Raw genomic sequence first — 144179 nt, forward strand, 5'->3', positions numbered from 1 at the left:
GTGAGTCTGTTATCCTGATACAAGTTCTGAAAGAGGTCCTCGGTAGCAAACTGAAAAGCAAGACCAGAAAGTCTACTTCTTGCATCGCTGGCTGGTTTAGTGTACTCAACTGTTGTTGCAAAGCAGATCGAGGAATTTGGATTCCTCACGTACTTTTAGGTTGCAAAATTCATTTGATACCTTCTCCTGCCTTTGACACCAGATAGGGTCTGAAAAGGGATTCACCATCTGTGTTTGCGTTGGCTTGGTCTTTGCATGTCTAGTGGGTAAGTGCCACAAGTATTTCTCTGTGCATAGTACTTGAGTCTTAGCTGATGCATTTTTGCATGTTCCATTGTCTCTTCGCATGACAAATGCACTGAAAGCTTTTAACATGTTCCACATATTTCCATCTCTTGTTTTAGGGAAGTATGAAATAGAATGGTTAAACTCTCCAGTGTACCTGATGTTTTTGAGCGTTCTTTGAACTTAGTAGTAATTCCTCTGAGCATTTATGTATCAAGATGCTCTAGAAATGTCTATGCCTTATGTAGAATTTCAGCTTTTCTATCCATATATTGCATTTTAACAGACATGCAATGTAAACCATTTTCCTGGTGACAAAAATACTTGCTCTTGAAGTCTCTGGGACATGTTTTTCTACTCATGAGAGAGCCATGTTTTACCACTCTGATGGTGTAAATATGTCTGGTAAATCAGGAGGATAGAAATTCATTGCATGCAAAATGGTTGCAACAGGTGGGACAGGGAAGGGGGACAAGCTTTGCCAGAGAGCAGTTTTGAGGAAGAAAGAAATTTGTGCCTGGAGAATCTTAGTAATGAAGGAATTTTCCTGACTAAATTAGTGGCACTTCAGGGTAAGACTTCTGCATATGAGAGGAATGGGCATCCTTAATCTCCAAGGACAGAAAGCTGTCTTGTATTTGGACTGGGGGGATATAAGTTGGTAAGCGCATATAAGAGTGTAAGAAAAATAAATTTTAAAAACATAAGAAAATTTAGTATACATTTTTAATTATCAAAATACTTTTTTGAACTAACATGGACTGTAACTTTGCCTCTTGCATATTGCAAGTTTGTAATAAAGCAAATTAGGCCCAACTACTCAAGAAGGAAGTTGAAATGTAAATGAAAAATCTCACACTACCTTGCTGTATGCTTGAACATACTGAAAATACATATTAGTTTCTTGACATGGTATCAAGTCCTCGCAGGTCAGCTTCACACTGACTTCTATGAAATCTAGAATTTAGATCTGTATGTGTACAAGCTGCAGACACAAATAAACTATATGTTTGTTTAGACAGTGTCAAGTATTTTTCCCAAGAAATGTAAAGATGAAATGTCTTTCCATGAAATTGCTGTTAAGTAGTAGCGTCTCTATGAATTTAATCTTCAAGAGCTGGAATGCTATTAAATAGTACTATATTGTTATAGGGACAAAATGGTGGGCTATTGAAGCAGTTATAAAATGTAAATACAGCTTTTCTTTTATGTCTAAATCTCTTTCTCAAAGATACCTGATTTGTGTTTCAAAAATAAAACTACAAGTAACTTATGTATATAGGAAAAAAAAAACCAAAACAAAAACCAAAATTGGAACCATCTGCTTAGAAATAAGTTATTACTGCTTTCACAAATGGTTTGTTGTACAGCTTTTTCAGAATTATCCCAGATAAGTATTTTATTGATGACAAGCTGGAATTAAATTAGGATAATACACCCTGCATTATTAAAAATATAAAGTAAAACAAGGAAAAGTATCTTTCTGGCTAAAGGCTAGTTGTCACCTCAAAGAATTTTTGGTTTAGGTTATTAAAGCACTCAATAATGATTGGCTGCCCTTGGGAGACATTTGTTAATATTTTATTCCGTGTAAACATCTGGATTCAATTTAGTCAAAGAACATTGTGAGTGAAAACTGGCCTCTCTCCAACGCACTGCAATAGGTGTCTGGAGGTTTGAACACTTCATTCGCATTACTCTTCTGAGATAAAATTTACCATCAATCCAAGTAACTGAGACCCAGTAAGTACCCTTTAATACTAAGTATCTTTAGAGAAAAATAGAAAATTAAATTCAAGTTCAGGTGCAGAATGCTGCTGCAGTGTAATAATCATAGGATTTATAATAGAGGTGTACAAAAATATTCCAGGAATCACTTTGCAAAGGTGTAACAGTAAAATAATTTCTAATCCTCAGTAATGGAAATTTTCCCTCTGAATTGATTTTTGTTGTTTGCCATTTGATGTCGTAACAGAAATAAGGTAAGCTGCTTTGCTAGCCTTTGGCAAACTTCAAATTTATTTCCTCCAAGAGTAAATTAATTTGGACCTTTATGACCAAATCAGAGAAGTACCAAGCACCTCCCTTCAAGGTGCTGAATACTACATGAAACAGCAACACTGTCATGAATCCATGAAGAAAATAACCCTTGATGATCATAATACTTATGATTTTGTCTATGAGTATTAGAAACCACGAAGGACATTGGTATAGTTGATTAGTTAGTGAACAAATTTCATTCCTTAACACTATAATGTAGCTGTAACTTCAAAGTGATTGATTCTTGATTGAATTTAAGTTGCATGGTCAAGTCGTGTTAATTTTGCAATTTATAAACATGAGAAACTGTTCCCATACATAATAAAAGCCTTTTGGGGAGTAAGGAGATGGGGAGACGTCTAGCTGAACATATGCATTCCAGCCTATATTAAGCTTCTCTGGCTTTGAGCATAAACCACTGTAGTGAATTTTTTGTCCTGATTCCTTGCAATTTTGTAGTACTTTCTATCCAGGAAATCAAATAGCTGCATTTCAGTTTGTAAAATTATGATGTGCCAATATCTTACAGGTTATAAAGATTAACTTTGCAAAGTTTTCTGATTGCAGAAAGTTTAATTTTTTAAAATTTATATTTTTATTTAATAAAGCACTGTAACATTCTCATAAGGTATGCAGTTAGTGTTATGCAGCTACTTAGACACAGCAGATTGGGCACAAATCCTGCATGCTCTATCTAGATAGAACATGGACCTAATGCAATGTAGATGGAGCACGAGGGACTTACAGAAGTCCCCAGGTTTTGGGACTTCATTATTGGGGCATGAATCAGTTGCAAAAACATAAGTGTCCATTGCCATTGTGATGATCCTAAGATATTCCACTTCTACTCTGGCTGCCCATTCATAAGGGAACAGATATTCTTTATGTATGACCCTGTACCCTATCCCTGAAGGCCAGAGGGATTTTTCAGAGCCAGCTGGTGAATTGGGCCGACCTCTAATATATTTGCTCAGATGTGCTGTCTCACTTTCACTTAAAGAAGTTCCAGTGCTAGGGGAAACTGTTAGAAATATTTAGTAACTGTAATATTTACTAAGGAAAAAGTAAATTAAAAATTATAATGCTCAGAAATCAAAGAGTTGATATTAATGCAAAGGACTCCATATTAGGTTTTCTACAATATCTTTAACGATTGTATGGTATAGCAATATGGGCATGCAGAATACGGATACTCACTATGTGAGTATTGCTTGTCAGGGATCTTATGATGGTTTTTCTTTGAGATTTTCTTTACAAAAAATAATCAGTCCAGATTTTTGAAGCATAGAAATGCATTCACTTTTTGAGTATCCTGCAATTTTCCTTGGCTTGATAGAAAACATAGCCATCAAAGGCCAGAGGAAAGGTTGTTCTTGGCCGCCTTCCCAGTTTGTAGTAGGTGAAGGTCCATGTGACATTGGTATCCAGATCCCTGTAGGGGGATGTGGGTGCGTACATGGACTATATAAACCATAATAAATCACTTGTTTCAAACATAGTTGGTCCTTTTTCTTGGCATCTCAGTGATTGAGATTGTGCTGTATTTACTTTGCCTCTTCCTAAATGTTGTATTGAAAAGGAACAGATTCTTCCCTGCCCATTTCCTCCTATAATTCGTTTGAATTCGTCTTAGTATTTTTATTTCTAAGCCTTTCTCAGGTTATTCAGTGGTATAATGGTCTAAGGTTCCAAAGTGGTGTGGTGAGCCAGGCAAGACTAGAGATCCATTTTAACAGTATTGTATCAAGATGGCTGATACTTGTGTGCCCCTCAGATATTTAATTAAAAAATAAGAACAGGACAGTTCAAAACAGTGCATTCTTTCTCTATTAGTAGCTCTTTAAAAAAAAAAAAAAAAGGCAAAATCCACAAACAAAAAAAAACACACACAAAAAACCCCCAACAAAAATCCCCAACAATAAAACCAAACTAAACCAACCTCAACCCCCCCTTTCTGTGCTCTCATTTTGGTTGTTTTTACTAGTTGGCTGCTTATGGAGTTTCAGGTTTTACATTGTCCGTCAGAAAACTATTAATAATATTGGCACTGACAATATTTCAGAGATAAAAGTAGTTTCTTATGAAGTTTATGCATAGGTTGTAATTTCCTTCACTTACTGAATTGCAGAGGTGTGGTTTTTTTCCCCCCATGGTATCTTAAAGTCTTTCAGATGAAAGCCCTTTTTCAATAGTTTTCCCATAATTATATAATGTAAAAGCTCCACCAATTTTATCTATCAGCATCCAAAAGCATAGCATTGGCATAGCAAAAGTCTAAAATACTAGATGTGCCACTAACACCTTATTTCCCAAAAGATAACGGTAGAAAATGACACTGCAAACAAGCAACAAATGTGAGCTGAAGAAAACACCACCAACTGTCACACTAAGTGAGATTTGAATGTCAGAGGCTAAGACTGGCAATACCACAGTAAAAAAGAAAAAAACCAACAACAACAAAAAAAACAACCCCAAAACACCTCTTTTGGTGAGAAAGAAAATCAGGAGGGATGGTTGATGTTCTTGAACCATTACACATAACAGTGGAAGTGACAACCTTTCTGATTATTTCCTTGAGTATAAATGAAAGCAGAATAGACAGACAGAGATTCTTTGTGAGTCAGGTCATTTCCAGATATAGTCTTGCTTCCCTGTATTTTGTAAAGGTACTTGAATTCGTCTGTTCAGGGGATTGCCCTAGTTATGCAAGTACTTGTTATGGAAAGACAACACTTCTGTTTACACTGGTATGACTTTCAACAAAGGTCAGATGCTTCCATGCAAGCTGTAGCGTTTTATGCAAGGAGTTTGCAGGAGGTCTCTAACTCTTGTCCCTGTTAACTATCAGCCTTATGTATCTGCCAGGGGCTCGTAGCTAACACATTTGGGGTTAAACTCTTTGGAGAATCATACAAAACAAACATAAAGAATTTCGTTGCCTATAGACAGACTGAGGAGCTAGCTGGATTAGTTCTCACTTCCTTCTCACTACACGAGCCACTGTCATTTTCAGTTTTTATGGAACTTCCCAATTCCAGCACTCCCTCCCTGACAGTGAATAAAACAGCATTTAGCACATGCTGTCTGAATATCTCAGTGTCTAATTTTAAATATGTTTTTCTCTGCCATCTTTGTGTCTCTGTTTTTGCAGTAGCTTAAATGAGGTCAAAGATTTTATGCATACGATGTAGGCTAATATATCTGAGTAATCTACTCATCAATTTAATATGGGATTTAGGGGTCTTGAATCCCCATTTTGCCTCCAGGTGTCCATTGGTTGTTTTTTTTTTTTTTAAAAAAAAAAAAAGGCAAAACTGAAAGCTATATTATTGGCTGACTGCACATTTTAGTAGGTTCCTGATTTATTTATTGTATGTGACCTGGCTGACTGTTGGAGCTATGGAGATCCTCTGAGTGCTTCAGAAAACCAACTGGAGAAAACGTGAGGCATTCTGCTAGTATTAGCAGCGCAGATGCAGTATTATGCAGGGATCTACACAGTGTTTTCTTAGAAAGAAGCAATATTTGCTCCAGCACAGCAGCTCACATGAGGTCGTTGCTTTGCCTGGGCTCCCTCCATTTGCACAGACTCCGTTGAACCATGCTTTGCAACATATAGTGTGACCAAGAGAAAGTTTGTTTCCTTTGGCTTTTGTCAATATTAACAAAGGGAAGGCTGGTGTTTGCACCACCTTTCTTTTTGAAGCACAGAATCCATGATTATCCTTCCATGTATTTTTGAGGTGACGTAATCCCTGTACTTTTATTTTTCTATATAGAAATAGCACATTAAGAGAAATTATTGTTTCTAAAAGTGGGATAAGGTTTCACTTTAAGGTCTTTGCAAGATCTCTCTATTTGGAGGTTTAAATTTAGAAAGTTGCTTTTCATCTGCTTTCCCACTGGCTCCCAGGAGTCAGTCTCAGTGTAGCAGACACTGCATTGCTATTTCCTTTTTAAATCTAGGACAGCAAAGCTATGACACTTTTCAAAGTCCTGATGTCCTTGTTAATATGTCTCTATGTCTCTTTTACTGTGAGTGAAGGAAGGGCTTACGCAGACTGTGTCCTAGTTTCCAGTTAATAATTCCAGCAGAAAAACTTTAGAAAACAGAAATTTGACAGCTTCTTGTATTTATATATATACTAAATCATGTATATTGTAGCGTGTAAAAGCTTTGTGCAAGATGGAGGAGATAAAATGCAAAAGTATGACAGTTTATGATCCACTTGTAAAATATTCCACTGCTACTTTTGAAAGAATTTCAAGCCTTTTACAGTCAGTTAACTGAGATGCATCTGTCTGCTACATGAGTGCTAGAAACCTTTTAATGGCTCTCCAGTAGTAGAGAGACATTGATATACTGGAGTTAATTCAGCAAAAGGCCACTAAGATAACCAGGGGGTTGAAGTACGTGATATACAAGGAGAGGCTGAGAGAACTGGGTTATTTGGACCTGAAGAAGGGGAAACCTTACTGCTCTCTATATCTCTTTAATGGGAAGGTATAGAAAAGATAGAGAGTGACTCTTCCTGGGGGGTATACAGCTACAGGATGAGAGACAATGGATGCAAACTAGAACACAGGAAACTACAATTACATATGAAGAGAATGTATTCACTGTGTGAGGGTGATCAAACACTGGAACAGATGCCCAGAGAAGTCATGGGATCTTCATCCTCGGAGAACTGGACAGGACAAAGCCCTGTTCCACCAGATCTACTTGCACTTGCTTTGAGCAAGGGGGTTGGACCTAAGTTGTTTTGTGTTTCTGTGACTGAGCAAAGCTACTACATTTGATGCTGGGTGAGTCACAAGAATAGGGCAGTATGTCTTTCATATAAAAAGCTTAATTATTTTTATAGTTTCTCTGAAAATAGGGGAATCCAGATGTACCAGCTACGGATCGCACTTCCTTTTCTTCTACCTTCTCTGTACTCCTGCAGCATTAATAGAATTGGACAAATAACATGGGAACAAATGACAGGCTAATACCATAATGCTTTTGCAAAGGGATTGACCTGGCCAGCAGAGCATGTTAAAACCCTATTTGTGTGTGACTTTTGGTCCATGGTGAGGAACAGTGGGGTCATCAATGGCAGTGCTTTGAATTCAGCAAAGGAAAGCCCCAATGAGATTTGATTTTTTGGCCACTGATGACAGGAATGTGTGCCTCTCACAGAAATTCCTACTTTCAGCTGTTTTGTATCACCCGATGAAAATGTCTCACAAATATAAATATACACATACACACTTTTTTCCTAAATTTAATCTCAACAATGTTTTTAATTGCTGTTGCTGCAGCAGAGACTTAATTCAAAAAATGAAAGTGAATACAAAGGAAACTAAATTCTACACTCTGATCCCTGTGCTCCTAGTTTTATTCACTGTCCAGTAAAACCCAGTTACCCCCACTATGGCTGTGAGAAGCAAAGCTAGGATAGTGGTAGTCCTTCCCCACTGACTGCAGTTCTTAGTATATTTTACAACTCATGCTAGAGGGGAAAAAGTTTTGCAAGAGTCTATAGCATTTATAGCAATTGCATTCTGAAATGAAAGATTAATGGCTCCTTCCCATAAATCACTCTCTTTAACTCTTCTCTAGTATCATAGAATATGATATAATAGTTTTCTTCACCTTTTCTACCACTGAGCAGTAGGAAAAATTTTGGACAGTATCTGCAAGCCTTCTGGACAATGAGCAAATCCTACAAATAGTGTTTTTACTGGAAACTGAAAGTATAAAATGAACTTCTAAAGGTCATCCACAAAAACATACACATAACTGCCATGTATCTAAAAATGTCCCCCCAAAAAAAGAGCTAGTGTTGTAATAAGTATCAGTGCTACATTTGAAGAGGGTAATTTTCAACTCAATTTTTTTTTGTATTAGATTGGGATAGCATTTTCAAAACTGCTTTAGTAACACAGGATATTAAATCTGGAAATAGGAACTAAGTAATTGGGAGCCTCAATTTCACTGTTTTTAAAAAAAAAAAAAGAAAGTTTATTTGACGAAAATGGAGTGGGTCTTGAAAGAAAGTTTGTTTATGTGTAGTGGGGACATTTTTATTATGGGACAAATGCTGTTTTCCTACATGTTCACTGACCTTGTGCGACTGCAAGAGTGCTACTGAGTTCCTCAGGAGATTTTTTTATTGTTATATTGATATTATCCATAAGTGCTGTATATATAAAAGGTTAGATTCTAACGTCTGTAGTGTGATTATACTTTGTCCTTATCTATGTATGTTAGGAAGTCAATATGGGGGTAGAAACAGAAAGAGGATGAAAGGGTTGTCATTTCAGACTATAGCAGGTATTTAGAAGATGGCAATAGTATTAAAAACAAGAGTGCAGGAAGCAGAGCAGAATGCCTACTTTCGAACGAATACTATCCACATGGCATGCTGCAGTTTTTCATTTTTTAAAGCTAACATCTGTCATAGTACTAGCAGTGGGAGCTAATTGGGCAGTCTGCAGGGGAGTTGTCTTTCTCCGGTACACTTCCAAAATAGAGGTGAAAACATTGCTGAGTTCCACAAACCGAATGCACCTCTATGCAATCCTACTAAATCAGCAGAATTGCATCACAATCTAGTCATCCCTGCAATTTGGACTACATAACTTTGAGTTCAAGGTGCTCATATATCAGGGGAGTAGATATGTCACCCTTGGAAGATACTGGCATGTCAGCTAGTTTGCTTCAGAGTCACAAGTTGACATGGAACACTATTTGGAAGGCCTTCCTTTGGGAAACTCCTCCCCGATTATGGGAGTGCAAGAGGAAATATAAATAAATGCATATACTAGAAAGGGCAAGGCATACTCTGCTGTTCCACAAAATGAGAAATAAGGGAGATCTATCCGTCGCTGAGAAAGCATGTTTTGTGAGACTTCGATTTTGATGGTTTTATTTCTGCATGTACAAGGATACGAAGATTAATTCTAGATATCTTGCCAACATTGCATATATGTGCTTTAGAAAGCACTTAATATCTATGGATATTATATACCACTTATTAGGCGTCATATAAATAACCCTTCTTTGCTTAAAAAACTTCACTGATATTTCTTGGAACATATGCCAAGGAGAAAGGATGTGGCTGAAATAAAAATGTTAAGGTTCTGAAGGTAAAATGTATAGAGTAGGGTCTATTCAGACAAGATGGTAAGTGGGATGGACTGAATGTTTGCTGTGACTTGGGATAGAATTTAGCTTAAAGCAGGATGCAGCCTGGAGTATGTGGCCATGCTCACGTAAGAGTGATCCCAGTACCCAGATTATGTGTTGCTATGCTATGTTGCTTTTGAAAGCAAAGTGGAGGAAGAAAGTAGAATATGGTTCCACCATCTTTTAATCAGTTTATTTCTTAGGATCAACCAAACCAATGGCAGGGACCTCTGCTGTGTGACCTTTCTCTGATACAGATGCTGCAATTGCAACTTCCTGTGCAAACTTCCATCCTGGTGCGTCTACATAACATTGCCATCTGTGTCAATGGGCTTTGACTCATCCACACTCTGCATACTGACCTTTTTCACAAGCTCACTATAAGGAAATTAAAATAGCCTGTCTATTCAGTTCTTCTGGCCCCTTGCATGGGTCAAGATAAGTTTAATGGCTGCAGCATGCTAAACTCAGGTTCTGTGAAGGGAGTGTTGTGCCAGTAGGGGAAGAATGGTGGAAAACATTTAGCAGCAACTGAGGCGCAGTTGGCCTATGCATTTCAAGATAAAGGTGTTCTGACAGCATCTGGAGGTCCTCTTAGGAGCTCCTAGAATCTCTGAAAAATAAATCTAAGTAAACTTTATGCCTTAAGCTTTCTCTGCGGTGGACTGGAAAAGCATAGCATGTTAAAGATAGCAGGCATTTTCATAGTTCTCTCTTATTCTGTGCATATCACATATACAGCTGTCTCCAGTTGGTGATATAAACAGAATATATTGAGTATGTTTTCTTAAGAAGCATTTTATGTTAATGTCTTTATCTTATCACTAACTTTTAAGTTATCTTGTTTTCATACTTGCTAGAAAGCATTTAATACTAATTTAATATGCAGATTTCTAAATATCATCACTCTCTCAAATCCCGATTCACACTACAATATCGTGATGGTGTAATAATCTAAATTAGGACCTGATATTTACTCTGCTTGGCTTTCCAGTTAAATGACTTCTATGAGATTCTACCCTCTTTCAGCTGCTTTTCAAGTTGTCAGTTTTCACACCACTGTCCAGTTTCTACCAAAGTGATGAAGATGGGGGTGGGGTGGGGTGTGTGTTCTTACTGTATTTGTGACAGTAAGTGATCAAATGCCACAAGTGCTTGAATTCCAGAGCAGTCCAAAGGCTAGACTTGACTAGTTTAACTGCTTACAGAGTGAATGTTTGTTAGTAATTATGTTTTCCTCTCATGCCAACAAAATAGCTAATATAAACACAGTTGTACTAAGTGTGGAAGTATAGCTAATATAACTTGCAAAACTACTATATGGTTTAACAGCTTGGCCTTTCTTTCTAACAGACCAAGCCTTGCCAGGACTAAGCCTTCACTAATGACGTAACCTTTGCTAATGAGCTTTCAAAAATATCTAGCCAAATAGTACAAGATCATACATTAATAACAGTGAATAATCTGAGGTAGCTAACAGTTCATTATGCTGTGGCAGAAGCTTGATGGAGTGCTGACAAATGGGTAGCAAAAAAGACAGACAATGTTTCCACAAAATGTGAAGTGGTGACATTGTTTTCTATTGTGGATTTGACTCAGAAGATTGGAACTTGACTTCTGGCCTTCATATCCAACACTTGTTGGCAGCATATCACTGTGTAAATAAATCTATTTAGTTCTTTTATTCTGGGTAGTTTCCCAGATCTTGTCAAAGTACATAAAATACATGTTAAAAGGAAAATACCTTTTATCTTAATAGTAACAATAAAAAATGCTTTAAATATTCTTCTGTCTGACATATATAAAGTGAAGAAATATGCATTTGATAGAGTTATATTTAGTTTAAACAAACACTCCTACTTTCTGTGGGAAATAATGGGAAAGGTTATCTGTATCATAATACAGCTGAATATTTCTGCTTTGTATGATGCTGTGAGATTAGGTGTTCTTGAATTTATCCTGGCTTACGTTTTGAACCCTTGACACCCCCTCTTCCTGGTAAAAAGAATGCTGGAAAAAGACAGAATAAATACAAGTCGTATTTTTGGGGAAAATCAGAATGATGAGACGTGATTCAGAGATTTCGATGGCAGATGGGCAGATAAAGTTCACTTGTAGGCATTTTCTAGCACTGTAAATTGTAATACAAACATTGGCAATCTCATAAATTTCCACTAGAGCGAGATATTAATTACAGGATATGAGCATGTTCACTTGTAACTTCACCGATGACACAGAGAGAGAGAGAAGGGTGATGATCATAACAAATCAATACAGAGAGTTAAAATAAGATGATAGCAAGGAATATAATGCTCACAAAGTCTTTGTCTTGATGGAACATGGGGGCAGCCTCTGCATTCCCTTGAAAGCTTAAGAGGGTATGCCTTTTGCTCCTGTACATTCAAACTCTGACTTACGTTTGAAGATTTACATTATGGCCATCGTGTGGGGGAGGAACTTGTTAGTATGACAAACATGTTCTTTAAACATCACTGCGTTGTTTCCCAAAAAGTAACTATTTTGTATTGTGAGCTGTTCCTTTTGGTAGGGGCTGTAAGTGCAATGTTGCCAGAAAACTCTGTATCTGTTAAACTGGAAAACACTATTCAATAGAGTGGGAAGTGATTACATTTATCATAATCTCATCTTCCTGTGTGAGCTATATGAAAACATTCTATCCATCCCTCATGATTAACTTACAGATGTGCAGTATATTTTACCTCTCTAGTAATTAAATTATTTCAGATCTTACTGTGGATGAAATTAGATTGCTGTCACTGGAAAGGAGACCACATTCCGGTTATATGAAGTTCAAACCCTTATTATTTAATCACTTATAAGTTCTCCAATTGTGTTTTTAAAAAGATTATTACTTTCCTATTTAAATTATGCGCTAGACAAGAGGTGCAGATGCTACCACTGTTCTCTGTTTCTCGACTGATGAACCTAATGCAGATTTGCACCACCTTGAACTGAAGTCTTAGAACATAGAGAGACCATATGTGGTCTATCCTGTACAATGTCTTGCTCTAGCTTAGAAAGTCTCTTCTCGCTGTGTAGACTCTTCTATGCTATTCTCCACATTGGAACCTGCCTGCAAAATCCCCATATAAAGGTTAATAGGGTAAAGTGAAAACCTAGATGTTGACGACGTTTTTAATTTCCTGCTGTGCGTATCCAGATATAGGTGTCAGTGGTTCTCTTTATTTCTTCACAAGTCCTTTGGGTTTCCCTTTTATCTATTCAGGCTTTTCAGTAATATGTAGAGGAAAAGAGAAGCAAAGTATGATGGATTATGCAGTAACTGAGGGAGTTAATTCATAGCCACTTAAATGTATGGCTTTAAGATATATTATTTCCCTTCTTATCCTTTACCTCATTCCTGTAGAGAATTAAGGGTATGTGCACAGTTAATAAATTAAATTACAGGTAGCAATCTCTTTCCAGTTCAGAGATTCAGACTTGAGCAATTAGTCTGCCTGTTAGGCTTAAATTACTAAAGCCATGGAGATTCTAACACAGGCTTTGTTAGAAATTCTCCTGAAAATGGAAAAGCAGTTCTCTTGCCCATGTTTCAGTAAAGGAGTATAATAAAATAGAACTTTTCCTGAGAACTATCAACAAGAACCAGGGGAGCTCCCTGAAGGTCTGATGCCTGACAAATTGCATCTGTGTTGATGGAGATCAAACAGGGTTAATGCCCAAAACTACTGATGAAAATTGTAAAATAGCTTAACACTTCCAGCCTTTCTCTACCACCTATTGAAACCTGTGGGAGACTTTCCATGAATTATAGCTCAGAATGTTGGCAGTTATGTACAGGAGAATTATGGCAGCAGTTTCCATTCTTTCCGTGAAACTGGAATTAGGATGCAGAGTATCCACATGGCTTTTTCTTCACTACTGCACCATCATCTGAGGGACAGAAATATTAATTTTAATGCAATGTATGAATTGGCCTGGGAGATGCATTTAGCTATAGCTCAGCTGTTCATGCTTGGCGCCCAAATCTTTCTGCATGTCTGCTGCATAGACAGTGAATGGTTGTGCTCCCACAGCTCGAACGGGGTACGAAGCATAAGAATATGAAGATCTGCTTCTTTGGAAGATGAAACTCAGGCTAGACTTTCAGCAAACAGGGAAGGCCTAACAAAGTTTCTTTATGAGGCCAGAGATACAACAGAAGAAATAACCCAGTCTTTTCCCAAACCAGAGAAAGGTCTTCTGCCTAAAATGGGTCTCTCATAATGGAGGTCTTACACACACGAAGCATGAAAATTACTCCTCACAGCCAGCAGAGGAATACAATGAAAGGCAGCACCTGCTCTTCTGTGCCTCAGGATATAAAGTAACGAAGAGGAAATGGTAGGACCCAGAGGAAACAGGAACCTTGTCTTACTGAAAAACAGTGGAGGAAAATCAGTAAGGCTTCTCTGTAAGTAATGGTCTACGGCTGATGGGGGCACCTCATGAAAAATGGAGTGTGTGTAAGTGAATCTGTGTGTAAGCCAGTGGTGGCGCAAGGGGATTCTTCTGTTTAAACGTGTAACTGGTGACTGTGAAATGCTTTGCAAAACCACATTGTGAGGATTGATTCACAGTACCATAATTCACTAGTTCTCAACAAATACAGTTATGTCAGCCAGAAAAAAAAAAAAAAGCTGTATTTCTAAGATTCTGTATCTGTGTTTCATAGTAAACGAACGTATTCTGGCACTTCTCTCTGCTGAGGTCTATCTTGCTAAATTTCTTTTTTTTTCTAGACCACGACTTTGAGAATATGATCCCTTTCTGGGGTCATATGCTTCTGGTTTGCATATTGCATCAAGCAAACAAACCATCCTCCTCTCCAGATCCATTCACAGCCTCTCCGTTACTGTCTGTCACCTCTGAATGGTATTGAATGGTTAAATCCTTCCTCCAATAGCCTCAAAACAGTAGGATCCATGCCTTTGTATTTAATTACTCAATTCAAATATTCACATTTTTCTATGCCAATCCTCATGCTTCAGAAGAGGGTTTTGCGCACCTGCAAAACACTGTTATTTTCCTTCAAATCGCGGTAAACCCTCTCCCCCCCACTCCCCTTTTTTTTTTTTTGGTCATGCCTACAAAACAGAGGATAAATATCAGGATGTCAACATACTGTAACTACTTCCTATATTGCTAGCTTTTATTGTCTTACCACTTTCTTTTGTCTGCATTCTCTTTTCCCTCTCCCATCCTATACGAAAGTCTGTGGGGCAGGAAGTGTCCTTCTAACTTTATGTTCATTGAACAACTGGCATACTGAAGCCCTGGCATACGATTAGGATTTATAGGCATGGGTGCATTTATTAAAAGAAGCATTACCTATGTAACTTTGCCTAGTGAAAAACTAGACTTGATACTATTAAGGCTATGTAAAGGGATCTACGATCAAACAAAGATCTCTGAGAATCCAGTTGGTATGTTTTTACCTAATACACTTTAGTGTCTTGTAATTTGAAGAGATAGTCAGTTGCAGTTTCTATAGAAGAAAGAACTAAATTCAGTCTTCCATACAGAAACTGAGCCAACTGTGTGTGGGCTGTGTAGGTATGCCTTAGCCAGGAGGCTTGCTTGTAGGTAACTTCTGTCACATCAAAAGGATAAGAAGTTGTCCATCAGCATTCTAATGTCCTGGTTGCTCGGGAGGGTTACTCCATGAATTGCAATTGTGAAGAGCTGGATTTTTCCTAGTCCTCTTGTAGGTACTGTGAGGATAGTGACTCAAATATATCAGTCTTGGTTTTTATGCCCACATGAACACAAGGAAAAATTTGCAATTGGGAAAGTGCAGTGACTATTCAGTCTTCCCCAGGACAGGGGGGAATAGAGACAGAGGATTTCAGGTCCTGTTTTACTTTTCTTGTAAATTGTCGGGGTATCCTAGAATATGGAAGATTGGTACAGTTTGTATTAAATACGTACAAAAGGAGACATATTAGAAAGGCTTTTCCCAGATTATGCTTGTCTAGGTGAATCTTGGTGGATTATTAACACAGTATAATGTATACATGACTCATAGTTTGTGTTGTAGATAATATAATCCTTTTGATGTAGGAAATAACATCTGTCAGATCTCCAAAACAGTAAATGATATTTTGCCATTAGCCTTGTAACTTAACTATAGTGGGTATTAGTAAGTAATTATAGAACTTAGTCTAAACTAATATCTGCTGGTGCACCAAAAAAAATAAATGCATGCAGCAACTGATCTGAAAGGCAAAGAAACTAGCATTTCTTAGCCTACTGGCTGAAATTACTTAGTTGTATAGTGTTTTAACATGCTTAAAACAGATCACGATATTTACATCCTGCTGTCTTGTAACTGCAGTTCAAAACTCAAGGTAAAAACATAATAAACTGGGAATCGCTTAAGAAGTGCCTCACTTAGACCAAGAATTTTAGGGGCAAGATTCACTTTTTGCTTGCTTTTTTCCTTCATCAGCACAAGGGATTGCAATTTATAACCTCCCTGCTTAATTTGTACTGATAATCTGTAGAGATTTATCTCCTTTCTAGGATATGGTCTCTTCGCTATCCTTTGGGGTAAGTAGATTTTGGGGGTAGTATTTTAAATATGGTTACAGGTTTGACACATGCAAATTTAGACTGCTGAGGCCATGTATTTAGCAGTACTGACATAAACAGATATCCCCCTGTTTTATCTATCCCCTATCTTATTTATATTGCTTGTCAGCTTGCACAAAATGTATAAAATCATGTTTTAAAAAGTTTTGTATAGTAAAATGATTTTGTTATGGTTTTGTTAAGCACCATTTATAAAAAAGTTACAAAACTAGAAAGCTATAAAGATAAATGAAATTTAAAATAGTTTGTGAGGATTTATGGTAAGTATGTATATGCTTCAGAAGGCCGCTGGCACTAATAAGCCCCAATGTCTATCCTCTAACTAGATTAGATTAATTTCCACTAGAATTCAGCAGATGCAGCAGCCCTGCATTGTTGTTCATTCCCAGGGGGTACTTTCTCCCTGATAGAAACTCCAGATACCTTTTTTCAATGTCTAAATGTTGGACAGCAATCAGGAAGGTGACAACAAAATTGGTAGCTTATGGCAAGCACCAGTTAAAAAAAGAAGGAAAAAGTTAAAGTGGCCATGGCTTGAAGTAGTTTCTTAGTGGTCTTCCTAACTAAGGAGAAAAAGGATGATATGCAACCCTGGAAAACGCAATGCACAATTTGAAAAGCTGAACCTGAATAGTGGAATAAAACTTTTCAAGAGAGAGCAGTCACTGTAAAAGGAAGTTGTCAAAATGAAATTGGAGAGGCGGCAGATGTAGTAGTTTGAATCAAGAGGTTCTTTTCTGTTTTCCAAGAATAGGTTAAAATTTATCTCTGCCTCAAAAAAAAAACTCCACAACAAAAACCCAAAACTTGGGATTCAACACTACAGGAATTCTACAGTCAACAATGAGGAGAATTTTGATAGGGTAAATTAGTTGGATTTTTTTTGTATGAACTCTAATTCCTGGCTAAAAGCAGTTTTACAGCTGCTTTGATGTGCAGCTGGGGAAGATTCTGCTTTGGTTAGTTACCAGGATAGGTCGCATTCCAGGGCTCCCCATTGTAATACGCTTCTAAGGACTGTTTATTGGAAGCTCATGGAAGAAACGTATCGATTGTGAAAACTATTGTCTGTAATGTGATGACTAAAGGGACAGACATGTTTGTTGAAACTATTGGAGTCAATTTATTTGAAATTGGTCCCCGAATACTGTAGTTTAGGATACATACAGAGATGATTGATTTTATTGCTATGGCAGTAGCTTTCCCTACCACCCGTCCAAACTTTCTAAATGTGTAAGATGCCCGTCAGCAAGAATAGTTCTGCAGCAAGAAATTCCCATGTTCTAGAGATTATGTTCTTCTGAACAAAGTTCAGATTTTTTTTCATTACGACTTTTTTCATAAATTTTAAAGGAAGCATGTGTTACAATAATATATTAAGAAATAGCAAGACTGAGACTGTGGCAGGCAGCTGCTTAGTGTGATATACCTTCAGTTGTATATTATTTAAAATAAGAAGATGCTGATATCGTAGGTTTCCCTACTACCATATATGAGGCCATGCAGGCAGACAGGGCTATAATATTTTATCATGTCTTGAAGTGCCTCCCTGGGGTGTGCCTGTTGGAATCCAATCCTAGCCTACAGGATCCCTGTGGTAATGGATGCACTATGCAATGCTTCTCCTTAACCCCGCTGGGCCAGCCAGGGCAGGGTTTGCTCCTTAATTATGAAAAAGGCTGTATATTTCACTGTGCAGATGTTCAAAAGATATGTTTGCTTTCTTTCCTTTAGAGAGAAATAAACTTTTTAGCAGTATCACAGTGAACATAGACACAGCTTGCAAAGGATTTCTGTTTAACATATTATTGAATGCTGTTACCATGTCACCCAAAAATACTTTGGAAGATGATATCTTTATCCAGCTGACAAGCTATAAATTTTCTCTCAGGCAGCTCTGTAAATGTGTGATCTTCCCAAGAGCTTTTCATTTTAAGCAAATGGACAAAATAATCAAAACAAGTATGGATTTATTTATAAGTACCCGAGAGATTTTATATTTAATTTTGGGCTTGTTTTGGTGTATGTGCTTATTTTTTTAATGAATCAAGCCTACTAATTTAAAAAAAAAAAAATAATCTTTCACCTTAGCCAGGGAGCAGTCCTCTCCACGCAACTGAAAGAAATGAAGAAAAAAACCCAAAAACACAAAACAACCCCCAAAACCAAACCAGCAAACAATAACAGGAATTAAAACCCCAACATCTTTAGTAGGCAAAATTATGGTGATATTACTGATGGTCAGTGTCACTATGCCAATTGGGATGGCCAACCTATTCTTGTCATATCGCATTCTTTGAATTATCCTACTGCAAACCAGACTGTGTTTTAAAATTTTTTCCCTCTTGAGACCAGGGATAATACTGTCGTAATTACCTCACTGAATAAAAGGAAGCCTGTGACTCAAAAGCTTTCCTGTGCAGCCCTGGCAATCTAGGGGAAGGGCTGGAAACAAAAGGTGCTACAATGGTAAATGATATTACAGTAAGAAGGAAAAAAGATGTGCAGTATGAAATAGGTATTCCTATCAAAGAACATCATAATGCCTCAAGCTTTCTCTGTACTCAGGTGTGAAAAACAGAATGTTGCCTTTTGTAATTTTCCCTCCTCTCTGGTAAATCAGAAGTGTCAGGGATAATGCATGTAATCAGATTTCTTTGTGGCTGACAGCTTCTTCAGTGAGGCGCCCCCTCCAATTTTATAATCCTCGTTACACTCTGTGGTGTCTTCTCACTCTAACTCCCAGCAAAATTAACAGGAATGTGGCATGACAAAGGATACCTGATAATAAATATCCTTACTTTGTGCTGCTAACAGAACGCCTGATATAAGGTGTTATATTTAGCCAGTATGTGATTTGCTGATTTATTTCTGGTGACGAGATTTTGTTGACAATAATAATGATTTTTAAATGCATTTTAAACATAAATAGGAACGTGAATAAAGTGGACCCTTACTATACTGCATGATCTTGCTGAATTTATTCTTGGTGACCACCAGAACTCTTCCAAAAAATTACTAACAAGAGGAAAAAATCACAACTCCCCAGTTGTCTTTCATTTAAAGCTGAATGCAAGCCTTGCTCCTTTGTCCAAACTTCCCCAGAGTAGTGCTCTCATTCTTACTGATTCATGCAGAAAATGAAAAGCAGGAGACTTTTTGTCTCTGTTTGTATGGATAGAGGAAGAAGAGAGGAAAGAAAAGGGTGGAAGCATGACCCTCTTCTTTGGAGGTGTTCTCAAAATGCTCTTTTTCTGGCAAATGTTTGTGACTGTGCTCAGTCACGGGCCTGAGTACAGTCAATAAGTAAAGGCTGAACAGGGGAACAATGAAACATTCATGTGTACTGAGAGAGCTAGAACAGTAGGAACTGGTAGACGTGGCAGGATCTGAGCAAGGTGTTAATCATGTGCCTCAAGATTGGTTACATGTACAGAAATGGGGATTAGTCTGTGTTTTCTCATCAGAGAACCTGAAGAGCAGCCATGAGCCTCTGTTAGAGGTACATCACAAAAGCAAAAAAAGGAATTTGTAAGCAAGGAAAGTGATGCCAGTCTCCTCTTCCCTCCAATATGTTCAAGACAACTATTTCATAAATAAACAGGCTTATACCAAAGACATACCTAAATCCTATACAGGTCTCCTCCTGATTCAAACGTTTTAGGAAGGCTTAAAATGTTGGCTATTTTGCCTGAAACATGAGTAACAATATAACAAAACAAACTTGTCTAAGAATTTAGATAGGAGCTACTTATAATGTGCTTGGTATGGGACTATGTATACATCTTGGAAAACTAACTTATTTGTGCCAGTTACAGGTGTTTGCATATACTGTTTGCTCAGGTCTTTTTCTGCATTAAACTAAAGATGTGTTGAGTTTGGTTCAGAACTTTTTATATAACACTTAGGCTTTAGCTGGCACCTGACTATTTGTGCATACAGGTTCTGTCAAACTAATTCAGATCTGGTAATAGTTTCTGACTTTAAAAAAAAAAAAGAAAGAAAAAAACTGTTTAATGAATGACTTATTACTTGATATTGCTTCTAATTACATATCACTGTCCAGTTACATTGTTCTTAATTTCTTCCACCTAGACATAACCTCCCAAGAACCTTGCCAAAAGAAAACCCTCAACACCACCCTCTTATCTTATTGAACCTGACATGCACATTTCAAAACTGGAAGTTACTATGTATGTTTCACACTATTTTTAAATCAGTTTTTCATCTCGTAATTGACTTACTGAATTGCCAAATAGTTATGAATTTATTTCTGTATAGTATCATGTGCTACGTGTCTACAGGATTTCTCTAGTGTTATACATTTAAAATGTTATATAATTACACATTTCATTTTTGACTCACAAGGAGTTAAATGAAGACCGCATATTTACATAGTAAGAAGACTTTAATTGGTTTTAAAGGTTTTTAAATTTAGTTAGTTGGAATCTAAAACAGGTTAGGGCTGACTGGAATTGTATTTTTGTCTAATGACTAGTTATGAATTCTTGCAAGATAACTTGATGGTCTTAAGCCTCTCCTTGGATTCATACTGATCCTCAGGAGGACAGTGCTTGTACTGGCTCTTTCTGTTGCTAATAGCGTACCGCTTCTGTCTTGAAAATCAGAACTTGTTGTTCTGAAACAGAATTTGGATTAATTACTGCACCCACATTGGCAGACAGCCACTTGCTTCCCTCCTAAAATGGCGAGGTAATAATTGTCTAGAAATAGGCTAATCATAAATATTTCTGTGGAGGCCCATGACCTCCATGACCAGATTTGCTGGATAGCCTACAATTGGTTGATAGATTATTAAAATGTATTTTCTAAATAGCTGCTACATAAAGAAAAAATATGTGCAACCTAATCCTATGATTCCTATATGCTAGGATATCTACAAAATGTCAAGATGCTGGCCGTTATCAGGAGGGATGAAGCTGGGGAAGAAGGCAAGTCTTATATTAATTTATAGAGAGTTTCTGACCAGTTAGTTAGATTTGGTATTGCCTAAAATCTGTAGTTGCTTCTGTAATATACTTTATTAAATTTATATGATTTAAGGGGTAACAAGGCACCTTTTCCTACCCAGAATAACTTTTTAAAGTAACTTAGTATCTTTTTCACTTTAAAAAGATTCTTTTTGTCTCCCTAACGCTTTGTCCATTGCTAAACTAAAAATCCTTCTGTCTTCCTAATCTTTCTATAAAACCTGTTTTCTGCCTCTTCTTTCAGTTTCAACTTCTTATAAATCTTGAAAAAGGACATAAATGGTAAATAAATCAAATACATGAAGTTCAAACAAAAACGGAAAATGTTTCTTTATAAAATAACTGAGATCAGTTAAATTAATCAATTATGATAATTATTAAATACAGAATATCAGCCTGATATTTTTTGAGGCTATCTGTCTCTTAAGTGCTTGAAGACTTTGTACATAGCTGCACTATAATTAATAGTAGAGTATAATATATGGTTTCTATGAGTATATCCAGTGAAGTCAACTGGTACATCAGGACTATCAAATCCAACCAGTCTAACATAACATTAGCTTCAAAATGAAATATGTATTATCTTAAATATTTAAGTTTTGGATTCTATTTATTTGCCTTCTGAAACTTTAGTTTTTACTTTTGAAGGTTTTGTTTGTTCACTTTTTTTTTTTTACTGGACACCAAATTTGAGGGAATCACTTGAATACTGCAGATGTTAGAGGTAGCATTGCAGGAAAAAAACCCCAAGCCTTTTGTCATGTGAAGCATTTATCAATAAAATTACTGGACTCAGCAATCCTATATATGTATGTGGCTTTGCAGGTTGGGAGTGGGATATCACACATGTTTCGGAGAATCTCATTGCTTAGAAATTATGTTTAGTTCAACAGTTTGTATAAGGTCTTCAGTGTATCACAAAATTGCTTTCTTGTTGAGTTCTTATTAGCTCAGAATTTTTGTTACTATATAAATTGTGTGGTCCAAACATATGAAATAGCTATCAATGTTTACCTGAAAAAATAAGATTATTTTTTTAATGAACTGCTTTAAGTAGTTGTTCTATTCTTTCACTTTCTTGTTGTTAGAAAGTCCTTAAATAAACTGTTTGGGAATAGAGATGTTTAGCAGCCTAGGCAGTGAAGAATATAAATTAAAAAAAGGATGAAGAGATCAGTAGAGATCAGCAACCGATATTCCATCTTTTTAAGAGTTTTCCTGGTTGTTTGAGACAAACTTTGAAAGTTTGTCATCCTCCTTCCTGTGATACTGGGAAATTGTGGACAGCAAAAATCATTAGCAATGCATCCAAGGTGCTAATATGTATGGGAAAGATATTAACTGGCTAGAAAAAATAAGGTTAAAAATATTTTATTTGTATTCTTATAAATAGAATTTATCATTTTGCGTATGAAGAATAGCCTTTTTCTTGTAAAGCCATACTGTATTTAGTACTTTGAGGAATAATTATCTTAGATGTCCTTTTGTAATTTGTGGAATCACTAATTTTTAATTAGCGTACTATGTTACCTTCGGATACTTTGTTTACACAAGTCTCAAAATAAGTGGGTTTTATTAGACACTAGGTACTCATTTTTTCTTAAGGGCTTAAGGTTCTCATTTCAATACGAAAAATTAGTTAGGATACGATACTTAAAACTGGGTAAAAATTAATTCTTCATTAGTTTTAGAGACCTTAAAATGCTGTAAGTAGAAAATTCACTTAAGCATGTGTATTTTTGCTAGCTTCAGTGTTGTTAGAGACAAGCTAAGAAGTGAGTTTTAGTTTGGGTGATGTGCTTAGGAGGTAGGCACTTAGCTACCAGGATCAAGTGTTACTATGAATGATCAGAAGCAGTGTTTCTGCCCAAGAAACCAGATCAAGCCACCAAATTTTGAGTATCCAGTTTATCTATTGGTAATGATATTTCTACACCTGAAAAGAATGCTGCCATGTGTTGCTAATGCTCTCTTAATTCTTGAAACAAAGAATGTGTTTTACAGAAACATAAAATATCACTAATGACTTTTCACTTAAAATCTCATGTATACCATAATAATATATATGAACTTTTAAAAATATTATAGCAACTCACATAAATAGTGTGAACTAGTTTATCCCTTTTACTAAATGAATATAAAATAATAGTACTTTTAAGAATGAGAATACTGTTGAAAGTTTAGAGGAGAAAAAAGTATTTTGTTACATCTTAATATGAAACTGAAGACTTACAGACATTATTGTCTAGTAAGGAAACACAGTAATCCCATTAAAGTACAAGACTACGTACATATATAACTTTAGCAATCACAGTGGTATTATATGCGTCCATAGTGACAGTAGGTACTTTTCCTTCTAAACAATGCATACAAAAGTAATGTCAATAAATTAATAATTACTAAAACTTGTTGTTAAAACAACTAGCTTCAGTTTGCAATTATTATATTGACTGATACTGCTAATTTAGTGTCATCCCCATAGAGTCAGCCTTTATTACTCAGCATTTAAAAGGGCCTCAGTTGGAGTGCTGTGGCCGGTTCCCAGAATTATAGTCAAAATAGAATAAAAGGAGCAGTTGCAGAGTGTGCAGAGAGAAAAGACAAGAATGATCAGAGGCCCTGCAGTGGTGACCCATAGATGGAAAGGAACTGATGTAATTTACTGAAGATTAAAGCCTTCAAAAACAGAAGGAAAAAAATGTTTCTGTGTTCATTGAAATGTTTCAAGAATGGGCTAAAATTATAATGGGAGACTTAGGTTATGTATCATGGGGAGAAACAATGTAATGGTATGGACAGCCAAACACTAGAATAGGTTTCAGAGGATGGTTTAAAAATTTCTACTGCAGGAGGATTTTTATGAGCTGTTCAGGCAAACACCCGTCTGACATGATGAAGGCATAGCTGATTCTACCTTGGAGCAGGAAGAGGGATTAGATGACCTCTTAATGTGTCTTTGAGAGTGTTTTACCCTCATTTCCTACAGTAACGAAGCTTGTGCAATCTAGCTATGGGGTCTATTCCACTCAGCCTTCTCTACTAACTTTTGAACCTATGGGCTAATTTCACTCTGGTTTGAGGGAGGAAGGAGTCTCAGAGACACTGAAGTTCTTGTAACTTTCTCAGGAAGTGTAATGATGGATAGTGGAGGAAAACTGATAAGTGGTTCTATTGAGGGAAGGAGGAAAGTGTGAAGTCTTTGGTCTGCCAGCTGGAGAGCTGGAAGAGGTGAGGTGGGTGACGGAGCCACAGGTGCATGCACACAGCTGGGAAGCAGCTGTGTTGGGTGCTCCCTCCAGGCAGCGGTCAGAGGCGTGAGCATGCTGGGCTGCCACAAAGGGTTAGGTAAGGCCTGTGGACAAGCTGGAGGCATTTCAGAGGTGAAGTTAGCAGGAATGGGGGAATGAAGTGCAAGGTTCCTGTGGTGAGGAGAGAGATAGGAGAAAAATCCATTAGAATCTAGGCTTAATTACTTTCGCTGCTCAAGGAACTAGTTTCTATTCAGTGAAAGGCAAATGCTTAGTAATACTGACCAACTAGCAATGTATTGATCTATACAAGACTGTGAGACTCCATCAACTTGCCTTTTTCAGCAAGAAGTTTGTGTGTGTTTGCAGGATCAAAGCCTTAACCACAGAGATACTTTGTAAGAAACCACACAGACTACTGGAACTGATAAGCATTCTGATTCTCGTATCTAAAAATACTAACTGCTACTATTAGAGAAGCTTTTTCTCGTTCTCTATAGGCGACTACCTTTTTTGAAGTTTCCACTACTGAATAGACTTCCATATGTTTAAAAATACATCAAATAATTGGCTCTACTCGTACTAAAATCAAAGGTGGAAAAAAACCCTCTAATATCGATAACATGTTAGTTCAGGAATGTGTCCTTCCTATCCAGGACAAAAGTAATACTTTATTTAATCATAATGTATTTCCTTCAGTATTCAATAAGTCAACCCAACTATGGGTTGGCAATCACTGCCATGTGTATCACTCCTCATGAATAGTTAAAGGAAAAGGCTCAATAACCACTGCATAGATACAAGATGTGCAGGGAAAAATCATGTGCAAAGGAGCTTTACTCCTGTACTTGTCACCCTTTGATGATAAATAATTGATATTATCTGTACTTGGGAGGATTCTAGTTGGTTTGGTACATGTTGTACTGCATCACTACAGTGATGTATTTTTGAGAGGCTACTTAAACTAATCCCAAAAATCTCTGAATAAGAGCAGACTTGGCAGATTCAACATAAAAACATTATACAAAAAGAAGTGCTTTCTGGTCATCAAAAGAAATGAGGAGGATATTGAAAACCATCTGGATAACCAATTAAACTAGCCAAGAAAATGCTTCAGTCATTCAAAAATTGAAATAAGATAGCAAATACATATTTTTTAAATATTTTACTGAAAATAAAATAAACAGTGGCTCTCCTCTGGCAAAACTCTGAATAACTTCAGTAGATGAACGGGGTCCTAATCCAACAAAGCATATGTACGCACACTAGGAATTACATTAATTTCATCCAGTTTATGTGCTGAAAGTTACGTATGTATTTAGGGCACTGCTGGACTGGGGCTTAACCTGAACTATGCAAAGCCTTTGAAGAGGGCGAGAGGGGAGGAGGCGTTTGTTGTTAGCAGTCCCTTAAAATCGCCATAATGCTGCTGTGCTGGTCGCTGCCGGCCTCGCTAAGAACGGCCACTTTCTGTTTTTACAGTAGAATTAACAGCCCTCGTGACAGACCCCGGCTGGGCCTCTGACCCCGCAAATGCTGGTGTGCGACAAAACTTGCTTCCAGGGCCGGGAAGGCGGCCTACCGGGCGCAGGAGGGCGACGGCCGGGCCCGCGGCCTCTTCCCTGCCCCAGAACGCGGCGCCGCCCCGGCCTCGCCGGCTCTCGGGGCCGCGGGGGAGCCAAGTAACCCTGGCGGGGCTCGGAGGGGGCGCAGGTAAGAGACAGCCTCACTCCCGGCGCGGGCAACGGGGGTGAAAAGCACGGGGGGGGGCCGCCGTCAGCCGGGCTGCGGCCGCGCAGCTTCCCCGCGGAGCCCAGCGGCCTTTGTTCCCCGGCGCCGCGCCGGGAGCGGGGCGGCCCGGCCCGCGCGCCGCTGCTGGGTGCGCGTGCGCGCCGCCGGCCGCGCGCTGCCGCCCGCCCGCCCGCCCGCCTCGGGAGCGCGCCTGGCAGGCAGGAGAGCTCCGCCGCCGCAGCTGGCGCGCCCCCGTGGCGGTGTCTCCTCGGCCGGCAGCGAGAGGGAGGAGGAGGAGGGAGCGCGCGGTCGGGCCGGGCACCGAGCGTCTCGGCGAGAGCGGCGCAGCCAGTCGCCCCGCAGCCCGCACCACCGGGGGAGCCAGGCCGCCTCAGCGGGGTCCCGCCCTGCCCAGCGCCCACAGGTGAGCGCGTCGCGGGGGGAGGCCGAGCGGCCTCGGAGGGGCGAGAAGCGGCTCGCCCGGCGGGACGCTCTCCCCGCCCGGCCCCTGCGCCTGGACGGCGCCCGCGGAAGGCCCCGGCGCGGCCGTGGGGCCGGCGCGGCGGCCGCAGAGGAGAGTCGGGACAAGGCCCCGCCGCGGCCTAAGCGCAGCCCGGGCGTCCGGTTTCCTGCTGGCGTCCGGGCCCCGCGCCGCCGCCCGCAACAGGGGCTCGGGCAGCCTCGGCCCCGTGGGAGCGAGGCGCGGCGGGCCCGTCTCCTCCTCCCTGGCCGGGCCTGCGGATCCTGAGGGGAGGAGGGAAGCGGCCTCGCGGTGGTAGGCGGCTCCGAGCCCTTCTGCTGGGCTATTGTGCGGAGGGCTGAGGCGGCGGCCCGGCCCGGCTTCTGCGGAGGGCCCGCCGCGCTTGGGCCTGCGCCGCCTGGGCCGCGGGGCTGCCCCTTTGTGGGCTCGGGCCCGGCCTCGCCGCGCGGAGCGCTTTGTGCTGGTGGGAGCCGAGCGGGGCCCGGCGAAGGTCAGCTGGGCCGCGGGGAGGCGGGGACGGCCCGCCGCTGCGGGGCCCCGGCGGCGGCCCTCGCTGCCTGCGTCCCGGCGGGCCCAGCCGCCGCGGGAAACAGGTTGCCGGAGTAAAAGGGCCGCTGGGTGCCCCTCTGTGACATTTCCCGGGAAGGCTGCTGTCTCCCTCTTCTCTCATCCGGTGAGAGCAAAGAGTAGGGGAGATTCGCACATCCCATGGGTTCCCCTGCAAAATTATAAGGCTGGAGACCATCGTTCTTTTCCCTTCTCCGCGGTTTTAAAAGGACAGGAAACAATAGCGTTTGTAGTGAAAGGCAAAGCATCCTAAGTATTTATTCAGAAGAACCAGGTTTCTTTTCTAGTGGTGATAGTTTTATTATAAGCTCGTGTTTCTTTTGTAACTGTAAACGTACAATATTTCTCAAATATTCTCTCTTCAGTCTCTATTTTGAGCAGTCTGGGTGCATACTACATTTCCTCTGTAACAAGCAGTTTACTTGCATGCTAAATAAATAGATAAAATGACTTAATTTGTTTAACGTGGCAGATGAGTGGATGTTAGGAAGCTCATGGCTAATTGAACTAGGTCGTGAAGAACATGAGATATTCCATACGTGGGACATAGTTTCAGTTGTCTGTTTATCTCCCTTCTAAAATCTGAGGCTAGCACAGTGCATTCCAGAGGGGAAGAAAAAAATGGAAGGGACCCTTCTCAACCCTGAGTTATTCAAGCTGGTCTTCAAGAAGATTTGAGGTATTGGAATACCAGTAGACTAAGACAGAGGCTCTTAGGATAAAAGTTGTGTCTCTGGCCTAGTCATCTGTTGCAGAAAATAACTCTGGGGACTATACCTAAAGAATAAATCGATTAGTTGTTCTTCTATCATTTGTTCTGTGCTGTAATATTGATGTAAAAATTGAGAGCTAGAAATGATTGCATTAACTTCAGTGGAAACTAATATTCTTAAATACCTTCAGCACTTTTCACAGCAGTGAAAAATTATACAGGAAAGCACAAGGATAAGAGTCATCCATCAGTGGTATAGTTTTAGCAATCTGTTGTGACCCAAGAATTCTGAAACTGATGAAATGATGATCATTTTGTCCCTCAAAGTGCATGTCATGACAGAGTGTCTTGTCCATTAATCTGTCATTTCTGTTGGTAAGGTTTTAACGCTATAGTCTAATTAGAATGTACTAGAGGAGTTAGCTCAGAAATTCAGTGGCTCCAGCTAAGTAGGTGTGAACTAAGGAGAGTAAATATTTCAAATAACACAAGTACTTTCCATGCTTACGTTTGGGTATAGTTGCTGCTGTCTGCTTAGTGTGAATTGAGAAAGAGGTACTGCTCCGATATCAAAGACACCTGCCTCTAATGCGAAAGAGGTGGCAGCATAAGCGTGTTCACGTAAAAAGTAACTCTTTTTGTACTGAAAATGCAAATTCAAGTAGGATAGTTTTATGAACTCTGGTCTTCACATGAAACGTTCGGGAAAACTATGCATGCACTCCTATGAGAAACATGGTGTTCTTAATCTTAAATTAGAATCGCTTTTCTTTATTTTTCTTCTTGTAATACTGTTGGCAGTCTTGTAACTGTCAGCTTTAAAAACTGGACTGAGTTTTGCCAAATAGATGTTCTGCTTTTGATGGTTGTTTTGTACCATGCTGTAGTTAGTTCAGCTTGTTAACTAGACTAGGTAAAGAAAGACGACAAAACCTAGCATTAATGCCCCATTAATACTCTTAGGTTTTATGCCACACTTCATACATGTATATATTTTCTAGATCTAATCCAGATTACATAGTATGTTTCTGTAATGGCCAGGACAATTGTTTTAAATATATGCCTGTTGAGTTAATCTGTAAAATGGTGATTCTTTGTGTTATCACAGGAATAATGAGAGATTTGGTTACTAATTCCACAGTACTTTAATCAGATAAAGTGCTAGATAATTACAGTTAACCAAATGGTGCACTTCTGATTTTGACTTGTTTCCCTTTGTAGAAGCTGAATATGGAACTGAGGTTGTCTGTGTTGTCAGTGGGGAAGTAAAATACTATTTGAACGGTGAAGACTATTTGTCCCTTTGCATCTGGAAATGCATTTTTTTAAAATTGCTGTGGATGTATTCCTACAGGGAAATTGATTTTAAAAGTGCAACAAATTCATCTACAGACAGTTTTTGTTGACCATTTCCTTTTTGTTTTGCTTATCTAGAAACAGGTTTGTATCTTTTCTTGTAACAATTGATGACCTTGCTGAGACACGAAGAAAAGAAGGAGAGCGTAGTGATAACTTCTGCTGCTTAAAGAATTAGTCATCAGTTGCTTTAAAGTGAAACAGCAGTTCTTTGAACTTTGGTTTGTGTGGCATGAAGTCTTTAAGTTAATATTTTAAAGTTCTTTCCTATAGTTCCTGCATATAGTACTAAACGGAGCAAAAATTCATTTAGTCTTTGATAAAAGACCCCAGTGACTTTTCAGTGTTTGTGTTTGGTTTTTTGAATGCTGTCAAGGAGGAGCATTTGGAATGCCACACTTTTTAAGAGTTATTTTCAAGTAAGTGTTCAGATGAAATATGTCAAAAGAAAACTATATACAAAGGAAAACTGTGTATTAAATTTTGCTAATGTGCAGATTGTCAAAAGGTTGAAAAGGTTTTAACTGGAGCAGGAGTATTTTAAAACAATTTAGTATCAAATTAGAGGAAGAAAAGCTTGAAAATAAATTCCTTTACGTAAAAATTGCTAGAGCTGGTGTCTAGCTTAGAAGGGTGGGCATATTAAAAGGCTTATCTTTGTTGTTTCTGTTTACTCTATTAGAGGTCTTTCATGGGGGAAAGTTCTATGTCTTCTATATTTTGTGAGGGGATGACAACTGAAATATTTGGTTGCTAAGTTCTGTTTTGTAGATCTTGGTACATGTTGCTTTATGCTGAAATCTGATGTAGGTACTAGTTTGAAGTGGGTTTTAAAAGTTAATCTTTCCTATGATTTTTCTGAAAGTCACTTAGAATTATTTCTGAAATATGTGGTCAGTTGCTCTTAGCACATCAGTGTTAGGAAAGAAGAAATAATAGAAGACGCAGCACTGAACAAGCTGTGGCACATCCAGGGCACAGTTCTGCAGCAGCTGAAGACAGTTTCTGTTCAGGCTGCCAGTGGTAACTTGCAATGTTGCTGTCACCAATGTGAATATGAAATGGGCCAGGTTTAGTCACAAGTTAAGTTGAAAACTAGTTGCCTATGGGGAATGGGTACCTATCAACTGGTTCGCTTCTCAGAGTGGCTTGCTGCATGGTAACGTAAGAGCCAGTGCTGCTGCAATAGATGTCATCCTCTGTCATTGTGGGTGTGCTCCGCATCAGTTGAAGTGCAGGCTTACAGCTAAGAAAGAATGGTCTCGCCCTCCATTGCCAACTTGTTTTTGGTGTCTTCCTGGTGTGCCAGTGTAAGCACTCACCTAGTTGTGCAAGACTGACCTTGCCGAATATGTTACCTTAAAGAGAAAGAAAACTAATAGGTGAAAAGCAGGAGCACAACCATTCCTTTTGGTGGCAGCTTGCTTTAGTTTGTTGTAGAAATGGTGGAATTACACTCCAACGTACTGTGCGTGTGTGCGTGCCTGGAGTTGTGGAACGTGTATCTGGTGGATCATTCTTTGTGTTATAGATGAACCGTTTTCTTCAGTTAATTGTAATAGTATCTGAAAGCTCTTAAGAAATACTGTAACTGAGCAGTTCTTAAAAATGCTATTAAAACATTTAAGAACCTTTAAAACATGTAATGTTGCTGCTTTTCTCTTTGAAAGATAACGACTATAACTCCGTGTATCAGCTTAGAACCAAGACCTTAATCCTCCCCTCAGATCTGTGAAAATGGACTCTATGATTTTTATTTTTTTTTTTTTTTTTAATTTCTGAAACCTCACTAGCTCCTGTCATTTTTTTGACTGGACATAGGTCTCAGATTTTTGCTATCATTGCTATCTTTGATCAGATATTTTAATCTTCTTTAATCTTCAATATTCATTTGTGCATTGACACATATATAACAACACTTCAAGGTGTACAAAATAAAATTTGCATGTTTAACTAAAGCTAGCTTTTAAATTTATGTAAAATTGTTCACTTTTGCTTATGTGTGAGCTTTAAGTCTTGTTCCTTTCCTGCTTCTTATGTGCATGTGCAGTTGTCTTGGAAAAGCTGTGAAAATGCTGTGTTTAACTAATCTTTTGATTTCTGAATGACTGTTTATTTTGAAATATATATGCTTACTATAGATATTTTGTGATTAATGATTTTTATATATGACTTTCATTTTGTGAATTCAAAGGGGAATTTTTTGCCCTTTTTTGAGCATGAAGGTGTCACCCCAGTTGAGAGTTAATTTGTATAGGGTTCATCTCTACATAGCTGATATCTGTGTGATTACGCAAGTACATTAAGGATGTAATTTGAAGACTGGTTGCACAGGTGTGACTAGGGAATAATTTGGCTGGCAGATGTTGATGGCGTACTATAAAATTTTAGTCTGGCTTTGTGCTAGGTCAAGTATAATCATTAGAAAGGAAATTTTACAAATAAAAAGTATGCATTCCATAATAGAAGTTTAGACAGACATTCTTCTAAAACAGCACCTGTAAAGCAGTAATTTTAGGAGGACTTTTATGCATATTAGAACCAGCTGCTGCCCTAAACAGCTTTATTTTAAAATCAGGTGTTCCATTTAAGGAAAAGTTGTTGTTCCTTGTGCAATCATAATGTTTCCATGGATGTACAGGTGCTTATCTACTAAAGGAGTTGAGTGTGGGGAAAAAATTATTTCATGAAGGCTGTTCCTTAATACGCATATAAGGAAGTAGACTTAGGGTTGCCTGTGAAACTGTAAATCTATCATTTCCTAGTTTTTGGATGCTTGATCTTCCAAACTAACATGTTTTTGTAACACTCCTGTAAAAGAAAAAGGGTAAAAAGTACTGAAGTTCACAGTTATACTGTAGATAGTGAGTTATTGTTAGGATTTGATGTTCGAGATTCAGCACTGCAACATAGACTCAAGTTTTGATTTAACTACATAACAGCAGAGAGGACAATATTTTGCGGAGAAGGATTTTGTGATAGGTGTTGAATTTCCAAAGTGCTGATAAAGAGAGCATGAAGTAGCAGGAAGATACACCTACTCCTGTTGTTTCTGAACCATTTATAATACCTTGTGTTTTATTTTCTGATGCAGACTCAGGCCTGACTTCAGAGTGATTATGTTTGAATTTTAATTTTGTATGCCACGAAGCGTTTCCCAAGCAATACAAATAAGTGAAATAGTGAGTGCGTTTTACTTAGCATTCGAAATATACCCAATCAGAATTCAATAGGAATAAAAGAACATGTAATTCCCTTGCCTGAGAGCTCTTTTTCTGCTGGATTTGAATCACTTCCTTCAAAAGCTTGGTAGCTGGATTTTCGCAAAGAAAGTTGAGGGAATTTTTTTTTTTTTGTAATACAAGTATCCCTCTAAAGAGAGGTTACTTTATTTGTTTTACATAAAATGTCGGTATGGACTTGATGGCTCAGAAGGAGGCCTTCAGATTAGATACAACAGAATCAGTGAGAAGGGTGTTGCCAATGTCTTCCTAATTTGTCTCTTTGATGTACAAAATACTGGAACGAATAGAGGGATAGAGGGCAGTTATCCATATGTGAGCGGAGTTGGAAAGTAAACAGTGATTGAAGTTTGACTACTGCTGACTGTAGAAACTGAAATGTTAAATAATTTAACATAGGGTCCTTTAGTGAATAATGATATTTAGTTATTACTAACCTGAAGTGAAATTGAATAGGGTCTACAGAGTTAATTTAGTAGCCTTATCAAGTTAATTCATTCCCTTTTGCATTTATGTCTGAGACTTGCAGCTCCTTTTCGTATTTTAAAACCTGTAAAAGGCAGGGAAGTACTTGCTTGTGGTGACTCAGAAACTTGTGACAGAGCAGCAACTAAACCTAGGTCTCCCATGCCACAGACTACAGCTCTAGTACCACTAATATATTTATTTATTTATTAAGGTTTCAAGGAATGTTCAATCTTTTCATGTAATGTGGTGGTCTGTGGAGTCAGCAGTTCGACCTGTTTCTATTTGCTGTGCCTCAAGTTAATAATACTTGCTGGAAGAGTGCTCTTATTTGTGAGATAAAGCCACATTCTAAAACTGATGTTTTCCATGAAAAGCGGTAGAGCTGTTGCTCTGCGCAGGAGTGTGACCATGGTAGACTTGTCAATAGCCAAGTTTGAGAATTTGAGTAACGTTGTAATAACGATTAAAAAAAATATTTTTAACGCTGGCAGTTGAATCCTTGTGTAATAATGCTACAGAAACAATTGATTCAGAACTGATGAGCAGGAAAAACTTAAGTCTCTCACGTAAACTGTATTGGTTTTAATGGAGGCACATATACTTCAAAGAATGGATGCTAGAAACACAAGGCATGTAGAAGATGGGAGTTTAAAGAAATGAAGTACTGAAAGTTTGGAACCATCAGAAATGTGAAAATGCCACTGTGTTTTTTGCATTTCTTTTACTAAGGTCTTATGTTTGTTACAATGTAGATAATTTTAGTGCTCTTTATTTTCTAGCTGCCATAGATCGACGAGATGCAAAAGCCTGTGTCCCATCTTAGATTTCCATAGCTTTCCTTTTGAATTAGGTATCCATAGTAGGAAGATCTTACTTCCAAAATGTAGAAATGTCCGTTTTAAAAATATGGACTTGACCCTTTACGTTTACAATGTTGTGCATTTTATTCTTTGTGTTGTGTGCGTGATAAAATAAAGACATTACCTTTATCTGACATTGATCTAAATGTTCTTCCTTCTGAAGAAAAAATATCTGGGTTAAAAAAAGATAAAACCAGCTTGTAAAAACCCTCCCTCAAAGCAACTAGAGATTGACTAGGTTAGTACTAGAAGTTCTGAAAAATTAGTAATTTTTGATGAGTTAAAAATTAGGCTTCCAGTGTCACTACTGTGTGCTCTGTGGTGCTGGATGTACTTGTGTGTAGATTTTATGTTTGGCATACCTTGGGGCACTGTACTCTGGAATCAGTAGCTCAGTTCTCCAAGCCTTCCCCTATGTGTTCACCCTCCATGGGTCAGATTGCCATTCTTCCTGGGGCTCCATTCTCATCAGGACTGCACACAGGAATACAGGGCAAATGAGGATCGCAAGAATAAAATATTATTTAAGGTGGAAATATGTATGAACATAAGTAATGCACAAGATGGAGAAGTCTTTATAAAAATAGTCAACATACGTAATCCTGTCCTGACTCCTCCTACAGAGCGGCTTTCTGTGTCATGATCAATCTGTTTTATAGGCCAGCTCCTCCTTCGTCAGGTCTGGTTATTTTGATGGTCTGCTCCCTAGTACTATTTAGTTATTCAGGAAAAATATAGAGCATAAAATAGGTCTTTAATTTGAATTGGAATAGTTATCGCAGGAAGACTTTGTATATGAAGGTGCATCCAAGTACAGGTACTTTGTTTAGTTTAGCCTTATTGAATTAAGGTAGGTATTTCCATGCCACACCCTCCTCCCTGTGTCTGCCACAGACACAGGAATGGTGATGCAATATTGCGTGGCAGTTACAGTATGCAGTGAAGAATATAGTTTTTGCAAAATCAGACTGAGGAAAGAAACACAGCCCCCAAATAGTCACACTCGGTAGGATTTACTGTTACCATTTACAGAGGGTTGTGTTGTTTGTTTTTCTTTTTTTACTAATAGAGTGTAATTGTATACAGAGCCCATCTATGGTATCTTGTAGAACAGAATTAAGTGCTTCCTGCTTTAGATACTTCTGAATGGTAGTATATGTTACAGCATGAAAAAGAACTTTTTTTTTTTCCTGATGCTGTTATTAATTCACTTTGTGGCTGATCCTCCTGTATGCCTGCCTTACTTTTTATTGCAACATGCTATGTCTGGAACTTTTTAAGAGGTAACTGTCTACCCGTGTTTGATAGAAATTACTGGGCTGAGTTATTGTTGGAAGATGATCCTGATGCAGCCCCGTTCATTGTGCTCTATGGACAGTGAAAGGAAATTAGATATTACTAAAAAATAAAATAAAAATTGTTTTCCCTGTTATTTATTGTTTGCATAGAGTTGTCTGTATTTTCGTATGAAGTTTTTTTTTTTTATTTTGTTAGATTCTGTGGGTTCTGCCATCTTTATTTTGAAACCTGTACTTCTGCTTTATCTCATTTAGCTTTCCTGTCCTCAAACTATAGCAGGCTGCAGGAAGGCATGTTCAGTTTGGTATCTGAGAAGGCTGGTGTGGGACAGCTGCTGGTCTGAGCTCACACTGCATGCTAGAGGTGCAGGTGTCCCGTGTCAAAGAAGGCTCTGGCCATTGACTGCTGATATTGGCACTGAGGATACCCAGCTAGTGCATGGAGAAAAGAGAAGGCTTTTGTTGCAGAGCACCACTTCAGGTAGAGTGCAAGAGTGTGCAGTATTCAGCTTTGAACAGTATTTCTGTATCACCATCTTCACGCCTCTGTAGTAGGTGGCATTCGGAAGTGTCAGCGAGATAAGTCATTTGCTTGTTTTTAAAAAGGAAGAATATGGTCAAGTCCAATTTGGAAGTGTCCATGATCCTTTTAATGCAAGTGTTTGGTCTGATTTTTATTTAAAGAATGATTCTTTTTCGCTGTATTTTTGTTTAACTGTATATAATGGAAAAGGTTGTTTCACTAGCTATTTTAAGGCTTAATTTTCTTTTATTACAACAGATTACTAAATATCAGTAATTTTTGCTGTTGTTGCTCATACTGATTTATTCAATGTATTGCTGCATTTTCTTTTTCTAGTGGTGGCATTTAATAAATTGTTTATAGTATAGCTTGAATTTTTGGGAATCTTCTTCATAGTTCCCCTAACTTTTGCTTTCTGTCTTGCTTACTCTCCTTCCAAGCTCAAAACATGGGGATATAAACATTCTCTTTTGCTTTATGGTTGGTTGATGGTCTGAATTTACAAAGAAACCTGTTTTCTTATTTAATGCTACATGTAATTCTAAGACATGTGAAATCTGGGATGTTCTCTGATTGTATAGTACAGAGTGGTCTAAACTCAGGTTTTTGCTATTGATCAGACAGTTTTAGTTTGCATTCTGGAATGAAATTTGGGGTTTTGTCAGTTAGTAATTTTTTTCTCTGAATTTTGTTCCTCAGCTTGTCTTTTCTTTGCAAGACTGCAGTATCATAGCAGTGTAGTCTCTGATATTCCATGCAAACTTGGATCTTGATTCTCTAGAATATGGAAAATTCTGGTTGCCTAGAGTATGGGTTATTCACTTTTTAAATTGATGAAATTCTTTGTTGCATAAAAAATGAATGCTATAGTCACGGTACTAGTTGCTTGCTACTATGATTTCTATGTGGTTGTTGTATATCTTCTATAGGACACTGTTCCTTCTTAATTTTGCATTATAAAGTTGTTGGTAAGAAAATCTTTGTCAGTTAGAAGAAAACACCCCCTGGGTTGATGTTTAATATTCTGACATAGATAGGCAGGAGAAATAGTTAATATGACAGCGATGAAGCAGAAGTCAAACAGTGACGTCCAGGGCACAGGTTTTTGTAGTGGATTAGAAACAAGTCCCTCCAATTTGGTGGGCGTAATAATACTGTTTGTGTTTATGTAGTGCTGTTGTAGCTGCGTTTGCCACACAGTATGTGTTGAATCTGGAGATCTAGATTGCCCACTAGCAATGACTCAATTGGTGATCGTATTGTGTACAAGAGAACATATGTGATAGCATCGGAAACATGGAGCGTTAAGGTCTGGTGGTTTAGTGCAGAGGTAGCCACGAAGAGGATGACTGATTCCATGATTATATAAATCCATTGGGATTTCCTTTCCTGATGATTGGAAAGAGGGGTTGGTAGGGAGTGTCTTGAGGTGCAAGAAAAAAAACTACCTGCAATTTCAGACAGGCTGGGTCACTCTAAGGTAGTGGAAATTGTTGTAATTTTGTATGAAAAGGGGATGAACTGGACAGGTGACATTTTGGAAAAGGAAATAATCATGAGACTTGCCTCAATTTTGTACATTTTTTTTTGTCTTGTTTTATAATATTCTGTTACAGTGGATTGCTCTGGCTTTTGGTTATTATGCAGGAAAAGAGAAGCCCTGAGGTGTCTGAAATAACAAATAGCATATAGTTAAGGGCACTAAAGAAAACTGTGTCTGGAAGGGTTGAAAAAAATTCATAATTCGTGAATCAAGAACAGAGTGTATAGAGACTAAATTGTGTTATGTAGTTGATTAATAATTTTTGTCATGAACTGTGTTCTAAAAGTTTTGAAGTAGGCCAGTATGTACAGAGGCTGTGTATAAGCAGGCATACACATTTGTGTATCCCATGTTGTCAGATTTGCAGGAGGCAGCATGCGTTTGATATTAACTGTGCCAGGCCTTTGTGGGCTAACATCTCCCACAAGCAGGGAGAGGTAAACTGATAGGCTTCAAAATGGAAAGACCCTGGGCCCTAAAATGTCCTTTAAAATTTAAATAGAAATGAAAAATATTTATTTAAAAAAAATATTCACAAGCTTTTCTGAGACACTTGTGCATAATACACTTGATGTTGTTATATACGTTTGATCGATGAACTGTGGTTTTGATGGTGGTGAGGGCAATATATAATATTTTCACCAGAGCCTCCTAAAACCTTTTTCCCTTCTGTTGTGCTGTGCAGTGACAATTATGAGTGCAAGAGGGGACAGAAGAAAGGTAGATTCCTTGGAAAATTATTTTCAGAAATAGTAGGTACATGTAGTCCAAAAGCTGGCTTTTCCGTAGTGCTATAGATGATGTCCTTGGCAGTTTAAGACTTCATAACTGAGCAGCTTTGGTACCCTAAAAATTTTTCATATAAAATTAACCTAATGCTACTTTAAAAATGTTGAGAAAGTTCCCTACTTAAAATACACTGGTGCCCTTTTTTAATTGGAATGAGGTGTGCTTTTTAATTACCTTCATTCTTAAGATAGTACTCACATGGGACTTCTGTATCAGTAACACTGGCAGTTTCTTGGGCATGATATTATGTACTTTGTGTATACTTGTCTATGTGTGCACACACACCTCCCCCTTCTTGTTTCTAAATATATGCACACTTTTCTGTTGCATTCATGAAACCTTCCTTCTGCTGCCAAAGAAATATTGGTGACTCTTTAATCTCTTCAATTTATTCTATATAATATTTTACAAAATACTTATTGTTTATAATAAAGAATGTTATAATAATATTCTTTATAATAAAGAATAATAAAAAGAAGCTACCAATAATTAATTGTACAAATATCTGATGATACTACCTAATCTCTATCTTCCTTTCAGTTCTTATTTATACCTGTTTAATGAGTATTTTCAACAGTTCATTTAGCTTTTGGGTTGTGACATTCTTTGGCTTATATCACATATTGAAAAAGGTAACCTGCCAGTGTTTTTCACAACTTCAAACACTGTCATGAAATGTTCTCATTTCCAGTGCTCTGTAACAGAGCATTGTTTTTAAAACAGTCTCATTTTCAAATATGATCGTACAGTTGAAAAAGTTGAAAGATTTTGTATTACTTTGGTGGCTGTAATGCATTAAGAATGCATTTTGAATGGACGTCTCTGAATCCAATTAGTTCTGAAATGTGATCGCAAAAAGATCTTATTGCATCACATATAGACATTTGTGATAAGGCTTTTTTTTCTGTCCTTGCGTCACTCCTCAGCATTATATAATGAGATTTTTTTTCCCCTTTCAGCCATTAAGATGACTATACAGAAGTTTTGTGTTGTTTTTTTTTTTCCCAAAACTATTATTCAGTTACCCTCTCAAAGGCAAATTAAAATATTAAACCCAAGTCTTTATCTCTTTGATAGGAGTGAAGATTTTGGAGAAGTGGATAATGTTAACTTAAATTTGTGCCCCATATTTCAGTGAAATGCAGGAGATGTGATTTCTGGAGTGGTGTCTGAAGCGAACACCTCTGCAAGAAGCTGAAAAGCTTTCAGTCTGTTCCTGTGTACTGTTGTTAATTCCATGGCATGTGAAGTACATCATCTTTCTGAACTTCTCTTGAAACGGCTTTCCTTCAGTCTGCACCTCAGCTGAGCTTTTAAAATGGTGAATTGGTTGCGTCTTCCCGTTCTCACTGTGGTTATTTTTACCTATCTGGGGTTCCAAAGGCCCTCTCTCTTGGGGCGATGGGCATTGTATCACAGCGTAGTGAAGGACACACAGCGTTAGCTGACCTGTTGGGGGGCTCCCGGGTTTGCTCTGGGGACAGCTGCTTTGTTGCAGGAGAGAAAGCCCAGGGCAAGTTTCAGACACTTCAGAACATGCCCTGCATTTCTCGAAAGCCGTTTCTGTGCTCATTTTCTTCAGCGTTTCAGTTTTGCTTGCAAACTTCCTTGACTCTTAAACGGTGGGGATGTTGTATATTGGGAGCAAAGCTGAAGCATACCTTGTATCAAGTTGGTAGTTTTTGTTAATAGTAACTGGGTGTTACTTGCACATGTTGTAGTCCTGGTACAAGCTGCCGCAGTCTTCCTTGAGCAGGACTTCAATTTCAAGTAGTCGGAAAGCATTTTTAAAGAGAATTTTCTTTCCTCAGATACTGTAGCCTTACTTCTTCTGTGACCAAAATAATTTATTGCAGTGGGTTCTTCTGTTGCCTCCACTGAAACTTGTGCTTCCATGATCTTATCGTTATTACATCTGTATCCCATAATGCCTAAGCTATTCTGAGCCCAGCATGTGCATCACACAAGCACGTTGACTTGGTTTCCAGCTCCTTTATCCTTAAGCTGTTTTAATTTTTTTTTATAGTCTATGTGGATATTCGAATATGCCACATTGTTCCAAATCTGCTGGTCTTTTCTTTTCCTTGAGATTATTATGTTTTTGCTTGGGTGAATAATCTTTATACAAATGGAGAGCCCTGTTGAATGGGTACTTTATAGATCCACAGTGGAAAACGCTAGTTTGAGCAGTCGTCTGGAAATAGCAGGAACAGGAAGTGAAATTTATGCGTTAGAAGTGTTTTGAAAGGAATCTGTAGCTTTTAAAAACAATTATTTAGGGGAGGTGATCAGATCGGTCGGTCTGGAAGTGTCTGTAAAAGCCGTGACACGTGTGAGGCGGACACTTGCTGTTCCGCGGGACGCTGCGGCGACACGGGACGGCAGCTGTAGGCGCGGAGCGGAGAGGAGGCGTCGGAGGCCGGAACGGGCTCTGCGGGGTGGCTGTGCCGGGGGAGAGGCGGCGGGGGTGGGCTGCCCCGGTTCCGGGGCCGGGCCGCTCCGTCCCCTCGGCTGCGGATGTGCCGCGGGGCCGCCCTCCCCTGCGCGCCCGCGGGCGGAACCTGCGCCGGGGCCCAGCGCGCGGCGGCCGGTGGCGCGGCCGCTGCCCCCAGCGGGGCGAGGGGCGGCGCCGGCGGGGAGGAGCCGGCCAGGCGCGGCGCGGCGGGGGAAGTTTGGGGAACCATTTTGGGGCGCAGGGCCGGAGCCCGGTGGATGTAGCCGGTGGATGCGGGGTGTGGGCGGCCGTAAATGGCGGGGGCCGGGGCCGGGGCCGGGCCCGCAGCGGTGAGAAGGCGGCGCGGGGTCCCGCGGGTCGTTGGCCGGGAGCATCGGCCGCCCCGCGCCCAGTCCGGGGCCGCTGCCCCCGGCCCTTCTCCTCCGGGCCGAAACGCCATGAACGCCCTGGCCCCCCATGAGCGGGAGATCGGCCTGCGGCTTTCTGCGCTGGTGGAAGGGAGCCCTGTGCGCCTGCTTGCCGGGGAGTAAAGCCTGCCAGGGGCAAGGTACCGACGGGTAAACGGCGTTACGTGCGGTTTGTTAAGCTGGTTTTGTAGGGGCCGTGAAGTCGCGTCCCTCGGGAGATCTCGGTAGTGTGTGTATTTCACCCTGCCCCAGAACCGTGTTGAGAATAGTTTCATCAACAGGTCGGTGCGTTCTGACGTCATCGAGGACAGTTTTTCTTGCTCTAGAACTAGGAAATCTTAAAATGAATTTTTCCCTTTTAACTCTTGCTGTTGGTTAAACTTTTTCAAATTTGCACAATCTTTTGAACAATTTGCGTTGTAGGAGCTCATACTTTTGAGGATGATACCTAGTGTACCTTAGAGACTTATTCCCCACTGTGTGCAAACAAAGATAAGGTAACAAATATTGCATATAGGGGGTTTTGTAGTAAAGTTTTTGTAACTAAAAATATCTTTAAACTTTATTTCCAGCTCTGTAGTTGTTTTTACTTGGTTTGTAATTGTATGTTTTTGATAGTTTGGTTTACTAAATGTATTACACTGTTAAAACTTTTACTTGTGATTAACTTGTAGTTTTTAAGATGGCTATAAAAAATTAACTTCTCTGATTTTTCTGTCGTGATGTATATTTATTAATCTTTGGGTTAACAAGAGTGATGAAGATGTAAGCTTTGGGCAGGTTTAGGCTTGGTAAATTACAGTTTATAGCTTTATCCAGTTTTTTCCTTGCATGCTAACCTCAGTGGTCTGGTTCACAGATTCCTGCTTATTTTCATTCTCTGCTCATTTGGGTGGTCCACGGTTGTGGAAGGTGTGTGTGAAGGCTGGTCACGTACAGAAACGGTGATAACGCAGGGCTGTACGGTTCTTTTCCCTAGTGCTTCCGTAGCTTAGAAAGCCTCAGTGGGAAGTGCATCTGTGCGTAAGGTCTTTTGCAAAGTCTGTAGGTTGCTTAATTTAACTGTTGAATGGGCTCCGAGAGGTGTAATTAAAGAAACCAGAGCTCACCCAGCTTGTCAGACTGCCTAGAGAACTGGTCTAACGCAGTGGTTTTCACCAGTGTTATCTGTGGGTTACTGGGGATCCCTGGATCAGGATGTATATATAGGTTCAGGTAAGATGAAACGTGCACAAACTTTTCTGAAATGTGTGTGTTTACAATATTTGAAGGGAAACACTTTTCAAATTTTACATATGAATATACATGTGATTTCTAAGCTCTTTGCAGGCAAACAGCGTGATCAGAATTCATTTGCCCGTGTACAATTATTCTCTGTGTATAATTTGTTCTAGAGCGTAGAACTGCAGTGTGCCATCATGAGCCTCTCGCCTACGGGTGTTGGGGAAAAATAGCAGCAGTGCTCGGTTGTCACATCTCCTCACAACAAGCTGGTGTGGCATCACTTCCCCAGAACACGTATTTGATTAGTCACAGATACCTTTACCTTTTCACCTAAGCTGTAATGCCTTACAGTAGGAAATTAAGGCCAAAAGATAGAAAACATTCCTGTTACACCTCTACAGTATCAGTTAAGGCCCAGCATTGGAAACCACTGTCTGTTGTTTTTTGTCCCAAAGATGGGAACTGGGTATTTCTAGTCCAGCGAGCCTGAGACGAAGGAAGAGACTGTGGAGGGGTGAGATGATGCTGTTACTGGGCATGTGAGACTCATAAAATCAGAGACTGAATACCGAATCTTTGACACCCATGTTTTTCTAGCTCTGGACTGGGGAGAGGTGCTTTTGCAGAGGAATTTGAATCTGCCTGTCTACGGTTACTTTTTGAATGTCAGGGGATGAGTTGTGTGTTGGAATCTCTCAGTTCCTTTGCTTTGTGCCCTGAACAGTGCATGTCTTGCAGAAGCATGCACACTATGCTGCTTCGAGGTATCTAGTCCAAGGATGAGTAAGTTTGTGGGTGAAATGATGCTAAATGTGGGAAGCTTGCCTATTGCCTAATTTTCCCATGTCAAATAGCAAGATTAAAGATGAGGTTTATTTTGAGAGCTTTCTACATACGTGTGACATACAGAGAAGCAGTTAAGGTGGTTGAGAATCTTCGTGTGTAACAGAAGCCAATTTTGGATAGCATTTTACTTAACTTTCCTTAACCTACGAAGGTAAGGTTTGTTTTTTCAAAATGGAGTGTTTATTTTTTTCTGGTAGTACTAGTAATTCCTTTTGCACAAGAAGGAGGAGAGTTAGGGGGTGCAGGGCAAAGTGTAACGTCCGTAACATGTTAAGAAATACGGTACTTCTGCTGCATCTGTTGAATCGTTCGGTCACACAGCTGTTAGCCTTTGTCTGGGGACATTTAAAAGCTCAAAACTTCAGTGTAAACGCCACTGAACGTAAACCTTCATCAACAGTGCCGTTTTGAGTCACTGCGAGTGCTTGAGTACCTGTATGTTAAAATTAATTCTCAAATTTAATCTTTTCAATTTCTTATTTGGGACATTCATTAAAATAATTGCTTTGTTTTTCTTTTCTGGTATCCTCACAAATGGCTTAGTTCAGGAAGCTGAAGCAATGGATGCGCTTTACAAGCTTATGGGCCTTAGTAACAGGGTAATGAAAATGGAGAGCCCTGGGAAAAAAACAGTGTAGTAATCGTCTTAGCTATGTTTTTCCTTGGTATACTGTTTTTCAATTTTTAAAAAAACCTATACTGTAAACACGATTACTGAGAAGGTCAGATCCGGAAATTCATTTCTCCATTAAAAATGGCTAGTTTCTTATCTCACTGAATACACAGCTACATAAAATTCAGCCTTAGAATTGTACTGTAGTGCTCCTAGTTGTTACACGCAAGTGAGCTGCGTGGGGTATATCGTAAAATGCAATATTAAAAAAACCCCAAACCACCACCAAACTTCTTTGAGGATTTCAGTTGCATTTTTAGCACATCTTTACTCATCTCTTTTGCAGCTTCCAATAGGTAAATTCCACTTCAGAACACTTAGCAGAACTTCTCCCCCTGTTTAACTTGCACGTCATATAAGTGTCTGTATTGTGTGTAGCGCAATTGATATTCTACAGTTTGCATTACGTGGGTTTTTATGCTTTCATTGATATCTGTTTTCTTTTGAAGCTTCTCTGTAAATCAAGAAATACTGTGTGCAGAGGAAAATAAAATGTGTTCAGATAGTCATTCCTTTTTCTCTTTTGTGTTGCAGACATGAGCCGTCAGACTGCTACAGCACTACCTACAGGTACTTCCAAGTGTACGCCGTCGCAGAGGGTGCCTGCGCTGACGGGCACTACAGCTTCCAATAATGACTTGGCCAGTCTCTTTGAGTGTCCTGTCTGTTTTGACTATGTGCTGCCACCAATTCTTCAGTGTCAGAGTGGCCATCTTGTTTGTAGCAACTGTCGCCCCAAACTTACGTGCTGTCCAACTTGCCGAGGCCCGCTGGGCTCCATCCGTAACCTGGCTATGGAGAAAGTTGCCAATTCTGTACTATTCCCATGTAAATATGCCTCTTCCGGATGCGAGATAACTCTGCCACACACCGAAAAAGCAGACCACGAGGAGCTGTGTGAGTTTAGGCCTTACTCCTGTCCCTGTCCCGGTGCGTCATGTAAATGGCAAGGTTCTCTGGATGCCGTCATGCCACATCTGATGCATCAACATAAGTCAATTACAACACTTCAGGGAGAAGATATAGTGTTCCTTGCTACAGACATTAATCTTCCTGGTGCTGTTGACTGGGTCATGATGCAGTCTTGTTTTGGCTTTCATTTCATGTTAGTATTGGAGAAACAGGAAAAATATGATGGTCACCAGCAGTTCTTTGCAATTGTACAGCTGATAGGAACACGCAAGCAAGCAGAAAACTTTGCTTATCGACTGGAGTTAAATGGTCATAGGCGGCGATTGACTTGGGAAGCAACTCCTCGATCCATTCATGAGGGAATTGCAACAGCCATTATGAATAGTGACTGTCTAGTCTTTGACACCAGCATTGCACAGCTCTTTGCAGAAAATGGCAATTTAGGCATCAACGTAACTATATCCATGTGTTGAAATGGCAATCAAACCTCTTCAGGCCAGTGTTTAAAACCGTTGCATTTAATTTAGCAGAAACTAGGGTAACCATCTTTGACTGTCAGACAAATTATTTGGTAGACAGAGGGTAGACATATATGAAGGTAAATAAAAGGAAAGGCCGTTAAATTACAGGAAGCAGTTGCATGTAGTAACACTAATATATTTAAATAAGTCAACAGTAAACCACTGAAAATATATATACACCCAAAATGGGCATCTTTTGTATTAAGAATTGATTCTACAGGAAATGTTGTAAAATAATTCTAAAAACTTGTTTGTAGATTGATTGTACTGTTGAAAAGGATACTGTTTCGTGTTTTCGTTTGTGTTTTTTTCCTCCCCCTTTGACTGACAAGCCATGTTGAGCGGCCCGGTCTCTGGCCGCTGCTTCCCCTCCTGCCCCCCCCTTTGTAAGTCACTACATAGTATTGCTGCTGTTTGTGTATATTTTTTGTGTATTTGCTAATTTTTATTAACTTCTAGTTTTTCATTAAATAAATATGACTTTCTTTTCTGTAATTCAGGTTTTTCTCTTTTTTGTATCTTTTTAAAATTAATTACAGGTGTCATCTTTTGATATGCATAATTGCTATGGTAAAACTTATATTTCTGTATGTTTGGTAAATTTTGTCTCTTTCCAGTAGTCAATTCATTGGTGATGCTGTTCTTAATTGAGCTATTTTGTGAATGTACTGAACTCAAAAGGAGTAATTATGTTCAAAGATGTATCAGGAAAGAAAGCTCCTTTAAAAACAGGTCTAGATGTTGTTGTACTTTGAGTTACCTTCTAACAAAAATGAACAATTATTAAGAATTTTCCGAATTAAAAAAAAACCTCACGTTTCAAATTTAGAGATGCTTAGAAACTTGATTGCATCCTTGTATTTGTTGGTTTTGCAGTACAAAGAAGGTATTGTCTTACACAGTATTTGTAATTATAAAAACAGACCATTTGTTTAAAAAAAAAAAAAAAGGCAGTCAGAATGAGATGTTTTCAGTCTTTTTATATTTGTCATTAAAAGAATACCTGGCAAATTGAAAAAAACCCAACTTTTGCTTTTTGCTTTAGCTCAAAGTTTGACACATTGATATTCTTGCTGTTTCTTGCCTTCACGTCTTTTGGTTGTTCCTAAAGTCACTGTCTGGAACTGATGTTTGTATCTCATTTTAGTGACGTGGTTCACATCGCGGTGCAGCCGGTCTCTTGCAGGTGGGACTCAGCAGCCATAGAGGCTTCCGAGGGCTGTGGGGCTGGCGGCAGACCCTGCCCCGCTGGGGAGAACTTAACTGTGAACGTCCATGGTATTTGTGTTACAAAACATGGAGACACAAAAAAAGAGTAAGGTGAAAAGCTGTTTCCTCTCAAGCTATTTGAAAGAAAGCTTTGTCAAACCCAGTCGCAGTGGGCGTCTGCTTGGGGAGGTAGCCTGGCTATTAACTACTTTTGTAACACATTAAAATACAGTTTATTTACTGTGCACTGTCTTAACTTTCTTACTGGAAGTTGATCTATTAAGACAACTCCTGTTCATGTTTTTTTGATGCGTGATGAGGTAAGTAGTTCTACAGGTAAGGAACATAAATTCCATCAGGTTGGATTAACAAAATGCTACAGAAACGTTTGGCTTCATGTAGTGAAAGTAAAAAGTTTCACTTCTTAAAAGTTGCTATTTAGGCTGTTCAAACTGTGCACAGATTTCATTTAAAAGATGTACCGTGGTACCTTGTGACAGCAGGTAAATGCTTCAAAAACTCCTGCAGTCTAGCATTTTTTCCTTATGAATATACAACTAATTGCAGTATTTTAAATTCAATAATTATTCTCGCCTGATGAAGCTTGTCTGCATTCACCTCAGGTTTGTCTTCTGCTCTATTGACAGAAACTTGGCTAATACCTGAAATATTTTTAGAGGAACCCACTGACTCACCGTCTCCCTGGCGAGTGGCTTGGACTGACGTTGGCCTGCCCAGGTTATCCGATTGTCGGCTCCAGGTGTGTTCCAGCAATAGATTGCAGAGAGTTGGTAAAACCCCTCTGCAGGCTGATACTTGCCATTAGAGAGCAGCAGGGGCTGCGTAAGCACGAGTTGCGTAAGAGACTTCTCTGCTGCTGCTTGTACTTGTGTCCCCAAGAGAACCTTAAAACCTCGTTGGGCTGATCTGCAGCCATTTTATTTAGGCTAGAACCAGCTGAAGCTCAAGACTATACTTTGAAGGGGACTTTAAAAATTGCATTTGCAGTGAGCTGTGGAAGCCAGCTGCTGTGGGCGGACAGTTTTTTTACGTTTTACAGATGACAAATGCTATAGCATAACTACCGTATGCTCACTTGCTGTAATGTCAACTAGTATTACTCCATTTGGTGTTTAAAACAGTATCTGTATAAAAAATTTGACATCCATCATCAGATGGAATGAGCAAACAAATTATGCTTAGGCCGAGATCCTCAAAAGTATTAGAAGCCTAATTCAGTGGATCTCCTCTAAAGCGTTTGAGGATCTGGTAAGTCAGCTGCAATCTGTTATATCTAGAAAAGAAAACATACTAGAAATCTGTACAGTTTACTACTTTAGCTAAAATAAACGGTGTATTAAAGCCTGGCATTGTCTTAACACTAGCTGTTTATTTTAGAAAGTACTATTTTACTCTCCTGTACTGGGAAAGAGTATTCAAAAGGGTCTTTAGTAGATGAAATGCAGTAGAGCTTACATTTGGCCACTAGCATTACCTCCACTGTTTTTCACTGCCCTTAAAAAAAAAAAAAAAAAAGCAAAAACAAACAAAGCTTTAAAAGGAAAATGTTTTGACAAATGTCATGTTAATATTTGGGTTCTGTTTTGACATTTCTTGCTAGTTCTTGTTTGCAGTAGTGCTTTAAAATTAAAGCAGGTGAACTGTTTTGTATTGCTGCCTATACTGTTGTATTATCCCGGATCTTTTCAAAGCTACTATGATTAAAGCATGAATTGCACTAGTGGGATAGTTGTTATCTGTAGCGATTTATAGTGTGCATAGAGGAAAGGAGCCACCACTGCTGTTTACCTTTGGGAAGCTTACTTCTGGTATATTCTGAGGGACACCTTTAATATCAGGTACCATTTAACTGGCAGTTGCAGAGCAGAATAATCCGTACTGTATTGGAATTATTTTAAAAGTTCTTCACTGTTCTGGCTTGCTGCTGCACAGTGTTTTTCTTACAGCGTTCAGTGAAAGCAAAAGAAAAGGCACTATAATGTGTCTGTCTATATCTATCTGATATAATGGGTAACACATAAGTTTTATTTTAAAATCCTTAACAACGTAACATAACCAGTCAGCTCTGCACGCAGGAACATGAAAAGCTGTAAGTAAATGCCTATTAATATCTTCAGAGTAGCATTAAACCCTCACCTTTCAGATAAAGCCCATGGGGACAAGGCTTGTGAGTTGGAGTGATGTGGCAGACAGAAAGTCACTGCTTAACTTTTCTTGGGAGCGACTCCCTGTTCTGCAGTGAAATCCCTGTGGAAACTTTTTTTTTTTACAGTAGTTACTATCTCAAAAAAATGCCTTTTTTTTTTTTTTTATGTGTATAAGCCGACTGCACTGGAATTCCATGCACGTCTTGTTTTCTCACTAGTGCAAAGTAGTGCAGAACTGTTATTTGATCTGCATTAAGTTTGGTAAAGAATTTTTTTCCCCCTACTGGTTTTGATTAAAGGCAAAGCAGCACGTTAGTTACCCTACCTTTCTGGTCTTTTACTGATTGTCTAGTTTCTTTGCACTCTTTGTGTTCAAGTATTTTGTAAGGCAGAAAGTATTCCCAGTCTCCCTGTTGCCTCTTATCCTCGGAACTCGGCTAGTGAATGGCTAAGAGTAGAATTCTTAAAATACTGAAACAAAAGGGGGTTTTATTTGTATCACTTTATTAGATGAAGAAATCATTAGTAACACAGGTGCAGAAATACCCACTGCATTTATCGCTATCATCAGTGCTATTCTGTTGCTGGTAAATCAGCTCTCCGTCTATGGAGATGAAGGCAAAACACACCATTACTATTGATGTATAGTCTGCTCCTATAACAGGCTTTTGCCACTGGTACAGTTTGCATTTCATAAGCACACTTGGCTTTGTTTCAGAATTAATGAGCAAGAGGAGAATGTAACATTCTGGGTTTTCGCTTGTGGTTCACCTTAGTATAAAACAATGAAAGACTCAAGGATCTTACATAAGTTTACATTTCTATCTTCACTAACATTCAAGGGAAGGTGAGAGACAAAGCTATCAACTGCGATGGGATACTGACAGACTTTTTTAAAGTATTCACAGTATGCAGTACTAATGCAATGTACTGATCCAATATTTTCTTGGCATTGTTTAAATGGATTTAATTTTTGTAGGCTAAACGCTGAATGTAGGCATCCCAGAGTCACATTGATTTGTGTCAGGTAAGAACGAAGGACATGTACTTTGTACCTCCAAAACGTTACCAGGCTTTTTCATAAAGTCTCCAAGTGTGCTCCGCCTGCTTCTGGTGCTGCGAGTACCACTCTGCATACGTGAGCGTCGGTGCCTTATCTCCCTTCCGACACAAGAATCCGTACCTGTCAGTTCTTGAGTTGCTTCCTGTATTCAGGTTTGGAAAATGACGTCTGCATTGACCTTGCTACAAACTAGAGGTGCGTGTCGAAAGGACCTACTAACTTAATTTAGCCCATATTGCTTCTGATCAAATCCCTTAAGCATATTTTTTAGATTTCAAAACCCTCACTTTTCCTGGGGTGCTACTTACTGCTCCTTAGTACATTATCTCCTAAACAAGTAAACTCTTGCGCTAAATGAGTTTGCTTTTCGGTAACAAGCCCGTCTATTAGACTCTTGCTGTGCTGCATTTGCTGCAGTTTGCGTTCTTTGAATATCGCTCACAGAATTGCGTTATTATTCCGTTTGTGGGTGTGTCCTCTTTAAAGATGTAATCAGCCCCTGACATTTACATACATACATACATGCCAGATAAGCTAAGGAATTGGTTCTCAACAGTTTCAGCTTTCTCAGGCTTCAATCTACCAGGAAAGGGGTAGTTTTTTCAAGATTCTTTGCTGATAATAGTAAAAAGCAGCAAATGCCCATAAGGTGTGGTTTCAGGGTGTTAACTGCTGAAGTAAAGTTTTTATTTTGATTGCATTTACACCCACATTTAAACAATCAAGTTCAGCTCATAGTTGTACTTGATTCATACATAATAGAGATCAATTAATATCAGCTAAGTTTGATACAGTCCTAATCTTGGCCTGTCTGCTTAAAGTTTACTATTCAAGCGCTCAACTCTGGGCTTAACGGCAAATCCTCCATCGAAAGCTGCATTAAGAACTTCATCGAGACAGCTTGCCAGAACAAACGTCAAGTCTTGCCGCACGTTCACTGCAATTTCCTCAAGATCTTTTTCATTTCTTTGAGGAATGATAATTCTCTTCAGTCCAGCTCGGTGTGCTGCCAGGACTTTGTCTTTAATTCCCCCAACCTAATCAGGAGAAAAAAATATATGTTAAAAAAACCCACGACACTAATCTAATAGAGTAATTAGTGTAACAAATCACATCAGGAGTTAAATTTTAATGAAAGGTTCTCCTTCCCCCAGTCATTTAGGAAAGCAATTAAAAATGCAGCAGTAGTTTTATCTTATTACATGCTTAATGAGGGAAATATGTTAATATACTACACTACCCTTTCTGTAACAGTTAATAACGAGGAAAAAAATAACAAATATAGGAATGCAAACACAAGAGTATCAATATTGGAAAAGTAATTAATTTTCAGGAATTTTTTTCTTAAGAAAGATGGCCTTAACTCAGATTTTTCGTATGGCATGCTGAAATCCTGCACCTACCTTAGAGCAGAGGATTTTCAAGATAAAGGCAGTATTAGGTTTAGGGGAGAACAGTCTTAAGGATGCAATGCCACACGATAAATAGAACTGCGCAACAGAAAGCGCACGGAAAAGCAGACCTGTGCTCCAGAACTGCCCCGTGGCTTTGTGCTAGACAAACAGGCATCACTTCAAGTTTGTAATGAGATGTAAAGAGGGGGTTTAAATTATTCGTTTTTCTTTGTCACAGCTGTAGCTTCTTCCCCTTGAACTCTTTTCTAATCCTATTTAAAGACCGTCTCACAGAAGAAACCTGTAATTTGGGATGCTTTAGAGGAAAGGAAAGCCTTGTATTACAGCACAGAAGGCACCATTGAGGCTGCTCTAAAGAGAGGCAGTAGCGAACCCTGAGTCCTCACGGTGATCGCTCCAGTCTGGACAACGCTACGGACCCATTGCTTGCTTTCAGGCAGCAGAGGCAGTTGACGGCACGCTCCTATGAAGTTACTAATAGTAAGATTCTAGACACCCTTCAGAAAGAAGGTCAACCTGGTTTAGCATTTACAGATACCTAATCTTTGCACTCACCTTAAACAATAAGCAAAATTTGGTCACTGGTGCAATAAAGGCAATTTATTTGGCAAGCTAAGCAAACGCGCACTAGATCAGGGTTAATGCAGTGTTTATTTTTTCACTAGAGCCTTGAACAAGAGGCAATCTTCTCAGTCCAACTGCGGCCAGAACACCAGTTCAGAGAGCCTTCTGGTCTGCTACCTGAGCGTCTCGTCTCTGCTTTACTCTCTATGGCACGAAACAAAATACTCTTTTCCAGCTTCATCCTTACTTTGTCCATCATTTGTCATGAGACGATAAAACCATATCTGCTTAATCACTGTTTGAAAACTTCCCTTTGCCCTCGTGCTTTGAAAAGGCTTTATGGGACACCATTCAGCTGAACTGTATACACAGAACAAAATTTAAGAATCTAAAATTACATGTATAGAGATGGCTTCAGGAGTCACCTATACGCAATTACTGTCAGAGCTTTACGAAACAACTTTTCAAGGAAACTGGAGATACTTCTGTAGGAATAGTTTGAGGAAGGACATTTAGAAATTGCAATACGTATTTTGGAATCATCTTGAATTTTAAGATTTCTAGGTTTCCTTTCTAACTACATATCTTAATGTGCTTTCCCTGAAGCCAGTATCAAGGCCAGCTTTATTATTAAATGCAAAGCAGACAGAGGAGCGGTGCAGCGCTACAGCAGCCTCTTACACCTGCCACAGAAGAGCCTGGACTGCTGCTCAGGAATGATCCTGCAAGGCTTTGCTTTTGTAAATGCCTATAAACAGATTTCATATCCAGAATATAGAGAATTAATACAACTTAGCTCTTTTCTCAAATGATACTTACTGGAAGAACAAGGCCTCTTAGTGTAATTTCTCCTGTCATGGCTACATCTGAACACACCAGCCGCCCACTGAAGAGTGAAGCAAGACAGGTTACTATGGTAACGCCAGCAGATGGTCCATCTTTTGTGACAGCTCCAGCTGGGAAGTGCAGATGGATGTCAGTGTTGTCAAGGAGATCAAAACTTCCAGAAGCTTAAGGAAAAAAAGAATGGTTTGAATGTGAAAAACCTAAACCCATTTTGTTCCTGGTCTTTATGCTAAAAACCCACCAGAGAACTAAATCTTAGCGTAATTTTTTAACAGTAGGCTGAAAAAACACCACTATGTTGCAGCAGCCCTAAAAAAACCCAAAGAAAAATAAAACCCAACAGGCTTTCCTACAACCAGTTTCCAGGCAAAACCATAACAAGTTAACCAATAAGCTCCACATTTGCACGTGCTGGGAAATCCAGAGTTGGGATAATGTAGAAAGCAAGGGATTCCTACATAGAATTTTTAGGGTTTTTTATGTCCCAAACCATAATGTCAATTTTCAATGAACATACACAAAATCAGCACTGCACAGAAACACGGGATTAGCCTGTATTATAAAGTAAATCCATCATTTATATCTTTTCACTGTACTTAACCTGTAGGATGTAACAGTGTAAGCCAGAGAGGGAAATGTATATACAGTTAATGCCAGTTGCATTTCATACATTGATCCAATTTAGGGTTTTTAACCTATCTAAGCTTCCATAAATAAGGATATGGACAATTATTTGACTGTTCAGTGAATGATCAACCTAGAAAGCACATTTCCAGAACTCTTGGGAGGTTCAAACAAAAAAGAACAGTTAAAAATTTCTTGGCTGAATCCTGTTGCGCTGCAGTTCACCAGCTGCCACACAAACCCAACTAATTCTCAAAATACTAAGACTATGGAAACCTACATTTAACAGAAACTGTGTCAGTTTTAGAAGAAAACTACAGACTTGTGTATCTATATCCACATCACAAAGGGACGGCTGGAAAGCTTGAAGGTAAAAATGAGTGAGAGGCAGCGTCTGCCCCAACTAAGGAGAAGCACCTTGGCGCAGGGGCTGCCCGCAGCCTTCCAGGCTTTGCAGGGAGGGCCAATGTGCAGTGACAACTCAGGTTCTGCCCGGACTCCCCTGTTTGCCAGGCCACTAACACCTCAGCTGGGCAGGAATCGGGAAAAGAACTACAAAAAGGAACTCCAGAGCTGATTTCATCCTCAGTGTAGCACTGATTGCTGGAAAAGCCTTTCTCTGTTAACACAATACATTACCATAATGAGCATGAGTAACTTCCACTGTTACTCAGCAATGTTAAAATGTCAAGGTTTAGGACATTTAATTTCCATGCAATATTAACGCTTCTTGCATAATGCATCCCAGCAGTAAGAGGCGAATGGATGCATACAATCTCTGTGATACAATACAGCTACGCGTTGTTACTTTTTCCCAACCTACCGTTGGTTAACTGGTATCTCTTCGCATTGCTGCGCAACCAGCTGATTGCAAGATGCGCCGACTCCTTCATAACGTCTCCCAGTTGACCAGTCAAAGTAAGCTGACCTTCTCCATCCATGCGACTGGCTTCCACAAACATGATCTCTCCCCCTAAGGGAGTCCAGGCCAAGCCTATGGCTACTCCTGGCTGGCTTAAGCGTTCAGACACCTGAAGGAAAATAACACAAGAAACAGTTTAGGGAACAGTCATAACAACGCTATCACAAAAAAAATTTGATAGTTGCCTTCAAAACAACCGTACCCATTAAAACACCACAGTTAAGCTCAAGTGTCTCATCTCCTTTTTTTTTTTTTTTCTCTTAATGCAGCAGCAATTCTACATTATGTGTAAACATTAATTACAGACTAGGATGTGGCTGCTCAGCTTAAAGCAATGGCAAACATCTGGGGTATCATTCTTGAAACCTTCCCCATCTCCAAAAGCTCAATGAGAATCTTTCTCCTCACTTCAAAGGACTTCAAGTATTTAGTCAATCCTGACTGAATGCTTGTATGACTTAGTCCATCTGCTAGAGGTATATTTGCCCTGACTCTCTTACTTGTATAAAAAAGCCAATAGTGCTCCCAAATATTACCTAAAAGCCTCTTAAAGGTGGTTTCATTGCCTGAACTACTGTCAGACAACACATGGATCTTCTTCATTGCAAACATTTATAAATAATTTTGAATAATGAAAACAGGAGTCTACCGACAGGGCTGCTGGCAGGCTAGATATGAAAGACATGGGAAGTCGGACTGACTCTATTAGTAACTACACACAGTTAAGCAACCTCTACCCCACACAAGACTCTGACCTGCCAACCTACAAGTCTGCCTGTGCCCCGGCACTGATGAGAACAATGGGGGTCTGAACCCCAGCCCCCTGTGTTAAGAGAAGGAAAGAGACGCAGCGTGTATTCCATTAAAGTTCCAGTTTGTTGGTTTGTTTGGGTTTTTTTTCCTTCGTCTGAGAGATTCTTTTAGAATATACAGAAAGTCCTTTTGTTTTCCTGAGCTTCAAGGAGTTGAAGAAACCCTGACGAGAGATCATCCACCTAATCAGCACCTTCTGAACTACCAAGTTATGTATTTATTACAAGGCAGAAAAGAAACTGGATGAATTTTTACTGTGTCAGGCAGTGCCTAGAGCAAAAGACAAATATTCCTTTGTAAAATAAAGGAATAGGCCCCTTTTAAAATAATCTTGTCTTTTACTGAAATGCAGAATTGAGTCTGAAAGGGATGAATTCTTCATTAAATTGTTTAGAGAATTTAAAGAAATGTTTCATTTCTTGGGTAGAAAACAAGCCAAAGGAACCTCAAAACAGAACTATAGTAAAAGAATTCCAATTCTGATATCTGCAGTTCTAGTTAGGTTAAAATTTCTCAAACTATTTTTGTCACTTCTAAGCACATTTAACAGTCCATTTTATACTAATTGCAAATCCAGAGCAATAAACTGTTTTTTTTTCCCCGCTAGCATCAACTCATTCTGCACTACACAACTCGCCATAATCTGAATGCTTTCGTTTTGCTGCCTTCCAAGAGCCAGCAGCGAAGTGAACTGCTCAGACTTTGTACAGACGCTGAAAAGGCAAAGCTCTGTATACACAAAGTTGACTTGCTTTTAACCACCAGCCCAGCTGCAAGGTCAGAGGAATCTGTGCAGCAGCCTGTCCAGCCGCACACCTTTGGTCCAGAGGCAGAAATACCCGTACGGCCCCGCTGTGAGCTGGCTGTACTAGAAATACTGCCATTTGTGAGCTCCAAAGGTAGTAAGGTATTATGTATCCTAGTCCCTTACTAAAATGCCTCTCTATAAGTCCACCAGAAACGCTGCTGCAAGTCCCCAGGTAGTACCTGGGGCTAAAGCTTTCTAAGCCAAACCGCAGCAGTGGACTACCTGAGCAGAACAATCTCGCCTTCCATCAAGTTACCAGAACAAGAGCTCTCCTTCTCAATAGGAGCCAAACATTAATATTTTAGTATTAGGCTTAAATCCATCCCCATCATAAAAGAATCAAAATCAAGACCATAAAACTATTAACGTTCAGGTTTCTCTTTCCTGTGTCACAAATAGAAAACAGCTTCCTTTATGCAATAAGAGTGAACAGCTATTCACTCTACAGCTGGTACCTCTGATTACTGGCCAAAAGAGATGCATATTTTAAAAAAAATAAGCTCATTTACAAATACACAAGTTGTGCTACTTGTAGCTGTAGGCAACTCAGATATATGACAGGAACAACTTGGTCATGCAGGAGAATTGGTGAAGAAAAAAAAAAAAGGCGGCATTTGAAGTCCTACAAGAATAAATTAAACATACATGCTTCTTGTTATAATTTCTGATTTTGTATTATATGCTTTGTCAAATGCTATACTGAACTATCAAGTGCTGTCTTCTAAGTTTGATGACTAAGATTTGAAATGTGACCTTCCCTGAGGATCACTATTTCTTGGTTTGAGGGAAATTAGCCCAAGTCTGACTGTAGCAAAGCCACACTGACCCAGGGACTGCTGGTGCAAACCAGACCCCGGGTGTCAGGCGAGAGAAGCAGCAGAGCCGGTGGGAGGGAGGCAGCCAGTGACTGCACTTATCTCCCGGTACAGCAAAGGCAGCCACGCAGCCCCTCTCCTTCGTTCTCTTGTGGCTCACAGTTACTTACATATTTTGAACAACATCATGCCATTTGCTTTTATTAGCATTATTTAGCTACAATGGCTGTTTCTTCTCCTAGCATTTAAGAAAATTGTATGTAATAGATATTTTATCTTATCAAGCATTTTACCTTATCAAACATTTTCATTTTTGTTAAGTTTCTATATCCATTCCCTGTATTTTATTAGTTACAGTGACTTACTCTGATTAGCTTTGTAATTGCTTAGTAACTCAGGTTGACAAAAATCAATTCATCTTGGTTAAACTGCAATCCAACAACACTGAAGCATTCTCCTTTACACTTGAGACAATCATGCATTTTGGCAGGCTGTCATGGTTTTACGCATTTCAGGTATAACGAACAAAAGTAACTGTTCGTACCCTCGCCCATCCCAAAGCAGATATCAACAGGGTTGCTGGCTCCGGTTTTTTTGTTTTCTTGTCCTTTTTTTGGACTGAATGTTAGCACTGTTTCTAACTGTATATCAACTCAAACCAGTTTACAGATTAATTCCACTGTTTGAGAGCTCAGGGGCAGAAAACAGCAAACGTGACTGAAGATCAAACATCAAATGGTTCTAAACACTCGTCATTTATCTGGCATCAGTACAAACTCCTTGCTCTAGCCTCAGACTAGGCAGGAACCTCCTCCTACTTTCACAAGTGAGTTGAGATCTGGTAAGAGAAACTAGGTGTGTAGTAAGCATTAATCACCTTTCAGCCACCGTTCTTCACAGTAAACTGGCAGCCTCAGAGGCCAGCAACTTCTCTCGCTGCACTACTAGAGAGTGTACCACCTCTACTGCAACCTCCTCTCCTGCACCTTAACCGATGCGTGGTGACAGGCATGATACATGTCTTCAGAAAAGACCCTTGAAAATCCCTGAAAACACACACACACAAAACCCCATACAACACTTGGAGGAGCAGTTCCTTATATTACATTAAATGTACCTATGAAGTGTTACTGTGAGCTCCACAAGACTCTGGCACCTCTGAATATTTTATTCTCACAAAAAGTTAGAGGAATTTAAATTAGAAAAAATCCTAGCTTACACTTTTTAAACAATTTCAATTAAAAATGACCATTAGAATCAGCTGATGACCGGTCATGTCTGTCAGATAATGGAAGAAGAGGCCACTGACCTACATAAACAGTCTTGGTTTTCGAAAATTTTTGTAGATGAGACCTACCCAGCTACAGTTTAGCTGTAATCTCAAAAGATGAACATATTGCCAGATATATTTTAGCTGCCTGGACACCGCAAAATTAAAGTCTTAACATTTAGAGCAGTTATTTATTTTCAAATATTTAAGGTTATTCCAAGACAAAGGAAAAGAGACATCATCCACAAGTCTGCAGTTTTGGAGTTACTTTATAAGTCAGCATAATTGACAAAAGGCTATTAAGTCACTGATTTGTAATGGGCAGATGAGAACCAGCCCTAAGTTACTTGCTGGCCTTTAGGATCTTTGTTATCCTTCCACAAGTTCTCCCAGCCTGATGGTATAAACCTTGTTTGGTATAAACCTTCCCCAGCAAACCACTGCAGCTCCCCTCTAAGGGAAGAGGATTTCACAGAAATACCACCACAAGACTGATATTTCTTAGATAAAAATGCCTATCTAAACCTGCGCTTTGTACAGGTTTTGCTTCCTTCGTTGGAATTGCGTATGTCCCACGAAACAGAGTTATTCTTTTATGGCATCTGCACTTTGATTTCCTAGTCTAGGTAATTTCACTGACCTAGAGCTTCTGTCACTTCAGCTTAACTCACATTATGAGGATACAGACTAATTCCGATGGGCTCGCTTGTGGTGCCAATAATGTTTTGTTAAGTGATCAGAATTAAGGGTTGAAAGAAAGAAAGAAAGAAAAGCTAAAATCCAAGTCAAAAGAGAAATACTTCATTATAAACACTCTGGATATGTCATAAACCCTTTCTCCCAAAAGCGTGCTATGCTGAAACATTTCATTAAATCTTTTACAGTTCAAACTACTGTCAAGATTATTCTTCCAAAGCCTTACTATGTGATTTATTCCAACGTTTGTTCTGTAGGGTGACACACAAGATTATTTATTTCTGATAAATGAATTAATCCTGCAAGTACGAGCCAAGTATTCTGTCATGCCTTTCTGTTGGGAGACCTGCAGAAAATATACAAGCAATGCACTGGAAAGCTGAAAGATGGATCACTTATTTTAAGGTATTCCCTGAAGGACCACAGATCAATTAAGTCATGCCATGTTTTCAGTTCTATTTGCTCAGTGTCATCCAAGTACTGACACGGTGGCTGCCTCCATTGTATCTTTATTTCAACTAATTGTAAATGGCAAAATGCAGGTCAAAGGTGAAGCTTTAAAGGCTAGAGAGAGAGACACGCTGCAGACTACAAAACCAGAAAAAAACACCAGCAGCCAATCTGAAACGCCTGTCACTGAGACAGGAGCTATACTCTTCATCTGAAAGAATCTTGGGGGCACTTGAGAAAATTCAAAGGAATAATAGGTCAGCTGGGAAAATCCATTAAAGCAGGAGTTACGTGGCTATCTGGGCAATTTACATGGGAAGAACCATAAAGCATGTACTGAGAAATATTTACTCATTAATAAATACAGCAAATAGTACATGAAAATAAATCCTGAGCTGCTCAGGGAATTGATGCTGTGTGGATTCATCTCTAGTTCTATTTATGCACTGCTTAATTTGCCTGCTAAATATGGAAGCATTTAAAAAACCTTTGATACGCAGGTCAAAAGCTTCAGTCAGTCTTATTGCAGCTTATAGAGGCCAGCGGATCCATCCAATGCTTATATGCATATTCATGGCAACTCTTCATGCAAAAAAACCCCCCAACCTAGCACTCATGTATTTGTATATTTGGAATTAAGAACCACACTTGCACTACTTACTCCTGCAGAAAAAGGCCAAAATAGCAGAAAAATTCAGTTCAATTTACTACAATGGGTTTACGTGCCTCTGTAATTCAAGCACTAAAAAGCCAAATGATCCTGTAGTGCTTTAATGCCAAAGACCAGGTGTCTGAAGTATTTAACATATTTCGAAATGAAAATTCAGGTAGAATGTTATTTCTCTGAAAAAAATCCACACGCTATTTTTCAGTAATTGTTTCTAAAAGTCAGGTAGTGAGAAAGAGATAGACAGACTAGTAGAAATTTCCACTGGAGTATTACAAATGGTCTGGTGGCTGGTCATTCCAAATCAAGCTAAAGTATATCCACACCACCTTCTTAATTAAAATGGCCTTAAACTGTCTTATGTGATTTTATTATTGGGCATAGAGGCTTCTGAGGGATGAAAAGAAAGAACTTAAGTTGCTTAAAATAAAGTGATTTGCCTGAGGAGCAATCTCTTCTAATTTCTGAAAGTAAAAAGAAATAAATCAGAACACAAATGACCAATGTGAAAAACCTCAGCCAAGAGAGTCATAAGGTACTGGTCTCTTGATCACCTCCCTCTTCCTTGCCTCCCATTCCCCCCAGCTTCCACTGCTACCATCATCATCCCCTACACAATCAGTAGAATGCTGTCTTCTTGCAACTTGTTTCCTCATTTCCGTTTCTTCATTAAGAATGTCTTCCATGATAAAAATCTTCATATCCAAAAACCTCAGTTCAGGTCTAAAAACTCATTTATTTCTTCCTGCTTTGCCTGCACATCTTGTTCCCTTTTTATCTTCCAAATCTCATTGGAGTCTCGTTCTCTCATCTAGGAGAGAAGAATTATCTCAGGAAAGTTCTTAAAAGTTTGAATTTTCTCTCTTCCGCAAGTTTTCCCTTCATTTCTGTTTTCTCCATAACTTACTGGTTTACAGATCTTTTCTCCAGGATAAAGACGGAAGCATTTAGCGTTCCATCAGCAACTGGTTTCCTGTCATAGTGATATATACTACTTACACTCGGTCACTTCACCTGGACCTGAAGTAAAGCAGAGAGAATAACTGCCATGTAAATGCTGAAAAGAGAAACCCAAACTAACAAACTACTTTAATTGATGGCATTTTCATAGAATGTAGCAAAACACAGCTGAGAGAAAGAGAAAATTCTGGAATATGCCTACTGAGGAGCAGAGCTGGTACTGGGAAGCTGGAGGTGACTGACTGAGCATAAAACATTTTTAATAGCTAAGAGTCATGTTAATCTAAAGAATGTCTGAGAACTTCTGGTGCAAACTGAAATGGTTTTAATACTCAAAAATGCTGACTGGCTTTAAGGAGCTACATGGGACAGTCCTTAACACACCTGCCTCCGAGACAGGATTCCTGGGTTCTACTTCTGGCTTCTTTCCCAAGTCCACCCCAAACATCCACCAAACAAAAGCAAAGTTGTTATACACTGAAAAAACATCACCATCTTAAGCATTGCTGCAGGCATCTTTGCTAACAGTAAGTCATGCCATTACGTTATTTATGTACCCTGAATGAAAACAAACCAAAAACTTCTTTAGGTGAAAAAACGCCTGGTGGAACACAAGGAAACACAATCCTGTTACCAATACATTTTTTTAAAAGTTAATATTGTATAAATTCAGTGAACAGCAATAAAATAGACAACCAGTCAAACCAGACAGAAACAGCAGTCAAGCAGAAACAAATGAGGATGTTACCTCCATTTCATACATGGGTGGCCCCAGGATATCTTTTAAAGCATGGAAATCAATTAAAATCGGCATTTCAGGTGGCAGAGCCAGGTCAGCTGTGTCACTGATGGATTCTGTTTTTGTGTCTTCTGTGACATGCTCTTTGCAATCTAAGAGAAGAAAATCTCATTTAGGATTTGTATCAGTGTTTCTCGACACAGGAATTTTAAAAAATCGTAACAAAGAAAAATAAAATATTCAAAGAAATGCTCAGAAAGTTCATAAAAGTGTACTTATACCACCTTTCACAAAAATCATGTCAAATTGAAGATAATATGTCATCAAATTTAATTATTAAGCCTAAACACATTCTAATTGTTCAGCAAAGATATTAAATTCAGAGCACTGATAATAGAGATGCGACTCACTTGCTTAAATGCATTTTAAACTAGGTCAAATAGAAAAACAAAGTTCATTTAGAACTTTGCACTTTTCATCAGATTTGTGCATAGTATATAACAGTATTTGTAGGAGATGATCATGTTTAACGTAGTATTATATAGAATATGGAGCTGAATGTGGAAAGGCTGAAAGTTCAGTAACTACTGTTCTTTTTACTTACGCTTACAACTGCACGCTCTGTGGTCTCCTTCTGCAAGGATTTAAATGCTTAACTTCTGACGCTAATAATTAAGTTCTGTCAAATAAAGTATTGGCCAGATTTACATAAATTGCTTTACCACACAGCTGCATTACTTAGAGCTAGCCTGCATTACAGGCAGTAACATCTCATTTCCCAGTATCCAACAAGGCCAGCATAACTGACTGCTCTGTAACTCTGCCCTCCCCTCTCCACACCCCAATCCTCGCACACATACCCACCCTCAATACCAGCTGACCAGGAACAGGAGAAGCTGCTACATGGAAATCACGTGGAAACCAGCTCCACTGGATGCCTAACGCATCCAGCCTGGTGTGCCACCTCCTTCCAGGCTGTCAGATGGAACCACTGCCCCAACACAGCACAGCCCACCTTCATTGCAGCCTATGCAGCGCATATTCTGACATTACACTTTGTACTTTTATTTTTTGTCTCTTACGGCTATTATGGCTTTACTTAATCATAGAATGGTTTGGGTTGGAAGGGATCTTTAAAAATCATTTGGTCTAATCCCCACCACAGGCAAGGGACACCCTTCTCTAGGATCAGGTGGTTAATTCACATCAAAACTGATGTCCCTTGTTTGTTCAACAGCCAGTTTGACACACGGCACATACAGTCCTTGTTCAGCAAAAAACCAAAACAAACCACCTCAATTCCAGTATAACAACTTCCTCTATGGCTTTTGTCCTGAAATACTATCCTTACACAGGGCTCTGCTCTTTTTGTTGGATGAGGTAATTCAAAGATCAAATTGTTAAGCATTTTCTGAAACACCTACAGATGTGATACACTCATCAGGAAGGGCTATAAAACCCAATTAAGCCTGACACTTTTAATACTGCAATATACTCAAGCATCATCAAGAAGGGACCACATAGGTAAAGCAATAGTTATGGATTCAAAAGCTCTTTCCTTCCTCTGTTTATAGTATGATTGTATTTCTTACCTATACAATTGTTTCCTTAGCAGGATTTCCTTAAAATTTCTGTTTTCTCTACAAGTGTATGTTCTATACAAAAGAGAATTGTAATAGGGACCATATAAATATCAAAGCCTCAAAACTGTTTTAAATCGGACTACGCTGCCAGTTGTTTGCATGAATAAACTCAAGAACTTAAACACCATTTGTACTAGGCCTAGACTGCACATTTACTTTAGCGACTGTATACAGAAGGAGAATGTAAGCAGGGAGTCATTTCCCCACAGAATTTGATCCAGATGCAAAAGGCTCATTACCATTTTCCCCGAGAGCCCTAAGCAATATTTTAGTGAAACATATCAGAGAAATGAATAATACTTGAACAATCCAGATGTTTCTAAGGTTCTGTGGCAGTTTTATGGCAGCGCCTCCCTGCCCTGAGGCTGCCATTAAGAAAAGCATCGTACACACAGATACAGTGAAGATATTTCTGCCCACCCCAAAACCACAAGCCTAGAGTACATTTGAAGTGATAGTCTGTATTACGTAGGAATGTATACTGAACTTCAGAACTTCTGCACCATATTTTGTGAAATTTCCCACTGTTGCTTCCTTTCTTTGAATTCTAATTTACTTTCAATGAAGAAACTGTCTTCCTTTGCATATTAATGCATGCATAATAATTGAAGATCCAGGAATTTAAACAATTACAGAACAACACAAATCACTGATCTAATCTATTTAATATAACATTAATAGTGTTCTGTGCTGCAACAGTAATTCTCAGAATGGATGAAGAGAGAATGTTTCCTTTCACAAGACATAACCGCTCCTTTTATTAATCCTGACATATAAAGGCCTCCTTACAGTTAATTTTGTTGCAGTGCAATTCTCACTAATGGCTTCATACGGTACCAAGGAAAACATTCTACATCACCGTTACCATAATAACACCAACTCAGCTTTCATTCAGGACTCAAATCTAATAGTTATTATCCAACAGCCACTAATCTTTCCATTGTACAACTCATTGCTCCATGCATAAATCCCATTCCTTTACTGTAAACACCGCCTTTGTCAGACAGCCCCTCCTGTTGTTCCAGCAGGTCTCTATATTTTTGTTGACTACGACTTCTGTACATAACAAATACAAATACATAAGTACCAGCGAGTCTAGGAAACATTATCCTGCATGCTATTCTTGCAACTCAGACTGCAATTTCAACACTACGGATCTTCAAAACCTGAGTAACTTGATATGACGATTTATACTTTAGAACAAAACTGAGTTTGAAAACAACTGCTTTTACCACCTAACACACTCAATTGTCCATTTCCGCTTGCTCTTTTTTCACCTAATTCCACATATACAGCTGAAGGAGACAGATTTCTCGTAAACAAATCAGTAGGTAATTTTTGAGGACACCTGACCTATTAAAAGAATCAGAAACTCTTTCTTGAGTTTGTATAATGTAATTAGTAGATGCCATTTTATAATCTGTAACAATAACAAACTACAGACTTTTTCTAAAAATATTAACCTAAAATCAGACATTATCTATATTTCTATAAAAGCATATAGTGATGTTCCAAAATATAATTATGAACACTTTCCTTTGAAGGAAAAAATATCTTCTTTCATCGCCTTGATAGAAGTGCTGACTATGAAGAATGTATAAAGACGTAAGTAATTAAGATTTCCATTAATGGTGACAAATACGTGTTCCCTATCTATCCCAGACGAATAGCCACAAACCATAGCACAAGTTAAATGATACGTTTATGCAAAACAAGACAATAAATTCAAGTTTCCAGAAACAGAACTTTTGGTTAGGATAACAGCTTAATCATCTTACATTTTGAATTAAGTTGGAGAAATAAACTAAAAAGTCAAAGAAGTGCCCTTAACAGCTCCACGCTGCACTGGAGGAACCACCTGCTGATCTACTATTACATTACTGCTTAAACAAAAGCAGCATGGTACTGAGTAGTTTTAACATTTAAAAATTGGAAAAACTAAAAAACAAAACAAAACAAAAAAACAAAACCCAAAACCCCCCAAACAAACAGCTCTCTCCAAAAAAAAACAAACAAAAAATATCTCCAAAACAACCAACCATCCAAAAAAGATTATGTTTCTAAAATTTTCAGAGCAGAATCAGCAAAGATTATGACAATATTCTTCAGGAATCTGGCTTTGTAAGTTCTCAAAACAAAACAAAATCTTTCATGTAAATACTGGATTTGTAAGAAAAGGGACTCCTAATAGAACATACTGACAACGAACTACTATACATAATACAGGATTTAATCTAAAAAGGAATTCCACGGCACAAAGACTTCAGAATTTAAGACTGCTACTTTCTTCTAGAGTTATAAAGGAAATGAGTGAATAGAAGAGCCTAAAACTTCCTCAACATGTTGCAATTTCTCAACTCCTCATAAAACACATTTAAATTAAGCATTAGTAATACTTAAGTCTAAAATCCAAAGATTTCTAGCCATACTTACTGGCCAAGATAGAAGAATATAACAAAAACCTAAAATTTTTTAACAGCTTTTAACATAAGATATTCTGATTTGCTGAATTGCTATGAAGAGGTATAAGAAAGAACATAAGCATGAAAGAAAAGGTTTCAAGTCTGTGGGCAATTAACAGGAAAACAGCATGTTCTTTTTTCTCAGCTGATTTACTAGCAGATGCTTTAGCACATGACAGACCAACCCAGAATTCTTTTAGGCCCTCCAAACTAACTAACAAACTCCACAAAACTACATTTAGGTAGGAAAGGTTGGGATTGCCCTTGTTGACAACAGTCCACATTCAAAGCCAGGCACAACATGAAACTGTATCTTAAAAGCAATTTTCCATTGTCCAACTTAAATCTTATGTGCTACATACTTGGGAAGTGTGGGAAGGAACTCCTTCCTGGGCCCCAATCCTACTAACACTGACTTGTATACTTAAATTTAATGCTATGTGTATTTTTCCCCACAGGATCAGAAAACTTATCTTTTCACAAAATAATTACATTCTACCACTTTTGATCTAGAACAACAACGTGTACTTGAAGCACTTGAATTTGAGGTTTTCATGTAGGAACATTTAGATAAATTAACATGTCATTAAAATTGTATATAAACCCGACTTTTCCTAACATTTATGCCTCTTTGGCCTAAAATAGAAAAGACATTCCAAGCAATTTTCAGAAAGAACCACATATTCCAGTTTGCAGAGCTGGTAAGCATACTAATGCTGGCACAGCTGAGCTCAAACTTGAGTTCCTATGGTGATCCCACCCTGGGATTTATGCTGATCAGATTTCATAAACCCATTTCCCAGTGCTACGGGAGATCCCGTGCTGCTGGAAGTGCTGAGTTTTGGCTAGAACATAGAACAGGTCACTTTTTGGAAGAGCAGTGATGTTAGCCCAACTGGATTAAGGCCGTTATATATATTAGAAACAAGCGAAAAACCCACACAGTCATGCATAACAATGTTTTGCGAATAAAATGCATTATACACAAGTTGAGGGAGAATAAAGACTACATGTTTCAGTTCATGTTGACCACTTCAGTCAAACTTGCATTTAAACTCAAAACCAAGTGTTGTTTCATCCATAAGGAGTGGAACAAACTGTATTGTATTACTGGGTTATGGAAATATTTAAGTAGTTTCAAAGCCTTGGTTTCAACATAGACAGAATCCTCATTTAACCACTTTTAGTTATTAAATATTACCTGTCCTAAACCTCCTTTCAAGTCTGAATTAGACAAATCATTTTTCACTCTGAGTTTCAACTGCTGTATCATGATACAATGCCTTAGTGCACAGTTGCTGCATTGTATTCTCCAAGCAGTTGCACTAAAATGGGAAGGAGAGTTTCACATATTTTTGTGACTCCTAGAACTTCTTCTAGTGTCAAAGACTAGATGAGTGTCTCATAAATCTTAGATAGTGTTTCAGTAAAGTATCAGATAGTGTTACTGTACACAAGGATGACTCCCCGGAGAGGTCTGAAGAATGACTCCATTTGCTTTTGCTGAAGTTCACTGTACAAATTCAACGACTGATGCAAACTAACACTCCTCCACTTGCCAACTTCATCATAAAGCTCAGGAGTCAAAGGAGTGAGGAAAGGAATACAAAGCTGCCAGTGTATTTCAGTCATGCATTTTTGGAAAGTGCTAAACGCAGCTTGACAGCATATCTCCTACCATCAGTTCTGCTATGGCAGGTATCCTCCATTTTTAGAGCCTACTATCAAACAGTGTCAAAGGCCTGATGTTTACAAAGCCTTAAAAACAGATGCTCCACTGAGTTAATAATCTGATTTAAGTAATGTAACGATGGAATTTTTGTGCTTCTACCACCTAGTGTCTTTTAAGTTTTATTACAAACCCACAAGCCAGAGGTGACTCAGCTGAATAAGCACAATAGGTACCATGTTACTATTCTGATATGCTACAAATCACATACAAATTATGTTTTAGCAAGTTAGAAAATACAAGGCAAGGCTGCAGCTTGCCCCCTCATATTCACAACTCATGACATGTGTGGACGCACTAACTGTAGAGTCTCAATCCCACATCAGTAACTGACAAATATGTAATGCAAAAATGATTTATAGGTCTTTCTATACAGATAAAGAAATAAAATATCAATAAATAATTATAAATGAAACTATTAAGAGACAACTTGATTAACTATTCTTCCAGAGTCATTCATTATATGAAATAAAAATTCACCATCGCTATGCACAGCTGCACAAATGTCCACTAATCAACAGGAAGAAAAAATTGCCAAAGAAATAAATTTAGGCTACGAATCCCATTATTTGCATCAACTTGCAAGCATTCAGGGCTATTTCTGAGTTTTAAATACTTGGCTGTTTCCAACAGACTGAATGAAAACTAAACACAAATATTTTTAAAAAGTGTGCCACTCTTAAGACACTTCCAACAAGTGACATATTCTGCCAAAAACACAGCAGGGTATAAGCACAAAATAAATTAGTACAAAATAAAACACATTTTGCAAACTACACCATTCTATGTATGTCTTCATAATACCAAAGTTTAACTATAGAGCCACCTGTCCCCTGCACTCCCTTTGATTAATACAGCTTTTTCTTATGGAAAGTTTTAATTCCAGAAGTACAAAGGCAACCCTTCACAGCTCATTTCTTCTGGGCTTACTCCAAATTATGTCAACCAAAAATGCTAGCATTTTGCCCTCTTTTGAAGCACTTAGCTGGCTGTTTTCACTTAGCTTTGGTAAAGTGCAAGTCCAGTACTAATTTTAACAGTGTATAATTTTAACAGTGTAAATACCTAAGTTGCAAGTACAGTGCTAATTTTAACATTGTAAATACCTCTTTCACTGGATCGAGATGTCTAATACAGTTCCTTTTTGTTCTTTGCTTTAATAGTAAAATGTTTCTTCCTTTAGTATAAGGAGTTGTGCTCTGAACCTACTTTTTGCTTATTTTATCAGAAGGCTTGAAGAGCAGAACGACACCTTTTTTTATTCATCAATCACATTAAACCTTTTAAGCACATTTTAGACATAGCTACATTTCAGGGCAAAGAAATACTTTAAAAATATGACTTGTCAAAATTACTACAAGAAAAGTGACAGTAGCAAAGACACCTGATGTTGCTTGGTGGTGACACGCCACCACAGCCCAAAGGCTCAGTGTTCTGGTTCAAGAGCAAGTTCAGGTATCACAGAAGCATCGACAAACTCAGGGTCTGACTTCTGGAAAAATCCAGCACAGAGGAGAGAAGGTAGACAAGATACACATAATATAAATGGAAAGCATTAATAAATCTGTCTTAAAAGCTCTTCCTTTTAACGTAGATGGGACAATTTAAACTACACAGTCACTCACGCATGCACAGACACTGCTACTGTGACAGTTCACTTTAAGCCAAACATTCAGAGAAAAAAGAACTGAACCCATTTAAGCAAACACTGATTTGTAGATCAAATTCAACCTTCTGATATTACCATTTCCACAGACGTTATGATGATCTTAGAAACTCAACAAGCTAAAAGAATAGTTAATTTTCAGAAAGGAAATGCGGAGTTAGGGAAAAAAGGCATGGTAAAGCTGAAAGACTGTCAATAAACAGAATTCCAGAGAAACTGCAAGTTTTTACTATGGGTAAAAATACTCTTCATATACTCTTCTAATTAATACCACTGTTTGTACAAATATCAGTTTCATTTCCTCCCCCAGGATTTACTCTCTCAAAGGAGTGGGGGAGCACCATTCAGACTTGTAAGCTGCCTTATTTCAAAGGAGCACATAATGAGTCAGCTTATTTGTTCTCCTCTAAACCAGTCCAGAACTATTCTACCTGTACTAGCTGATGTTAAAATTTAAAGACTTTTTCCACCATCAGCTTAGTTGTGAAATCTTTCACAACAAGAAACCAACAGGGGTCTGTTTAGTATTTAAGTTTGTGAGTATTCTGGAGCAAAAATAAGCAGCCATTCTGCAGTTTTTGCTTTCCAATGTCCTCTTCCACACAGTCAGTCTCTGACAGGCTGGCAGTATTTCTTGTCAGAAAGTGTCAACCGGACTCATTGCAGTCTTTAAAAAACAAACAAACAAAACACCCAACACCCTTCTTGCTAGATTTATTGAGACTAAGGACTACCCACATTTTAGATGTTCAACTTCAGGTTTGAATTCTGTCCTTCCACATTTCTCAGCCACCTTCAACTGTGGGCTCCTGCAGTGCAATGAGCACTCCCAAACTTTCAACAGAAAACTGCTGGTACAGTGAGATCCTCCATCACCAATTGGCTGGTATAAAAGCACAACCATTTATGCTCTGCATGGTATGTTTCACCAAACACAGTATGGATGTTCAGTTTCATTTTTATTAAAGAAAACATTAATCTGGGGATGAAAACAGGAGCAGTCACCAGTTGCGTGTTGTCCTGACTTCTTCCTTCCTGCCTTTTATTTGAAGACAAGAAAGAGGTTTACCTTTACTGATGAAGCAGTTACCTGAGTATTTTTGTTGTTTGTGAATTTTATGTTTAGTTTTCATTCAGTCTGTTGGATGACTAGGAATGATAAATCACTATTGTCTGTATACATGGGAAACAAGAACAGACTTACTGAAGTTGACAAGATACCAAAGCTTCAAGAGACTTAGAATAAGTGCAGTCTTAAAGGCACACAAAAAGAACCCCTAAACTTTTCTATATTTCAAAGCTTTTCAGGCAGACATTTATTTTAGGGTACAACAAAATAACCAGATTGAGTTCTGAGCTGGTAGAGCATTCATAGCACAGTTAAAGAACCTCTTCAAGTACAGTAACTAAAGCCATGCTTAGTCTTTTATTAAAGAAAAAAAAAAAGTGAAAGATTGGCATTAAAAAGCCTAGGAAGACATAAAAACATACACAAATCATAATTGCATACCTAAGATATGAAACAGATCCCCCGTGCTTCTCAATTATCAACCTGGCAGGCTGAAATTACTCTACTTAAGACCCAAGCCATAATTCAGCACTACTTGAACCATGCATAATAAGAATGTCACTCTATTTGCAAAGCTTTTAAAAACAGAGCTCTTAAAGAAGCTTAAAAAAGGAGAAAAAGTTGATAAATCAGTTCCTAGTGACTATGTTAGAAGCTTCCTTCTAATAAAACATGCAAAAGATACACACCTTCTCCTTCACCCACTTCGGCACGATCTGGCTTTGTTTCTTTGTGCTGTCCTTCTGCCACTTTCACTGCCACTGCTCTGCAAATAGCTCCCAGCTTCCGATCCAGAGAGCGGACTCCTGCCTCTCTAGTGTATCTAGCAGAGAGACAATTGCTTTACTAGTAGATGTTCTTTGTAACTGAGATTTCTTCTGAAGGCAAACACACTTTCTTTTTAAAAATACATCCAAAATAAAATGAGATGTAAAAGGTGAGAGGACCTTGGGCTACTGTAATAAACAGAAAAAAAATGTTACGTGCTTTTATCAAAAAATTGTGGTTTTCTGATAAAATTGTAAAGAAAGACAAACTACTGAGTGGGAAGAAGACATAACTAACACCTGGTATCACACCTTAGTGAAATGTTAAGCAATACTGCAATAGCACTGAGCTCTTCTCAGATGCATAAAAATTAAAGGAAGAACTATTTTAAAACTCAAACTAAAGTTTACTGGAAGTTGAGGAACTGACTGTAAAAGAATATTTTCTTTTAGTCTATGAAATAAACAGAAACACCAGACAATAACAGTCACTAAATGCCAAAATGCTTTTCCTGGTCACAATAAACCTCAATTCATTGAATCCTGATACACTTTTTCCATTGGAAATGAGCTAGTTTCAAGTCCAAAAGATGTTCTGATCAGTATCTTTGCTCTCACATCTAACAAAATGTAGTTCTAATTAATACAAACTATTTAAAAAACCACATCTTAATTTTTTTAACCTAAGTCCAATTTTTAGACAACTGTGGCCCATCAAGTCACAAGAAACAAAATGGTAATTTCCATTTTTTCTATGACAATGTCAGAAATAAAACTTAATTCTTTGAAACAAAGGTTGTCTGCTGACAAGACCACTGCTTCACACACTGAACGGCACAGCAATACCAGCTTCAAGTGTTCCTGTCTATTCATAGCACCTTGCCAATTGTGTCAACACAACTGATTGTGAGCCACGCTCTGAGAGCCAGAGCAAGGAATTCTCTAGAGAAGGAAGGATGATTTGGTTTACACAGCAGTCAGACAGAGCTCAGGAAAGACCAATTCCATAAATTACCAGTTGTTGAACTTCTGAAGCTATTAAGGACAACAGATCTTCAAAGATGTTTTGTGTTATCACTTTATAAATAATTTACTAGTTATCAGAAAAAGAAGTTATTTAAACTGAAAGCAATGAATAACAGATTTACCTGGTAATTATGTCCAAAGTGGTTACTTGTGGAATCTGTATTTGCTGTGGAGTCAGGCCATGTTGTTCAAGCTGTTTAGGAATCAAGTGTCTATGTGCAATTTCAATTTTTTCTTCCTGTGTGTATCCTTCAAAAGAAGAAGCATGTTTACCAATCTTTTTGCATATACACTACAATATAATCAAATTTCTTACCATTTATAGTTGTTTCTGATTGAATTTAAAATTAAAAAAAACCCAGCTATAATTTAAAATGCTGTTGGTATGATGCTTTGTGGTTATTCATAACTTCATGTGAACAAGAAGAATAGAATTTTAGTGTTTCAAAGATCCCTTTCTTCATTGGAATCTTAAAAAGATGCATCAGCCAACAGTCAGCTAAAATACAAAGACATCAATTAGTGAAAATATTGTTATAGAATATGTCAGTGTTTCTCCATATACCTGGAACTGAATTGTCCTAAGTGCAATACTAAATTTCATTCTCATGACAGAGGCTACAGCAGATTAAAGGCCGACTAATCTCTTTTAAAGATTCTGGCCATTCAGTCTAGATTTCCAGCAGGCCTACCTTAAGGAACTACTTTTTATTTCAGGGAAAACACCCCAACATTGTTTAAAGACTTGCAATGGCCACTTTAGTGAAAACATTGTAATCATGGAATCACGGAATCTTCAGAGTTGGAAGGGACCTCTAGAGATCATCTAGTCCAACTCCCCTGCTAGAGCAGGATTGCCTAAACCACATCCCTCAGGGCTGCATCCAGGCGGGTCTTGAAAATCTCCAGAGAAGGGGACTCCACAACCTCCCTGGGCAGCCTGTTCCAGTGCTCTGTCACCCTCACTGTAAAGAAGTTTTTCCGCGTATTTGAACGGAACTTCCTATGTTCTAGCTTGTGCCCATTGCCCCTTGTCCTGTCGCTGGGAACCATTGAAAAGAGCCTGGCTCCGTCCTCCTTAAACCCACCCTTTAGATACTTGTAAACATTAATCAGGTCCCCCCTCAACCTTCTCTTCTCCAGGCTAAAGAGTCCCAGCTCTTTCAGCCTTTCCTCATAAGGGAGGTGCTCCAGTCCCATAATCATCTTGGTTGCCCTACGCTGGACTCGCTCCAGTAGTTCCCTGTCCCTCTTGAACTGGGGAGCCCAAAACTGGACACAGTACTCCAGTTGTGGCCTCACCAGTGCAGAGTAGAGGGGGAGAATGACCTCCCTCGACCTACTGGCCACAGTCTTCCCTATGCAGCCCAGGATGCCATTGGCCTTCTTGGCGACAAGGGCACACTGCTGGCTCATGGATAATTTGCTGTCTACCAGGACCGCCAGGTCCTTCTCCTCAGAGCTGCTTCCTAGCATGTCCGCCCCTAACATATACTGGTGTTTGGCATTCTTCCTTCCCAGGTGCAGGACCCTACACTTGCTTTTGTTGAACCTCATTAGGTTCTTCTCTGCCCAGCTCTGCAGCCTGTCCAGGTCACGCTGGATGGCAGCACGGCCCTCTGGAGTGTCGGCCACCCCTCCCAGCTGGGTATCATCAGCAAACTTGCTGAGGATACACTCTGTCCCCTCATCTAGGTCATTAATGAATATATTGAACAAAATTGGTCCAAGTATTGACCCCTGAGGGACACCACTCGTTACAGGCCTCCAACTGGACTCTGTGCCGCTGATCACAACCCTCTGAGTTCTGTCACTCAGCCAGCTCTCGATCCACCTCACTGTGACCTCGTCTAGCCCATGTTACCTGGAACTTGAATAATTTCCATTCTGTCCAGCAGCGCAGGTGGGATAGTAGCTGTAGTGTTGGCCGTAGCTATAAAAAGGACTTGGGACAGATCAAAGGCTACATTTAAGTAGTGATCGGTGAAACTGTGATTTTGTTCTGGATCCAAGACCTGAAAACAAGAGTGTAGACAAACCTGATGCAGTTGGTCAATTATAAGTAAATAAAATATACCCATTTTTATTATATTCCATTTGGATCTGTCAGATCTGACTTTAAATTCATAAAATATGTTATGAATATTGCTAAAGCCTGACCCTCCATATCCTGCCTCACTCTGATTACTCTGTAAATACATTTCACACCACAGGCAAAACAAAAGGTCATGTCCCCATTAGTTCTTTTTACCCTTTTCTAAAGATGGCTGCAGCATTTCTCCAATCATCAAATAAGCTATCTCCAAGACCTTTCACAGATGGTGGAGAGTGGCCTTTCAGGGTCTCTCAACACCTTTGAAAAAGCAGCTCATGTGGCCCCATGGACTTGTACAAGTAGAATTCTCTCAAGTAATCCCTGACTCCAATCCTCATCTGCTGCTGGTAGCTCTTCTTACTCTAAGCACACCAACCTGAGAGATCGCACTGTGAAAACCAAGGGGAAGAACACAGGTTATCTCAGCCTTATCTGCTATCACTAAATCACCTACCCCACTCATTCAGCTTTGTCCAGCCTTTTGCTAACATAGTAGTAGAAGCTCTTCTTATTGCCCATGACATCCCATATGAGTCTTGATTCTAAGTGAACCCTGGCTTTCCTAACACAATCTTTGCATTTTCTTTTCCCCCAAAATTTTGTGATAAGAAACCAGTGACAAAATTGAACAAGCACTGAAGAATAACAACACACAGTCTGACAAACGTCAGAAATTTACTGCACAAGTAGAACTATGGCTTAAATAACAATGTGGTCTTCCTATTGCTTTTAGCACTACTTATGTGTGTCAATGCAACACTTGCATATATTTAAGCTATTACTTGAATAAGCTGTTTTTCTGCATTAGGTGACAAATATTCTATACATGTGGATCACTAGTGTACAAAGGTGCAGTCTTATAGTTTTTTTTAAACAGTGCTGAAAATTGGAAGTTCATTGTATATAGCGATCTACACTTGGCTTTGATATCACCACCTATGAACTACCTTCATTCCACCTGCCTTAAAGTACTGCCATGCTTTTCCTTCCCAAATGATGAATTATCAATGCTATGCCAACATGAATAATTCTCATGTTACAAATAATGGGACCTATGCATCTCCTGAGAAATAGCACACTGCTGTCAAAATAATTTATCTGCCTATACCCAAATGAATGAACCCCTTGTCTTAGCAACTTGAATTATAGCCAAGGATGGTGTTGATAATTCTAAAAAAACCTGAATTTCAGCATTTCTTAGCTAGTTATGAAAGAAACAATTCTAAATTTTCATTACTCTTAAATTCTGTTCAGTCTTTGAAAAGTTAAAAATCTTTAGCACAAGAATGTCTTATGATCACAACAAGCTAGGAAAATACTTTTTTACAGAATGCCAGAAACACAGCAGAACTTTTTTAAAAACAGAACAATTCCTGATTTTATTTTGAAGTACTGCACAGATTTAAGACTAATATTTGGAAATGGATTGCCACTGTAATAAAATACCAGTTGTACGTTCCCCTTATCAGTGAAATCTTAAAATATACTGCAGCATATGCCTGAATTCTAAAACTAAGGTTGGAACTCAGTGAATGTTATTGTTCATTGCCTATAAGCCACTCATAAGCTTCTTTTCTTACCCTCCTCAGCAGGCAGCTGCTATCATTTACTCCCTTCTTTACTGATGAAGGCCTTGAAGCATCCTGACTAGCCAAACACACCTATGCATAATTCAGAGTTATAGATGTCTCTTACCTCAACTAGTCCTACAATCTGGCCCTAAAATGTAGAGGCATGCAACAACAGGCGGCGTATCCAAGCACAGCACCTACAGACTGTCTTCAAAGAAAGTAGATCTATAGCAAATATGAGTCTCCCATTCAAAGTCTACTTTGGCAAATCTCTCAAAACTGATTTAAACAACAAACCCTAACTCAATTTACTTTTCTTTTTTGACTGATAACACAGTATTTCCACAAAATTCCGTCTATTAGCTGAATAATTTGCAACTACTTACACAGATATTGAAAAACAACATATTCTGACAGACCAAGTTGTTTTTTTATAACATTTATCTATGCACATGTTTATCTTTCTCCTTCTAGTCTGCAACTAGAAATCCTTACGAATCCTACTAAGTGATAAGCTGGTGATTATAATAATAATATTATTTACAAAGATATACAAAATAGTGATGCTGTACTCATGCGCAAACAATACTATCCAATAAAGTTAAAGGAAACTGTAATCAAAACCAACTCAGATTATATCTGAAAATGTGAATTATCTGAGGCTTTCTACAAGGGCTAGAGTTTCTCTGGACTAACAATTCTTTGTCATGGTAACCATTTCTTAGAATAAGACATAAACCAATATCACGCCTATGCATTTAAAACAGATTTTCCAAAGCAAATAGAATTGTTATTCAGCTAGGTATCTGTGCTAAAGTTCAAGTTCGAAAGTTTTCAAAAATATTCAACTAATACAAAAAATATTAAGTACAAAAAGAACATTCAGTGAACAAAACATCTTCGTTAATTTATGGCTGACAGCTCACATGCACACAAAGGCTTCTCTGTATCAAGCTTTTTATTACCACAAAATCCAGAATAAATTCCATGAACATTTAATTGCCTGGCTATGCTCCTGGTTGAATTTCCATGCATCCAAATACTCAGTATCAGGCACTTGGATCCATTTCTGTTTTCTTCTGTTTTAAACAGAGGTCATCTAAATTTAGACTAAAACATTCCCTTGTTGATGAACAGTAACTGGAAATAGGAAGACATTCTGTTTTGCTTAAGCAACAACTCTGCAGAAGCACTAGAACTAAACACATATCCAGCAATTATAAAACATCAAGCTTTGTTTCCAAGCTTACAGGGTATGGCAATTTTCTTCTTGAATATATCCCACTGTAGACAGTCAGGGAGAATTTAACACACCTACACATTATGGAAAAAAGCATGTGCCTTTTACACTTAATGATGGCACTTACCTAACAAAAAGCAGCAGTCTGAAAAACAAACGTGCCAGTTAGGTGACCACTTACTATTGTTTGTTCTCCTACATAATAGTCACCTTTGCTCATTCCAGATGGACTTTCCAACAATGTAAACCACAAAAAGCAGATGAAAATTAAGCTGTTATGTCCAGGCATGAGTTCTCCATTACAAGAGGTAAAGCACCTGCTTCAGGATGTTTAGACAGCAGTAGAGGGATATACAGATCTCACATGGGAGCAGCCCAGACACGGTTAATAGAGCAATTACTTCTCCAGATGCAACTAATGGTCAATTAGCAATGACTTACATAAAGACTGCAGCCCAAGCAGACAGTTGGAAGCTAACCTGACAAGCCTCAGCTGGAATAATCCATGGTAGGAGCTGAGCTGACTATCACCGAGAATGTGGCTTTAAAATATGGAAAAACAGAAACACCCCCAAGCAGCAACAAAGTATCAAAAATTCAAACACAAATAATTAAAAAATAGATTAATTTTGTTTGCCCTCACACACTTGACATGATAGATGAAGAACAGAAATGCTAATTCTCTGCTGCAAGACAGGGAATGAAAAATAAATTCAAAGAAACAGCAGAGGTTGAATAAAACTAACAATATTAACGTACAGATCTGGATTCATGATCGGAACACTTCCAAAAAAAGTTATTCTCTTTCCAAGAAATGACAAATCATTGCTTCATTACTGATTCTGGCTGCCTAGCAAACAACAGTCAGCTAGCTAACAACGTTTGATTTTCAGGTATTTTTTTATCCATGCACTGACTAGATTTAGGCCAGCTTAGTTCAATATCTAAAGGAGAAATGGCAGAAATATCAGAAAACTCAGAAACAGAGCTCATTACCATTAGCAGCATGGTACTGTAAATAAAATCCCACGAGTAAAAAGTACAAAGAAAATGCATTTGAACATTTGTTATGCTCCCCTGCTTGTTTTCCTTGCACTTAGAGGCTTTTCATACACCCTAGAAATGTGTACTACATGCTTGAGAAATACACAGGTAAAGGATCATAACTGTCATTTTAAAAAGCTAAAAGAGTGAAGCCATGGTATTTTCTAGCACATTTAAATTATTACTAGTTCATGTTAACATGCAAAGATCAAAACAGAGCTCAAACCATAGCCTGTTCATACGCTGATTTTCAAAGAACTAGTTGGCCTTGTCAAAACAGTAATTTTACACTATCTAGCAGGAAGAAAATAATGACATTTGTAAAATGCCAATTGACATTTCATTTGCAGAAAAGTCATACAGCATACAGATGAGCTCATGACACCTTAATTTAAGTAGCATTTTTCATATTCAAATCACTGTATTAAGCACTGTCAGTCAAAAAGAGTCATTAGAACAACTCTGTAGGCAAATATTACCAGAACCACTTTCATCCACACCTACAACCGCCCAGCTACAGAAGTTACCATACCTTAAGTTTGACAACTGAGATGCTTCTAGGATTATGCCCTAAATCATTTCAGTGAAAGTGAGCCAGGCTAGCTCAAAGAAATTGGATAAATGTATTTTGCTAACCCAACTCCTTTTGACCGAAACAGGTAAAGAACAATCACAGTAGTAGTTCAGGTACAACAGCGATAGGACGGTAGCCCCTATAGCCAGACAGAACATAAAAGAGAGGTAGACAGTGTAAAAATACAGCAGTATAAGGAAATTCTGTATGTGCACAATACCAAAACCTTTAAGTGCACCAGTGCTACATCTGCTCTGGACAGCCTCAAGCATTTCATCCTAGCCCAGCCTTGCTGTGTCATTACTTTCCTCATTCCCTCCTTTCCTCATCATCTGTGCTAGCACAGAAAAGGCACACAGCCCTCTGCACTAAGATACTGGGGAAGGGCAATCCTCTTTGTCTCTTCCCCATACCTGAGGAGACCTTCCTTCCTCTCTCCAGCAAACTGATGGAATAAAACCACTGAATATGCAAGTCAGTGGAAGAAGGTATTGTACTGGGATATCAGCGTGCATCCTACTCTAGGGAAAAAGAAGGTTCTAGCAACTCATTACTGGTCTCTGCTAACAGATTCCTCTGATACATGAAGCCTGCAAGGCATAGGTCTCAATTCATCTTCATAATCAGTCAAATTTTAGCCTCCTGAAATCCCAACAACTAACCTAATCAATAATATCTCAACAGTTGATGGATTTATGAAATATTCCAACAGTATCTCATTCACCAAAGTCCTTATTTGTGCCTCCTCGATTTCACTTGTGTCTTTAAGCAAGTCAACTTTAACACCTCTAAACTCTTTGTGATAAAATAACTACATGCATACTCCAAAATTAGATGCATTTATACCTTGGTCTGAGTCCCAGAATTTCAGAAAAAACACACTTGATAGCTGACTCTCATGGAAAGCAAACCCTTACCACACCATAATCAGTCAAAGAGTAGGGATCTGTGACTTAAATGAAAAACTGAAGTTTAGAAAGTTAATTACAACACAAATTAAAGAAGTGCTGCTAAAAGAACATGCAGCTAGTCCATATTACATGCCACGTAAATGCTCAGCTCCCATATAAACTTTTACCATCAAAAACATATCAGAATTGTTCCAAGAAAGAAAGGGAAAACTTGAAAAAGTCCAGCTACCAGCTGTCTGTTGTACAGTTCTTTCTTATAGCTAACAGCATTTGGTCGTTAAAAATCAATGTCTTGAACTCCCCCCAATAAGTAAATGTTTAAGGCTTGAACAGTCTTTAAATAGACAAAACACTTAGCACAAAATACATCCTTGTGTTTAAGTACAGATCGCCGAGATTAAAGATACCTTACTTAGCATACTATATAAAGCATTTGCATTGCATGCAAGTAATCGACAGAAATCCAACAACGTCAAAACATAGTAGCTGATATTTGAATAAAAAAATCTGACGCTGTCATGCTATCTTTTGTCCAGTGAATCTTTCCGAGTCCAGTCTTTTAATTCTTTTTAATTACAAATGAAACAAATGAAACAATGCTTGTAATTTAATATCTCTTACCTCAAGCAAGGCTGCTGCAGGATCTCCCTGCAAGCTCTTCCCCAGTTTATCAACCTCATCCAACAGGAATACTGGATTGTTAACGCCAACAGTCTTTAGTCCATTGATTATCCTGCCAGGCATACTGCCAACATAGGTGCGCCTGTGAGAAATAAATGTATATGGGGAAAGAGGGACCGGACACATGTAACAGAAGTAGAAACATCAAAAATAAAACTCAAAGGAAAATATAAGAATAAGCAGCATTGTAACACTTCTTGCTTTTTTGCAAAACTTCTTGGAACTAATTGATAAAAATATAGGATACGTGTATGAACTAATATAAGCAATTATATCAGCAGATGAAAATTCCATTTCCATGGTGCACTAGTTGGTCTGGAAAGATAAAGGTATGTATTAAAATATATCCAAACTTTACAGCTTGCAGGCATTTTACATGATTCAGTACAAGCATCCTTGTACTGTATGAACAAGCAGAAGCAGATTTGGGAACCCCATTAATAGTAACATTTTAATAATGACAATACCAGGGTTTTTTGATCACAAGAGTTCACACAGCATGTTGCAAATCAGGGCAAAATTCCAAATATGCTGAACTGTTGATGTCCCCTGTATATACAGCATGCTTTCTTTAATACTCACAAAAAATAATTGTATTTACTATGTCATTTCAACATGAAATAAAAAACTAGAACAGTGCAACACAACAAAAAAAGTTCTGAGTCTGAAGTTATTCAGCAAAGGTGGTAAAACGTTTTTTTTTCACAATGCACACAGACAACTACATTTTACATGCACCCCCTGTTTGCTGCATTTCTCACAGCCTTTTCTGCTTGCGCCACATTAGTTAAGATATGAAATGCTGGTCATTTAAGAAGAAAGAGACACCCAAAGTGCTGAATTACAGTACCTATCTCATGACCCTCACCAAGCAGATATGCAGAACAGGCCTGCTTTGCCATATGATCTGTTTTAATACAGTCCAAAATAAACAGGATGACATTTAGAAAGACGAAACCAAAAATACCATGGGAATAATTTCAAAAGATGCTAGAGAAGACTTTAAATATTAAAAAATCCAGCCGAAACCACGCAGCAATAGCGTTAGTTCCACGTAATATTTAATCACTGAGGGAACAAATTGCAGTTACTATATTTAATTCAAGGTCTGAGCAAAAATCAAAGTTTTTAAGATCTTATGAACAGCCAGAAATGCAACAGAATTTCAGTTTGCCTATTCACCCCCTTCATGAGCCAGCTGCTAAAGACTGGAGCAGCCAGCATGCCAATAGTTTATCACCTCACCACTTTTGTGTAGAGTCTTACTCTGCAGTGAGTGGATTCCTCTCCAGTGAGGACTGCATTATAGAACATTTATTACAGATCAAGAATCTGCATGGGGGAGCTATTATAGGAGCCTGCCACTTCATTCTCCAGCTGCACACAGACAACCTTGCCAAAAGAATGAAAGGGTTCTATAAAACGCAATCAGAAAATTACAGGACTGAAGCAGAACTGAAGTTCACAGAAATGAATCATTTATCAGCGCAACCAAATTAATCATTGCAGCAATTTTAGGGTTTCTCTGGGGGTTTTTGTTGATAGGTTTTTTTTGCTTGTGTTTTTGGGTTTTGGTTAGTTGGTCGTTGTTGTTGGTTTTCTTGTTGTTCTTGGGTTTGTTTTTTTGTTTTAACAAGGGGCGCTTACTGCACTAGTAAATGATTTTATATGCTTTAGAGACAATGGAGCCTGACTGGTTTTAATATTCTATTTATGCCAGTAATAGGATAACATAATTAGGTAAACATCAAACCTTCTTTCCTGCTTGGTAGATTATTCTCAAGTGCATGTTTAAAGACATTACTCTTTTTTAATGCATGTTTGTGTTTTTATATACACAAAGTTTTATCAGATCCATTTAAACTCTATAAAATTTTGAGATATCTATGTTCCATCTGGTTTTAAGAAAGAGCTTTGGTTTATAAACTAAAGGAAGGTAAACTGAGTTTCTTTAGCCAAGGGAAAGCGCTGTGAACCTTTTCGCTTCCTGCACCATCCAACTGCAACAACACAGGTCAAAGGATAATAAGTGTTAGGTACCAAAAGGTTTTCTGAATAATAAGTCAGTCTGTTTACACCCATGCACACACCACTTTTTAAAACTTATTTAAAGTTTTTTCAAATAGAAGCACTTAAACAAACAAACAAAAAAGAACTGGAAGAAATTTTTCTTTCTTGAGATACAAAAAGTTGTTGTTATTAATAGATTGAAATACTTTTTTTCCCCCTCAAACAACCCTGAAAATAGAATTCAAGTCACAGCCATTTCAGATTCCAGTAGATTTGGGTACTTAATGGCATACTTATACTTGTGGAAGATCCTCACAGATACCACATCCTTCAGTAAGACTTAACTGTTGTATACAATCAAGTTTCAGAAGAGCGTGGCAAGTAGGGCTAGGGAAGTGATCGTCCCTCTGTACTCAGCACTGGTGAGGCCCCACCTCAAGTACTGCGTCCAGTTTTGGGCCCCTCACTACAGGAAAGGCATTGAAATTCTGGAGCGAGCCCAGAGAAGGGTAATGAAGCTGTTGAGCATTCTGAAGCACAAGTGTTACGAGGAGCGGCTGAAGGAGCTGGAGTTGTTCAGCCTGGAGAAAAGGAGGCTGAGGGGAGACGTTATTGCTCTCTACAACTGCCTGAAAGGAGGCTGTAGTGAGGTGGGGGTCGGTCTCTTCTCCCAAGTAACAGGCAATAGGACAAGAAGAAGCAGCCTCAAGTTGTGCCAGGGGAGGTTTAAGATGGATATTAGGAAAAATTTCTACACTGAAAGGTTTGTCAAACACTGGAACAGGCTGCCCAGGGAAGTGGTGGAATCACCATCCCTGGAGGTATCTGAAAGATGGGTAGACGTGGTGCTGAGGAACGTGGTTTAGTGGTGGTTTGGGCAGTGTTAGGTTAATGGTTGGACTCGATGATGTTAAAGGTCCTTTCCAACATAGACAATTCTACGATTCAAAGTTTCTTAACATTTTAAAATAAACCATACACTAGGTAGGCTGAAGCACACTGTGTCAAGATCTGTGGTGAAGAAAAAGTAGAAAAAAGCATATATAATCAAGACAACTTATGACAAGTCAAGTGAGATCAATACCTTGGAGAAATACAATTTTAAGAGTACAAAAATTAAGTGGCTTCTAAAACAAGCAATAAGAAAAACATTCTAAGAATGACAGAAAATCATTAATTTTTTTTTTATTTTTTTTTAATTCACCCTGTCCAAAGCAAGCTTTGGGTCACGTACTACCGTATAAAAAACTTAAATAGAAAACACAGTCCAAGTGAAATGTATCCAATGTTGCGAAAAGAACTGGTTCCCTATAGAAACCAAGAGTTCTTCAAGAAACTCACAGGTCAAAATTAGAGGAACTATTGTTGGAAACATGGAGCAGTTCCACAAAATACTCGCTGTCCACAGCATTAAGATTAACGGATGAGAAAAGCACATAGTGGCTAGAAACATTCTGCTCTTCCTTTCATTACTGACAAGTGACTATTCTCGCTCTTCCTCTCTCGTACTGTCTTCTCATTTGTATTTTCAATCATCTCTAGACATGGTAAATCTAAACAACTGATTCCAACATAAGTGTTTAATCGATGCACTAAATTTGAAATAAAAGCATGCTTAAATTTATGTCATTTAATCAGGTATGCCAAAGTAGAAACTCAGACTACAAATTTTAGGATAACAAATACCTAAGTATCAATTCGCTCTTCCCATTTGTAACAGTATAATTCCCATTAGAGATGAACCAATACCTATTTTTATTATACTATTAATCAAAGACTCAAGATCTCCAAGGCAATTAAAGAATGCCAATGCAAATGTCATATGTAGAATGATAAAGAACAATAAGGTAGTATTTTACCTTGGAAAATACAAACATAAGTAGCCTGTTTTCATTCCTAAAAGGTTGTTATGGAACATATCTCAAGACAAGGGTCCTCCCTAAGACAGACCCCGCAGGTATTTACATATAAAACCACTAGAATACACGAAAATTACAAGCATATATGGCCATATATCTGTCTGGACATGAACCTTTGCCTTGTAACTTGTGAAATTGAATGCTGCTGTTTGTGAACACTAGCCACTGAATGTGATGTTATTCTTTATTTTCATTGTTTTAGCTAGGGTTGAAAGGAGGAAAAACAATACTCTATATTAGCATTTTTGATGACATAATGTGGCTTTGTGCATTTTTCTGATGCACTGTTTCTCTCCATGCATTAAACCTAGAAAGAGAGTCAAGCTGCTTTCCATTCAAAACAGGAAGTACAGATCAAGTTTCCTGGTTATCTCACTTGCGTAGTAACAATTAAAAAAAACCTTTAGAAGCTCGTGCCACAGGTCTGTAATTTAGTAATCTTTTTATTTATTTTTAAATTAGTGAAAAGGTACCTTTAAGAAAACACTAGAGTTGCACAGCATGTCATTAAGAGCTACGTATCCCAGAAAATGCAAGACAGACAGCTGAGAAATCTAACTTTGTCAGCTCTCACAATGTAAACTGGGAACGTCTGTGAATTGGAACCACTAAAGCAGTACTAGTATTATTGATAAAAACACGACCCACTTTCTTCATGCTGTTCCAAAGACAAAAAGTTTTAAATTGCTTTTAACTACAGTGGTTTTCAAACTGCAGAGGTAGGAAAAGATAACAAAGTTAATGCCACCAAAGAAACTATTTCTGAACTCACCTGCACAAGGTCACAGCTTACTTTTTGCAAGGACAGGAGGTTGTCTCTACTCAAGTCCTTTACAAATATATCTATGCTTTATACTTGTATAACAAAGCTATTCCTCACAGGTGAAACTGTTTGAGGTTTGTTTTTTTCTAGTGCAACAAGGTCTGTGCTGTGAAATTCTGCTAGCATGGCTGTACTGGTGAGGAATCACACCTTTTCTCACACAGGTCCACCTGAATGAGTCTTTAGCACAGGCCTAAGCCAGAAATAAACTATCCAAACCTCTAGAAACTGAAAAGCAATGGTAATATATGAAAGAGTGCTTCACACAGAGGTGAGAGAGAGAAAAGAGAGCTTGTCAGTGATCTCACCAGCATGACTATAAATAAACGGCGCAATTACATCTTTCCTTTTTAAAAATAGAAAGCCACACACACATGCAAGAGAGAAGATCATATAGTTCCTGTATAAAGCAAATTATCAGTACTGAGGAGATCTTAAATGTAGTGAGCTGCTTGGAAAAAAGTTCTAAGTCATCCTTCCGGACGGTTTGGTTTTTAATATTTTTTTTTAATACAAATTAACAACGAATGTAAACCAGCAAACTTTACCATATGGTATAGATGAGTGGTAAACAGCTGGAGGATGTCTGATAAAGCATTCTGGTTTTCTACCAAGATGATGATTTCATTTTGGGAATGCACAACAGTAGTTGCTACTCTTCACCCAATCAAAAAAAGGATTCCCAAAGCCCAGCTGCAGGCACGTGATCCACAGTGAAACTGCAAAAAATGGGCGTTTCCAATTCCCTGTGTTACACATCACATGAAAGAGCACACTTACTGAAACCGCAACTCCCCACCCTGCTGCCATCTAATAGATTTCATTTTGCTTGCTGAATCTATTGGTCCGCATCTTTCACTTAAAACAGTAACAAGCAGCCAAAGTGAATGCTATTTCGGGCAACGTTTGCTTGCAAGTGAAACTGAACCATAGTTTCCTTTTTAACCTTCTAGTACATTCAGTACATTTTTTTAAATGTTTAGTACATTTGAAGGTACGTCTAGTATCGTTCTCCTGCAATGTTAATGGAATCCTTAACTTAAGCCTTAAAGCCTAATATGGAGCTTTTAGGAGAAAAAGAATGGCTCCTAACACGTAATATTAGAAAAATCAGCCTATGTTAACAGTAAAACTCAGAGAACAGCAGCCCATGTCTCCTCCACTTCCAGACCACCTCTGTAATTCCTCTCTGTGACTGTCACCAGATGCACAATATCGATTCACTTGACTGGGAATAACTTGAAGGATTTATTCACACAAAAGGACAATAAAGAGAGAGGTCTACAGAAAAGCTGTAGTTTTAACTTGATCTTATTCTGAGAAGCAGAGAAGTGGAAAAAAAAATGAAGCAGAATTAAAAAAACAGTATGCAACAGTCGGTTTTGATTTTACCTACAAAAAAACTGGCAAAAGCAGTCAGTTACAAGGGACTCCTGGTATTAACTGCTCTAAAGTTTGTTTTTAAACTATACACTTGTTTGTCGAAGAGTAACCGTGTGATACTCTTGCTAATTCTACAAAGTATTCTCCTTTGCTGATGAAAAATAAACTGTTTTATCAAATACTCCCCATCAGCGAATTTCAAATAAATTTTTTAATACAAAATTTATAATTTTTAGCTCCTAACATGCATTAATAATTTAATAATGCCCTCAAAAATACTACAGTTGACAGCCACAAACACCTGAATTCAAAAGTTTTTAAAAGCCTCTTTATCACATGACTCTAGCTGTCTTTATTCTTTACTAGGTCTAGGCACAAGATCGAAAGCCAAAAAAAAAAAAAAAAAGGAAACCAGTAAGAAATTACTGGCAATTGAGTAAGAGTTGATGACAGTTTTACAGTTTTACTTTTACTCATAATGTCAGTTTCACAGATGTGGTTTCCCTGTAACAAAGGCTTCAGTCCCGCTCTGAAGTGGAAAAGTTACTTTTATCTGTAATACTTAGTATTCAACAGCCTCTAGTGGTTTCAGCCGGAATAGCAACATGTTGTTGAGTCACATTTTAAATTGTTTTTAGGATCCATACCATAAGTAATCTGAAACACCAGAATTCTAATTTATTAAACAGCGATTAACAATACAGTTTATGAATTACAGGAATAATACATAGAAGGACAGAGTTTCACTTCTTTTCCATTAGTGTGTAAGTAAATTGGTAAAAAGGCCAGCTATTACAAAGGCTTACAAAACAATCATACACACATGCACAGAGTGCTGCTATGCAGTAAAAAACAATGCATTAAAACAAATGTATCTGCAAAGCCACAGTGGCTGCTGGTTATGTTGGGTAAGTGTCAAACACTCTGGAAAACAAAACTGCAAATTTGCCACAGAAGAATGTGCACAGGAATAAACACATGTTGCTCATTTTATCAAGGGTGCTGAGCTAAAGGTTTACAAAACAACAGCAAATTTTCAAGCTGTCATCAAGTACAAAATCACTGTTTTGTCAGTTTTTCATCTCTCATTTTCTGGTCTAAGAAATGATCAGTAGTATATTATACTCTAGATTCCTAGAATTACATTCTATTCCAGATTGCTAGAAGTTTATGCATATGTTCAGCACAAGATTTCCCAGTGAGCTTCCCACATTCCTTGAACTTGGGGCTGTGAGCTTCCACCACTGTAAAACATTCACATATGCAACTACCTTACACAGTCAGATGTTTGAAGTCTGATACCAAAAAACAAACTTTGATTAGGGCATTTCTTTTAATTTTTCATTAAAATTCATAGGGAAGCGATAATATTAGCAAAGTCCATTTTATGCCTCGAAAACAAAAAGAAATTGCAGAATAACCTGGAACTGAAGAAAGAATAATGGTGTATTCCAATGATTGAAAGTAGTAGCATAGCCATTGGGCAAAATTAACTGCTACACGGCATCAAAGAAATAACTGATAGCTTTAATTCACAGTAATTTACCTACTGTTTTAAGGAGAAATTTTATTCAATAATGTGACTTTAAAAAAAAAGAAACCCACGTGGTTTTACAGATCTTTAGAACACTAACACATTAATTATTCCAAATTTCCTACACTGCATGCAATAAGCATAAAATATGTTTAACGGAACGAAAAATGCTGCACTGATGTTTAGCAGTAACTTATTTACATTACGTATTCATTATGCTTCCGTTGCAAGGAATGGGAAATCTAATGTAAACTAATGGTTTAAAAGACTAAGAAGTAGATATACAGAGATGCAAGATCAAAAAAAAGTCCTAAGGAAAGTCACCCAAATAGTCTCCTTTGAAAACTTCCAGCTTAGGTGTCCTTGTACGAACTTCCTTTCGAAATGGGAAAATAGTACACTAACAAGTTTGAGATAGTAAGTAACTCAGTTGCTATCCTCTAGCAACTTTTAAGTATCACACTCAGTTTCTCCCCCTGTTTTAGCAACAATGGTTATAAAGTAATGCACTGCTATTCATAGGCTATTTTGTATATGTAAATCTTTACCTCCCTCTTAAAAAGTAGAAAAATCAGATGCAACATGTAAGATTCTGCATTACATTTTCTAATGAATTTTACCTTAAAGTGCCAAAATGACTGAAGATGAAATTCCATTCTCCCCTGTGACAATAAAGCGCAGCAGCGGAAGGAAAGAATAAAGGCTGTATCTCAACACTAAACAACCATTCCCATTACTGAAATTCTCTCCTGAATTTCAGGAGAACATCATTGAATATCAAGAAAAATCAATGAATAACTACCATTGTTTGAAATAAGCAAAATTTCTATGGATTAGCTAAACAATAAAAATAATCAATACATTCTGTAACAAACAGAACATTCTGTTTGTTACATTCTGTAACAAATAAAAAATTGCAATTAGGAAAGGAAGTAGTAGTTACCTGTGGCCTCGAATATCAGACTGATCACAGACTCCTCCTAAAGCAATTCTGTGGAATTCTCGACCCAAAGTCTTTGCAATTGATCTTCCAACACTAGTTTTACCAACTCCTGGGGGGCCCACAAAACAAAGAATGGGTCCCTTGAGGTTGTTTTTAAGCTGTCGGACAGCTAAGTACTCCAAAACTCTCTTCTTCAACTTCTCCATAGCATAATGATCATTATCCAAAAGAATTCGAGCTGCACGAATTTCAAGGCGATCTATCAATCGTTGACAACAGAAAAGATATCAGCACATTTACATTTAAAAATGGGAACAATTCCTTCTACAATACAACAGAAACAAACACATTCTCAAACATGTTCATCAATGCAATCCCCTTGACACATGCACCTATTTCAGACATCTTCCTAAAACAAAAGTATTATAATTCTCCTTTAATAAGGAAATTAGACATAAGCTAGACAGTAGTGCTAAGGAAATGGAAAAAAAACCCCACTTTTTCACTGCGTTACTGATTGAAATCTGGTTCAAATGAGCTTGGTGTCTATTCTAAAACAACAATTCAATGATAAGCAAATTTTTCAGCATTTGCTTTCTCCCAGAAGTATGTCTGATCCTGTAAAGTCTTCTCAAAAGACAAATTCGTCGCTTTGTCTTCATCATCTACTTATGATAAGAGTCTATAACGATCTCGCAAACAGAGCAAGATCTTAGTGGCTTGAAGGGCAGGCTTTACTTGCTATGCAACACTTAAGGGATTTGGCACTGTAAAAAATACCCATGTGATAGTAGGACCAGAGAAATTTGGTTTTGCAATTGCCATAATTTGAGATAAATGGTCAGGCCTCACCAATGGACATTAACTAATGCTTTACACAGAGCAGGAACTTCTGGCACAAAGCAGCTGTCTTCTCCTTTGCTCTACAACATAAAGAGAGCAGACAGGAAGCAGTGAAGTCTGTCAACTCTGCAAACACCCACCCTTCAAATTCCATGCATTCCAGATGCAGACCCTCAGACTGGGAAGTGTGCATATTTCACATACAGAAAATTGTGATTAAATTCTCATCAACCATGTAAATTTTTGTAATGAACCACTAACAAAAAATTTACTAATGATCATGATTTTCTATTATATTTTCTATTTTTATATTCATGTATATTTTTATTCACTGTATCTACGGAGTTCAAAGCATCACTCACATGAATGTGAATACAAACTTTGCAACTTTGCTTAAAGTAAAAACTTCAAACTACATGTTACATGGCATAATTTTACAAGATTAAAGAGCAACTTTCACCAAAGGAACATTCTGCTAGGACATGAGCATCAACATATACTTTACTCATTTTGGGATCCTTTGAATAATACCGTAGAGATCTCCAAAGATCTGCGGGCAGACTTTTTACAATTTAACGATTAAAGAAAATATTTACAAGAAGATTTGTAAACAGCAAAGGCTCTAGTTCAAAGCAGCCAAAATTCATCACCACACATACTAAGGCGGCAAAAGATAGACAGATGTTTTTGCTGGTGTGGTATGTTAAATTTCTTTCTAAAATCATATTGTTTTAAATGCCACTCAAAAGCCTCATTCTTTAGTAGCTGCTAGAAGGAATTAATAACCCTTTTCTCCAGCAGTACGCCTTCTGGAACATCATTTTGCCCACTTAATCTACTTGTGCTGGTCAGTAAGAAAAGTCATGTTTGGTTTTCTACTCTTTTCTTGCTCTCCATTTTTGCATACTGCTCCCATATTAATAATATCACTCTCTACTCACAACTTTCTAACATGATACTCAGAATTTTCTATTGCACCTGAAGCTGTAATTATTAAAATTAACTACAATTGTGCTTTTCCATCCTTTTGTTCCTTACTTGATTAACTTAAGACATATCAGAACCTTCTTCAGGAAGACTAGTGCTACAGAAATGTACAAAAGCTTTTTTGTTGGACATATAAGTAGTAATTAGATGCTCTTTTCTTCATTATTTCAGATACATGCTAGCACAGATTGTAAGTAATAACACCTTCATTCTTCTGTGTAGATATTACTTTTTTTTTTTTTAGAATTTCAAAACTTACATTCTTAGATGTGCAACTGAGCTACACAGGCTATTCAATATGCAGATCTTACATTAAGCCAGGTAGACCATAAGACTTCAGTAATACATTAATGACGTTTTTATGATCAGACAATGAGACAAACATTTGCAAGACAGAACTAAGTACATGGCGTTTACATGATGGTTACTTGTCCTAAAATGTCTGTGCAAGAACAATAGAAGGGTTTACCTTTTGTACTCTTGTTCCATGGCAATTCTACCATGAGTTCCAAGTAATTTCTTGTCAAAGCATATTCCGGCATTGACTGAGGCATCTTCTTTAATCTGGAAATATATGCTCAGAATTCATAAGGCTAACCAGGAATTAACTGCGAAGTAAGACTTTGCTGCACCACAAGATAGCTCTTTAGCAAACTTGAGGTCATCAGCATACCCTCTTACTTTCTGACAACTGTAACACTAAAAAAGCAGGTCACTAATCCATCAATTAGGAGATGGTCTTTGCATAGTAATAGATTATTTATAGGATAGAAACAGAAATGAAAAAGAGTCAGTTTCCTATGCATCCATTATGCATCCACCCGTATATCCTCACTGAAAAAGTGGTTGTTAACCATCATATCACCATGGGTAGCACAGTTATCCTCTCACTAAAGAAACAGAGGAAAACAGACTCAATAATGGGGTCCGTTTATTCATTAATTATTAACAACTAGGGTATTATTTAGCTTCTTTTTTGGGTTCTTTTAGATCTTAACTTCATAACATAGAGGCTTAGAGCTTAGTTTAATGCTCTATTAATGTATAAACCGCATCTAGAAGACTCCATATTTCTTTGTCACCACCTCTGGTGCTCCAAAAAGATGAAATGGTGACGTTTACAAGCAAAAACCAGCACTCTATTAAATTTTTAAAAATCATTTCCAGAACACAACCAACACAAACATATCATGAAATAAGAAAAGGCTAATGCAATATTTGTTTTAAAAAATTAAATAAGAGAAGAAACCACCATTGGAAAGTATCCTACCTCTTTATTTCTTTAAGACAAACTTTAAGAGCTTGTTCTGACATACTGGACGTTCTAATCTTTTTTTCCAGCATCACAACATCATCATGATCTTCTTCTTCCTCCTCATCTTCTGTAGTGCTTGGAATGTGATTGATTCTTCTATTAGGACGAATAGCTACAACCTATGAAATGGAAAACAGAGCCAGACATCAGCTTTTGATGTGTACTTTGGCTTTGAATGGAAACCATGACAAAATCATACAGGGTGCCAGGAGAGCCTCCTTCATAGAAAAATTCAGAAGATTTTTATTCAATAAGTAACTTCACAAAATGTTATTGGTACTACTTTAAAAAGTTACAGTTCTTATTTTACTGTACATATTTCCTAAGTGCATTTACCATCTACTCTAAAGTAGCAGACAATAGAACATAAAAACAAAACTGAAAAGAGTTGTGATATTTTTTTATCGGGCACTGCAGTCCATCATATTAAGCAGAATAAGCCTAATCTTTACGAAACGGGTAAGGCTTCTCTCTTACCTTTTTTCATTTCTGAATTACTTTCTGTTTACTAAACTGCATAAGTAGAGCTAGATGCAGCAAAAGTCTAAGCTGCCCTAGTTTAGCAAGCTACATTTTACAACACACATTCTTTACCTGTATTTCTAAAGCTATCATTCACCTGCAATGCCATTAGTAAAAGGTACATGTTTCATTGCACAGGCTAAAACTCAGTGTGTGCACACCATGCAAGTAAACCAGGCATCACATGACTCTTCAAAGGAACCTGAGCATTTATTCAATGTCAGAAAGCGCTCAAATTAAAATAAATAAATAAAAAGCATAGAAAGTTTTAAAAGAATATTTTCTTTTTTAGGTATCTAAACAGCCAAATTGCCTGCTGGGTGTTTTCTGCAGCTCCAGACTGACCATGAAACAGTATGGCTAAAGATTAAACCTTTGTACATATTAACACTGTCCATGTTCATTAGCCTGTTTAAAAGTGCATCTTTGTACTTCTTTAGGATGTTTAAGTATCCCACATTTAAAGGTCCATACCCTTTTATCATCATCCTGTTTGGGCTTTCTTGTTTTCTGAAGCAGCTTCAGGCCTTCAATCTGTCTAACAAGCAATGGTATAGTCATCTTGAACCGTTCTTCCAGCCTAACAGCATCTAAAATCTAAGAGCAAGGAGTTATAAGTAGCCAACAAGTTCACGCTGATGGATCATCACTTTGGGAGATGGGAACAAGGATGGTACTGTTACTGTCTTTTGACCAGAGTTATAGAATAGATGGTTTAGGAAAAAAGGTAACAAGAAATGCAATGAGAATACAGCACACAAAATCTAACCTCAAGGATCTGGATGCCAAAACTAAAAAGCACTCCAAAATAGAAAAAAAAAAGTATTTTATCCTGGTCTGTTTTTAAAGTGTCTTAATATTTCAGTTGCATTTTCTGTGGCAAACATCTATCAGCATTCTATTTTTGAATTACTGAATCAGGAAAGAGCTAGCCTTCTAAGAAAGTTACAGCATGATATCCTTAGTTAACTCAGAAAAAAGTCACCTTATGCCTTAAGGTTTTTTTGTTTGGAGTTTTCTGTTTATTTTGTCTTTCAAAAATTTTATACACTATTCCATTTTTATGTTTAACAAAACTGATCTGTGGAAATGGGTAGAATTTGTCTCTCCTGTATTTCCACAGCTTCCACTGGCTGCTCTTTTCTTTAGCACTTCTAATAAAAAATTTAAAAAAAGGACAAGGTAAAAATTTAACTACTAATGCGCCTTCCTCAAGCAGGATATTCAGCTACAGTACACACATTCACTTCAAATTACTGCATTAATTTCTATTTGTTGTGCTTTGAAAGAACCTAACTTATACTTTCAATTCAAGGTTGAGCATGCAGCATTGCCAGTGAGAAAAGACAAGGAAAACCAAAACTTCCGAATACAGCAAGCAAATACAGAAATCAGACAGGTAAGCATCAAGCCATAAACACCAGTTCTGCACAGTTATTTTGACATATGATGCAAGTTTAACCAGTGTCTCACTATTTCAAAAGCCCCACGCTTCAAGATGTTTTTTAAAAGATTAAAAAAATATTATTCTGAAGCTGTTGGTATTAAGAGATGTTGGTATTAAGAGATCTGTCAACTGTGATAAGTATGCAAGATTTCAACACAATTTGAAAAAAGATTTATCATCTTTAGCATGGGAAAGGGAAGTCCACATTGTATTTATTGTTCTGACACGTGTGTGTCTATATATATATATAAAGACTTTAAACAACAGCATAAAAACTTTTTACAAGCATTCATGCTCAGTTGTAACACTACCTTTATCACTGTACATTTGTAAGTGTAAGCAATTTCAAAATTATCTAAAAGTGATTAACCATAAAAAAATAGCAAACACTTAACTTCCCTTAAAAAAGTTTAAGAGCGTTATACCTGAAGCTTCTCTTGGTTGGATGTACGGATGATAGAAGTCAGTATATCTGGCAAAGCTTCTCTAGGCAGATTGTCCAAAAGACGTCTCAACTTTGCGACTGCAGGAACGGACATATCCAGCATCTCAACCAACTGTAAGGAACACACAATAATATTCATGCCATGTTTCTTTCTAAATTATTTAAATGAGTTATCTGACCTAAAAAGGATTGCATCTTGCAGTATGAAATGTGTCTAGGTACTTTGCCAAAAAGCTACTGAAATAAATAAAAAAAAGTTCACTAAGGAGGCACTAACTCAGCACAGGGCAATCAAGACCTTGTTTGGGAACTTAAAAAATACCATCGTTGTTTGCAGCACTTTTTTTCAATGCTTACATGTCTTATTTCCCCCACACACCCTGATTAAAAACTTTCCCAGTTATCTTAACACTACGAAGACTGACAGGCTGAGAATTAGGGTTGTTCAGCCTGGAGAAGAGAAGGCTCCGAGGAGACCTTACAGTGGCCTTTCAGTACCTAAAGGGAGCCTACAGGAGAGATAGGGAGAAACTCTCCACGAGGAAGTGTAGCGATAGGACAAGGGGTACCGGTTTTAAACTGAAAGAGGGGAAATTTAGATCAGATATTAGGAGGAAATTCTTTACTAGGGGTGGTGAGACACTGGAACAGGTTGCCAAGAGAGTTGTGGATGCCCCATCCCTGGAGGTGTTCGAGGCCAGGTTAATGGGACTTTGAACAAGATGATCTTTAAGGTCCCTTCCAACCATTCTACGACTCTTTTTCTATATGTCCTTTAACTCAATTTCATTATACGCAGGGACATCTATTTATAATCAAGGCTCTAGAGGGTTTTTTTCCCTTTAATAATTCAAGAAACCCTCACAAAAAGCAATCCATTGTATATATTTTTACATATATATATGTGTGTGTGTGTGTGTACGTGTGTGTCTATAACCCTGGAAAAACCCCAAAAGTATTCCTTTTACTAGAGTGTGTTTATAGTATTGTTATAATATTATCAAATTATTGAAATAACACCAATTTATCATAGCACCAACATACAGTTAAGACTCATCCTGCAATAAGCTGTATAGACACCCTGGAACTCAGAAACCTTCGTGTATAACAAAAATATTCATTTTGTAGCAGAAGTACTGAAATTCTACTAGCCATTGAAAAACATAAGATTATAGAAAGAGAAAGGCAGATAGGAAACACAAAAAACTTCAAATACATGCACAAATATATCAATATGTGATACATAGGATTAAAACAATTTACCTGCACTGCATACTTGTAGAATTGTTCTGACAGCTCTCCAAGTTCCTCTTCAGATTTATGCTGATTAGTAAACTGTTCAAGTCGATCTAACTGTTCAACTTCAGCAACAGGATACGGCTTCTCTTTCAGCAACTGCAGGATCTGGAATCGGCAGAGGCCTGTAACCAGCAACGTATAATGTGGCTTGGGCCAGTTGCTACCAACCACCTGAACTGCCAAGGCAGCAGTGCCAATCCTGAAAACAGATCAAATATTCGTATTATTTGTCACCCTCCACAGAACATTTTTTGTGTCCCTTATCAAGAAGCAATCAAGCTATAGCTTGCAAGAACCTTGTAGGTCATAGTTCCTTATCATGAAAGGCAACCAAATTATATAATTTCCTTTGTAACACAGATTACAAAACCAAACCCTAAAAACTGAAAACAAACGAGCTAACTTAAAAACTAGGATAATGCAATATGGTCACCCAATTTAGAAACGTATGTAATTTTTTAATAAATAATTTAATGGATCTTGCTGTGGACAGGAATGCTGACATTTCTGCTTAAGCTATACGCATTGAAAAAATGAGTGTTTGCAAATTAAAGTTCTTCAGGGATTCCTCAGGGAAATTGTCAGTCTCATTCTGAACAAATGTTTTAGATCGCATGTACCTGTTTGAGCAGATTTGAGAGAAGTTATCTTCTTGCAAAACCTTACTAAATCCACTGATGTAATAAAGTTTTGAGAGTAAGGGTTACAGCATATTAATTTTACACGTGCTTTAGCCCACAGAAATGCAATTTGGTTTCATTATACACGAACTAGGAACTAGGTCACTATCCACGCTACTTATTAGGTGAAAAGACAGCCTTAACACTCCTGGCCTGCGTTCTTTGACTGTATTTTTCTCTTCCACCTCGGCCTCCTTTTTCAAACTTTTCTTCCGGACGTCGGTCACACAGAGCCCCCGTCACAATGCGCCCCCCCCAACGACCGCCCGGGTCCAGGGCAGCGAGAAAAGTTTCTCCGAAGGGAGAAGCGTTTCCCACGCGGCGGTGGAGCAGACTCGACTCCCCCCGCGGAGGTGACAACATGGCGAGCTCGCCTCAGGGCTGCGCCGTCCCGGCCGGGGAGGCAGGGTCGGGTTCAGTGGCAGCTCGGACGAGCGTCCGAGGCCGCGAGGGAGAGGAGAGCCGGACCGGGCGGCACCTGTGCAGGGAGGGCAGGTCGTCGCAGTCGGAGGTGGGGTCACTGGTGTTGGGGATGACGCCGATGATGGTGCTCCGCAGCGAGGTGCCCTTCAGGAGCCGGCTGCGCACCAGCTGCATGTTGCGGGGCGAGTCCACGCTGGTCCGCATGGTCGAGCCGGGCAGCAGGACGCCCTCGTGGGTGAGCAGCAGCGGCAGCCGGCTGGGGATCTGGATGGCGCTGCCCGCCGCCATGGCCGCTCGCTCCGCTCCGCTCCCCACCGCCGCGCACCGCCCACACACCGCCGCCACCGGGCGGCCTCGCCGCAAGGCTCCGCCCCGCTACGGGCGCTCGGGAGGGACAGTGGGTGCTGCGGACGCCCCCCCACCTGCCTCCGCCGGAACGGGCCTCCAAGGGCGCGCCGCCCCGTCATGTCCTTCGCCGAGGGGGACGCCTCCGCCCCCCCGCCCTGCAGGGGGAACCTTTGTCTGCCCGCCCTCGCCAGCCTCGTACAGTGCAGGAACTGCTCACTAGTTTTTTCTCTTGACATTGTTTTTTTCCCCCCTCTTCTAAAAGCCGAAGGGCGCTGCGGGTCACGGCCCGAGGGGCGCGCTGGGTCCCGGCCGCCCCGAGCGCCGCTCTGGCCGCCTGAGCCGCCAGGTGTCGGGCTGGCCCTTACACCGTCTGCAGGCTCCGACTTATCTGTGAAAAAGAGAAAATGCTGCCGAGTCTGACATACGAGAGGCAGCGTGTAACATTTATCACTTGTTAAACGCGATGGTTACTAAGTAACATCTATTTTTCGTTTGTTTTTACAAGAATCTGTTCTGCGTCTGTGTTCCTGGCAAAGGGTTCAGCACCCTGTTAGTCCGGGTGCTCTTCCAAGCGCTCCGGGCAGCCCTAAACCCAAGGAAGGACACGCAGGATACATCATCTCTTCTGCGCCTTCCCCGAGGGCTGGGGGCGGAGCGGAGCGGCCCCGGGCAGGCCCCTGCACAGCAGGGCTGTTTCCAGCAGAGCTGGAGGCAGCTCATTATGTCAGTAACACTCCTTCGCCCAGTCCTGCAAGTCTGCCCAGGTGAAAGAGCTCTGAGCGTTCAGGCCCTATAGAGTTCACATGAACAAGTATGTTTTAGACACTTTCCCTTTTTTTTTTTCCCCCCACTGGTGAAAAGAGGTGCAATATCAAAATTGCGTAACTTAACAAACTACATTAGCCCATCCTTTGTTAATCACTGACTTGCATGATATGTTTTGAACAAAGGTAATCCTGTACAGAAGGGAAAGCACAGTAGCAACAAACTGACAGCTTGAAATTTACAAATATAGCTACAGTAAATCTTGCTTAATCATGCAGTTTATTAATACCTTAACCTGTTGGCCTATTGGAAAAAGTCAAGGTAACAGGCTATATGAAAGTACTAACGATATATTTAAATATAAGAAGTTGCTATAGCTGAGAAAAATATCTGCTAAAGCAGCCACCTCTGGTACCTTAGAAAGAAGATAGAATTTAATATACTATTCAACGTAACATTTAGAAAACAGAAAGGCATATGACACAGGAATATGTAAATTGTTTTGTGAACTTCCTGATGTTAAATATAATTACTCTGTAAACATAGGTTCACCACTCACAAATGTTTAAGTGTCTCTACCCATATTAGTTTGGAATGTGAACACAAACCAAACCCAATGGTTAAACATTTGCTCATCACATTTATTGATGAATTTTCTCAGTTTGAGTCTTTTAATTAAAAAGAATCTACCAATCTCATCACATTTATTCTCCAGGCTACCATTTTTTCCCTCCCTCAGAGATGACTAGTTCCTGTGGTCAGTAAAAAATGGTTTCTTAATTCTTTCTGGAGATGGAGATCAAAAAATCGCAATACTTGCTTTAAAATTCCTTTCAATTTCTACTGAACAACTCTTAATACCCAGGGCTATATTTTACTGCATGTACTAAGTGCGTGATACAATAGGGTCACATCCTCATTATGATGTCTAGACAGTACTTGATCCCCGAAATTGTGGGGTTTTTTTTGCTTAAATACAACCAGATCACATTTGAGCAACAGCCTTTCAGATTTTTTTTCTGGAGTAGCTGAACATTTCTTGATACATGGAGAAACAGCCTAGCATTTAGCATTAGGAGAATTCTGTGCCTCCAACTCAGAGGATTTAAGATCAGAAGGGACAATTGCCACCTGGTCTGACCTCTGCTGACTCTTACCAGTAACTTCTGCATCAAGTCCACAGTGTCCGAGTTACAGTCTATCTCCTAAAGGCACGCACCCCTGATTTAAAGACTGGCTGTAAGGGAGACTCTACCACCTCTACAAGTATGTTTTACAACAGTTGATTATGTTGATAAAATTTGCACCTTTCTTGTAATCTCAGTTTCCTGAGACTGACTTCTGTTGTATCTAATAGGTTAAAGAGTTGCCTTCTATAAGAAAAACCCTTCCTTTGTGAATATGACCAGTACTCCACGACCAAGTCACCGCTTAACTTTGACCTTCTCTGTTAGCCATATTTCTCATTTTTTAATAAAATCTTATCCTCCTTAAAATGTGGGTAGCCTATAACTAGTATTCCAGTATAGGTCTTGCAAACGTCATATAAAGGAGGTAATATTCTCTTTGTGTTTCCATTTAATATTCCCTTCTTACAAAGCTAAGCCTGAAGTTTGTAGTCCTGGGCCTAGCACCACTTTGGACAACTTAAGTACTAATACTTTGGTATGGATGCAGCACAAACCTGACTGATGGAAACAGGCATCGATGTGGTCCGGTAGAAGACAGTGAATACTGTACCAGATGGTATAGTGCACCTGTGATTCCCACCAAATAAATCTGTGCCCTGCAGAGTCTCCTGCTTCCACTGTCTGAAGCTGGACTTACACAACAACTGGATCTCACAGAATTCCCAGACTCCCCACTCAGTCCTTACCTAGGTTGTTGACACCAGGCAGCCAAGCAATAGACAGAAGTACAGAGAGCAGCTCCGCTGGAGCATCAAGCAGGCTAATTCAGTAGCTGGTTGATGTCAAATACAACCGATAAGGGCTCAGTCTTCCCTACTTTTTCCCAGTGGGAGAATCAACAGGATTGATCTCTGCTGTCTGTCCACCGCCGGGGCAACGCCCATATTCATATTGGTGTCATGCTTTTGAAATCTTCAACTCTGTTAAATGTCGTAGAAGAGCTTCAAAATTTATTAGGATATGAGGGTTGGAAATATCTGACAAATAACATACGCTAAATAGTTTTCCTTTAAAAAGCTGATAGTTTCTTTCTTCTTGTTAATCCACTTGATACTTCTGGAAATTTGCATTGTAAAGTTCTAAAAACTTTCAGTTGAAACAAATCATATACTTGCTGTACATCTACCTATTTTCATTTGAAATATATTCCTATTACTTCACACTCACTGTTACTGTTTGGAAATAATAGTATCATTACTTTAAAGTGGAAATAATTTAATACAATGACAGAAAATACAATTATAGCAAATACTATTCTTACAGGTGCACAGGAATTTTGAACCATTTTGCAGTTTGATTGGTTTAATTAAGACTGTGCACCTTTGATGTGCTACAGGTTTTAGAGTTGCTAGATCCTTAACTAGCTCTCATTAATCCTAATGCGATAAATTTATTTTTTACATACTGGACATCAATTATTACTACTGATTTTTTTTAGTCTTTCTATTCCAGATCATAGTTTTATGACCTTGAAGTTCCCCTAATACAAATGCTTTGACTCTAGCTACATAAAAAATGAAGGCTTTATTTACATGGAATTAGCCTTTCCCAGAAGTTCATGATCTGAGGGCAGACTGGAGTGATCCTGTCTTTTTTAAAGTTGGTAGAAGAGGTTTAAGTAATTTTTGCAACTGCCAATTGACATATACTGAAGATACATTTCTTTCTTGGGGGGTTGTCATAGAAGTTTCAAACATATAAAAAGTTCTGCAGAGGTTAATCCCAGTACCTGTTTGAACTCACAAAACTGAGTTGTAAAATGGTACAGTTTACCATTTTAGCGCCTAGAGAGTGGGATATTTTGATATTAAAAACACAGTTCTAAACCCAGAACATCCTGTTATGTTTCCATGCAATATAAACTCCTACCCTATGTTTCATCCCCCTCTCTAAAATTAATTATATTCTCCTAAGATGCGCATACACTTCTGCCCCCTCACTGGCACTCCCTCGGATTCTCAAGTCCTTGCTCCACCTTCCGCAGCTATTTTATAAGACAAGACATTCAATCTGTCATCAGACCTTCCCTTTCTCATACTGCTTCTATTTTATACTTACAGATTGTTTGATGCAATGGTGTTCTTTAGGAACTATTTCTCACCAGTTTTAACTGCTATGTCTGTAAATGAAAAAGTTTACCCATTTTCTTTTCAAATTCTCTCTCTACTGTGTCAAAATTTAAGAGCCTCTCATAACAAACGCATCATCTGGCTCCAAATCCAACAAAGTACTTGTGCTTAAAGATGCTATTAAAAGACGCTTTGAATTGATTCAAAGTGTATTTCTATATATCAGCTAATATGAGACACATCCAATAAAGAATATAGAAGACTGGTATAATATAAAGGACTTGCTGTCAGGATTTTACAATACATGTGATTATAAAACACACATTTTGCAGTCTTCCCAGGTGAGAGAGTATATGGAAGCATAGTCAATCCCCTGTGCAAAAGATGGACTAAATAACTTGTCTGTTCATTGGATTATTTTCCTCAATATCATTTCCTCTTCCTCAACTGCTGAATGTACTCTGCTGCTTCCTACCATCTTGGCATGCATCACAAATGCCTCAAAAGTCTTTAACATACCGTAACTAGAAAGAAAGTCTATGTAAAGCTATTCAAAGGATGTCACAATATAACTGAACTGCATTTTAAAGTTCATTTATTTTAATGTCAACTTTTTCTACTCACTGTAAGGTTGCGGTGGAAATTTTAAAATCTGTTTTTTAATGTAGGCTTTGTGTTACATATCCTCATCATTCTTTCTTCACACAAAAGAATCTCTATTTTTTCCCATCCAGCTTGATTAAAAAGCTACCAGCTGTAAGCGCAGCACATGGAACACAAGCCAAGAATTGCTGGCAGCACGTTACTGACTAAAAAAGTGTGAGACCTTTCAGAAATTTCTAAAGCTGTGTGTAGGATTCTTTCATGGCAATTGTAAAATGCATTTTAGGGGTAAGTGTTAACAGACCTCACAAGAAAACTGAACTTAAAGACTTAATCTTACACTCAAAAGTGTGAGAGAGCTCCAAGGAAAGGGGGGAGGTAAGGGGAAGGTATACAGAAAAAGAAATTCACACTTACTGTTCAAATTTGAAACTTAAGAGAGAATAGTGTGCGGGAGAGAGAGTTCTTGCCCGTCTTGCCTCACCAGACAGGATTTTCACACCACATACCACAAAAATAATAAGGATTCAGAGGAAATTCTGAAGGACAGAAAACATCCATGGGAAATTAAAGAAATGCCATCAGTAGAGCTGTGATGATTAACGCTCAGATGAGGATACGGCTGTAAGGAATTGAAAGAGAATCTCGCTCAAACTTAAGTTTTGCTGCACACAATGTCATACTACCTGGAATATGATTTTCTTTTCTCTTTTTAATCTGCATACTGCCAAATCAGCCTTTTTAATTGAACTGCTAGTCAGAGATAAAAAAATTGTTTCCTAACTATAACGTAACTGTATAAAAAAGCCGAATGGACCAGGCTTGAGGCTCTTATATCTTTGGTATGGTTTTATAAGCTTTGCCCTTTTTTTTTTTTTTACCTCATAAAGGAGGAAAAATTGGGCTTGTAACTAAGAGGAGTAAATTTTCTCCTGAAACCAAGAACATAGCCACCAAAGAATAGAAACATGTGGAAAATAATGGAGTTACTGCCATGGCTTATTGAAGTAAATATTCTCCTTAGTCAAACTCAATCATACTTGTAGTCTGTGTTTTAATGAAACAACAGTTTGAAGGAGCTGCAGAATCATATTTTATGTTCCTCTTATCTGAAGGAGCATTTTTTTTTCCATAGTTCAAATAAAATTTGCTGACTGCAACCTAACAATGGTATGCTAATGTTCCGGATTAATTCTGGGCTTTGACCTTAAAGAAAGTCCACACAGTCTGTGGGAGGAAGTCCTCAGGCCTGTTTTCAAGTTTATTATGTAGACAAAATTGCAGTTAAATTCTGTGATGAATGAATTTTCCCTTTGCTTCTTAGCAACTACTTAACACTCTACTATGGAAGAAGATCTGAACATCTCCCTGGCTCACAGAACATCAGCTAAAATACATACTCTCAGGCTAGGTTTGCTACCTTCTCTTATAAGATGTCAGGAATCAATCTCGTTGATATAGGATGCTACGAACAAAGTTGTCTTTCTGTATTTTTGCATGTGTTGTCTCTGGAGGAGCTCAGCATAGATCAAGGAACTGTATCTTCCCAAATAGATGTGCCCTACCATAAAAGAGGGTGTTTGGCTGTGTCATGTAGCTGATTTGCTTTTTCAGTGTAAAAATCAAGTTCTCTCTGGCTTTTGCTTCCAGTAACTGGGATAGTGCTTCTTTAACAGGGTAGAAGGGAATACGGTTCCAAGTTTCATGCAAGTTGAAAGTGGCAGTTGACTAGGCTGCTAGAGAGTAAGAGGACAGCATAATCCACAGCAAAAAAAAGCAGGCAATAAGGGAAATGATCACCAGGAGAAAGAAGCAGAGAAACAGAGCAAATATTAAGTCAAGGATGAAAAGACAATATTAAAAGAGAATTAACAGATAGGAAACAGAAGTGCCTTGTATTGCACCTCTTACAGACTGTCAAATTCTGCTGCTGTTTTCTGAGCACCTGCTTATTCTGCTGTCTCAGACTGGGAGTATCCAGCAATTCTGAAGCCGGACTATTACATTTTTACATGTCTATAATGAGAGCAGAAATGGTTTCTTTTAACTGATTTAACATTAATCTAAAAACATTTTAATTCATTTTTAATACCAAAAAAATATATATGTGCAACTTCTAATTTTGATGATACTGAAGAGCGAGTAAAAAGACTGTGATTAAAGCTAGATGCTAGAATAAAAAGAAACCATTAATGCTCCATTTCTCTAGTCTCATTTAATGACAAATGTAAAGCAGGCCCCATTGGTTGTGGGGTAGGCTCCTAGAGATCCTGTAAACCTTGGAATCATGTTCCTTTTAAATAACATGAGAAAAAAATGAGATTACAACTCTCCTAATTGTAACATTATTATTATTATTATGTAACAGTTATAATCACAAAGCACCGTTCTAACAATTTGGGATTATCTATGCGCTAGGGGACATTTTGTTTTTCATAGGAAGCACGGAAGTAATGCACAACCTCTATGCTTGTGTTGGACAACTTGGTTTGGCTCTTCATGGCAGTAGCACAGAGTAAGGCAGCCTTGACTTTACACATTCAGCTAGCCTGTCCTTGTTTTGCTAAGGCTTCCAAGTTCACATTTTCAAATTCAAGTCAAATAACAAGAACATTTTTTATTGCTATTTTTTGTATATAGTCCATTTTATTAACTTAATTCAGTGTAGTATCACAGTGGTTGCATCAATACTAAAGCAACGTTAACTTGGTGCTTACATGAAATTCACTGTGATAAACTACTAGTATAGCATTTTCTTGATTTGCAGCCTTATTTCAGTATAAAATCTCCTTCAATTTCAGTTATTATTACTCCTTAAGCCTCTCTCGCAGTATTTTTGTTCAAATTTTACTCCACTCACATTTATTGCCTAGATTTTCTTTTACCCTAATCATTTCGTTGCAGTGGTACTGCTGTATACCTACAACTTCCAAGAAAGAAGTTTAGATATCCTTATTCAAGACTTGTTCAGTCCTTCCTTGTATTTTGCCTTGATCATTTACTTCCCTTTCCTCTTTGGCTCACATTGTATTTTTGCTCTTTCTCCCTCTGTATTTCCTTCACTTCACATTTTTCAACATAATGTACTATCATAACCGTTCAGACAAGAACTCTGAATAGACTGCCTGGTCTGGATTTAGTCACTCTTCTCTGTTTTCAACTGCACACTGTAGGTCAATCAACTCAGGAATGTTTCCCTACCTGATCCTCTTCAAATCTGCAGGATAATGATTCCCTACATGAAGCATGACCTACTCTGCTTTCAGTTATTCAACCAAATTTTACCTACATTATTCAATTTTCCAGAGGCAAAACCCTTCAAAAATAAAGTTGAATAGAAGCAGTTACCTATCTCTGAATTAGCGAAATAATCCTTTCACACTGCAAACTGCCATGTGGCAGAATGCGCTACATAAACATGCAGCTCTTAATTACTGGTTTTGATCACGATACAAACTCAATGGAGTCATTAGCTAAAACGTTATCCATAATTTCATGTTTAAATATATTTTTAAGCTGCCAAATATTACAAATATTGTTCCAGATGCATTGATTTAAAGCCACTAAGTAATCATAACTGTGTACTCCCTGAGGATGTTTCAGGAAATTATGTACTAGAACCAATTTCCTCTCTAATATGGTTGTCTAAATTCAGGTCAGGTAGCCACTGACCTTGTTGTCTGAAATTCTGAAATCTCAACAGCAGAAACATACCACTTGTATATGGCCACAACACTCCTATTTCATGCTGATTTTTCTTATGTTCAAAAATTAAGTTAAAACCATGTTGTTTTTCATAGAAATTATTGTATTACCTAAGTACAACAGCATCTACATTTTTACTTTTTTATCCAGTTGGCCCTCTGGTAGAATATTGTCATAGAATCATTTAGGTTGGAAAAGACCCTTGGGATCATCGAGTCCAACCATCAACTCCACTCTACAAAGTTCTCCCTTACCCCATATGGCTTAACACCACCTCTAAATAAGTCTTAAACACATCCAGGGATGGTGACTCCACCACCTCCCTGGGCAGCCTATTCCAGTGTCTAACCATTCTTTCTGTGAAGAATTTTTTCATAATGTCCAGCCTAAACCTACCCTGCTGCAGCTTGAACCCATTCCCTCTTGTTCTATCGCTAATTACCTGTGAGAAGAGACCAGCACCAACCTCTCTACTATGTCCTTTCAAGTAAACAGTCCCAGCTCCTTCAATCGCTCCTCATAAGATTTATTCTCCAGGCCCTTCACCAGCTTCGTTGCCCTCCTCTGCATTATGATGCAGAATATACAAAACACGGCAGATGTAGGCACATTTCTTTTTACTTATCACCTCTTTGTAAAACTTTGTGTACAAACTTTTTTTCAGTATCTATAATAAAACCCTAAAATGCGTATCAGTGTTGAAAAATTCCTGGGAGTACAGCAGTTTTTTTGCGCGAAATAGGGTTGTGTAGAAAACAAAGACTGTACTACTAGATGTGATAAAGTACACATTAAATAGCTGAGAATTGCCTGAGATTTACAAATACGAGATTAACCAAGTCCCTGTGATATGTATCAATTTCTTAAATTGGACATACGTTGCACTATTAAGCTTCATGATTAAATACGAAGGGTACAACACGCTTACCAGAACCATGCTGAGTAAACAGTCTTCCGCTTAGCAGCTTCTCTGATAACATCCAAGACAGCAAGTCATGTTACCAAAATTACTTCTACCTACAATTCAGTCACCCATTTTGGGATTAATTTGTCCGGCCAGGAAGAAAAAACACTATCCTGAACCAGTGCGAAAATGGACTACAAATTAGTAGAAGCAAAAGCAAGCTTGGTTTCCCAAACACCTCTGCATACATCTTGAAATTTTACTCCATTCTCCTCACATTCCTTTATTTTTATGCCCTCTTTTACCAGAGAGGCAAACAATTTTTACAATATAGTAAAAACATGTAATATAGGTTCTTTTTCACACAAGCTATTTTCTCCTAAATTACGGAAATGTAGAACAGGAGAAGAAAGAAGCTGGATTTTTCAATGTTCATTTATATGCTATTTAGAAAGGGAGGACCATATTTCCCTGACAACTACGTTAGAGAAAGCCCACTAGGTTCAATTCTGGCATGCAAGTATTAACGTCAGCAATGTTTTTGTTCTTACCCATTAATTAAATCTAGGGAATATTAAATTGCTGTGCACTGGAAGGTTCTGGAGTAATCCTTGAGCACAGCTCTAAGAGATAGCCCAGTGAGTAGTGTCCCATTGAGCACTTTGCTTGGTCTGCAGCTGTATGCAAACTCACTGGCTACTAATAGCCAAGAGTCTCTTCCTAAACAAGATGTATAACAACAGAATTCTGCTTATCTTTCTTTTAATGTAGACAATTAAGAGCTCTTTTTACTACTTAACTGTTGTTTTTTCCATAAAATGTGTAAAATTTTTATTTGAATTTTTTAAAATTAGTTTCCATGTAGAAACAGATGGTAATCCTGACTGCTTTACTCCAAATGCATAGAGTATTCTCCTTTAGCCACATCTGTTTCAACATAAAATATTTATAAATAATACCTATACTAGATTAATAAAGGTTGAGCCTATACAATGTAGTTTAATACAGCTTTAATATCAATCAAAATGTCCAACAGTAGGTGGCGCATGTATTATTTGCAGCATCTAACCATCTTCCTTTCTGATTTAATTCCATAGTAGTTTTAAAACCATTTTTAGTACAATTGTTGAAAAGCAAGTATCTTGACATAATTTAAAGGGATAATTATTTTTCATTCTTAATTGCTACATTAAAAAAGAAGGGAAGAAACAGCAAGCTAGCTTTTCAGGAAATATTAGGCTATAGGAAATTAACTGACAAAACATGGTGACAGCAGATAAATTACAAAAGCACCATTTAAAGATTAACAGAAACTTACATGTTTGGATTCTTTTTAGCCTCATTTTTGTTAGATCAGCTATTTCAAATAGGTAGCTGTGCTAGGCTCAGCCTCCACAGTTTCAAGTGGAATAGAATTTTCATATGGGAACAAAAATGCGGCCAGAAGTAAAAGCTAATAAAACCAGGTCCTATGAACACTAAATACAGAAAAAAAAGCAGACTTTCCCTATTTCCTTCAAGATACGCTTTATTCGGGATATTGAGGACTCGGGATAGGATATTCAAGTATCTTTTGGTATTTGAAAGTCTCAGACCCAGTTCACCAAAAAAAAAATAGCTCACATTTATTTATTGCATATTCAGTATTCAGCCTGTTGTATCAAGTGCTCTGTTCAAATTTGCCTGTGACATCTAGTCTGTTCCATGAAAAATAAATAGTTTCAGACACACTAGACTTCTATGTTTCAGGTACACTTTATCACTTTCAACTTGGAAGAAAACGATAAGAGGCAGAATTTTGTATCAGACACTATGCTTCTAATGCTTCCAGGAGCTATGCCAGTTCTTTATACCTTTCTTCCGAATGACGTTTTAGTGAAAATAATCTAAGACAGGTTTCTTGAATATTTGAAAATTGGTTAAATATGTGAAAATTATAAACAGTTCAAACCAAATTAAGCACTATAAACAGAGGAAAAAGTATACAGTATAGGCATTAATAACCTGACTTTTTCCACGCTATCATCATTTACATGTTTTAGTAAATTAGTGTCAATTTTGCACTAAAAATACCAACTCCTGTGACTATTCCAACCACAGAATAGTTGAGGTTGGAAAGGACCCCTGGAGACCACCTAGTCAAACCTGCAGCTGAAAGCAGAGTCAGCTAGAGTAGGCTGCAATGTCCATTTGGGTTCAGAATACCTCCAAGGTTGGAGACTCTGCAACCTCTCTAGGCAACCTGTTCCAGTGTTTGGTGAACCTCACAGTAATTTATTTATTTTTTCTCTTTTTTTCCTTCTGCTTAAACAGAATCTCTGTTATCTCAGTTTTGCCCACTGTCTCTCTTCCTTTCATGTGATATCACCATGAAGAGTCTGGCTCCACCTTTCTATCCTCCCATAAAGTATTTATACATACTGCTAACATCCCCCCCAAGCCTCCTCTTCTCCAGGCTGAACAACCTCTCCTTGTATGTCAGGTAACCCTTCCTAACCTTTGTGTCCTGTCCATTTGCTAGACTCAATCCAGTATGTCCATCTCTGTCTTGTACTGGTGAGGCCAGAACTAGGACACAGAACTACAGAGATGTGCTCTCACCAGTGCTGAGTAAAAGGGGAGGATCACCTCCCTTGATCTGATTGAAATGCTCCTTCTATTGGAGCCCAGTCTTCTTAGTGCAACCTTACTATAGGATATGGTCAAAGTGAGAAACATTAAAATCTTTGGAGTATTGAATGCTCTCCCTTTTCCTAGTTAGCAGCTATTTTTCCTTACTGATGAAATGATGAATGAGAGATCCCCACAGAAAAAACAGATTGACAGGTGGGAGGCTGGAACCTGGGAACAACTTGGAAACAGGAATTTCTTCTGCCCCAATTGGTTTACAGCTCAGATTCCCCCAGTAGTCAACCTTTTGCAGAAAAAATACAGAAAATACTGTTACAGAAAACATGCAGCGAATGCAAGGAACCTAGATGTAGCATATCTCTTTGTGGTTTTGGTTTTTTGTTTGTTTGTTTTAACTCGTGAAGTTGTATTTTAAATCCATGTCAATACATGCTACAAGTTTAGCTTTAATGATGACTTAGTAAGATAACAGAACTGTCAAGATATTGGCAATTTAATTGAACATACAGGACTAGGTGATACACCTCCAGGATTTTTTCAGTAGAGAACAGAGAAAGACCAGTAGTCCATTTTATGACACTGAATACAGATTAGAGCAAGAGTTGTAAGGTTGGATATGTTAATAACATAATATCCACTAGTTAAATAAAATGACAAATGTCCATCACAAATTGACTTTTCCACTGTGAGAATTCCAAGAGTAGAAAGCAAATTCAGGAAAAAGTGTAAAGACTTTTTTTCATCCCAGTGATGATTAGGTTTAAAGTATAGCATTCCTTCACTATGTTCTAAACTACTCAAAGACCAAGTTACAAGGCCAGCAGCCTTTGAATCAGGGAGCAAGTGTCAACTTTGATCAGCATACTTCTCAGGTCTTGTACTATAATCATTGTCCCCAAACTGGAAATTTACTGCTAAAATTTTATCAGTGGTTTCATTATAGCTCAAAAACCTATTTTAAGTAGAAAGAATGATATGACTTGAACATGAATATAGCAGTCTGAAATACATAATTGGCTGCTGGACCATTATCATAACAATTATAAATGGCACAACATTAACTAGGAGATTAATTTCTGCTCTCAGTCACCAACACTAGATCTCTTTCAATAAATATTTCATATTTTAATTTTAATTATGATTTACTATTTGATTTAATATTTAATTAACATAATTAATATTTATGAAGACTGGAAAGAGCTGTATTGTGCCTTGATCAAATATGCAGGTGATCTAGAACTCTGTAGAGGAAAAAGATATGGCACTTGATACAACAGAATTACAGTGACAGAGAAACACTAAGAACCAAGTAGGAAACAGCAGGATTTCTGCAGTGTTTGTAAATGTATGTGTGTGTGTACATGTAGATATACATTATAAAAATATGATCTGTGTGCATATATATACACATAGGTACACATGCACATACCTATATGACTACACATTTTGGCTGTTAAAATACAGCTTTGGCACAAGCTTACTCTAGTTACAGTTTGAAGACTCTTGAGCAGAAAAAAAAAATCACACAAAGAAATCCAAACAAATAAATGAGATAATGTAACCCAAATAAAAAGACTGTGGGCTTAATTCTAAAGCACTACTGGGGAAAAAAATCCCACTGATTCCAATTAAAGTCTACACAATTCAGACATTGAGGTGATGTTTTTGGGCATGATTTGGGTGTAGTGACACGCAGAAAGACAACATAGACAAGCAATAAACATTCTAACTGAGCAGCAAGAAAAAAAAGGGTGTAGCATTTATTTTTATATTTAGTAAATATTGAATAACAAAGTATAAAGACTAACAAAGCACAGAAGAAACCAAAAAGCAGACTTTTCAGAATTTTTTTTTTTTCATTTTTATAAGACCAATGAGACATTGGATGAAGGTCAACAACATCACTGGAAATGGTAACCACACAGACTAAATTTTCTCAAATTAAAAGTTACTAAATTTAAACTCATCTATGCTCAGTTGGACACCATCTGTGGCAAGTTTTCAAGAAAAACTGTGATAGTAATGAGAAGTATATTATAGCTCAGTTGAGAAAAAAATAATTGTAATGAAGATCAAAATGCAAAGGGAAAGCATACCCTCTATATCCCCTTTACGTGCTTTTCTAATTTTTATCACTGTGATACTATCATAATGGCATATTCTAAGTAGGGAGAAAACAAAAGCAATGATGGAGAGACTTTTGCAGCCAAGGCAGAGGCCTGATGCACCCCTACAGCAGAAACAGACTAAGATATAATTAATACTTGTTTGTCTTAAACTTAGACCTAAGAACACTAAAACAGCCTAACCACTGAGAGCCCATAAGGATTTTGTAACATTTTAACAACACGAATAACAAAGCCAAGCAAAAAGCACTTTTATAACACAGCTAAGCACACATATATTTATATACATACTTACCACAAAGGGGCATACAGAGATTTGTGGTACAGTTGCACAAATAGGGTAGAGAAAAACATCTGCAAGCAGTAAAATCTGCAGAGAAGACAAAGCATGTAGCACAGGCAGGAAAGATGTCCAGGGAAACCAAAATTATCCTGCAGACAAAGCAGAAAGCGTCTCGTAAAACCAGAGTAATCCTGCAGAATAAGCAAGAAACATGCCTGGCAAAAGCCATAATTTCAGGACCCCAAAATAAGAAGAACTATGACAGGATGGTGTGAGAAGCATAGAAAAACCCTAAGGACAGGTGAAGAACTGCAGGGGAAAAACGCCTTCTGCAGTTCCAGCTTTCCTTGGTGAAGAGCTCGCAACTGTGATCACCTTAATTTCTGTGACTAAGACTATCAAGGACTACAGCCATCAGTGCTAACCATACAGTATCAGGTCCACGGGGGTTTTTATACTCAGCTAGTTCACAAGATTGATAACGAGTAATACTTTGAACCTGTGTTGATAATGACTGACAGTGATTAGGAACTAACTATTGGCAATGCATATGGTTACTGAATATTTATCTAATTAAACGTGGCTTTGCAGCTGGCCTTATTTATTAACTCTCTAAAAATGTTCCCATCACTGGGATTTCTAATTCTCCAATACATGCAAAGATACACAGATGTAACATACACGCACACGCGTAATATATTCAGTTGCAACACTTCCCATGTTCGTCTCCAATGTTAACACTCTGTCATGACTGGAAAAATCCCAGGGATTTTGCCACCATGTTTAAACAGTTACTTAAAAATTGTTAAAGCTAATGATAAGCTTTTCAAATTTTTGCTCCAAATGGAAGTCTGAACAGGGATAATAAGCTCTGGAAATTGAATATTGGCATAATGACTAATTCAGCAAAACATGAGGCAGGTGGACAAGTAAATAAAAGCTCTGTTCTTCAGAAATACGAACCCAGTTTGAAAATAATGATTCCTATCCACATCAAAGCAAAGCAAAAGCAAGTCATATCTGTTTGTAACTGAAAACTTAAACGCAGAAACATACAGGACAGTTGAAATTTCACTAGCTACATTATTATGAAACAGTGTCTTTCTTTAGTTTGTTTGGTTTTTTTTTTTTTTTTTTTTTTTTTTTTTTTTTTTAACTGGGTCAATATGTTGTCAAGAAAATATTTAGCCCCAACCTAAGCTGAGTTAAACTCACAGAATATGACATTTCAGTATTGTTGAAAGGTAACATGAACATATGCCCTAATACTCTGTGCATGCCCTGTAGCAGTATGAGGAGGATACTGGTTACATGTAGCAAATGACAGTTTTCCTCAAGAAGGAGAGTCTCCTTTGGCTCAGAAGCAGAGCAGACAGCATTCACTGGGAAGAAGGGCTTCATTCTTAGCCCACAAATATGACCTTATCATTAATTAGTAAGTGGTATACTCAGGTTGTCTTCCATGTTTCTAAAAAACGCATGGTAATCTCTGTCTAGAAGTGTCAAAAGATCTTTATATGCCTCAGAACACATAATTTTTCTACAGTTAACATTTGTAAGGGTCAGTTCAACAACCATAAAATGAACTTGGTGAATACACGATGAAAGGATACAGACATAGCTCTTAGCTGCAAAAAGTTTTGTGCTGTTTCTATTGTTTAACTTATGATTCTCAGACAATAATAAAAGAAAAAGATGGGAGGAGCATAACACATTTAACATATAAAAGAAAAGGACAAGTAGGAGTTGTATATAACACAGAAAAACAGAAACAAACATAAAAGTAAAAACATAAAAGGTTTGCTGCATCTCTCCTTAAACATTATGCGAGAAGACCTAGTCCCTAACCCATCAAATACAAAAGGCTGTGAAGAATTATTCTCAAAATTCACCAATCTGCATGTGTCCGCAGCCAAATTAGCGTATGGTCCTAACCAAACACCAGCAGAAGCTGCAAACATTTTTTTGTGTAAGTTGAATCTGATCTAAATATCCTGGCTCATGATTAGCATGAACATTTAAAAATACTGTAAAATTTATTTATAACCTTAAATTCATGTTCATAGCACCAGGGGTGGGGTCAGAATGCTTATAATTTTATAGTATCAAGTACAAAGCTTTGTGAAAAGAAATGAGTGAGTTTTACATTTAACAACCCCATGAAACTTCAGTTTCTAGTGCTAGAAGCTAACATTCATTTCAACTTAACATTAGCACTCTGTGACTTCACCCCAGGGGTTGAAAAAACCAATTATTTCATCCTATTCCCCTGTGGTCTACATTTAGCACAAAAATTAAGACCGTCTGTCCTCATGAAACAAATTCTCAATTAATGCTTCATTTTAATAATTTCCTAGAGGAGTTTCATGAGATGCTGCTCTGTGGAAATGTGCTCTGTATGTTACTTCTAAAGATGTCATCAAATAAACTGACTGACAGAGCAAGAAGATTAATATTATTACTTCAGCAGTTTCCTACAGAAGTGTCTTACAAATTTTTTGGATTGGAAAAAATTCCATTAAATACTTCACTTTTTAAATCAGGGAAATATAATTATTTATTTACAGATTTCAAAACCTTTGGAAAGTACAGTTTGCAAGTGCTGGGACTGAAAATGGCTTTCTTGGGCAAAGCAGTAAGGAAATTCCAAAGAATGAGACTTAGTGGATATCATAACACATTTAGTTAGCATTATATTTGCTGCTTTAATACCTGCAAGTTCTACTTCATATTTATGAGCATTTTTACTAATATTCTTATTATACTTCACTACCACATAAACACTTAAAATGAAAATATTTTAAACATTTAAAATACAGTCTGTTTTTTGAAAGGTAAATCACATGGTCTAGGAATGAATATTAATATATTTTCAATATATTAATATGAATGTTCTCCTCGGCTACAACTCAGGGTTTGCTTATGCAATAACGAGACGAACTACACAAGAGATGAATATAATGCACCTACAATGAATAAGTAACAGCACAACGGGAAATGTCCCAAAATGTCCTCCAGTGTCTGTTCTTTTTTGAATCTATTCATTTTGCCTTCATTTTTCTACAGATGTATTTGCAGAATTGTTACAGAAAACCGTGAGCCTCACGTAAAAATGGAGTTAATTTACTGTATTTTCATGCTCTTAGTATCTCACCAATTAACATAACCTCAAACCACTAAATACAAAAACATCTGCTCTACAGAAGCTTCTCTTATCCATATGCCCATCTCCTCTCAGACGTGAACAGAGAGCACAACAAAGACTACAGAAGACTGGGTATACTCCAATTACCTCAAGTATATGAGCACAAAATACTCATGGTCCACAAAGGAACAGTGCATCTCTGAGCCTGCCTGCTTTACACCACTTCATACCACCATAACTAAATAGCTACAAAAAAAACCCCAATGTATTTAAATTGATGCAAAGGCCCCAATGTTCAATCTCTAGCTCGCTTCACCTGAGCGTTTCCTTAAGTCCACATTGAATGGTGGAAAGCAGATGCTGAGAGTATATTTGTCTCTACATGAGATCTGTTTTGACACTCTGTTTCTGTAATGGTGAGAAGATGTCAGAGAATAACAGCAGCAGACCTTTTTTCTTCATTTTTCCTTTTCAAAAGAATCATTCTCCATTTGCATGTTACAATTTACATGTACGTTAGCCCACAGATCTGATCTTTGAAAGCAAAGATATGCTGTTCCTGCATTCTCTCTTCTTTGCCCATAATTTTTTCCATTGGAAGCTGCCATGATCAAGAGAAGAGCAGGTTTTGCTGCTACAGTGGAATAATTTCAGTATGACGAAACCAACTATATCATTTGAATAAAAAAAACCCAGATGACTTTTGCTCCATGCTCATTGAAAAACTCAAAAATTTAAGAAGGCTTAAAGACTATTCTCTCTACCTTTATTGTATGCATATAGACATCTAATATATCATCATATATATATATTCCTAATCAAGCAGTTACTAATATGGACCTCTTTCGTTAAAGAAGTTGGATTTTTTTTTTCTAAAGCTTTTTTCCTATGTTCATTTGCTAGCATCCAGCAATAAGCATAAAAAGGGAACCTTGACTAATGCTCTTAGTGAGCAACAGAATACTGTAATAAGAAATAAAACGTAATAGTCATCATAGGAATAAATGAATATTCAGTAGGGAATGTGGAAGCATATATGCTTGAAAAACTAAACATAAAAAGAGATAACAAATATAACTTTAAGAAGTGTGGCACATGATTTGTAACATTTCTACTTTATAACACTCATGTTCAATTACCTCCACTTACGTTAATACTAAAATATCTGGCAAAAAATTAAGGAAATGTTTTAACAAGAATTTTACAGCTTGATTACAGATGAAGGTGGGTAAATTCACAACTGAATTCGAACAAGCAGCAATTTCAGTAACTGATAAGTGTATGCAAATAAAGAATGAGATTTTAACATGCATAAAATTGACTATAATGTACTATTGGGAAATAGCTTTTGCAACAACCACCTAAGGTATAGAAGACTGATTTCAAAGTAGCAAACACAACTGTAGTTGTAGTTTTCTTTCCAATATCAGTTCACAGAAACAATATGCATTATTGTAGTTTCTAAAACATTTTATCTGGAAGGATCTTTATATATTCCTCTTCTGAGCTCGCTCTCCTAATAAAAGGAAAAGAGAACAAACTATCAGAAATCATCTCGAGAGAGTAGTATTTTTTTGCTCTATCACAGAGGAACAGAAGTCCTCTGCATCGGTAGGAAAGAATCTCCTACTACGCGTGTCATGGCTTCAGCTGGGATAGAGTTAACTTTTTTTTACCAGCAGCTGGTATAGTGCTATGTTTTGGATTTGGGATGAGAAACACTTTTGATAGCGCACTTGTCCTTTTAGTTGTTGCAAGGCATTCAAGGCCTTTTCTGCTCCTCCTATCACCGTGCCAGCAAGCAGGCTGGGAGGGCACAAGACGCTGGGAGGGGACACAGCTGGGACAGCTGATCCCAACTGACCAAAGGGCTATTCCATGCCACGTGACACCATGCTCAGTATATAAAGCTGGGGGAAGAAGAAGGAAGGAGGGTACATTTGAAGTTATGGCATCTGCCTTCCCAAGTAACCGTTACGCGTGACGGAGCCCAGCCTTCCTGGAAATGGCTGAACACTTGCCTGCCCATGGGAAGCAGTGAATGAATACCTTGTTTTGCTTTGCTTGCATGCACAGCTTTCACTCTACCTATTTAAACTGTCTTTATCTCAAGCCTCAAGTTTTTTCTCTTTTACTCTTCTGATTCTCTCCTTCACCCAAACTAGGGCAGCTAGCGGGGAGGCAAGTGTCTGCGTGGTTCAAGTTGCCACCTGGCATTAAACCATGACAATGTGAAAAGCCAATAGTAACAGATCTGGAGATTCAGGTACTATAGATTTCTCTTCACAGTTAATTCCTCTGAATTTAGTTTTCTAAATCACTGGAGGCTTTTTACAATTAAAAATTTTACAAAACAAAAAAAAAAAACCACCCCAAAACGAAAAAACAACCCCCACGCCAAAACACCAAATTCATTTATACTAATGCTTTCCCAATGCATGCTTTTTCCTAGTTCATGTTATCTAGTACTTGATTCACATCCAATTCAAATGTCCAAGCACTTAAACTAATTATACTCGTAATTCCAACCATTTTAAAATCAAAACTGTCTTAAAAAACACAATAGATAACTGAAATGTGGTAACAGTCTTAAACTGCCATAATTCTTCAGAGACTTATTTTTATTTTGTGACTCTGATCTCAGAGCATGCTAAAGGTTACGTGTGCTAGCCCCAAGATTTATTTTTTTATATAATTAATTTTCCCCTAATTTTCAGATGACATTTGAAAAAAACTACTTCATTTCCTTATTCTAGTCAGATGACCGACAGTCCCTTAATAATTCCACTCACACTCTCCCTGCTGTTATATCCGTTAAATATATGTGGACATTTACAAGCGACATAGGTGTTTCTTTAACTAAGGCATGCATATTTAACTCGCTTCATCTTTTCTCATAAATTATTCCTTTACTCTCCAAATAACTTTTCATGCACTTTTCTAAACTGACTTCCATTTCTCTAATAAGCATCGATCTTGAAACGTTGATAGATAAGGAGCAACTAAGTCTTGTTGGAATTGACTTCTCGTAAATTACAGGAAGATAGCAAGTATCTAATGTATGGTTCTTAAGGAGTAAATCCAATGCTTCAAAATTTTGGTCACAAGATCAATCTATATTAATTTGTATTCAGTTACGAATGTGAACACTTACATTGAAATTGGATGGAGTGCCAAATACTCAGTGGAATGACATATGCAGGAAAGGATGGTATTAACACTTTTCTCATTTTTAAGTTATTCATTCACAAAGCAGAACTAGTACATATACAGAGAGAACAGAATATTCATATACGTGTACTTAGAAATTTAAAAATATGACAGAAAATAATGGAGAGGGATTCACCTTGGAATAAAAATTGAGCATGCCATATGCAACAAAATAAAGGGGAATCTGTAGAACGGGCTACCATACTCATATAGGCTTAAGATAACTAGCAAAGGTAACAGCGTCTTTGAAAATGCGATGGAACAGGCAAATAATCAACCTGGTAAATTTGTACCCTGACCATTAAGGGAAACTGCTCTATTACAGGAGAAAATCCTGTGCATTGTATATCCTCAATAAAATCTTATGTCAAGTCCACAACTTGTTGGTTTGTAAGCGCTCACAGTTTCAAATAGATTCATTACTTCTTGCCTAAAATGTAAGCTAAGAAGCACAAGAATTTATTTCGTCTCATAAAAAAAATATAAGAACTAAAGAGAATATCACAAGTCTCGCAGCATGAAACAGCTGCAATTTTACAGAGAGGAAAAATGAGAGCTAGATGAAGGACTGAATTTTAGTCATATATCTGTATGGTTCAAAGCACTGTTTTAGAGCACAGATGTCACAATTAATAAAAATGCATGAGATTTTATTCAGATGAAAAATAAGAAATGCTGAACTCTTACTTTCAGATACAATTATGCAGTCAATGTATGCAGCCTGGAGTCGAGTACGGAAATTCTTCCTCATGGAGATACGACTGAAGTAAGTATTACAATTCATGCTAAGATGTAAGCAGCTACGCTGCCATTTAAGAAAAAAGGAGAAAGACTAGATTTTAAAATGCTTATCATTTTTAAGTGAAGAAAACCCAAAACTGTGTTGTAAGAGTACTCTTACTATGGCAAGCTTATTTATACAATTAACCCTAAGAACTGTTACCCGGAAGAAAAGGCTTTAAATATAGTCGCTTTGTACCCCAGGATTTCTTTTATACAATTAAGTTTCTCAAAAATTCTGCACAGCAGCACATGTTCAATTGCACCGAAGTCTATGTTAGACACAACCAACTCAAGCTTGTCAGGCATCTTGCCATCTTAGTAAGCCTTAGGATTCATCATGCCATTTGCGCGTATGCACATATTCTCCTAAGCACACATCATCTTTGTGATATATTTTCCTTATATTGCTGTGTTTGCCTCTAAGAACCTCAAATAAACTATTCAGTATCTATGCCTTTTGGAGGCAATCCTGCATATAGAGAGCTAAAAGTTTTACCATCTTTTAATATTTTTCTTATACTCTTGTCAATAAAGTTACATCACATCCAATCAGATTAAGAAATCACGATGGTAAAACAATGAAATATGGAGAGGTTCACTGAGTGTCTTTATAACAAAAAAGTCTCATTAGCAGACAAGGAGAATGATGGCATTTCTCTTCTGCCATTTCAGTGTGGTTACTGTCTGTGAGTCATTTATAGACCATTAACAAGGGCCAGTGTCTCAGCAGGGGTAAACCGTAGTGAATGAAGCTATGAGATAGTATAACTGTTAAGCATCTGTTACTGAATGTTTAAGTCAGTTATTTCCAAATGGTGAAGTAACTACTGAATTTTGTCTTTTTTTTTTCCCCTCTGATCATGCATGTAGGAACGAACATTCTCAAAGGTACTGAAGTTTGTAATAATTTTTTTAAAGTGACTAAACCCTGATCTGCATTTAGGGATTCAAAATGCAGATGAAAAAATTTACAGTAGAAAATTATGCTGTAACTGATTAGGCTAATTCAACTACTCCAGAGGCATGCATTTCAAATTATGTAGTTGTTCTAATAATCAGAGCAAATGCTAATGTGATCAGTCACAAAAGTGATGCAATCAGAGCACCCTGTTACAGTCACTTTGTTCCCCTTAAGATTTCATCCTCCTCTTTCAAAGATCTGGGAATGAGAGTGACCCACTCCCAAACTTCAGAAGTGGAGACACCTCTGTGCCAGCTTATAATAGATCAGTTATTCACCAACTTGACCTGTTCTGAGAAAGGTCTTTTTCTCTTTCTTGGCTAGAGAAGTAGCTGACAGAAAGATATATTTTAACAGAAGTTTTATAAATTTATACTGCTCTCAACTCCTCTTTGAAGCTCATATACTAATTTCTTCAGGTATACGTTGTGGTTAAACAGTTGATAGCTGCAATTCTTATTTCAGATTTGGGAAAGATAGGATTAAATTCTTCAGAAAGATTTGGGATCAAATGCTGTAGTGTAGACAGAAAAATCTTAAATTTGGGGGGCAGATGAAATCATGAAGAACCTTTCTACCCAGTTTGTTTCTGCCCCTCATCTCTGAGAAGTACTGACTAACTTACACATTTTGAAAACTAAAATAAAATTCGTGATTTGGCTGAAACAGGTCAAGAACAACATGCAGAATTTTAATAAATCTGTAACAGTTTGCCTGAGCAATAGCCATTTTGTAGAATGCTTTGAAGTAATTTTAAATGCAAGTTACTACTGTACAAGATTCCATATAACCTTTTTTTTTCTCCTGTTAAGATAGTCCTTTAGTAGCTTTAGACAGCCACGCTACCTTTTTCAGAATTCATTGCAGTGAAGAGATGTGTGCTGTTCTGTTACAAATTTTCATTTCAGTAACTCTTGGACTTAAAAGATGCAACAGCTGAAGTTACAAAAGATGGAAAATGGAGGTATAAATTTGCTACAAACTCCCTTAAGGTTCAGGGACACGTCTATCAGGTTATGTCTGTCTCTGTGAGGGAGTACTTTCTTATAACCATAATATTACCAAAATTATCAAAGATCAAGAGACAGGTGATAGTGCTCTTCTATCAACATGTGAAAGCCAGCAACTGCAACACTAACACAAAAAAGACCGAGTCACAGAATCAAGCCTCACAAAATCTGTGTGTCATTTGATGCATTTGCTCCACAGAAGGCTAAAACTATATTAGGTACATAAATCTTCATCTGATTAAGAACAAAGCCTTATAAATCATGGATCAACTGTAATTATGAACGCAGAGCTACTTCTATAATGCTGTGTTTTTTCTAGGTGTCTGTCCTCTAATTTATGTAGTTTTCTCTTCCTCTTAGATAGATGAAAGAGGTCTAAACCTTTCTGGTGATCAGAAACAAATGATCATCTTTATGCACGTTATTTATGCCAACAGAGATATTTATTTGTGAGATGATCCCCTACCAGCAGTTAATGCACATGTTGGAAAGCGTATTTTTCAACAACACATAAAAGAGGCCCTTAAAGGAAAAAAACCAATACTGTTGGTAATGCATCAACTACAGGAGGTAAATAGAGGTTTTTTTTCTTTCACTTATGAATATTGTGGTATTCGTAAGTGAAATGTGTATATAGGTTTTTACAAAATAGTAATAATTCTTCAAACAATATAGGCAAATAAGTACCAGAGGGACACCACTTTCTTTTTTAGAAATAGAACAGAAAACGAGCAATACATCTGAAGATTACTGTAGGTGGATTTGGGGTGGAAAATAGGAAACAATAGGTAAATACAAAGTGATTAAGTTTTCAAGGTGAGAGAGACATATTTTTGTGGCAAATCCACTATGAAGATCAGTAACAAGATAACGTTGACACTAAAAAGTAATTTTTAACTTCACGGTTAGAATCTATTGAGATGAACAGAGTTTACAAGTTTTGTCAGTTTCACCTCAAAAAAAAGACCAACCTGTACAGCTTTACATTTGTTTCTTTTGAGTTTTGTTTTCTTTCTGGCCTTAAGATGGGAAAAATGTTGTTGGTTGGTTGTTAAGAGCAAGCGCCTTTCAGGAAATAAAAGGAATGGCCATAAAAACCAATCAGCTGATGTATAAATGTCTAAGTGCCCAACTCTTTTGAAAGGTAAACCATTAAATAAAAAGAACTTTTTTTTTTTTTGGCAAACTAACTAATTATGTTGTTTCAACAAGGTAAAATAAGGATCAGTGGGTTCTGCCCACTGATCATTCCAGAAGAGGTTAAGCAAAGGCTTAAGCTAGTTGTCTTCACTGACAGCTGTTTTCTTTTGAACTTGTATACTAGTTTGACACAATTCCTCCTTTGTCCCCAACACAATCCTGGATTCTGAAATTCCTACAGCCTCAATGGACAGGTAGAACAATACTTCTACTTTATCTACTTCGCTTCTTCCACAGCAAAAAAACCTACAAGTCTTTATCTGGGACTGATAATATTTTAACATTTCCATTAAAGGCACACGTAGTGGGATTGAGCTTGGCTATTTAAATGCCATGTTACGTAATTCCTGAACTAACTGTAGTTTCTGAATATTTAGGAATGGATCAAATCAATGGATTTCCTCCTCATGAACCTGTCCAGTCTACCTTTGAAACCATGTAAAGCATCCACACTAAGTTTTACAGATCTACTGCATATGGTATGAAGAACCATCACCCTTAGCTCAGTGTGCTTCATCTTGGGCATCCCAGTAATCATATTAGACACTGACCACTTAATTCCTACCCATCCTCTTAATTTCACTCTCATCTTTGCAGATGTCTATTACATCATCCCGCAGTCATTTTCTTTATAGCTTGAAGGTTCATTTCACAGATGACAAATCACTTCTTAATCTATAAAAATTCTGCCCTATTAGTTCAATTCAGAAAAAAAAAGCATGGGGAGGGGGGAATGGATTTATAACTACTTTTTCATGGAACAAAATCTGCGTTTTGCATTTCTCTCTATTGACATTTTTTTTTTGTCAAGGAGAGAAGGGAAAAATGGAATATCAATACAGTTTTGTAGGCAGACCTAAAAGCTACTCATCATTCTTAGTCAGTACATATAATTTATCACAATTGGTTAGTCATTCAGTAACTGCTACAAACCTGGAAGGAGTACTTGCCATGCAGCAGCATTTAGCAAAAGCCAGGATTTAGAAACAAATAAGTACGTTTGACAAAACATTCCTATGAAGTAACTAACACAAAGGTTCTTTTATCTGGTTATTGTGATGAAACATGCTTAATATTGGCTGATGCTAGCACAAAAATGACCACAACTAGTCCTACAAAGAAATTTGTCTTGCAGCTCCTATAAACCAATTTGTTCAAGAAGAGGAGAAACGGGAGTTCTCCTTTCATTCAAAACTAAGGTGCACAGTACTAAACTGAGTTATTCTTTGTTTCAGCTAAATATTCCTGCTTTAACTTCACTGAAATGCAACAATGCACTATGTTAAAGAACGTATTTTTCAAAAAAAAATAAAACTCAATAAACTTTCAAAAAATTTATAAGCCGAAACTACAGATCAACTCTTTGTTTTCCTCTTCAAAAATAAATATTTTAGTAGAGGAAAGCATTGAAAGAAATAAAACAAACAAAAAAACAACAGCGTATATCGAGAGTGAAGATAAAACAGATAACACTTGGATCTCACTAGGATTTTAGATTTACCAAAATCTGGAACATCTTGGTCTTTGCTGTTAAGTGCATTGTCGTAAGAAATCAGCAGCTGAACTTAGACATGGTGGGGACATTTCCAGGCTATTTAAATAAAAGATTAGCTTTACTGGCAACTGCAATCTAAAATGATTAAATTTTTTTGTTGTTGTTTTATAAGTTTATCAATGAAGTTTTATTCTGTTCATCACTCTCTAGAAAAAGGACAGAGGCCCACTGAAATTTTTATGTGTATTACAAATTTTTAGATTCACCTTTGGATTTATGCCCAGTCTCTGGTGCTGACTTGATTGAATACTAGTTATTTTTACAAGGTTCAGATTCTTTATGCGACATCCAGTCATTCCTCTTTATAAACACACAAAACATCTCTCAGTCACTAATTTAATGATCTGTGAGTGACTTTTCATGAGACACATACGCACAGGAATAATTTTGTTTGATATGAATCTGCCCCTTTGACATGCTTCTGATAAGTGTCAAGCTAGATATTCCCCTGTATATGAACTAAGTTTTGATGTTCTTATTCAAATTTTATTTGGGCAGAATCTACATTAATGTCACTGAGTAAAAAATAATTATACTCTCCATTCTCATTTTTGTAAATAGAAGCTCTGCACATATGAAGAATGAAGAACAGGATTAAGTAATTATGTCTTTGCTGAGAAGCTACCCAGCACATTAAATAAATTTCACGTGTTAAATGACTTCTACTCCCTCAATGTGGTCTTATGTTCCATTTCTAGGTTTCACTTTGTGTTTCACAGTACTCCTTTTGTATGCTGATGATGGGCTCTTCAGCCTTCAGTAACTGGTGGCTGAGTTCCTAGGTAGAGCAAGACTCAGAGGTGTGTGCACAAGTGTATCAATAATACTCTAGTTAATTTCTGATTCTTACAGGAATACTTATAGATATCTGAAGTATATGAGCAATAAAGCTCAAATTTAACATATTTGAAATATATTGACTGTTAGAGAATTATGACATACTACCCTGTTGCTCTTCTCAAATCCTACTGCAGATTAACCTTTTATTCATCTTACCTCCACCTCAGTAATTGCATATCCCTCTTCTATTGTCTTCATCAACCTCATTTCACAATAACTGGTATTATCACTATAGTCACTAAATTGATCAAACCAAAATTAGAATAATAAACCACTAGTTTTAAGAAATATTTCATGCACTTTGCAACATTTTCACCCCTTTTTCCAAAGAACGCATCTAAGAATTCTGAATTCTATCTTAACTGTAAATACTTTGAATTGAACAAGTGTGAGTTTTAGAAAACACCTACAGCTTGAACTATGCAAAATTATTAACTAAAAGTATTTATAGTGTATCCTGGGCTGCATCAAAAGAAGCATGGCCAGCAGGTAGAGGGAGGTGATCGTGCCCCTCTACTCTGCTCTCATGAGACCCCACCTGGAGCACTACATCCAGCTCTGGAGCCCTCAGCACAGGAAAAGCATGGACCTGTTGGAGGGGGTCCAGAAGGGGGCCACAAAAACGATCAGAGGGATGGAACCCTTCTCCTATGAGGACAGGCTGAGACAGTTGGGATTGTTCAGCCTGGAGAAGAGAAGGCTCCAGGGAGACCTTATTGCAGACTTTCAGTACTTAAAGGGGGCTTATAAGAAAGACGGGGACAAACTTTTTAGTAGGGCCTCTTGCAATAGGACAAGGGTTAATGGTTTTAAACTAAAAGAGGGTAGATTCAAACCAGATACAAGGAAGAAATTTTTTACAATGGGGGTGGTTAAACACTGGAACAGGTTGCCCAGAGAGGTGGTAGTTGCCCCATCTCTGGAAACGTTCAACATCAGGTTGGACGGAGTTCTGAGCAACCTGATCTAGTTGAAGATGTCCCTACTCATTGCAGAGGAAGCTGACTAGATGACGCCCCCCCCCCCAACCCAAACTATTCTATGATTCTATACAGATTGACTGATACACAGGGGGCACATGAAACTTTAAATATATTGTTTCTAGAGGAAGAGACGTAGCAACAAGAAATATATCACAGCCATCTGAATCTGGTTACAAGAACATGGAGCTCAGACATATCTTCAAAAACTTAAGAGGACTATCCTCTAGTAACTTAAGTTTATACTGCCTGTGAAAAACCTTTACTCTGTTTAGTGGTGGAAATACTACAGATTTCCAAGCTATCCAGAAACCTGAAACAAAAGTCTGAAAGCATAAAAAAAAGGAAGTTGACAGTTATAGCAAATGGAAAATGAGGTATTAAGAGAGTATGATTTTGGTCAAAATGCAGTTTTTAGATGATGACACGAAACACTATAAAAAAATTATAGAGAGTACTTAACTAATACATCAGGAAAATTATTACAAATGTTTCATATCTCAAAACAATAAAAATGTGGCATCTGTGTGATACAAGAGCTTCATAGAAGGCTTATAGATCCAAGGCTTTTTCTACATAAAGTAGAAGGATTTACCATGCATGAGATGTCCTAAAATTGCTTTACACAACACCAGTCTTCCTCAGACCCATTTTCCAATTTAAAAACAAAAATGAAGAAAAAAAAAAAAGATAAAGCAGTGTAGAAGAGATGCCTTCTAGTTCAGCTGCCCTGTCTTTCTCCACTCCTATCTATCATCAAACATCAGTGAAGATTTAAATCGTGGATCTATTTATGTATTTTTTTAAAGGAAAACTGCAACATTTTGGATAACAAAACAAAAACTGCTGTGCTGGAAAGTATCTCAGACAACCTTAGAACATACTTTTGCCTACTAGTCTATGGAATCAGCATACTGACCATGATCATACGAAGAATCATTTAAGGGTTTATTTTTTCTGAAGGCAATACTAAAGGTTCCTGCTATGTTACCTGATAATTTATTTTATAAGGTAAAGCAACTACCTTGTTCTTTACAGTCAGTAGAAAATACTTATTTATCTAGGCTTCCTTAACAATTGAAGGAGAAAAGTAGCAACTTAAGTGATATTTATCCTTTCTTGAGATAAAATGCCTGAAACATGTCAGATGAACAATCTCTAGAAGCGTGTACTTACTTCCACTTACTGTAAAAAGAGCTTAGGTAACAGGCTTGGATGCAGACATCTACATTAGAGGTACCTGAAGCAGATGATCTGAATCGCAGTCTTTTGCATCAGGTTTTATATCATATTATAAAAAGTACTACCTATAAAAAACTCTTAATCAGTTATTCTTCATAAAATGTCTAAAACCCTCTGACAAGTTTTCCAAGTAAAAACTATCATTCTGTGTAACCTAAGTCTATAACAGCACCTCTAATCTGCTTTAAGTTAAGTTGCTATTATTCGTGTACAGGTCACAGAGCTGAGTGGAGGTAGTAGGTTTTGCCATGAAATCATCATACCCTTGATATGCTGACTTTCATGCATTTATTTTGGTTTTTTGCTTTACTTATGAAAACAGAAAGACTTCAAGACTGGAAGAAATTTATTTTACTTGCAAAACCTGCTTTATAAATGCTGATGTTGTAAAAGCTGTAATAGAATTGTTTGCTACTCCTATAATTTTAATCTTAGCCAAGATTAAAGCTATTGTATGCATTACTACATAAATTCTAACTATAGCAAAAGACAAAGACTATCATCTGATACTGCTCTTTCCCTTTATCCACAGATCTTCCAGAGTCCAATGAATTTCTTTGATACAACTCCCACTGGCAGGCTAATGAACCTTTTTTTCTAATAATATGGATGAATTGCATGTGAGCATTCCATTTCATGCTGAGAATTTTTTGCAGCGGTTTCAAGTCTTCTTTATTTGAGTCAAAATAGCTTTTGTTTTTCCTTTTCCGCTAATTGCAGTTGCTATCACAGCTATTATTTTGGAGTTTTTTCTTTTTAAGTAAGTTGATATACTATTCCTTCAAGATATTTTAAGTGATTTGAATTATCCTTTTTGTTTGACTTACAGAAGTTTACAGCGTATGCTTTTATATTTTATTCTTAAACTTCAGTTCTGCAGATTCTTTTGTAAAGGCTTATCAGAAGCTGAGAACCAAGTATCTTAAATAGCAAGCACATCCAGCATGGCAAGCTGTCAATTATTCTCTGCTTTTCGTATAAAGGGCTGCATTCAGGCTTTGGTTAAACCATTTTTTCCAAATATAGCCAAGTCTCTTCATCTGTGCAAAGTGTTACCGCAGAGGTACACGTCAATCACTACTGCCTGTTCACCCAGAGTCCTACAGCTAGCAACAAAGATCCAGAAACAGGCCAGGCTAGCAGGAATGGCAAATTGAAGTGGCTGGAAATTCTCTACTGTAGCACATGATAGAGAACATCCAGCAATGTAAGAATTTAGAACATTCAAAGACGCTTTCTCACATTCAACCACGACTCCAGAAACCCCAGTGTTTTGTTTTGTTTTGTTTTGTTTTTTCCAAAGGCATATGCTTGATTAAATGTCAAGCTCCTCTGCCCTTCTGACAATATCAATTAAAGCATTTTCATTGTTTTTCTTGTATGTTTTGTCATACTTCAATATTAATAATATATCACTAATGAAAGGACACAACATAAGAGAGATTTTGCAAGGGTGAGGATCTTGCATTATTTTGTTACTAACGCATTATGATTACTGAAACATGACGGGAGATTATGAATATGAAAAGTGTATTAGAAACATTTTTCTATGATAAAAACTTCAGGGAGGAGAAAGTAGGTACAGAAATAGCAAGTGTGGCCACAGTTTTCAACTGATTAGTGACCCAAGACAACCTGAAGGGGAACTAATTCAAATACTGGTAGGTACTCCCTCAAACAGGCTTTTACAGGTGTCTTAAGCTAGACTCCCTAAAATGGTTATTTGTTAACTGCAAGTCAGAAGGCTGACCTAACTTTCTACTACTATGCCAAACCTAGATAAAATTGACATGACTCTGGTCAGGACATACAAGGACTACTTTCTTGTAGGTTTCAGGGGGGGCAAAATATTTTAAAAGTTAAAAGGAAGAGATAAGGCCATAGTCTCAATTTTCTCTAAATTGAAAGCAGGACTCAGCTAAGAAAAAGCAAAACAGAGGCTGCAAGAATATAAGGAGTTCTGCATTCTAGGAACACTCAGGCAAAATCATATAGCACAAATCATCTCAGAGCTGTCAGTGCACACACATTGCAAAGTTTCAGTTCATATCACCCGCATGAGCCAGCATCATTACCAAATTATCAGCTGTGATTTACACCCAGTGGTTTTACTGGCACGTGGAATTAGTACATTTTGTTTCTATTGCGTTGCAGGTTTTTTCTGAGAACTATCAAGAACTAAAAAGAATGAAAAATATTAGCAGGTCTCGTCTACCATCTCATATAGCCTCCTCTGTGCAAGGTCTCTGTGTAATTCATGCTAATGACAGAAAAGATGACTGTATCAACCAGTGAGACAAACGCAACTCAACATTCTGTGTTTCATTTTTGCTTTAATTTAGATAGGGAACACTGCCTTTAAATTCAGCTGATTGTGGATATTGTAGGCTGATATCCCCACTGACTTTGATGAAACCTCGGCAGGGTGATAAAAGAATGTTTCCATCAAAGTTACCATGCTGCACAAGCAGCAAAGATCCTACAGCTTTTTATATTTAGGAAATGAGCAGCCACAGGAATGTTACCATTTCCCACTACAAACCCTCAAAAGAATTTAACAAACACCATTAAATCCAATCTCACTGTCCCAATTTTTAAACATAGCAAATACATTTACTTTTGAGTTTTAAGCAATCTCTAGAACCCTTTTAAAGAGATATGGATCAATGACTCCCAGTAGTGGGTTCTGAAAGCAACAGATACTGCTATACCTATCCTCAGGGAAGCTGTCTCAAAGACAGTGAGCAGGTTTGTCCATCCAGGACCCAGCACACAGGGGAGAAGAGAATGCATTGCATGGCATTTGCTTAAACTAGTAACCAGTGATCCACTAGGCTAATTAAAACATACTGATCTAACAGGATTCTAAACAGTGAGATATCAATATAGTCAAGGTATGCTGTGCAGACCAGAGACACTCTCATTGCTGGACAGAAATGTTAAGTCGGATAGTTCATATCCACACAAAGGTCTGACTGAGGATCAGTGAAAGGGCCCTAAACTGCATGATTACAATTAGCTGTAGTCCCTTTATACTTGTAAAATCTCAAATTTGTACATACTATGCCCCTTTGAGGACTGTGGATCCTATCCAAATACAATGAAGAAATCACATATCCTTTTGCCAATATAAGTGAAATTTATAGATGCCTATCCATTTCAGCAAGACAGGATTGTTCTCAAATTTACAATCTCCAGAGTTCCTTGGCTAAACTCTTGTCTAATCTGTATACAGAAATGGAAATAAATTACATACAAAATTATCTTTTCTACATTTGAACAGATTTTAACTTTGATTTCCATGCTTGCACAGAGTTTATCTTTCAATATGTGTACTGAAGTAAAGTTTACCCACCAATCTGTTAGACTTTGTAAACAATGGGTTTATTACCATATCAAATATTAGTCCTTTCGCATATGCATGTTCAGTAAGAAGAGAAAAGATCAAGTATGCCAAAGAAGAGTGCTTCTCAAACGGACAGGGTTTAGCTGGAAACACAAAGCATCTTTTAGAAAAAAATATTCCCCAAGCGGCAAATACCAATCCAAATACTTTCATCACACAGGAGCATAGTAGCAAGAACACCTGACCTGCCAGATTCTCTTCAGAACATAGCACTTCCCTAAAAAAAAATGCAGCAATCCAATCTGATTCTTCAGAAGTTCATAATCAACATGCCTGCTTCAGTAAATGGCGCTTGCACGGGACTTCAACATTTGACATGAAACTTCTACTTAAGGTAAAAACTGTTTTATATGAAACTGAATGTTCATTTTTGCTTTGACTTCAGGTTAAAAGAAGTTAACTAATGAAAATGCCAAACATGCTGTTATTCAACTGTGCATTATTCTGGTTGGCAGTTAGAACGCGTATCCTCATGAGCTTTGTGACTTTGACTGTAGCATTATTGGTTGTTTTGACCTCTCCTTTCCTAAGTGCTGCATCAAAATATTTGACATTACCTTACACCATCCAGCTAGAACAAATTATTCACAGGTTAACCTTGTTAAACTATGATGTTATATGTAATTTTCTTATTCTACTGTTTATACTATGCTGTTTAGTATACTGTTTAGCCACTGTTTATACTACACTGTCCAAGACTTAAATTTTCTTGGGCCACATTCTATCTTACTTATATTCAGACAGCATTTTGCAGGCATCCCAAGGTAGAGCAACAAAAAGGAGAGAGGTAAAAATCTATACTTTAGAAAGAGCTCTTGAACAATACAATATTATACATGTAGCTAATCTGTATGCCATTGTTACTGAATATGTATTTCATTTCACATTAATGCCCTTCTATAGCTTGTTAAACTCACTTGTACTATCTTTTTGAAATGAGATTGGGAGTATTTTACTAAGGGTAAAGCAGAGACTCTATTTTCTTTTTGTATCTGTATCATGTTTAGTACAGCATGCCCCAAATCTGATTACTTTCTTTGTGTATTGTTAAATAATAACAATAAAAAAAAGTATCTGTTCTAAACATAGGTGTTTAGACTATGTAAACATAACGCAGGGTTTTTTGAATGCGTAAGAAAAAAATGAATCTCAGTTTGCTTCACTGCATAAAAGGAATTAGAATTGCTTCCTCCATGATAAATACAAGTGTGTTATTTTTATCTTAAAAATCATAATTGTACAATCTCAGGTTAGTGCTTCAGTTGGTGGGGTTTTTTAAAAATAATTTTTCAGTCTGAAAATATTTCAAGTCATAATAAAACCCTGATATGCAAGAAGCATTCTTTCCACTTAGCCATTTTACACCTCAGCCTTATTTCTATTTAAATATGTATATAAAAATATATTTTTATATATAATATTATATATATAAAATTTTAAATATATATTTAAAATTCAAACACCTACTAAAAATTAGCACAGAGAAATAAACACACTATAGTAGCATTATTACTTGATTGTTGGTGCAGTTACAATATATACATTTAGTTAAAATTTCACACTAAATGTACTGTTTATTGCATTTTATTAACTACACAATATCTCCTAAAAGTAAGATGAGAGGCTAGAAAAACACAGGACTTCACATCAAACTGTGAAAGATATTCGTGTAGCTACTGCAGCTTGGCAGTGTCCACAGGCAGTTCTAATAGCTTGGAAATTGCCTCGGGGCCTATCACTGAATTCTGTTGTTGATGAGCTTTTATATTGCTTCATTCTTAAGCAGCCTTTTACTTTGATGAGTCGCTTTTCTTTCCTCAACAGAGCTATCACAGATAAGAGTGAACAAAAGGTGATTTTCCAATAATTATATCAGATTTTTTTTCCGGTTAAATTACAGCTGAGTGGACTTCTCATGGTGAGTGTGAGAACAGGAACTGAGTCAGACTCAAAATTTACTTCAGTTGAAGAGATAACGGAGCATGCCTTGGTAAGAACTACCTATAAACATGGCAGCAAGACTACAGTTCCTATGTATCAGTTTCCTAATAGTTTCCTAATATCTTTTAAATTCTGTTAAAAAATAATAGCCTTATTAAAGACACTGTGCATGCATTAAATAATATACTCCACCCCCCACTTCTGAAATGCATTCCTGAGACCCCAAAACACTGAGTCACTGAAATCTCCCAAATGCTGGCTGAGTCAAAGAGAAATTATAATTAAAAATTATCAAATGAAATACAGAGAAAACAGTTCTACAGTTCTCACAGGCCTAAATATTAAGTTTAATGGTCAAGAAACTATTGGTATTGTCAATAACAGTCATAACCTCACGTACAATATTATTCTTAAACTGAATGAATTACGAGGATCAAAATTACACAGCACAAGTTGCCTAAATACAGAAATTGTTTAAACAAACTGAAATTCACTGCTGATTGCTCCAAATCCACTTAATGCTTCCAGATGCCAATATTTGCCCTGTTTCCTTTATGGCAGGGATACACGGATTACCAGCCAAGCCGCTGTCATCTGCACAGACAGTAATAGTCACGCTCTGAGCAGCTAGCAAGAGAACTCACAGGAGGACCAGGTTTAGCAAAGGCTCTCTAGGGCTTCCTCGTTTATTTACAGGACATTTGTTCAACCAAACTGATACACACAGACCAGCAAAGCCGCCACACAGACCAGCAAAGCCGCCAACTATATTCCCTTTGTGCAGCTTGCAAACTCCATGCAAACGAAACCATTATTACATTTATTCTTCTGATTTTTGCTTATCCTCCCTCAGGGCTTGCAGGTCCTTTTCAATTTTTGAGCCTCAGACGACATAGCCAGAACAGCCTGCTTCAGATCAGGGAGGCCCTCTCCACTGAAAACCTTCTCCTGACAGTTAGCACTTCAGTCTAAAAAGGAGCCCGGCTTTACCCTATGGGGTTGGCTGGTGAACAGTGTACAGTACAATCATCTCCAGGAAACAGCAAGTGACTCATATATTCATCAAAGCAGCACCATTTCTAGTCTGGTACAGATACTGTTGAAGCAAATTTCTGTTGCTGGATACTCAGGAGGAGGTGGAGTGCAAGGAATAGAGAATTTTTACATTTTTTTATTTATTTAATCTATATACTTTTCTAATTTTGTCTCTGAAGTGTTATAAGGCCATGGAGGCAGTCTTTTTAGAAGTACAATTTATCTTTTAAGTCTCAAAAGGCAGCAGTATCGTTTTAATGCAGTTCTGTTTAACACTGTATTTTTATTTTTGGTTTTCTACTCATACTAATCACCTGAAAGATATGCTACATGTTACTTACTTAATAATTTACTTTATCTATCCATTAGGAGCTACGGGAGGAAAAGTCCAACTTCAACAAAATGAAAATTCCTCAATTATAAATCAAACACCCAAAGTCAAACATAAGTGCTAGAAACCTACTGCATGTATCAGATCAGTTCTCAGCCTTAGTTTCTTCATGTCCAGAATTTGACAAACAGCACAGACCAGATTTACTTAACTTAAACTCCAAATATCCAGAATACTGAGTCCTTTGCTTTCCCATGGAAGACCATCCTCCACACTTCAGTTTTTCTACAATTCCTGTGGACAGAGATTCTCAAAAGCTAAATTTGAGGCAACATCTCATGACAAAACACTAACACAGCAACTCTGAACATCCAAGCCTCTCCCACTGTTCCAGCAAGCAGACATTGTTCTTTTAGCTTCCCTCTGCTTCCAATCAAAATGAACAACTACACCTACTCCATATTCTCAGGCTTTTACAGAGATTACCAGACTTCTACTCACAGAGAGCCAACAGGAATACACTAGCCATTAAAAAGACCTGCTCCCATTAATTTATAAAGCAGGTTTGTTGCCTTATCCCTGTTTCCCCCCAGGATTCCAGATACAGAAAACTTTGCTACTGTTTAGCGCTTTCCTATGTTTGTAATCAGTATTGTATACTCTTACAGTGACCCAAGGGGCTGGAACAGTGTGAAACTTGTTTTTTTTAATAAACCAATACCCAATTCCTTTATGACTTAAATAGTCTTTCATTAGCTAACCTCACTTGACCAGGCTAATTGGCATAAAAGTTACACATCTGTGTGTTTAGGTCTATATGAATAAATGTCAACAATGTCAGTGCTAATTAAGTGCATATCAAGAGCTATCGTTCCACTACTCAAAATGTAAATTTCCCCTCAAAAGGAATTGTAAATAAGTGGTTACTGCTTTACACTGCAAAGAATTGTAATTGGGCAAGCCTTTGGAATCAAAGAGCCTAAGTCAAAGAGCCTTTAGCAAGTCACAGTTGGGCTGAAGAAGAAAATAAGTATGGATACGCTGATTTTTTCCTTATTAATAGTCAATATGATAGATTACACTTCATTAGCAAATTCATTTCAAAAAGGAATCTAATGCAGCCCCCAAATCCTGTCTTGGTTCTAGTTTTTTTTCCACATGTGCCCAGATTTTGAAAATCACTGACACCTGTGTTTGTATAGATACAACTGGAATCAATTAAGAGAGTAAAAACCCTCAGTTCCAACTTCAGCATTTAAATGAAGTCCAACTTTCATAACTAAACTCAGCAGCTGCCATTGTGACAGTCAATGCCAGGTTTTTAAGAGTTCAGAATATGATTTTGCTGAGTTCTTTTGAAAAGAAGCTATTCTTAGCCATCTGTCTTGCTACAGTGCTAGAAGCTTCCAAGATAAAATACAGACTGAAATGGTCTTGCTTTACCCTTGTAAGTTGTTACACTAAAATCTGCAGGACTCTCTACAACCTCAAGCAGATAAAGGCTCCATCAATATCAGATAAAAGCAGCAAATAAAGGACTAGGATATGAATGACATTTTTGACTCTTCCTCCTGTATAACCACTTGAATCATCCTCAGTTTGTGTGACTGCATCCCAGCACAGAACTGATGCATAACAATCTACAAATTATTTTTTTTTTTAATGTAAACAAACCACATCTAGATAAGCAGATAAGCAACAGGATTTTAATGTCACCTTAACTGAATGAGAGAAGGAAGCTGTTCCAGGATCAAAGTGAATACTGGTTTCAAACTCTAAACAAAATTGTCTATTTTTCACCAAGGTCAAAGGCAGCATACAAACAATACTATTTAATATTAAACATCACTTTTCAAACCTAATCTTTTCACACAGAATAAAACATGTTGAGCATCTGCAATTTTATTATTTTTTTTTAAATATCACTGACTTCAAAGTGATTATTAGCTGCATCAGGTTTGTCCAAATATGTTTTGAGATTTTAAGCCAAAAATTCTGTGAGACTTATTTTGGTATTTGCAATCAAAAATATTTACGATACTTCAGCAGAAAATATTACGTAAATTTCTGTATTATTTAAATGAGCCGTAGTAATCGTACAGTCACTGCTATGGAATTGTTCTGTGCATGATCAGAAAGTCTCTCTCTCTCTCTATTCACCAAACACCAGGATCCTGCTCTACTTCCAGAGCTGGGTATTTTTCAGCCACTAGGTGCTGCTCTCGTTAGAGGAAACACAACATTCTAATCAAGAAAAAGAAAACTCGGTGACCATTTCATGACATGAATGTGTAGTTCCAGTATTTCAGCTATTTCCTTTGTAAACCAGCTTCTTTTAAAACTCTAACCCAGGTTTGCATGAAGATTGTTTCTTTTAGTCTGCGCTGTGGCAGATTTTTCATGAGATGCTAAGAACAATGACATGAAAACTGATTGTGCTCTCACACTTTCTTGCTTGCATTACAACATGCTGAAAACCTTTATCTTTATATGGAATTCTGATATCTTAAAAGGAGTTAGCAACTTTGTATGCACTGAGTTTTTAAGCAAAAAAATTACCCAATCTACATTTTTAGAGACTATATAACTTTATTAGAAAAAGTCATCTAAAGCAGTTTCTTATCTCTTGCCAGTTTCAATTTTTATGTAAATTCAATGGAAGTCCTTAATGTCATTCCAGCTTTTTCATTTTCTCATCAAAAATTCTTCCCTGTTAGAATTCAGTGTACATAAAAAGAAGCATTTCCTAGCTTAATCAGATAGCTTAAGGAATGACAGATTTAATAACTGGCAAAGAGCATGGGTAATGTAACATTGTCTTCTGGGATAAAACCACGACACAATTAAAAAAGGAGCAGACCATCTTCCTAACATGGTCAAATAAGAATGATTTCTCACTTTTGAAAAAGAATCTTCACACACTTGTCCCATCCAAACTGTACAGTAAAAAGTTAGATAAGTGATTTTTTTTTTTTTTTCAGATGCAGTTATTGGCATCCATCTGTCAAAAATCAAACTCCACGTTTGGCACTGAGAACAAAATCATCTGTCCCAATAATCATCTCAGAGAAGGTATTTATCACTCCATAAACAAAAAATAAATATATTTTAATAAAGTAAAACGAACCCGTGACTCTGTCATGGAACCAAATATACTATTTCTGGGTTTTTTTTATGAACACTCATAATATCCCATCTCTGTGTTTCCCCAGATTTGGGACACTTCTCCTGTTTATATATAAAACTAAGTTCTAACATAATTTTAAATTACTGGCCATAACTTAAATCTGAGATCCAAACAGGGATGCATCAGTATATACATACATATATATATATATATATATATATGCACAGATCCATATATTAATGTGTGTGTACATATATATATATATAGAGAGAGAGAGAGCTAGATCATATATATCAGAATAGACTTATCAGGTATATGAACTAAGATGTGAATTAGAATTACACAGTCTCTGCATTTAGAGTAAAAGTTCCTTGGGGCTCAGACTGCATTTTACTATGTATACATTTAGTGTGTGGAAAAACAAAACAAAATACACCACAAAGTGCAAAAATTCTTTATTAATATTTGGTTAATAGCACTCTGAATCCAAATCATAACCCAGAATTGTCTCCAGTCTGTGCTAGCTCCTCTAAATCTAATTTGTACAAAATGGAAGACCCTAGTTCTTGACTGAGGTGACACAGTATGGCAGGGCTTGACAGTAAATGGGACTGTTCTTGCCCAAAGAACTATGGTCTAAACTAAAGACAGATAATGGGTAAGAGATAAAAGAAAACAGAGAGGTAAATAACTGGCCACAAATCACCTTAAGAGACTAGCCATCAAACTCTATATGCCGTGTATTATTTCATTGTTTTTTCCACTGGTTTTGCCTCGCCTTACATATTCATGGGAGTTATAATCCAGATATTTTGTATATTATCTAAATATAATCCCACTGTAATATTCTAGGATAACAGAGTTTTAAACACAGTAACTTTGTCCGCTGTTACTCAGTCTAAAACTATATTACAGTTTGTTGGCTCCAGAAGAGCTTGTGCGTGTCACCAGTTTATTTTAAGACTGCATTTTGGGCTCAGGAGAAGAAAATGTCAGATTGTAACCAGACAAGCATCAGGAGTAAGTACAAGTAACAGCAACAATAGGAGTGTTAAATGGGGACACAGTGTAATTCTTTTTGTATAGCAACTGCATTCAGTACCATCCTTGCTACTTCATAGAAACAAGGCGAGCACAGTGCAGAAAACAATCAAACTCATTTCATTTAGTCACTTGAAATGCACAGTATCTTCCAAAATGGAGATTAACATTTCATTTTATAAAGGTGGGCAAACAAATAGTAATGCTACGCCTGCAAGCTATATGCTGCTAAAATTGTATAGTTACAGTACCTGTAATCTATATAATAAGCTGTAACATGATAACTGAATGCTTTGGGGTTAGCATCCACAACACCTGGCCTAGAGCCCCTAAGCAATAGCAAAAACAAGCAACCCCATCCCCAAATTGTAACAAAGCCACGAAAAATCTGTACTGTGCCAGCTAGATATTTTCCTGCAATGCATATCTGTGCTAGTAGAACTCCCTAATGATCATACATTTATATATTAATAAAGGTGAGCTTTCACTGATCTATTTCACTACATCAACATAAAATGCAACTTTGCTGGTGTGTTAAATCCACGTAAGAGGTTCTATGGGATCTAGTACACCAGCAACCCAGTAGCAGGGACACAACTTTAGATTAAAAAGTCATAATCACATACTAGAAAACTGTAAATGTTTTTTCAGCATATAAATTACCTGGAGTGTTTGTTTCCAGAAGCCAAACAAAGTACTTTCTGAACAGAACTTCAACTAATTCTGTGTGTTTCTCTCAACAATAAACAGGTCTCTACCAGGCAAGAACAATTTAAAGCATTTCAGGATATCCAAGGCAGCTGCTTCAAGCCCTCACCTGAATTCAGATTACCATCATTCTTGAGTAAACTAGAAGCAGCAGTGTATACACCTGTGCTGTTTCTGCACAACCTTCCAGAAGGAAAATTATCTGATGGTCAGATAAATAAATCACTGCTAAGATAGTTTTGTGCACTAGAAATCCATGAGAATGTCACACCAAAGGCTGAAGTTAGAGGACTGTGAATAACTTAAATAATTTGATTACCAAAATTTGTCTTTCAATCATCCCAGAAGCACCCTGTGTCCCCCACTGTCTCCTACTACAAGGGGAACAGCTGTGCACATTCTCATGTTACACACATTTAATCCAGGACACACAGCAAACAGTTTTGAGGTACACTGTTACCAGGGTTTTGCCTCATTTCAAACTTCTAAAATGAATTTACATTTGGTAACGCCTGAACAGCTATCTGATATGCAACAGAGGTATAATGTGTCTCTCTAATTCACTTTTGATTGATGTTGCTGAGCCTATGGGAATAGGAACCATATGGCTGTGGATGCGAACAGCTTTAATACTGTATTTATCCCTGTTTACTATGTTGAAGTGGCAGCTATACCCCATTTGGACAAGAAAACTGGAAAGCGCTGTTTGGGACTCCTTAAAGTGCTTCCTTTCCTAGCCTCTACGTTCTACTCTGCAAAGAACTCCTCAGAGGGATCTGTCCTGTTCTCATATCCATACAGTATTAAATGTGTTTGAGAGCATGGTAATAAAATAAAATGAGCATGTCAAAGTCCTGTTGGTAAAAAGCCTCATTCTCACATACTTCACCAAAATACAGAACAACATGGGTTTTGAGATTTAATCTCATCACCTCTCTGGGACTTTTGTTTGTTTGTTTTAAATATACCTAAATTTGAGAAGGATGGCCTCCTTCCTTATCCCTTGTACTCTACCCTCAAGCCCCTGTACCCGTCTTATTTGAAGCAGTTCATTCTACCCTCAATCTTTGAAAGAACCATTTGCTGCTTCCAGGATCCTCTTATACAAAATAATAAAAGTCACACCTATAAAACAGAGCTTTTGTCATGACCAGCCTCACCCATTTAATGACTTCACTGGTGCCCACAATTGAAATGGTCTGTATTTCCCAGCCACCGTGTACTATCACCTGAAGTTTATAAGTGTTTTGTTTTGTTTTTTTAAAATAAGGTTTGTTTTTATTTTAGCTGGGATTGTTTTGTTGCTTTTGAGTGCAAGAACATTTGCATGAAGAGAATGGAGCAACAACGAGCTGATTCAGTAACTAACTGGAGACCCTTCCAAAGGCTCATTATCAAGTAAGAAAGCCTAATTATCACTGGAAGTAACTGCTGATTGCAACTCATAACTCAAGATTTTCACCTCATCTATTCACATTTTCCAACATTTGCCTTCAAGCATGTGATGAGCTCACAAAAAAAAAACAACCATGGAAGACAGCAGGTAGCAGAGACATAGGAGTAGAGTGTTTTTTTGTTTGTTTGTTTGTTTTTTTATAAACAGTGACACCATTCATGGACATGAGACAAGTTATTTCATCCAACTCTAGATGGCTTAGATTTTCAAATTAAAAGTTATGTACTAATATAAAGCCTTCTTAATTAATAATCTAACAAAATTAGTATATCTAACATCCATAAATCCTACTATTTCAGAAGTTTTTTACTCTGCTCTTTTGATCAGATAATCAAAATTGTGCAAATTATCAGAACTAGGAAACACTTGGGGCTTCAGGCATTCATTCTATATCCATTAAATGTAGTATTAGTCCTTCAGTCACATTGTGTCTGTAACACTACATGAAACATAAAAAAGGTGGTTTTCTTGCGCTCCACTGGCAAAAGAAAAGGTCAGGCAAAGAGGGAGAAAGGTGTTTTACACTTCTTTCTTGCAAAGACAAGCACACAAACAGAATGCAAACTCATGTTTTTTACCCTAAGGTAAAAGAATATATATATAAAATGCAGATTGTCAGCAGTTGAAATTTAAGCAGCTAGTACCTCTACAAACACTTTTGGGGCAGTGAGATGGGGGGTGTGTGGCTAAGGTAAAAGAATATATATATAAAATGCAGATTGTCAGCAGTTGAAATTTAAGCAGCTAGTACCTCTACAAACACTTTTGGGGCAATGAGGTGGGGTGTGTGTGGATATGAGAATCTCTATGCCCTGCACATTATTACTCGATGAATTTATTATGATCACTGTTATTGTCAGTGAAGCACAATGTATTCCAAATGAATTAATGATGCAATGGGATAACTCAAAATGTTCTGTCAACCCCAACATTGTTCATTTCAGATAGGAAGGACCAATTCTTCTGCACTCCAGAACGCTGTTTTTAGCTCAACTTAAATGACATACTCAGAGCCAGCTCTCTTGTTATAATTATCTCTTCCTTTTAAATTATTTTGACCTCCATAAAAGTCGGTGCACATCTCAGGAAGCTGCCCAGCTGGAGGCAAGAGGATTGTTTAGAAAAGGTAAAAACTGTGTAAAAAGGCAAGCAATTTAAAGGAGCTGTTTCCCCTAATCTCCCATTTTCTACTGGAAAGATACAATAAGCAACAGCCTGAGGTTAGTTTTGAGTGATGTGTCCCACTCACTGTTGCCAATGGAATTCCTTGGTTCCTATTTTTAATCACATGAAGAAAATTAAAATTCCCCCCAGACTTTCCTCACTGGTCAGCCCTAACCAAAGAAAAACTATTAACCTGACACATAGCTCATGCCTTTTTTTGATGTAACTAAACAATCCATTTTTTAAATTCTACATAACGTTGAAAACATCTTATTAAAATACTACTGGAGAATTCTATCTAAAGACCAGGCGCTTTGATATTAGGAATAGACAAGCTAGATCTTCAGCTTTATAATTTTTTTGGGAATCTCTTGTCCTTAGTCTCTATGGCAAGCCATATTACATTAGAAGTCTGCTTAAGCGATTATTTGGAAGGTAAAGCTCTGCTTAGTGGTAGGATGTATAGCAGAATCTAATTTCTGGTAACTTGAACTGCGTGGTGCTTTATTTTTAAAGCAGCCACCACAAAGTAACGAGACATCACGATACATTCTATATCCTTCAGAACTAGGTAAATAGTAAACATTTTACAAACAAATGGAGAGAGCTGCTATGCGATACGTCAAGAGTATCAGACAGAAGCATGTTCCAAAATAAATAAATAAATAGGATCGAATTCTGAGAACTTCCTTGCATCAAGTCATGATTCTACAGCGTAAGTTTTCGGATTGGACATTCAAGAAGGTGAAGATACTGTGATACAGAGATGTGTAAAAGCTTAACTTCCTTCCCTTTTACAATACAGTTGAGAAACGATAGGCACAGACAAAGAGGATGTAGCAGCAGACTAGGAGAGAAAGCTCAGACAGAATTACAGAAAGAAAAAGTGAGAGAATCTGTAAATTGGACTGGAATAAAACAACAGAGTTCCAGTCACAAGAAGCATAATTTTGAACTGTATCCAAAAACGAATAGGGTGACAGTGTCAATGTTGGACATAGGCTATAGTACAGCTGTTGAGTTGGAAGAAGCCACAAATGCATTACCACTGTCTGGAGTAGTAAAAGAATGAAAGACGACAGAAGGAATAAAAGGCTCTGAAGATACATCTTGGTTAGAAACAGCACAATTTACTGCAGCTACCAATGATTTGAGAGAGACATGCAGCAATATGACCTTGTTATAAAAGACTTTCCTCCATAAAATAGAAAGTGAGACCAGTGGCTGGGACCCTGTACAACAACCCCTCTTTTCAAGCATTACTACGTTCACTCTAATAATTTATTAAATACATAAAGACAGGCAGTTGACTGCTGATGGAGAAATTGAGGCACTGGTCAAACTGATTTGTTCACAGTTTCCTCCTTCCTCTTACTGTTGGATGGTTAAAGATCACCTTGATTAAACATTTGTCAGAGATAGTACAGGCATACACAAACTCTCTCAAAGCATATGACCACATAAGATCTCCTCCAACTTTATATTTCTAGGGTGCTAAACTACGACAGGTAAGAGGCATCTCCTTCCTCAAGATTTCTTTTTTTTTTTTTTTTTTTTTTTTTTTAAAGCTTCACAACTGCAATAAGATTCACAGTCCGCGTTGCTAAGTACAACAGTTGGTAGTTGTATATATTCAAGTTACCATGCTTTTTCAGAGGCGGAGATGGGTACAGCAGAAACAGAATTGCCATTTGTAAATCTGTCTAGGAAATTTTTAGGCAAAAATGTTTATGCATGTGTAAATAGTATATAGAGGTCTGACTAGATCAGTTAAGAATTTAGTGTGTGGAAAAGAAAAATGAAGAAAAAGCCACCTTTTAAAACAGAAAGTACTATCTTTCAAAATGTTGTAAGCTTCAGCTAGAACACATACCATCAAATTCATTTTTCCGCTCTGTGGAAAATTCTGTCAAGGGCATAGAACTTTGCCTATAAAGTGCACTGTTTTAAGATGACTGAATCCTCCACACTGATTATTTTTTTCTCAGACACTTTAATCTTTTGACCACCAGATAAGGACATGTGCTGGAAGACCGTATCAACATTGCTGAATGTTTTTTTCTGCTTCTTTTTGAGGCAGAGTGAATGATCCCTTCACAGAACTAAAGGGAAAAATATCTGTATTTCTATTTTTCCTGATGTTACTTTATAGCTTAAAAATATAGTATCACTGAAAATAAATTCAAAACACTTATTGAGCAATAATCTTACTGTATTGGATGGGTTTCCTGATGGACTTAAAATCACAACAGGCAAAGCAACACAATAAAGGAAAAAAAGCATGTATTTCCAGGATTATTTATACAGACTGTCCCAGCCTAGCACAAGGAGATCCACATTAAATACAAATGTACAACTCATGATCCCCCCCACAAACTGCCTGCAAGTGTAGCTGGACTAACCTGCAGCTACAGAAGTTTCTGACACCTGCAACAGAGAGCTGAAGTCACCATCCACCACTGAAAACTTGCATCTTCAGTAGCTAGTATGTAGTACCAGAATCCAGTATCTGTGGTTTAGCTCTCTCTTCAATACAGGTCCCAAATTAGACTTTATCATAAAAGCAATTATCTAGCAGAAATAGTCTCCTAGAATATATCATAAATACTTACTGGCTTTAATTTACACCAGGCTGTCATTTACATACTTCATACACTACTTTAACAGCTTTTTTTAGCCTTTGGGAATACAAACCCAAGAGGTAAATATACAAGCATACTCCCAGAACAGACCCATTCATTGGCAACATTCACAAAACACATTGAAGAAATAAGAAAAATGTAACAGGTCCAGATTTTGCCTTCAAGTGCATGCAGATAATTCCCATAAAGCCATCAAATATTATATGCGAGCAGACAGAACCAAGCTATGTCTAACAGAAAGATATCAGGCAATAATTAACCAGTTTAATTCTTGAGAGTTTAACAGTCATATATTTCTGTAAAATATATAGGCACCTTTGAAACAAACACACACAACATCACTGTCTTCTGTTCATCAGCAGCACATCCTAAAGAAAATCCATTGCCTACTGGGATTCAAGGTTCTTCGTGAATAACTCAGTCGCTACACTAAGAAGTGCCAGCAAGAGAAATAATAACTAGGAATTCATATTCCATTTTATATCACTGAATCATCATTTTGAGTAATTGGCAGAATCAGAGAGCTATCAATCAGGGAACACTGATCACTCTACCATTGGTGCAGTGTCCTTTCTCATCCACAGTCACTACATAGGATAGAATAAATCAAAAAAACCCAAACACACTAAACAACACTATTTCAACCAGCCTTTGTACATGTACACAGACATTTTAGAGAGTGAAGGAAAAAATATCTGAGACCGAAATCTTAGTATTTAGATGCACTGTAGTATAAAGAGGGGCCTTCTATGGCTCTGAAAATAGAGAGCCTAGGGTAGACTGTATTTCTTTCATCTCCACCACCTTATCTGCTAGTTGCTATATGAGAAATTTCTGCCTTCCTACGCTACCCCCACCTTGTCCTCCAGCAAGGTGGCAAGTCATAGTAATATATCCCTTACATAGCAACACAAGTGTACAAGGCACAGGAAATGAAATGGTCCATGCTCTGAAAACTGTACAGTCTTTTCAAGCCACAGAAGAAGGCCGGACAATTTGAAACATGCAAAGAGCTTATTTAAAAGGACAAGGACAGCAATTTGGTGGAGAATAGATTCTAGACATACACACAGTTTACAAGGAAAACATGACCCTTTCCCAGTAGTCTTCACTTTTTAAATATAATTCTGTTTGAGGGAAGATGGGGGATGACACATAAAATACTACTTGCATGAATCTGAAGGCTGTAAAGAATAAAATTGAATCCAGGTTTGTTTGCAAAGCGAACACCTGACTGGATTTTGTGTTCATCTGCAGTAAATTTTTGCTACGGCTGCATATGTGCATTTCACCACATTGCCTGATACATAATTATTTCTTCAGTTCTGTGTTCAAAAAGAAGAATGACAGGTGTACTCTGAAAGTGAGATGTATTTCCTGCATGAAGAAAGGAAAGAATGAATCACAATCATGAAACAGGATCCTACAGTGAAAACCACGGGTCCAGAAACAGGTTTTTTTTCCTGCATTCTTAAAAAGGAGAGACATGAAAGCAATGAAACCCTTAACAATTACTTCTACGTACCCACTGCAAAGACTTTTAGTGTAATCTAAAATTTGACAGAGGTGCCAGCATAATTCAATTTAAAATGCAGTTCCAAGAAAAGGACTTTTTAAAAAAATACCTTTTTAGAAATATTTAAGAAGGAACTCCTGATGTTTTTCAGCATTTACCATTTATTCTCTCTTTACCCTCCACCATTCCTCATCTCTGTTTGACACTCTTATTTCCTTCAT

The 144179-nt window shown here is 37.8% G+C and overlaps 2 protein-coding genes across 7 annotated transcripts; one reads left to right on the forward strand and one right to left on the reverse strand.

Moving 5' to 3' along the window:
• Window positions 1–25748: 25748 nt before the first annotated feature.
• Window positions 25749–47779, forward strand: SIAH1 (siah E3 ubiquitin protein ligase 1). Of its 6 annotated transcripts, none has more exons than XM_063334423.1 (2): window positions 25749–26066; window positions 44063–47778. In XM_063334423.1, exon 2 carries the CDS (start codon window positions 44065–44067, stop codon window positions 44911–44913), a length of 849 nt encoding a protein of 282 aa, XP_063190493.1. In that variant the 5' UTR covers window positions 25749–26066; window positions 44063–44064; the 3' UTR covers window positions 44914–47778. The 6 variants fall into 6 exon arrangements, with proteins under 6 accessions (XP_063190493.1, XP_063190491.1, XP_063190489.1 ...); XM_063334421.1 differs by lacking the exon at window positions 25749–26066 and adding an exon at window positions 26375–26508 and having other exon boundaries at window positions 44063–47776; XM_063334419.1 differs by lacking the exon at window positions 25749–26066 and adding an exon at window positions 40611–40925.
• Window positions 47780–49334: 1555 nt separating this feature from the next.
• LONP2 (lon peptidase 2, peroxisomal) lies at window positions 49335–96402 on the reverse strand. Its single transcript, XM_063334426.1, has 15 exons — window positions 96097–96402; window positions 94903–95137; window positions 93620–93751; window positions 92222–92344; window positions 91181–91344; window positions 90380–90474; window positions 88081–88339; window positions 79409–79550; window positions 73217–73367; window positions 71475–71601; window positions 70249–70382; window positions 61000–61142; window positions 53674–53881; window positions 52200–52390; window positions 49335–50438 (listed from the first exon to the last, which is right to left on the reverse strand). Exons 1-15 carry the CDS (start codon window positions 96327–96329, stop codon window positions 50217–50219), a joined length of 2559 nt encoding a protein of 852 aa, XP_063190496.1. The 5' UTR covers window positions 96330–96402; the 3' UTR covers window positions 49335–50216.
• Window positions 96403–144179: the final 47777 nt, after the last annotated feature.

The sequence above is a fragment of the Chroicocephalus ridibundus genome, chromosome 4 (genome assembly GCF_963924245.1).
Source record: "Chroicocephalus ridibundus chromosome 4, bChrRid1.1, whole genome shotgun sequence".
NCBI classification, from domain to species: domain Eukaryota; kingdom Metazoa; phylum Chordata; class Aves; order Charadriiformes; family Laridae; genus Chroicocephalus; species Chroicocephalus ridibundus.

Bases quoted from the DNA above. Each gene is read 5' to 3' on its own strand.
- SIAH1 (XM_063334419.1), top strand. From the start codon at position 40,835: ATGAGCGGGAGATCGGCCTGCGGCTTTCTGCGCTGGTGGAAGGGAGCC. The intron at 40,926-44,062 runs GTACCGACGGGT...TTTGTGTTGCAG, and splicing joins TAAAGCCTGCCAGGGGCAAG to ACATGAGCCGTCAGACTGCT.
- LONP2 (XM_063334426.1), bottom strand. From the start codon at position 96,329: ATGGCGGCGGGCAGCGCCATCCAGATCCCCAGCCGGCTGCCGCTGCTG. The intron at 95,138-96,096 runs GTGCCGCCCGGT...ATCTGTTTTCAG, and splicing joins GACCTGCCCTCCCTGCACAG to GATTGGCACTGCTGCCTTGG. The intron at 50,439-52,199 runs GTAAGTATCATT...TCTCCTGATTAG, and splicing joins TAAGAGGCCTTGTTCTTCCA to GTTGGGGGAATTAAAGACAA.